This window comes from Salmo salar, chromosome 04 (assembly GCF_965601325.2).
Source record: "Salmo salar chromosome 04, fSalSal1, whole genome shotgun sequence".
NCBI lineage: Eukaryota > Metazoa > Chordata > Actinopteri > Salmoniformes > Salmonidae > Salmo > Salmo salar.
In genome coordinates, this window is record NC_138294.1 from 29,101,011 (window position 1) to 29,224,206 (window position 123,196).

The 123,196-nt window shown below is 42.6% G+C and overlaps 5 protein-coding genes across 18 annotated transcripts; 2 read left to right on the top strand and 3 right to left on the bottom strand.

Moving 5' to 3' along the window:
• Positions 1 to 8,516: 8,516 nt before the first annotated feature.
• frg1 (FRG1 protein) lies at positions 8,517 to 24,214 on the top strand. The gene is given in 9 exon segments (NM_001146417.1): positions 8,517 to 8,641; positions 8,853 to 8,920; positions 9,034 to 9,156; positions 20,850 to 20,907; positions 21,212 to 21,326; positions 21,602 to 21,706; positions 21,914 to 22,005; positions 23,471 to 23,581; positions 24,017 to 24,214. Coding segments are annotated over 9 exon segments (768 nt in total). The 5' UTR covers positions 8,517 to 8,582; the 3' UTR covers positions 24,054 to 24,214.
• A 1,370-nt stretch (positions 24,215 to 25,584) lies between these two features.
• LOC106602555 (acid ceramidase) lies at positions 25,585 to 30,498 on the top strand. Its single transcript, XM_014195246.3, has 14 exons — positions 25,585 to 25,970; positions 26,099 to 26,145; positions 26,486 to 26,576; positions 26,688 to 26,774; positions 26,899 to 26,977; positions 27,101 to 27,175; positions 27,312 to 27,357; positions 27,615 to 27,759; positions 27,954 to 28,008; positions 28,104 to 28,185; positions 28,418 to 28,549; positions 29,339 to 29,462; positions 29,583 to 29,639; positions 29,764 to 30,498. Exons 1-14 carry the CDS (start codon positions 25,905 to 25,907, stop codon positions 29,851 to 29,853), a joined length of 1,176 nt encoding a protein of 391 aa, XP_014050721.1. The 5' UTR covers positions 25,585 to 25,904; the 3' UTR covers positions 29,854 to 30,498.
• A 215-nt stretch (positions 30,499 to 30,713) lies between these two features.
• On the bottom strand, positions 30,714 to 68,826 carry LOC106602553 (pericentriolar material 1 protein). Of its 14 annotated transcripts, XM_082974239.1 has the most exons (42): positions 68,630 to 68,820; positions 66,473 to 66,552; positions 65,569 to 65,597; positions 65,341 to 65,464; positions 64,272 to 64,523; positions 57,663 to 57,986; positions 56,818 to 56,997; positions 55,987 to 56,106; positions 55,368 to 55,548; positions 55,123 to 55,232; positions 52,574 to 52,856; positions 52,081 to 52,273; positions 49,236 to 49,442; positions 48,737 to 48,903; positions 48,433 to 48,659; positions 47,137 to 47,273; positions 46,819 to 46,948; positions 46,449 to 46,628; positions 46,006 to 46,190; positions 45,629 to 45,820; positions 43,409 to 43,688; positions 42,281 to 42,426; positions 41,457 to 41,695; positions 40,181 to 40,358; positions 39,310 to 39,629; positions 38,730 to 38,894; positions 38,524 to 38,580; positions 37,776 to 37,948; positions 37,368 to 37,496; positions 36,412 to 36,547; positions 36,083 to 36,235; positions 35,358 to 35,461; positions 34,816 to 34,950; positions 34,062 to 34,280; positions 33,894 to 33,950; positions 33,381 to 33,483; positions 32,943 to 33,088; positions 32,788 to 32,863; positions 32,266 to 32,468; positions 32,012 to 32,104; positions 31,762 to 31,885; positions 30,714 to 31,532 (listed from the first exon to the last, which is right to left on the bottom strand). In XM_082974239.1, the coding sequence occupies exons 4-42, from the start codon at positions 65,443 to 65,445 to the stop codon at positions 31,507 to 31,509; spliced, it is 6,435 nt and encodes a 2,144-aa protein (XP_082830365.1). In that variant the 5' UTR covers positions 65,446 to 65,464; positions 65,569 to 65,597; positions 66,473 to 66,552; positions 68,630 to 68,820; the 3' UTR covers positions 30,714 to 31,506. The 14 variants fall into 14 exon arrangements, with proteins under 14 accessions (XP_082830365.1, XP_082830364.1, XP_082830370.1 ...); XM_082974238.1 differs by lacking the exon at positions 65,569 to 65,597; XM_082974244.1 differs by lacking the exons at positions 65,569 to 65,597; positions 66,473 to 66,552 and having other exon boundaries at positions 42,281 to 42,351; positions 68,630 to 68,826.
• A 17,294-nt stretch (positions 68,827 to 86,120) lies between these two features.
• LOC106602551 (uncharacterized) lies at positions 86,121 to 89,714 on the bottom strand. Its single transcript, XM_014195235.3, has 2 exons — positions 89,579 to 89,714; positions 86,121 to 87,657 (listed from the first exon to the last, which is right to left on the bottom strand). The coding sequence occupies exon 2, from the start codon at positions 87,641 to 87,643 to the stop codon at positions 86,624 to 86,626; it is 1,020 nt and encodes a 339-aa protein (XP_014050710.1). The 5' UTR covers positions 87,644 to 87,657; positions 89,579 to 89,714; the 3' UTR covers positions 86,121 to 86,623.
• A 24,384-nt stretch (positions 89,715 to 114,098) lies between these two features.
• Positions 114,099 to 117,111, bottom strand: LOC106602550 (uncharacterized). The gene is made up of 2 exons (XM_014195234.2): positions 116,969 to 117,111; positions 114,099 to 115,572 (listed from the first exon to the last, which is right to left on the bottom strand). The coding sequence occupies exon 2, from the start codon at positions 115,556 to 115,558 to the stop codon at positions 114,539 to 114,541; it is 1,020 nt and encodes a 339-aa protein (XP_014050709.1). The 5' UTR covers positions 115,559 to 115,572; positions 116,969 to 117,111; the 3' UTR covers positions 114,099 to 114,538.
• Positions 117,112 to 123,196: the final 6,085 nt, after the last annotated feature.

Here is a 123,196-nt window from a genome sequence, read left to right on the forward strand (position 1 = left end):
AGCTTGTGATTGCAGGGCCTCCTACAGTGGAGGACTGTTTGATTGGAGGATCATAAATTCCGTTGCAAAACCTTTTGCTGCAGTATGCCCAACTGAACACAACCCTATACAGTATTTTTCTCAAAACCTTAAGGATGTCCATAGGATGTCAACAATAATTGATGTAGACCTGTTAGTTGTTTTTTATGAGGTCTAAGTAACTTACCACACTGCAATAAATAATCATAGCAGGACCCTCAACTGAACAATCATATTGTGTGGCTGGAACTAACCATTTCATAACAATTAGCAGTAGACAAACTCAAACTCTATCACAGCATGGATGTGTTCACCTCCTACAACCTGTACCTATGCCATTGAAAATGGCCTCAATGAATATCATGTCTGCTTTTTAAACCAGTTCCTCTCTTTCCAGGTGGCTGGTCCTACACCCTCTACACACGCTCCACAACACTCCAATCACAAGCCATATAAGATTTCCTTGAAATATAATGATGTTCCTCTGAATTACATATTCAGATATGCATAGCCCAAATGCATTTCAGTATGATTTACTTTGGAATGCTACCCAATTCTCAGTGGCACACTCTGTGGCAGGCTGGCAGCATGAAGCACTGTGCATGAGCAATTTCACTTGGCTTGGGCTGGTATTGGTTAGGTCTCTGCAATCCTGGATCCTTGAGACATCCCTACCCCATTGAAGTAGAATTGTAAAATGGTTAAGGTGAGGGTTAGGTAAGCCCGGGTTATGGTTATGGTTAAGGTTAGGATAAGGGTAAGGGTAAGGCTTAAGGTTAGGGTTTAGGGTAGGGACATCCCAAGGATCTCAGATAGCACTGACCTTAGTGGTTAGTACGTACAGTATCTATGAGGTGGCACTGCCCCCTAGTGTTGGCATGTGACAGACAGGGGTGAGGGTAGACTATGATAAAATATTGAAACTGAATTTTAAACACACACAGACACACGCAAACATGCACTCTCCCACACACATACACACACACACACACGCACACGCACACGCACACATTGACTGGACTCTACAGCCTAATCTCATTGGCCCAGCAGCAACAAGACCCATTTGGCTGCTAAATTAATCACTTTAACATTCACAACTGATGAAGCACAACCTTTAGGTCTGGAAGGATGAAAGGTTCGAGGGACCAGCATAAGACGAGTGGAACAAGGGTGGGAAGGAGGGAGGGAAGGAGAGAGTGACAGAGGGTGAGGGGGTTGTGTAGCAGGAACGGGAGTGTGTGCCAACGGCATTCAGAGTCCCTACACAGCGAGCACCTGCCAGGGAGAAGGCATGCTGAGGTGTACCTGGGGAGTGTGTGTGTGTGTGTGTCTGTCTGTATGCATGCGTACTGTATGACATCTACCGCAGAGTGTGTCCAATGGAGTATTACTGTACTCTGACAAAGAGAAGGGAAGACATTTTTATGATTTTTTTCGTGTTTTTTACTGGACACAAATGACTGGTTTGTAATTACACAGAGCCAGCTACAGGTCTAAATTTAACCGTGGTCCATGGCACATTATGGAATCGGAGAAGACGGTTGGAAAGGGATTTTCTCAAATCACTGTTTTTCTCCAAACCCCTAATATGAGGAACTAATATTTTTGTAAATCAATGTCACTACTACTGCAATTATCGGTATGCATTTGTTGACATAAGCATTAATGAAATGAGCCACCCTCATTTGGTCACCTGGAACGAGAGTAGTTGTGAAATACTGAAGTAGCCTACTGTAATGAATGTATAATGTTAGAATTATGAATGTGTAATGAAGTCCTTATGTAGGAACCCTTAAAATTAGGAGCAACCCTGTTTTAAATGACCGTGGATGGAGCCATTTTGATAATTACAATTTTCACCACGGACATTTGTTTGGCAGCCATTCATATGTGTCACGATCGTCGTTGTAAGCATACTCAGACCAAAGCGCAGCGTGAAATCGGTTCAACATATTTTTTTATTATGTGAACCGCACAATAAACAATAAAGAATACACGACCAGTGACATTCATGCAGTGCTCACAGGCAACTACACAGAAACAAGATCCCACAAAACACAGTGGGGAAATGGCTGCCTAAATATGATCCCCAATCAGAGACAACGATAAACAGCTGCCTCTGATTGGGAACCATACCAGGCCAACATAGAAACAAAACACCTGGATAGGAACACCCCCTAGTCACACCCCGACCTAACCAAAATAGAGAATAAAAAAGGCTCTCTATGGTCAGGGCTTGACAATATGTCAGTTCTCCATCAAGTTCATTGTTTGAAATGGCTTTGTCAGGTGCGCCACCGTGAAATGGCATGTCTAGCGAAGTGAGACCACCGTTGACTTGTCTCTCACTTGGCCTTATGAGAATTACTACTCATTTTGTTTCCTATCACCAACATCCGACCTCTTCACGTGGAACCCATAAAGTGGTTACCTCTGTTTTTCTCCCTGCGGCGTCGCTAGCGACACTCGTCCCCAAAGAGTGCAAAGTCTCTCATCCTCCCTAGGCTCCGAGTGAGCATTAAGAAAAATACAGGCGGAAAAAAGGAAGGGTGGGGGGTGGGGAGAGAAACAAAGCGGAAATGGGTTGTCTGTTACCTCCAACAAGGTGCTGAAAGGACATTTCACGGCTGTTTATCCATTTTCTGAACTCCCATCTTCCATAGCCTGCGGCCAAATTGCCATAAGCCCCACAAATGACTAGAGACTGTAGTCAATTTCCAGAAGTACAGCCCCATGAAGTCAGGTAATCCCGCAGTCCAGCACACCATGAGAGAAGTACTCTACTCGCTCCAAAACACTAGCCCCTAGACTGCTTCTTACTTCTTTTATCGTCTGAACCCATTTTTCTTCCTGAGTTAATCGGTTTTTCAACTTGAGAGTATACAGCGCAGCACATCTTCAGTTTAATGTTAATTAGCTTTTTATTTGCGCTCTCTCTTCTATCTTGAAACAGAATTGGAAATGCAGGGCCCACAGACATCATGGGGCCACACACAAAGTGCTAGCTTTGTTTGAGCTTAGTGAAGCTTGAACTAAATGTACACTACCGTTCAAATGTTTGGGATCACATTAAATTGATCAGAAATACAGTGTAGACATTGTTAATGTTAATGTTGTAAATGACTATTGTAGCTGGAAACGGCTGATATTTAATGGAATATCTACATAGGCGTACAGAGGCCCATTATCAACAACCGTCACTCCTGTCTTCCAATGGAACGTTGGGTTAGCTAATCCAAGTCTATCATTTTAAAAGGCTAATTGATCATTAGAAAACCCTTTTGCAATTATGTTAGTACAGCTGAAAACTGTTGTTCTGATTAAAGAAGCAATACAACTGGCCTTCTTTAGACTAGTTGAGTATCTGGAGCATCAGCATTTGTGGGTTCGATTACAGGCTCAAAATGGCCAGAAACAAATAACTTTCTTCTGAAAACTCGTCAGTCTATTCTTGTTCTGAGGCTATTCCATGCGAGATATTGCCAAGAAACTGAAGATCTCATACAACGCTGTGTACTACTCCCTTCACAGAACAGCGCAAACTGGCCCTAACCAGAATAGAAAGAGGAGTGCTGATGCTCCAGATACTCAACTAGTCTAAAGAAGGACAGTTGTATTGCTTCTTTAATCAGAACAACAGTTTTCAGCTGTACTAACATAATTGCAAAAGGGTTTTCTAATGATCAATTAGCCTTTTAAAATGATAAACTTGGATTAGCTAACACAACGTGCCATTGTAACACAGGAGTGATGGTTGCTGATAATGGGCCTCTGTACGCCTATGTAGATATTCCATTAAATATCAGCCTTTTCCAGCTATAATTGTCATTAACAACATTAACAATGTCTACACTGTATTTCTGATCAATTTGACATTTCTAAGTGACCACAAGCTTTTGAACGGTAGTGTATTTCTGGAGTTTTTTTTGTTTCATTGGACTCTCAATTGCAGAAGTGAATTTACACTAACACAACATAAGTCAATAACTTGCCGCATGGTTTACAGCTTGCTATTCTTATATTGGCCGTTTCCCAGACACAGATGAAGTCTTTTTAGTGGTGAATCTCCATTGAACATTCATTTTAGTCTAGGACTAGGCTTAATCTGTGTCCGGGAAACCAACCCATAGAGTCTGTGGTTGAGGGTCCACCCTTGTGATGCTGTCCTCTTCTGTCTTTTTAGAAGGCTTGGTACTGACAAAGAGAGGCAAAAAAAATCAATGTGATGACGTTGAATCAACGTGGGAAAATTATTGGAATATCCATTTTTTCGCCCAACTTTTAACCTAAATCCAATGACCTGGTGAATTGTTTTATTTATTTAATGTTGAATTCACATTAGTTGACAACTCAACCAAATGTAAATCAAAAATAGACGTTGAACACGTCTGTACCCAGTGGGCTATCTCTGACCAAAATCTGTCAAAGTTAAGCAGTGCCGATTTTAGCATGTAAATCTTAGTGGGCCAAACTACCAAAGAGTGCAAGGTGGAGCTACTACCATATTGTGGGAATACTCACACACTTTTTTCAGGTCTACAGAAAGTGCCTTTGATTTAGAGGCTAAGGGTTGTTTTTGGACTGGGCCATGTATCCATAGGTTGGGAAGTCCCCGACAGCTACTACAATAATCAGGTCAGAGGTTACGCCCCTCTCAAATGACAAAGACCCCCCCCCCCCCCCCCACCACCACCACCATCATCCGGTCAGGAGATGACATCACTGTGTCATTTTTTTTAACTCAGTGGGCCCCTTGGGACCACATCTTAAGAATCCGTTACTCAAGCTCTCTCCGTCTCTTCCGTCTCACCAATGTCACCCACATTAAAGAGCGCTACAGGAGTTGGTAATCCCTGAAGAGCAGCCGTTAGCGGGGCACGGTGACATTGACAAAGTGAGAGGGGCCCATAGGGGAGCGTAACTGCACGCCGTCACTTAACAGGGAGTCGGGGATACCTGCTCGGTCGCTGTCAGTCACTTCACCCTGAATCACCCGAGTCCTCGCAGGAAGGGTTTGAGTGACAGTGGAGAGAGAGGAGGGAGGGAGGTGGTTGCGGGGGAGAGTAGATGGCACTTATGTTTGCAAGGTGGGCTGAACAGGAGTTGAGGGACTGTAGTGCTAATGGTTTGGGGGAAAGGAACGGAGAGAGAGAAGGAGTGGAACAAGGAGGGAGAGAGGGAGGGAGAGAGAGAGGTAGAGGGAGAGAGAGAGGTAGAGGGAGGTAGAGGGAGAGAGGGAGGGAGAGGTAGAGGGAGAGGTAGAGGTAGAGGTAGAGGTAGAGAGAGAGGTAGAGAGAGAGGTAGAGAGAGAGGTAGAGAGAGAGGTAGAGAGAGAGGTAGAGAGAGAGAGAGAGAGAGAGAGAGAGGAGTGTTGCATGTCAGTTCCTATCAATTGAGACGTCTCGAACTGTCTGCCGTTATCTGACAGAACACTCAGTCCTCCAGAGGCTTTTTACTGGATAGCTGTTATTTAGGAAGACCTCTGGTCAATCTCATAATTTTACAAATGGGATTGCTTTCCTGGGCGTTTAACTACTTACTGTTTGCATAGCCATCATCATAGGGTTCATAGTTTACTGTGGTGCGTGCGTGTGTATATTTGTGGGTGCTCATGCTCGTGCATGCACTTTGATATTAACTTTCAATGGTTTGTCATAGTTTACTGTCACAATCCCTTCACGCTTAGCAGTCAAACTAAAATGCCACAACCAAATGGCACTAACATCTCTCTTCTCTCTGAAATACTATTTCCTAAACCAATTTTTGTTATCCTTGTTTTGGGTCTTGGCCACATAAAGGACGATGAATTTTCCTTCACAGATGAATGGCAGCTAATGGAGCAGGAGGACTTATTAGATCAAATGCATTTTAAGGACATCAAAAAGAGACAAAGGACAAAAAGGGAACATCACAGAGCTCAATTACCAAGAGGCAGAGTATGAGTGCGAAATGCACACTATTTCCTTTGTAATGCTCTACTTTTGACCAGAGCCCTATAGGCCCTGGTCAAAATGAAGTGCACTACAAAGGGAACACTGTACCATTTGGGACACAGTCAACCTAAATCTCCACAGAGAGCGTCTTCAGTTGTGTGTTTGCCTGAAACCGATTTAATAGCTTTGTCAAAAACAGTAAAATCTAAGCTGCAGTGACTTCTCTTTCCATCCAGCGACATCTTTAGTTTTGTCCGAGCGTTCGGCTAATTGAGGCTTAAATCTTGATTCTCATTTGATTCACACTCGCAAATTACTCTAAATGTCAAAAAATATTTATGAAAACAAGACTAACTTTCATGTTTGCAAATTGATTTGGTATTACTCGCTCCACCGACTCAAACACATTGCAAACATTTTCAAAAGCAGCAATGTTTATAATCAAATTTTGTTATCACTGCAATATATCTGAATTATTTTTAAGTCTGACATTCAGAGAACATTCACTACAATCTTCCCATTTGAGAAATGTTACTGGGCTGTGATCCAATCGAATTTCCTAATTTCCTTCCAAACTATAGGTAAGTGGAAGGGTGTGAGGGAATTCCACCATATTGCTTGCACCCTGGCATGTCCTTGCAGATCACTAGTAACTGGTTTGGAGTACGACGGCTATACTAGCTAATATGATAGAGTAGAGTAGTTTGTGAAACAAAATATGTGATTTGTCTTAAATCTCTACCCAGTATAGCCAGAAGAAGATTGGCCAACCCTTGGAGACTGGTTTCTCTCTAGGTTTCTTATAGCTTCCTGCCTTCTAGGGAGTTTTCCTTGACACTGTGCTTCTGCCTCTGCATTGCTTGCTCTTTGGGATTTTAGGCTGGGTATCTATAAAGTACTTTGACAACTGCTGATGTAAAAAGGGCTTTATGTAAAATACATTTGATTGATTGATCGTAAGTTATACAACTCTCTAAAATGACCATTTATCATCACTGAAAGCATTTAATTGACTTCAGTGATCCCACATCATCTGAGTCCCTCCACTTTGTCTGTGTGACTTTTCAGCTCTGAGAAACACTGCTGCCTGGTAGCGCTTTGCTTTACCACAAAGGGCAGGCTTCTGTCTCATTAATTTTACTTCCTGACACTGTCATCCAATGATTTATTACCTCCTGTCACAGGCTTCCTGATTGGGCTATTCTTCCTTAATGGGGTGTCATTAGTATAAACATTAATTTGAGTGCACCCCTCTCTCCTAGGTCGATACTTGCTATGGCTCACATGTTGGTTGTTTCAATGAAGACTCTGGGAGGAATTGGTGCAGGAATTTGACACAACGCCATGTACCTGTTAGCAGTCGGTGGAGTCAGTGTATAACGTTTCTGGCGCATTGTGTGATGTTGAGCAGCACACATATGCATGTTCGTTGAAGTGGAATGAATTTGTGTGCATGAGAGATACTTTGTGTGTGTGTGTGTATGCATGCATGAAAGAGAGAGTGTGAGTGCCAGCGTGTGAGAGCGTGCATGAGAAAGAATGTGTGTGCGTGCGTGTGTGCGTGCGTGCGTGTGTGAAAGAGAGAGTGTGAGTGCCAGTGTGTGAATGAGAGAGAATGTGTGCGTGTGCGTGCATTTGTCTGTGTTCATGCTCTCTTTCAGCCCCTCCAGGAGTCTTGCTGAATGAAAAAACAGAACCAACGTCTGGGTAGTAATTTACAGTAATTTGCTGGTCAGAGACAGCAGACACACAGTCTATTGAGAGAAAAGCCAAACTCCAGTACCCCTCTGAGCCAAGAGACAGACAGTCAATTTCCCTCACACTCACTGCCAGCCTTGGCCTGGACTCAGGTAGTTTACAGAGACACACTCTACGTGAGACTGTGCAGAGACTCTAAACATGGCCACTTAAGCTGCTCCTTGACTACGGCATGGATGGATGTGTGTGGAGTTGGGGTGATATTGTGAGTGTGTGCAAGTTTAAGTGCACGTGCGTGTCTGTGTATGTTTGTGCGTGTGATTCTCTGGCACACTTAGTCTAGTGAAAAGCATGAGCTGTTGCACACCCAAATATGTTAGTAGAGGTGCTGACTACTGTAACAGCGAGTAAACTGTAGGCTTTAGAAAATAAACGGAGTCACAAACCCTGTATATAATCTCCCAGTAATGTAATGGTTAAACCACAAACGTTTTGGCATCACTGTGCCTTCTTCAGGGTAATGTCATGAATGCTTGAACCAGGTTATGTAGACAAACAGTGCAATTAGTGCAACCAATGACCATAGTAACCCAGAAGAAACGTTGGTGGTTTACTTTACCCAACAAATTACTGTGAGCTTATATAGAGCGTGTACGACTCTCTGTCACACTTAGTAACACATAATTAGTAACACATCAACTTTTACATTGAACAAAAAAAATGCTGCAAAACAAAAAAGGCAATATTCTGAATCAGAACACATCATTCAATGTATTTTCTGAAAACATACAATGTTAATATATTCTCCAAAGAATGGATGTCGCTCGTTTGGTAACTGATATTTGTTTTTACCTCGACAGCCACCGTACTCGCATGTTGTTTTCGTTCGTTTGTTTATGTTGTTAGCTAGCTAGTTTCCCATAATCTGAAGATATGGCTGACTATTCAAAAGTGAAAATAACAAAACTTGTTTTGAAAGGACAAAACAAGGGGTGAGTTTATTCCTCAACATCGAATTCAATATTTGTTTGTGTAGAAGATGGCGAATCGAGCTGGCTAATAATGCTATCTAGCTAGCTATCGTTCATCGACTGACCAGGCAGTTAGCTACTGACTAATGTTAGCTAGCTAACTGTTTGCTATTTTCCTTTTCCCCAATTTCTAATTTGACCTTGCTAATGTTGATCCGCAATTGTCTTGTAGAAAGAAGAAGAAGCACAAGGATAAGAAAAGAAAAAGGGACGATGCACAAGATAAACCGGATATTGTTGGTATGTTTGCTGGTCATTCTTGGCAGCTAGCTAGCTACGTAGTTAGCTAGTTGAAAAGGGTTCTTATGATACTCCACAAAGTAGAAAACAATCATGTTTTTTCTGCTTTCTAGATGGATGGTGGTGTATCAGTGGCTTTGGGGAGATTTCAGGAACGGTTGCAATAGAGATGCAGGCTAATTCCTACATCCATGCCCTGGATACTGGTCTGTTCACAGTTGGTGCACCACATCAAGGTAAGAAAAGTGAGACTATCTTTAGCTAAATGTACCTATTTCCTTTGTAGTAGGCTACTTCTCATCCAAGTCACGTAGAGCTCTGGTCAAACGTAGTGCACAATAATATAGGGTGTCATGTGTTTTGTCATTTATGCATGATGCGACTTGATTGGACAGGGGGAAGTGTTCGAGAGACATTTTGCCATTTGTTGCATCATTGAGTCGATAGGGTTCATTTTGAATGATGATGATGATGATGATCAAAATGTTATGCTTAAGTAAGTGGCGTATGGGAGCATTGTAACTGCCTCAACCCAGAGGCTTTTGTGGTACAGTCCGTTAGGCTTTCACCTCTGCACCGCATGAGCTAGGGGTTGAGTCCCTGTTACAGCTCTCACTCTCCTGCTCCACCTGTTACCGGGAGGGAGGTTGAACGTAGTGGAACTTTTGATTTGTTTAGATACAGATTACTGTTTAAGACTGTTATGAGACAAACACTGGAAGAGATTGCAAACCACAGGTATCAAATAGGTCTTGAATTGTGCATAAGCCCCCTAAGGGTAAGTCCTTTTGAATTCAATCACTTTTTGACAGCACCCCTTTTTCATTGGAAGTAAACCTTCCATACATATTTGCCCTTTGTAGAAGTGCTCAGAAAGTTACTTTTTGTAATAGTTTGACAGCACTGTTTGACAGCTTTTAAATTATATCAAACTCAACTGTTTATCTTTTCCAGTGATGAAGACATGGATGTCTCATGGTATGGTGGGATGTGCAAAATGTGTCAACTTTGAGGACCCTTATCTCCTGAATGTTTTGGCATTCAGGTCCAAAAAGTAACTTTCTGACAAATGTTTCCATGAACAAACATGTTATTGAAAGTTTTGTTTAAATGGATTTACCCCTAACACAAATATTTGGGGCAGGGTTACTCATCACAAGACATGAGTACTGAGTAGGGTTGCACATTTTGAGGAATATTCAGAGGTGGGAATTAACAGGAATATATGGGAATGTATGGGAATTAACGAAAATATATATGCAAATTAATACCATTTAAATGTAGATGTTTTTTGCATTGGATATATTTACCATATCATATGGAGACAGAAACATAAACCTTTTACCTTATCATAAGTAGACATATAATTTGAAATCATTCCAATAGAAATAATAAAAAAAACTACTTAGTTACGAATTGAACTTGAATTAAAGGATTTGACTCTTTACATGGGATGGTTTCATTGAACAACAGAAGAAAGGGAATATTGAATGATCCCCAATGATCCATCGCATCTCCCAAAAACGTTTTCAACATACATCTGTAAAATGATAGTCTAGAAACTAAAGCTTTGGTTGTCTTCCTCTCAGGCTTCCATGTCTTCTCCCTGGACCTCCTTAATATCCACCTCTTGAACATCAGACTGAGGCCTCATCTTCACTGTCATTTTCCAACCTTGTTGAGGATGGCTCGTTGTCAGGCTCAAAAAGCCTCAAATTTGCCTGGGTGGCCACCGATTTTTCAACCTTTGTATTGGTCAGCCTGTTGTGTGCTTTGGTGTGTGAGTTCCCAAACAAGGACCAGTTGTGCTCTGATTTGGAGGATGATGAAGGCAACGGGTAAGAGCCTCAGCTCCACAAAGTCCCTTCCACCAGGTGGCTGATGAGATATGTTGGCACGACTGCCATATTGCATCTCCATCCCAAAGCCCTTGCTTGGAAGTATACTTCGCCAGACTGCCAAAAACCTTGCCCTCATTCAGCCCAAGGTGGCGAGACATGGTAGTGATGACACCATATGGCTTGTTCATCTCTGCACCAGACAGGATGCTCTTGCCAGCATACTTGGGGTCCAACATGTACGCTGCGGCATGTACAGTGGGGGAAAAAAGTATTTGATCCCCTGCTGATTTTGTACGTTTGCCTACTTACAAAGAAATGATCAGTCTATAATTTTAATGGTAGGTTTATTTGAACAGTGAGAGACAGAATAACAACAAAAAAATCCAGAAAAACACATGTCAAAAATGTTTGAATATTAGTTGCATTTTAATGAGGGAAATAAGTATTTGACCCCTCTGCAAAACATGACTTAGTACTTGGTGGCAAAACCCTTGTTGGCAATCAGAGGTCAGACGTTTCTTGTAGTTGGCCACCAGGTTTGGACACATCTCAGGAGGGATTTTGTCCCACTCCTCTTTGCAGATCTTCTCCAAGTCATTAAGGTTTCGAGGCTGACGTTTGGCAACTCAAACCTTCAGCTCCCTCCACAGATTTTCTATGGTATTAAGGTCTGGAGACTGGCTAGGCCACTCCAGGACCTTAATGTGCTTCTTCTTGAGCCACTCCTTTGTTGCCTTAGCCGTGTGTTTTGGGTCATTGTCATGCTGGAATACCCATCCACGACCCATTTTCAATGCCCTGGCTGAGGGAAGGATGTTCTCACCTAAGATTTGACGGTACATGGCCCTGTCCATCGTCCCTTTGATGTGGTGAAGTTGTCCTGGCCCCTTAGCAGAAAAACACCCCCAAAGCATAATGTTTCCACCTCCATGTTTGACGGTGGAGATGGTGTTCTTGGGGTCATAGGCAGCATTCCTCCTCCTCCAAACACGGCGAGTTGAGTTGATGCCAAAGAGCTCCATTTTGGTCTCATCTGACCACAACACTTTCACCAGTTGTCCTCTGAATCATTCAGATGTTCATTGGCAAACTTCAGACGGCATGTATATGTATTCTTGAACAGGGGGACCTTGCGGGCGCTGCAGGATTTCAGTCCTTCACGGTGTAGTGTGTTACCAATTGTTTTCTTGGTGACTATGGTCCCAGCTGCCTTGAGATCATTGACAAGATCCTCCCGTGTAGTTCTGGGCTGATTCCTCACCGTTCTCATGATCATTGCAACCCCAGGAGGTGAGATCTTGCATGGAGCCCCAGGCCGAGGGATATTGACAGTTCTTTTGTGTTTCTTCCATTTGCGAATAATCGCACCAAATCTTGTCACCTTCTCACCAAGCTGCTTGGCGATGGTCTTGTAGCCCATTCCAGCCTTGTGTAGGTCTACAATCTTTACCCTGACATCCTTGGAGAGCTCTTTGGTCTTGGCCATGGTGGAGAGTTTGGAATCTGATTGATTGATTGCTTCTGTGGACAGGTGTCTTTTTAACAGGTAACAAGCTGCGGTTAGGAGCACTCCCTTTAAGAGTGTGCTCCTAATCTCAGCTCGTTACCTGTATAAAAGACACCTGGGAGCCAAATCAATTTATAACATTTTTGACATGCGTTTTCGGGATATTTTTGTTGTTATTCTGTCTCTCACTGTTCAAATAAACCTACCATTAAAATGATAGACTGATCCTTTCTTTATCAGTGGGCAAACGTACAAAATCAGCAGGGGATCAAATACTTTTTTCCCCCACTGTATGGGCTTTAGGCAGAAGTGTTCACACTTTTTGATGTATTTCAGAAATGCCGTTTCCTCTGCTTGGAGCAACAGTGAAGTGGGCATGGCAGTATGGATTTCTTCTCTTACATCTGCAAGCAGAGTCTGAACATCAGACAGGATGGCATTGTCTCTCTAAATCTGTGCAATGGCTACTGCTATAGGTTCCAGGCTGCTTACCACTCTCTCCCAAAATACATCATCCAGGGGGGATCCTCTTGATGGGGCTGTCCATATCGGCAGACTGTGATATGGTAATTTCTTGGAGAGACTCCTTCCGCTCCTGCATACTGCCAAACATGATGACAACCCCACCCCAACGGGTGTTGCTGGGCAGCTTCAATGTGGTGCTCTTATTCTTCTCACTTTGCTTGGTGAGGTAGATTGCTGCTATAACTTGATGACCCTTCACATACCTAACCATTTCCTTGACTCTCTTGTAGAGTGTGTTCATTGTTTTCAGTGCCATAATGTCCTTGAGGAGCAGATTCAATACATGAGCAGCACAGTCAATGGGTGTGATGTGAGGGTAGGACTCCTCCACTTTAGACCAAGCAGCTTTCATGTTCGCAGCATTGTCTGTCACCAGTGCAAATACCTTCTGTTGTCCAAAGTCATTGATGACTGCCTTCTGCAATGTAGAGACCGGTTTATCTGTTGTCCCTTGTGTCTGTGCTCTTGTAGAATACTGGTTGAGGGGTGGAGATGATATAGTTAATTATTCCTTGCCCACAAACATTCGACCACCATTCGACCACCACCATCAGAGATGATTGCAATAAAGTCTGCTTTATCTATGATTTGCTTGACCTTCACTTGAACTCTGTTGAACTCTGTATCCAGCAAATTAGTAGATAAAGCATGTCTGGTTGGAGGGGTGTATGCTGGGCGAAGAACATTCAAAAATCTCTTCAATACACATTGCCTGTGAGCATCAGAGGTGAACCAGTTGCATACACAGCTCGAGCAAGACATTCCTCAGCATTTCTCTGACTACGTTTCTCTATTGAGTCAAAAAAACTTATAATTCCAGGAGGACCATGAGCTGTTAATATCGATAAGGTGTCTGATTCATCATTTTCACCTCGAATAGAAGTAGAGGGACTTTTGTCAGAAGTTGCTTGTTGTGAGCGCTGAGGGAACTTTATGCACTTGGCCAGATGGTTCTGCATCTTTGTTGCATTCTTCACATATGATGTGGCACAGTATTTTCAAATGTACACAGCTTTTCCTTCTACATTAGCTGCAGTGAAATGTCTCCACACATCAGATAGTGCCAGTGACATTTTCCTGTAAAGATTAGAAAGAAATTGTAAAAAATAAAATAAAATTCCATGTACAGATAAATAGTTAAGCAGTTAGATTAAACAACTTCTTTGTAAGATATTTTTTTTTAAATGAAACATGTATGGAAACAGGTGTATTAACACTCCTTAGTTAGCAGGCTCAAGCAAGCTAAAACCCACATGGTAGCAAAAACTAACTAGCAGAAATTGTTAACAAGTTAGAAATGATTTAAACACACTTTGCTGTAGGCTACTATTTACTAGTTACAAAAAATCATGTATGTCATATAAAATATATTCACCCCAACCAGTATTGTAATCCAAACTTACACGAAAGCATGTAGTCCTTGGCTCAGACAGTGTAGTAGTGTGGGCTCAATAGCATCTCATTAGTGTGCAAGATCTTGAGAATCAGCTGCACATGTGATGGAAGAATGCACTGTTCATGCAGAGGGTTGCAATTCCGTTGAATTGGGGATAGTTTAACCAAAATATGCCACAAGACCTAGAATTGCCTCATGTGTATCCCACAAAAAACATTCACTGTTATAAGCTAACTTTTTTGATGAATTCAAGCAAAATTCCCGGGCTTAACTTCCGGAAATTTACCAGAAATTCTGGAGATGGCCCTCAAGGCCCTCTGCACCCTGTCTAGTTGGGCCTGCTGCTTTTTACTGCATCCAACTAACATCACTCCACCGTATTCCAGACAAGGTCTAAGCAGTATAGTATAGACTGTGACCAGATCTTCAGTGGGTAGGCCATTTCTGGCATGACCATTCACAAAGTGCAGGCATTTTGAGGCCTTCCTCACTGACTGCTCCACATGTGTGTCACCACTGAGGTTAGAGTCTTGATGAAAACCAAGATACTTAGTTGTTGTTACCACTGGTACTTCCTGTCCTTCTAGGATTAGTGGTGCGGGTTGTGGATGGTCTCTAGAATAACATATCTGAATTTCCAGACTTTTTCCCATTCAGGAGCATGTTGTTGGATGTGGCCCCATCATCCAGCTGCTTTTGCCTCCAAGCCCATGGAAGTGTCCTCCTGGATGCTGGTTAGTTGTATATGGCTCGGGACAGCCCTACATCATCAGCATACCCAGTGTCACTGAACTTTTCGGTTGGACATGTGAAGGATAAACGGATATGGTGAGACGACGCCCTCTTGTGGCACACCAGAAGTGGCCTCTGACCAGGGGCTGAATGTGCCATTCATCATCACCCTCTGCCTTCTTCCGCTGGTGTAGATGTGGAGCCAGGCTAGTAACCACAGACACAGTTAAATGTCAGCCAGATGTTGCAGGAGCTTTGAGAGGGTAGTTTGGCAAGCTATCACCAAAACACTTCTTGAATCCCCTCATCTCTGTAGCATCCCTAGCAGCTCAGCTGCTGAAATCAACTGTGATTCAAGTGACTTGCACCAATGTTACCAACTTGGGTGGTCTGCACAACTCAAAACAGGTTGGCCCACTAAACTAAAGGCATCTTCGCGTCTCAGAAGAAACTCATGGGGTCGTAGTTTCAATTGGAACTTGATTTACTTATGATAATCATAATGTATGATGATTATAAGTGATGGTTATTGTAAGGTATGGTCGCGCAACTGGTAGATTGAGCACACGTTGTTTGTCAAGTTGTCAGAATGAGTAACTCTAAAATGGCTGTAAATTCTTAAATGATTTCACTTTGCAATTCAAACTAACAAGATTGAAATGGAGAGAGAGAAAAATCTAAAGTGATCCTGTTGATTGTTCCCTCTTATAAAGTCGTTTTTGAAATGCAAGCCAGCCCAGCATGTCACTTGCATTTACTTGAATTGTCTGCATCGGGGCCTCCCGAGTGGCGCAGCGGTCTACAGATCCGGGTTTGATCCCGGGCTGTGTCGCAGCCGACCGCGACCGGGAGACTCATGAGGCAGCGCACAATTGGCCCAGCGTCGTCTGGGTTAAGGGAGGGTTTGGCCGCCTGGGATGTCCTTGTCCCATCGCACTCTAGCGACTTGTGGCGGCCGGGCACATGCATGCTGACTTTGGTTGCCAGCTGTACAGTGTTTCCTCCTACACATTGGTGCGGCTGACTTCCGTGTTAAGTGAGCAGTGCGGCTTGCCGGGGTCGTGTTTCAGAGGATGCATGGCCTTCTCTCCCGAGTCCGTATGGGAGTTGCAGTGATGGGACAAGACTGTAACTACCAATTTGATATCACCAAAAAATGTAAATACACTTTTTTGTGTCTGTGTTGGATTCTGTAATCCGGCATTATAGACAGAGCAAATGGAGCTGGTAACCGTCTGGAATTAATGAATCCCAGAAGAGAATGGAAGAAAATCTCCCCCATGATTTTCATGTTCCATTCTATTCCAATACGAAGCGAGGAAACCAAAGAGCCGTAATAGACGTCACGTTCCATTAGCCTAGCAAAGTGTCAGGGAATTTTTTGTGTCATTCATTTGTGGAGATTGGGGGGGGGGGTTCGCTAATTGTTTCTTCCAACTTTATTTTCTTGCTTTTTCGATGACCGCCGCATTCGATGGCTGCCTGCGTGTGGTACCAAGCGTTTTGAAATCTAAACCAATTTTGTCCTAAACGGTATAGAATTTAGTGGCGTTTCATTCTAAATCAATTTGAAATCACACTCTGAGAGAGTGGACACGGAAAATGAAAGGGTGAACTGAACTACTATGTTGTTCCAGAAGCTATTAGGACATTCATTTCTGCACAGCTTGCCGGGTAATGGTTTAGCGAGGAAGCTGGAATTGCTCCTCCACACACACACACACACACACACACACCAGGCATTAATCTATTTCTTTGTCCTCTCAAGCACGTTATTGGATATCATCAATATGAATCCGGTGCTAGCTACAATTTATGGTGCCCATCCACTTGCAGAGGCAGGAAGACAATGAAATATTTGGAGGAAATGTCTTGCACAGCTCTGTGATGGGTTAGAATGCAACAAGGTAACAGGCAAAGAGCTCTCTTGTCTCATGGTTTATGGATATCAAGATCCAAATGAGTATCATTGACCTAATGTTATTGCGATTCCTTGCCTCTTAAATGCATAGTTTTGCAGCACAACATTTAAATTGGTCACGTTTTCATACCACCAAGTGGTATTGTGTCTAGGGTCCACAATAGATAGTATCCGGACCCACTGGGTAGTTTAAGGTGAAAACTGTAGTCCACAATCTAAAATGAACGGGAAAGATTGGCACCAACCATTTCATTTTGATTGTATGTTTACCGTTCCAAGTTGGTGTGCATGACAAGTTATAGGGACATTGCCAACGTGTGCTGGAATCACATCTTTGAATCCAGGCTCACAGACGATATGCTTCGTCTCCCCACCGTTAGCCCCACTGACTAGCAAGCCAGAGCCCCATTACACCAGCCCCTGAGCCTCAGCGAAAAGGCCTCGACTTGGGGGTGGAACACCTAACCTAACTAGCCAAGCTAGACTAAATGGGAGTTTCCAGGCAAAAATGATCTGCCCTAAAGCGAGACATGTTTTGAGAAATGTTCAATAAAACCCATCCACCCTCCAAAGACAGAAACCCAGACCTGGGATTCAACTCACGGTTTTTCATTGAAGAGGGAGAAAGAGGGAAAACGGCCAGGAGAATAAAACGTGAACTATTCCTATTCCCTTGGTGAGGCTCTAACTTGGGAGGCAGGCTCATTTAAATGAGATGAAAGAGAAATGGAGTTACAGGGACAGAGAGAGAGAAATGATGTTTCTGCACTTTTATGGGATTTTCAGTAAGAAGGAAACCCGTCTAGAATAGTTTAGCCGTCCCAAGCTGAGCAAAGCCCTCAAGATGCTTAGTCACTGGATGCAGGAGACGTTGTGAATGCCCTCACACCTCTGTGGACACAGAGGTGTGGTTTCCCAATTTACATTTGCATCAGTCTGTCCTTGAAATTGACACACTCCCCCCCCCCCCCCCCCCCCTTAACTTTCCCTAAAGATGTGAGAACCTGTGATCCTTACGGAGTGTGTTTCTCGGTATGATTAACTAGCTTCCTTTCATCAATGGCCCCTGATTTGGCAGCACAAAGCAGAAGTAGAAATCCATCCACAACTGTTATCCATCACTGAGGAGAAAGGAAAGGACACTAGGGCATGAAGCTATAATGGGCAGATATATATATATATATATATATATTATATATATATATATATATATATATATATATATATATATATATATTATATATATATATATAATATATATATAATATATATATATATATATATATATATATTATATATATTAAATATATATTATATATATATTATATATATATTATTTATATATATATATATATGTATATATACCGCTCAAAAAAATAAAGGGAACACTTAAACAACATATCCTAGATCTGAATGAATGAAATAATCTTATTAAATACTTTTTTCTTTACATGGTTGAATGTGCTGACAACAAAATCACACAAAAATAATCAATGGAAATTCAATTTATCAACCCATGGAGGTCTGGATTTGGAGTCACACTCAAAATTCAAGTGGAAAACCACACTACAGGCTGATCCAACTTTTATGTAATGTCCTTAAAACAAGTCAAAATGAGGCTCGGTAGTGTGTGTGGCCTCCACGTGCCTGTATGACCTCCCTACAATGCCTCGGCATGCTCCTGATGAGGTGGTGGATGGTCTCCTGAGGGATCTCCTCCCAGACCTGGACTAAAGCATCCGCCAACTCCTGGACAGTCTGTGGTGCAACGTGGCATTGGTGGATGGAGCGAGACATGATGTCCCAGATGTGCTCAATTGGATTCAGGTCTGGGGAACGGGCGGGCCAGTCCATAGCATCAATGCTTTCCTCTTGCAGGAACTGCTGACACACTCCAGCCACAGGAGGTCTAGCATTGTCTTGCATTAGGAGGAACCCAGGGCCAACCGCACCAGCATATGGTCTCACAAGGGGTCTGAGGATCTCATCTCGGTACCTAATGGCAGTCAGGCGAGCACATGGAGGGCTGTGAGGCCCCCCAAAGAAATGCCACCCCACACCATGACTGACCCACCGCCAAACCGGTCATGCTGGAGGATGTTGCAGGCAGCAGAATGTTCTCCACGGCGTCTCCAGACTCTATCACGTGCTCAGTCTGAACCTGCTTTCATCTGTGAAGAGCACAGGGCGCCAGTGGCGAATTTGCCAATCTTGGTGTAAGCACAACCCCCACCTGTGGACGTCGGGCCCTCATACCACCCTCATAGAGTCTGTTTCTGACCGTTTGAGCAGACACATGCACATTTGTGGCCTGCTGGAGGTCATTTTGCAGGGCTCTGGCAGTGCTTCTCCTGCTCCTCCTTGCACAAAGGCGGAGGTAGCGGTCCTGCTGCTGGGTTGTTGCCCTCCTACGGCCTCCTCCACGTCTCCTGATGTACTGGCCTGTCTCCTGGTAACGCCTCCATGCTCTGGACATTACGCTGACAGACACAGCAAACCTTCTTGCCACAGCTCGCATTGATGTGCCATCCTGGATGAGCTGCACTACCTGAGCCACTTGTGTGGGTTGTAGACTCCGTCTCATGCTACCACTAGAGTGAAAGCATCGCCAGCATTCAAAAGTGACCAAAACATCAGCCAGGAAGCATAGGAACTGAGAAGTGGTCTGTGGTCCCCACCTGCAGAACCACTCCTTTATTGGGGGTGTCTTGCTAATTGCCTATAATTTCCACCTGTTGTCTATTCCATTTGCACAACAGCATGTGAAATTTATTGTCAATCAGTGTTGCTTCCTAAGTGGACAGTTTGATTTCACAGAAGTGTGATTGACTTGGAGTTACATTGTGTTGTTTAAGTGTTCCCTTTATTTTTTTGAGCAGTGTATATAGATAGATAGATAATATGTATTATGTGAATATACAGTGTACATCACATGCGACTAAGCAATTAGCCTATTAAAATGTTCATCTGACTCCATAAAGATAATGAATATATGCAAGCAAGCATTAGGCAATATTTTCCAAGCATATAGATTCTAAGTTTAACTTGCAGGACAACGCGTGAACAAAGAAAGGCTTACTAAGCCAGAGACCTAGAAGTCTAGGAAAGGAGAATTGATCATGCAACCTTCCTCCATGGACTGGATACAGGATAAGAGAGAGAACAAAGGCATTTCATTCCATTTATAACATCTGAAGGTGTAACCTTTCAACCCAAAACCAACCACCATTGACCAATCAAATGATAAGTTGAGAGTAACCGAAACACTCCCGTGGCCGATCGCCACAGGGTGTCACCTCGTTTAGGGTGGTGCTTAAATTGGGGCAATGATTTCAAGTGGAACATTTTCTGAAGGGGTGGAGCCTTTAGCTGAGAGTTTCTATTTTTTAAGGGGGTGGAGATTTCTCTAGTCTTATAGTATCTGTTCTCATACATCTCCCCCCCAGAACCTAATCGAGCATCTGATGCAATTACGCAAGATTTGAGGTCTGGGTTTCAGAGAGCAGGGTGGGTGTAGGCGATCGATAGCACACAGCAGCAACATCGTGTAGCCCGGGGTTGTGTGTTGTTAAGGACCATGAAGCATTAGTAAAACATGAAGGCTCTACGTCAGTACGTCTCAAGGGTAGAGGAAATGATGCAAATGGACTGTTTTTCAGAATGACACATCGTTATTGTACGTTAATACGTCAGATCAAATGCATTGTATTGGGCACCACTGAAACAGACGTATTTTTCTTCCTCAAGATCACAAACCTGGCGAGAGAATGTGAGAAATGCTAATCGTGCCCAACGTTTCGACACTCTGAATGTTAAGTCGGCAGAGCCAAGCTCCCAAATGTTTGAAGTGATAATAGAGTCATCTTGTTTTAATCCTCATTAAACCAAAACCAAAGCTCCTCTCGGATAAAAATGAGGAAAATAAAAAAGTGAAACTGCTCCGATTAGAATATCAATCAGGGTTTCGTGATTCTTAAAAGGGAAATGTTTTCTTTGATATTTTCCAGATGATGAAGGGCCAGACCCCCCGGAGCAGTTCACTGCCATCAAGCTGTCAGACTCTAGGTGCGTATGAAAGGAGTAAATATCACCTACGCACATTTTATGTTGACTTCTTCTCTCCAAATCTGAATAGAAAGTGTCCCCTGGTGAGTTATAATAGACTTTGGAAGAACAATTACAGTCTCTGCAGGTTTACAATTTTATAAAGACAAAATTGGATTTAAATGAGAACATTTATAAAGGAGCATCACTTCTGTTGTTCAAATGGTCTTTATCTTTGAATAGTCTTTGGAAAAGTTTTTAGACACTCATATCAACCTGCCAGTATCCAGGAATGAATTTTGTTCTCCTGTGTTTTTCTCCCTAGGGTAGCCCTAAAGTCTGGCTATGGGAAGTATCTAGGGATCACCTCGGAGGGGGTCGTGGTGGGGCGTTCCGACGCCATTGGCTCCCGCGAACAGTGGGAGCCTGTTTTCCAGGACGTGAGTGAAGCAACTGTTAATCAAAAAAATTGTCATAGACTGTGATATAATGCCATTTCATATAGAACTTGTTGCATAGTAACCCTAAATATAGATAAGCCTCGTTTTCCTCACAGCTTGTTGCTTTGTTGATGCATATCGGAGTGAAAGCTTGACGCTCTCTGCATATAATTGAGCTTTTACCTCGTGAGGTGAAACTCATCTGTCAAATAATCTCTTAATTTCATTTCTGTTTGTCTTCCATTTTATTTTATTTTCTCTTTCCCCCGTTCCAGGGAAAAATGGCTCTCATGGCAGCAAATAGCTGTTTCATCTCTTACAGTGAAAGTGGGGACATTGAGGCCAAGAGCAAGTTGGCGGGGGACGACGAGATGGTGAAGGTGATGTATATATTTCACAAGGTCGCCGAATAACCCCCCCCCCATCTATACTATAGAAATGACTATAGTTGGTGACGGAATGAAAAAACTAAATGTCTCTGAACATTAGGGGGGGTCAAGATATTGCTATTCAACACGCAACTGTTTTGTGTTTTCCCCTCTCTCCTTCTGCCTCTCTCTCTCTCTCTCGATGATGATGATGAACAGATCCGGTCATGCGCGGAGAGGGAGGTCAAGCGAAACGACGACATTGCCGACGAGGACAGGGGCAACGTGAAGAACTGCGAGCTCAACTATGTGTATGTACTGTCTGTCTACCTAAGTCACACTCACAGTGGCAGCAACATTTGCAGCGGCAATCATACAAGGCTGTGATTCCATGCTCTCTAGTCTAGAGGTTGTAAACCCCTGTTGTACGGCTGATCTTGTCCAAATGAACATAAGTAATGGTAAAGGTATCGGAAATGCCATGGCCTGCCCTATATCACGACAATGTTTTATGCGTTTATGAATAACTTTAAGACAGACCTTTTTGTCAGATATGCCCAACAAGGATCAACAGTGGACTGTTATCCTAAATTACTGTGCAGTACTGCAATTATACCGAAATTGTTCATACTGGCTGCATATCTGTATTTTGAAAGTTCTATATCTTAAACTTGATTGTTGACATGCAAAACATATTGGGACTATATCAACAATGGACTAATAGTTTTGGGGTGGATTTTTCCTTTAAACTTCACCTACCAATTCTCACAGTGGGGGGGGGGGGGGCATTTTATGTAGAAAAGACAGCCAGGAAGGTGGAGGGGTTGAACACTGTGACATTCCGTAGACAGACAGTGATTTCCCCCCATTTTCATCCGACAACCTTCCACTCTGCTTCTGCGAGATTTTGACAACTAATTCACAGGCCCGGATGCACAAGGAGGAGGAGGGTGCTGATGGGGGGAGCGTAGAGGCACCACCTCATCAATCCCGCTCCCTTAAAAGGCCGATTGATGGGCCAACGCTGCGGGGATGGAAATGGGAACGAGAACGGAACCACCGCTGCCGCTTTTACGGCCCGCGGCAGCCCATTAAGTTCTGAGGGCTAAGCGTGAACAAGGCTGTCATTGTGTTCCGTTTCTCCTCTTCCCACCTTAACTTCGTGTTCCATTTTTTTATCTTCCCCCTCTCTCCATCGTTTTTTATTTTAGAGGAGGAAAAAACACGGGGGAAATGGACTCATCATGTTGACGTGCTGATAATGGCTGCCCTTGAGCACGTCATCGTGATATAGTGCTTAGCATCCCAGAGCGTGTTGCGTGAACAGAGCGCTGCCCGTGAATCATAAACCACTGACAGACTGTAACCACTGCTAGAGGGCCTATTGCACTCTGTATGTATCTACTATCAGGACTGTTTACTTCAATGGAAATGGCACGGTACTTGCGAGTTTAAGTTGCTCTATACACATTTGTCATTGATAACAGTAGTCAGGTTTATGCCCCAGAGTGCATCGTTATTTATATTCCGGACTCTGACATTGCTCTTTCTAATATTTCTTAATTATTTTATTTTGGGGATTTGCATGTTTTTTTTGTTTTGTATTGTTAGGTATTACAGCACTGTCAGAGCTAGGAACATAAGCATTTCACTACACCTGTGATTAGATTTTTGTTCAGGGATGTTATTCTTTGTGTTTGATAGTGGCGTGTGACTGGTCCTTCCATGTCTTATCATGTGAAATGTCTCACTGAACACGGATTTCTGATATTACAGAAAGAAGTTCCAGAGTTTCCAGGACAGGCGGCTGAGGGTGAACGAGGAGGACAGCATCACACTGAAGATGGCCCGGAAAGACGGGAAGTTCCACGAAGAGCTGTTAGACAGGTGGGAAAAACATCTTCACATTAGGCAAATCCTAAACTTCCACTTAAGTCTAATTTTCATTCAGTCTCCCATTGACATCAATACATGACTAAGTGAAAATTTGATTTCAGTGGAGGTAGCTGCCCCAAAGGAAACAACCGCAAACAAATTGGTTTTAATGATCAACACAAACTTCCTTGCCAAGAAATCGCTCTGGAACTGGTCCAAATTACTGTTGACATGACTCCTACTGATGGCCATTTTAATAGCAGGAGTCTGTCACATAACTGGTCAAACTGCCAACATACTCTAAACCTATTTGCGCAAACCTGTTTCAATTCAACATGTGATTCAACAAGCTGATTTGTCAAATGATAGCTAATTACATTGTCTGGTGGATAGTGGTGATGTAAGGACTAAAAATAACCACTTGTGACTTTTTTTGTTTGTCCACAGGAGAGCCAAGATGAAAGCAGACCGATACTGCAAGTGAAGATACAACAGTTTATGGATTGTCCACTCGTCTTTGAATTTCTTATGTTAAAATCAAAAAGGCTCTTTTTTTTATTAGTTTGATTTGTTTGACTGGCATTGATGAATCTGATTTGATGGAACTTTTTTTCATGAATACATTTTATTTGGTTGAGAGAAAGTAAAACTGCGATTATTGTGTAATTTCAATCCCTAAACCCCTTCCCTAGCTGGCTCCTCAGAAGACTGAATAGCTTGTTTTACTGAGTTTCCTTATGTGTCATATCTCAGATAATGAACAGCAGTAGTGGTTATGGTGAACTGGATTGTATTCGAGAGATTACCCAGTGACCAATTTTCCTGTAAATCATTGCTAACATGCCTACCATCACTATCTTTGTTTTGCCCTAAAAAACTGCAGATCAGTAGATCAGTTAGATGTTTGGGACAGTCCATTGATGTTTGTGTATTAGGCAATACTGTAGGGAGAGTGGGGTAAGTTGAGCCATTTTTTGCTTTCAGCATCACTACATCAAGGGAAATATATTATTCTTTCTAACAAAGATATCTACATACATTTCAGGATGTTGTGTATCCCTGGAAATAATCAGAATTCATGTAAAAATTACAGTTTTGAAAACATAGCTTGTCCACAAAAAGTGGTCTCTTGGCAAAACTTACCTTGGTTATGTGGTAAATTGAGCCACAGGACAAGGTAAGTTAAGCCGATTGAAAATGGCTGTACGGAATGAAATATCACCACTACCTTTTTTAAAAACCATATCTATCTTTATTTCCCAGACACAATTCAACACAATTGCTTTTTTGTCTTAATCATTTTAAGCATATTTTAACACAGGCTTAAGACCTAATAAACACTACATACTTTTAACATAGGCCAAGCCCTGTTGTTACCTCATATCTCAGCAGTAATGGCTTGCATTACGCCTGGTAAGAAAACACACTTCAACTTATCCGAAGGCAAACATTTGGACTATTTTAGCCCACACAGCTACAAGGATGCACTTTAATGCTAGTTTTATGAACTCATATTGAAGCTAATAGAGACACCAACTGATGTATGGAACAATCTTAAAATGATTTACTTTGGTTTTGATACAAGCATCATGAAACCTCTAAAACAAATTAATTTGACTAGTTCAAAATCCGTTTTTTGAACCTAACTTGCTTACTACTTTTTCCATGTGGTTTCTTCCTTCAATGAAAGTATTACCTCTTTCTAAATATTTGGTCAAATTATTAATTTTGTGTTCGGTTTTCCGAAAAAAAGGTTGCTCAATTTACCCCGCTCATCCCTACAGCTTCAGGGTGTGAGTATGACAAAACGCCTCAGTTTTGCCTCATATACTTTTCAAATTAGCTTTAAAAAGTCATTTATCACAACCCCTTAAAGTTGTTTTATGAGTAACCTGTGCCCAACTTGAACTACAATTATCCCATTCTATTGATCTTTAATTGCCAGTCATGCCATGTGTGCGCTTGTATAACAATCAGGAATGTACCAGTATCAGGGGTGGGAGGAAATATGTATATAATTTCACATCAGTAGGAAGCCTAACTTCAGTATAACAATCAGGAATGTATCAGGGGTGGGAGAACATACTTTTATAATTTCACGTCAGTAGGAGCGTATTTATACACTTAACCACTTTTATATTTTTAATACGCCTCATAAACAAAACAAATAATGTATCTGAATCAGAGAAAATGCATGTATAAAATCTGTTGTAGCCGCCCGCCCATAGTGTATTGGTACGCTCCCCTCAAATCACGAGGAAAGTATGCACTTCCGTATTTTGAAGCGTACTAAAAGTCGGGAGAAGCTTCACGCACACAAACAACGGGGCACAATATGGATAGGTTTTGTTGTATTCTCTTGGTGTCGTTATCTGGAGTATCGACACAGTTTGTGCCACCGGTAAGTGCATCCAAATAATGACTATTCTGTAATCGTAAACTGTCAGCCAAATATTAGTTAGCTTGAGTGCTAGCTAGAAAGTGCGTCTGCACATGAACAAAGCTTTTCTTTCTTTCGCCCTCAAACAGTATACCGAAGAATGTCAGACGGGCATGTACCCTCCCAAAGGTCCAACGTAAGTATTTGCCATTAGTTAGAGTATGTTAGCTAGTTGTCCAAGGTGCTGTCAAATGTCCATAACATCTAAACAACTTGCATACATTGTGTAACACCTGGCACGAGGCTGCACACATTACGGAAGGTTAACAGGAAGTGTTTGTATTGTGTATAACAGGTGCGTATTGTCATTAGCTACCTACCTCTGTCCATAGGGCAACATTGACTACTGTAGTGACTACTGTAGCCGCAAAATGAATCTCATCTGACAATATTGTGCAATACCACTTTCAGGGGATAGTAAAGTGACCTCAATGTCAGTATGCATCTAACATATATCATGTCACGATTTTGATCAGATTCAAAGGGTCTGTCACCTGGTACACAATAGACCTGGATTTGCCCCCCAGCGAAAGATGGAAGCTAATCATCACTGACAAAAAAGCTGAGGTGAGAGTATTACATGTCTTGTTTGTATCCATTTAAATTACATAAATGTATTTACTATAAGATCAATACTTTTACTGTTTTCTTATTCACTATTTGTCTGGTTTTCTTCAGTTGGTCACCTTGATCCAGGCTATCAGGGATTTGGCAAATGCTTTCGTTCCTAGTGGGAAACTGATAGATTTGGTCGACAAGGACTTGGTGAGCGCGTTTGATCATTTCACTGGAAAACTATTACACCTCACATAAAATAATTTCAATTATTGTTTAACTTAATCATGTAACTGTTTCTGATCCATGACTAATTGATTTGCGTGTTCTGCAGCCTTTGATAGTGAATACACTTCCCTATCCATTCAACGAGGAAATAAAAGGAATCGCGACTGCCTCTGGCGTTCCCCTTGGTAATATACATTAACCCACAATTGCCTCATTCCAACCCATGACCACAACGTCACTATCATTCAGTCTCTAGTTTCTGTCTCACCGGCCTCTATTCTGATTTTATTATACATGTTTCACTCCAGGCGAGGTTGTCCTCTTCAACATCTTCTATGAGGTCTTTACGGTGTGCACTTCTCTCGTGGCAGAGGACTCAAATGGTAAGTAGCTCATGTTTTATGACACATTTCAATCAATACTTTAGTCATGCAGCAAGTACATGTCATAATAGTAGGACGTGATGCTTGAAGTTCTCATGTACACACAGCATTTTGGTTTCTCCTTGCATTCTCATAGGTAACCTTATCCATGGGCGGAATATGGACTTTGGACTATTCATGGGGTAAGAATGTCACCCCTACGGTTTAGTGACAAAGGAAGGCATATGAAGGGTCCTACCACACATTGTGCTCCATTGTGTTAATAGGAGGAGCTATCACAAACCCAAATCGCTAGTCAGTCACTGATTTTTAGATCATGTGGTGTGCATTTGTAATTTGGGTGAACGATACCTCTTTAACCAATCATATTTTTCACTTTTTTGTAAACTATTTTCCATTCTTTACTGGAAAGTAATGCTCTTGTTTCTTTCTCTACCAGGTGGGACATGAAAAACAGGTCCTGGTTAATAACAGAGAAACTCAAGCCTCTGGTGGTCAACATTGACTTCCAGAGAGGCAACAAGACGGTCTTCAAGTCCACTAACTTTGCCGGCTACGTGGGCATGTTGACTGGCATCAAGCCGGTGAGTTCCAGTCTGCTCCGGGCTGCATTCAGCAGGCACAAATGGAGAAATCAACATTTTTATCTTTTGAACATGACCCTGAAGTGCTCTTTTTAACCAATAATGACATTGCTTTCTTACATCTGTTTTAATATCATGGTAGTTGTGACACAGTAACGTTTGACTAAAATTAACATTTCTCATTTTCTTTGAAGCACGCTTTCACTCTGACCATGAATGAGCGCTTCAGCCTTGATGGCGGATACATCGGTGAGCTACCCAAGACTCCCGGTCTCTCAATCAGCACATTATAGACCTGTGATGAATGCGGAGCGGGGAATGTTAAGTTGTCTGTCCTCTCTCAGGGATTGTGGAGTGGATCCTAGGGCATAGAGATGGGATGTGGATGAGTTTCCTCACTCGCTCCGTCTTAGAGAATGCTACCAGGTATCCTTCTACTTTCATGGAAGTATCAAATGACAATGTTAATTTTTTTATTATTGAAGGTAATAATACATATTCTTGCTTTAATATGATGGCAATACTTAACGAAGTGGAGTGGGAGGTTAGGGCTGTATAATGGAGGAAAACCTGAGCACATTCAAGACCAGCATTTTGAAACGGACATTTCTTTGGTCTTACAAAAACACACCCTCTCTTTAACCCTGTGTGTGTCCAGCTACGAGGAGGCAAAGCACCTTCTGGCCCAGACTAAGTTGCTGGCCCCGGCCTACTTCATCCTGGGAGGGAACCAGACTGGCCAGGGCTGTGTCATCACCCGCTCAAGAGTCCTCAGCCTCGACATCTGGGAGTGAGTGGCTAAAAACACTTATTAGTATCCAATTTCAACTACCCTATCAATAACATTACTAGTGCATCAGGGGTCTCTAACTTGTGTCATGGAGAAATACTGGATGGGCAGGCTTCTGTTACAGCACTAGCATATCGGATTTGAGAAGGAACGAAATCCCACATTTTATCCTGTTGGAAGTTCTAGAGTCCAAATTTCAACTAATGAAAGTAGATAATGATGCCCAAGATCACCTTGCATCACAATAGTCATATTGTTAAAACACTAGGTTTGTGATCAAGACTACAAAAGGGAAATTTGTAATGTCTAGCCGATATGTAATAAACTGACCTAAGGATGCACGTAAAGTAGATATTCTTAGTTTTACTTTCTCCCCAATTTTGTGATATCCAAGTGGTAGTTAGTCTTCTCCCATATGGACTCGGGAGAGGCGAAGGTCAAGAGCCGCGCATACTGCTTCTTGACACACTTCTCACTTAACCCGGAAGCCAGCCTGTGTCGGACGAAATACCATACAGCTGGCGACCAAAGTCAGTGTGCATGCGCCCGGCCGCCACAAGGAGTCGCTAGAGCGCAATGGGACAAGGACATCCCAGCCTGTCAAACCCTCCCTTAATCCGGATGACGCTGGGCTAATTGTGCGCCGCCTCATGGGTTTCCCGGTCAGCTGCAACACAGCCCGGGATCAAACCTGGATAGGTAGTGACACCTCTAGCACTGGGATGCCAAGATATTCTTGATTTAATCAGGAAGCATCACATTCCTAAACATTGTACTCCTGTTGTGAAGGATTGAGCTGAAGCTGGGCCGCTGGTATGTTCTGGAAACCAACTACGATCACTGGAAGGAGCCTCTGTTCTTGGACAACCGAAGGACTCCAGCCATGAAGTGTATGAACCAGACCATGCAGGCAGTGAGTACTACAACCATTCCATGGCTGACCAAAAAGGATCAGCTCTGCTCCTTACATATTTCCCATACAAATTGACTCAGTCAAGGTCTCGGTGCTAAGATTATTTCCCTTTCTCCTCAGAACATCTCACTGAAGACGGTGTATGACGTGCTGTCGACAAAACCAATCTTGAACAAGGTGAGCCCTTATTTACTGTTATCAGTATCACCCATTCCCATCAAATGAAATAAATGAATTCGTAAATCCTGTCAGTATTTTTCAAAAAGACCGCCCGAGTGACATTAACTTCTTGTCATTGCAGTTGACCACATACACCACGTTGATGGACGTGAACGAGGGCAAACTGGAATCCTACATCCGTGACTGCCCCAACCCCTGCATGCCCTGGTGAAGCCTCCAACACAGACCTCAGATCGGTTTCTAAATGATCTATTGCACAGAACGGTGGTGGGGAGATGAGCTTAACTGATTCAGAAACTGGATAATCATGTACATATTTCAAGTCTTTGCGCTAATTGCTCCGATCAAAATATTGCTTCAACCTCAATTGCTTAACCCTTGGGCACTAATAAGCACCTAAATTGGAACATAGTGGATGTACAGTAACATGCTATACCTGACTTCACAGCTCTGTATGGGTTTTGACTGATAGCCATTTTGAACTTGCACTGCGCCAAATGCTGTAAATTAAGGACTATGTATTTTGAAAGATGAGACATTGAGGATTATAATAGCTTTGTCATACAAGCAACCCAAAACACCTGTGAGTGTGCACTTAACATTTCCAAATCATGCCTATACACTGTGTCAATGTTTGATGTACAAGATGACGTGATCCCATTTGTTTGAAAAACAATTCACTGCTGCACCTGAATGCACTCATGACTCCTATGCGCACAAATTAATCTGTTTCTCTGAATTGCCTTGGAAAATGTGGGGTGACAAGTGTTAGGCTTTCAAGAATAGTCTAGATACTGGATGTATGTTTTAGATTATATAAAGTACACTAACTGATTAAAATCATGTGTAAACTTTGGATTCAGTTCTTTCATTTACATATGTCAAATGGCACCTCTCTACAGCGGGAGGGATGACAAGGGAACACCTCCATTAACCAATTCTATACAGAGAAGAGGATGATTTTCACCCAATTGAGAAAGTGCCCAGGAATAAACTGGGCTCATGAAAGCATTGTTCAATCAGTTGTATTCAAGTAAAAACTACTAGTTAAACCCAAAGACAAGCCACCGCTTTGAAAAGTTCCATCATTTTAATTCTTAAAAACTACACACAGTAGTTAACATTAATTACATGGGAAACTGCCCCAAGAAACAAGCAAAACAAAATGTCAACATGCAAAGATGACCAACAGCCCCATGAAATGAGATGTTAATGTAGTCTTTACAGCCAAAGAAGATAAAACGCCTCACCAGCAGCCTGAATTTAGTTTGAAGTTCTTGAGTTCAAAGGGTCAGATGCTTAAAGCATGGGAGCTAGCGAGATAATTAGACGAGGCCAAGAAGACAGAACAAATAAAACAATTCAAAATGACAAACCGATTCCATAGCCGTAAAAAAACAGAACTAAGGTGATTTAACAAGTTTGCTAGACTTGGAGGATTCAAACAAGGCTTGTAAAACAGCAGCATTGATCGAGAGAGAAACCCCAAATCAGCAACAAATCATAGAACACATTCAGGGGCAGTATGTATCAACCGTCTCAGAGCAGGGGTGCTGATCTAAGATCAGGTCCATACACTCAATATGTATGATCTAAAAGACCAAACTGATCTTCAGCACTCCTACTGTGATGTGCTTAATAGATACAACCTCAGGAGTAGAAATAAACAAAAACAGTGTTGGTTACATTAGTTTGAGTTGTTCTAACCGTTTCGAGTGACGCTCAGTCACTAGCACGTCATGACATTGTCTCGCCAACCCTTGCTACCATCCAATAAATCAATCATTAAGTACGAATAGGACTCTGAACATCTTTAGGATTATTCTGTAGTGGTCAATCGGACAACGTTCGTACAAGAGTCTTTTCATGCACTTTGTGCACCTATCGTTTCTGTAAGAAAGATGAAGAGAAAAAAAGTAGAAGAATCATTCTTCCTAGAGATATTGCAAACACAGGAGATGGATACAATAGTATATAGCCAACATTTACATGACAGAATAATATCAGTTCTGCAACATACATTTATTTACCTGGACATTCTGTGAAGAAGTTGCACTCTACCGGTTTCATTAAACAATTTTGAATTGAAAACTGTGCCAGACAGTTTGTCTGTACCTACCTGGTTCTTTGTGTGTGTGTCCATTGCCCACTAGTCCAGCCAGTGTGTCAGTGTTCCCATTGAGGATCTCAGCAGACAGATTATTATTCTGCTGTTCCTCGACTATCCTCTTCTGGAGCGCCTCCTGTTCATCACACACACAGAGATGATTAGATTTCACAAGACCAATGATCAGAGTTTGTAAGAAGAGGAACAAGGGAAGTGGACGTATTGATAACGGGGGAAATGGAGTCATTCTGGCTAGTCCCACCTCACATATGACACTGAGCTGCATGGGTAAGTCCTCCACTTTGACAAAGTCTTCCTCGTCAGACTTCTGGCTCGTGTTTCCTGATCCCACCTCCTGCATGAATGAAAGCATTAGAAAGTATATAAATGCTAAAGAATTGGAAACGTAATAACGACATTGGAATACACATTTAAAAATATCTATATAATGAAATCAACTTTAATAGCTTTTTGTAGTTTAAAAATAAGGACTATAGGTCTGTGTAGTGGTCTTACATCTATGTTGACCATGACGAGTGACTCTGTGTCAGGGCTGCTGCTGCTGTTTGAGCCCTGGGAGTGGGAGCCCTCCTGGTAGTTGGTGGTGGCTGAGGCCGCACCTCCCTGGCTCTCCCCCTCTGGCCTCCTGTGCTCCACACCCTCCCCCTCTTCCTCTGGGGAGTCCACCACCTCAATGGACTCGGACTTACTGCTCTTGACTGGGCGGGGCGGGAGGATAAGCAAGCAGGAAAGTTTAGGATAGAGAGGAGAAGGTGAGGGAAAAAGGAGGCAGGGAGAGACAAAGGATAGGGGAGGGGGGGGGGGGGGGGGGAAATGGGGTTAATTGAGAATCAGAGGGGCTGAAAACACACAGGCATCCATCAGACCAAACATTGCTATAATGAAAACATCCGACAGCCATTTATCAAAATGTGGACTATGTACACAGCAAAAGGTAGATGAAAAGAAAAACAGGAAGTATTGTGGCTGACTAAAAGCTAAAAGAGACAGAAAAAAAACAACAGTGAGCGTTCTTACCATCGTTACTCTCAGAGCTTTCTTGGTCTGACTTTGTCTCTCGGTTTCCATTTGCTGGGACTTCATTTGCTGCTCCCTGAAATACAGGAGAAGATGGTAACTAGACAGTCTAGTGGAAGTGTGTGTACTGAGTGTGTGTGGGCACGTGTCCTAACCCGTTGCTCGACTCCGTCATTGCTAGCCTGCAGGGAGGTCTGGACGTCCTGGGGCTCAGCCTCAAACTCCTCCATCTCCTCCACCTCGTTCTCATCCTCCCCACTGCCGTAGTTTGTCAGTGCCTGTGTCTCCGCCTTGGACAGACCTGGCAAAGAACAACCATGAAGGGTTAAGCACTGGGAGATGACTAGTCTAGGGTGTGGCACTCGTCATAAATCCTAGGGGTTTACTTGGTTGGAAATAGGTTGGCGGGAGTTGTAACGACGTGACAATAAAGACTCACAACAAATCCTCCATTGTGAACCTGCAGAACAGTCAATCACAAGCTTCCTCTAGTAGTTACAGTCACTAGCAATGTTTGCTGTGGTTGAACTAACTCACTTTGTAGAGAAGCTTTTAGGCTAATTGTGGCTTCTCGTATTGTAGTGTTCACTCACTAATAGAGAGAGGCAGACCCTCTCCATCCTCCTCCATATCAGAGGCCTCGCTGCTCCTGCTGTCCTTCCTCTCGGTCTCTTTCTGCTCTGTCTCGTCTTCATCCTGTCACACAGAGTGAGATGTAAACAGTTATTTAAGACATTTACACTATCCTTAAGCCCAACCTTTAGACTACACTAGGGGTGTCAAATGACCTTTTAATTAAAAAAATATTGGGGTAGAAAACGAACTCAATATACTTTAAAATGACTAAACCAAATTGAAACTGTAAAATTATAATGGACCTATACTCATACAGTGTCCAGCTAATAATCACTGAAATGAAAGCTACACATTTAGGGAGGGTCGAAAATGCCAAAAACGTATAATTCTTTTGCTAAGTTTGACGACAAAGAAATATAACACATTTTATGAGTTTGACACCCCTGGGCTACACGACGTGTAGTCTAAAAAAAGAGATTTGGCTTGAAACCACACTAGAAAAATCAGATGTTGAATGTTGATTTCCTCACTTTGTCTTCAAGATAAGCTGGGGAAAAGGACTTCTCGACCGCCGGCGACTTGTTCTCCTGAAAGTAGACGGAAATGTTCAGTCTTGAAATGGATTCCCTCATTTAGTCAGATCGAATGACACACGAATCCAATATGAAAACACACTCACCCCCATCCCCTCCACCTACCTCATTATTCCTGTGTTCACGCTTGACTTGGTTATTATTAGGGGAATGTCTCCTGTGGTTCTTCTGTCTGGCTTGGGAGTTAGCTATAGTAGCAGTGCTGTCCAAGTCCTGCATGAGTCTGAAGAAGGCCAGCTCGTTAAACAGGATTTCAGAGATCTCCACCAGCAGGTCCTCGCCACAGTCCTTTAGAGTACGTCCTGCAAACTTACTCAGAGAGTCCTGAGGGGGAGGGAGAAACTGAGGGCTCAATTTTGACAATAACGTTAAGCTAAAACAGCACTAGATAATAGACAGAATAGGTGTTGAGAAAATCTAAGAAAGCTGCACACACAACTTATTTTTATTTTTTTAATGGCTAAACCAATAGGATCTTGTTAGCTCGTGCTTGGCTCTGCCCCCAGCCTTGCTTGTTCTGCCCACTATGGCTCATTTGTTCCCATTGGAAACGGCAGGCTGTGGTCTATCTTGGTTTACTTATACAAATCTTTGCTGATACTACTTATTTTAAAATGGCTGAACCTAATATTATATATTATATATTATATATATATATACACACACACACACACACACACACACACACACACACACACACACACACACACACACGTTAGTTTGCACTTTAACTTGTTCGGGTGGACGTTTTCAGCTCTTATTCTACCAAAATAAACAGTTACCAAACTAATCTGAGGTTTGAGAGTCGCAATGGGGAAAACCTCTCCCTAACTTTGCTATAATATAATGCTTATCATACCTGCAGTATGCCTCCCAGCTGTCGGTGGAAGAAGCGTACAAACTCCTTGCTCTCGTCGTTCTGCTGGGTGAGGGTGAGCACCATGCGCCGCACCGACGTCAGCAGCTGGTAGGAACACACCTCGTCCATGTGCTCCTGACAGACCACAACAACCTCTTTCAGGGCTTTGCCTTTAACAACATATTACATTGCTAGCCTGGGTACCACATTGCTGCTGGATTCAATCATGCTAGCTTTGTCAAATTGTTTGTTGGGACATCAATAGGTTGGCTAAGGCAGAAACAAGGGCTTTTAACCATTGCCAAGCGTTTCATTCCAAGAGTGAAAATGTCTGTTCTTAGAACATAATTTGAATCATTGCTCAAGTCACACAAGACATAACATAAAAATATTGTGACTCTCACTCCAAATGTAGAATAAATCTGGAACAAAAGCCTGCACATCCAGACCAGTAGCTTTCCAGGAGGAGGTTTGACCACCCCTAGTATAAATGGAGCGGAGACAAAAGGGAGACCACTATAGAGTATTGAGGTGTGTCCTACCTTGAGGAAGGGGATGACTTCAGTCATGATGGCCTTAATCTGTCGATCCAGCTGCTGGGTGTCGATCTGGGGACAGTGGACGTCACCTGACCAGACTCCCGCACCTTTACACACACGCACACTTATTATCTCCCATCTGAGGTGTGCGTTTTGTAAGCTGGCATCAAGAGGAAACTAAACAGCTCAGCACACCATTGCCACATCCTATTTTTCTTTACTAAGAGGGTGAGATGGCACACTTCACGTCCTCTACATGAGACTGCAGACAGCCAAAGTGCTTTGCACTTGGAACCACTAGTGGGAGTGCTCACACCCTCCGACCACAAGACCGGAGAGTGGGACGAAGCACATGGTTTGGGGAGCAAGCATTACACATTTCTTCCAGAGATGTCTCTCGTCGAGAGAGAGCGCCGTCGAGAGAGAGAGAGCGCCGTCGAGAGAGAGAGAGCCCCGTCGAGAGAGAGAGAGCCCCGTCGAGAGAGAGAGAGCACCGTCGAGAGAGAGAGCACCGTCGAGAGAGAGCACCGTCGAGAGAGAGAGCACCGTCGAGAGAGAGAGAGCACCGTCGAGAGTGAGAGAGCACCGTCGAGAGAGAGAGAGAGCACCGTCGGAGAGAGAGAGAGCACCGTCGAGAGAGAGAGAGCACCGTCGAGAGAGAGAGCACCGTCGAGAGAGAGAGAGCACCGTCGAGAGAGAGAGAGCACCGTCGAGAGAGAGATGTGTACCTTCCAGCAGCTGAGCAGCACTAGCAGAAGAGTTAGCAGAGGCCTCAGAGGCAGTAGCAGCGGTGGTGTTGGGGCTAAGCTCAGCCTTGAGCTTCATGCGCTCGTACTCCCTCATCCTGGCTAGAGCCTTGTCTAAGTGGATCACTGTGTTACCTGGCAGCACAGCAAGGGGCAGGAGGGGCGGGAGAGGGCAAGAGAAGGATATTAGAAGAGCAATGAGGGATAATACATTCAAGTAAAGTTACCACAAGCTGAAGTTGTCCTTTGACCTAATGTGCTGTATATTAAGAGCACTGTGTGCATTTTTGATTGTGTTTTTTTTTTTTTACCTAAGTCGTCGTTAGCGAATGGCTCAAGGTTGGAGGTGGTGGACAGGGTGCTCTCGTTGTCCACCGATTCTGCGTCATTCCGCCTCTTACTCGGGTCGTGATGCTTGATGACCCGGATATTCTTCTCCGACACGTCCTGAGAGACAGAGGTAAAAAGGGAATTCAGTTACACTACTCAACCACAAACACGATTTAGAGAGAAGGGGAAAAAAGACCATTTCCAAAATGAGAACCCATTCATCCATCATTGTCTCGAACGAGGGGGGGGGGTGGACAAAAAACACGTTGATTCATTTCAGAGACAGCTCTGCTAAACTCCCTTGACGTATTTCGCGCTTGTTCTCTCTCTTGAAATCAGTGAGGGATGCAACAGACTAAAAACAATGGGCAGAGCATCTTCCCTTGTATCCTTTTCTCCTAACATGGGGAATAAGGCATCTCATCCATCACTGGGGAACAAAGGAGTGATTTACAAAAGGGATGGTTCTAATTTAGCAAAACCTCCGGGGACCTGGGCTAGAACAAAGACCTGCACAGCCACACATCTAATCTGTCCGGCAGGCAGCAACCGCAACGCTTCGCTCAGATTGACGGATGGGCCGCAAGGCATAGCCTTTCTGACAACTGGAACACTGGATATCAAAGACGAGAGTGGGGGGTGGAGAACAAAAGAGGTGGAGGAGGTAGATAGGATAGATAGGATAGATAGGATAGATAGGATAGATAGGATAGATAGGCTGAGTGTTTAAGATGGATGGCTGGAGAGCACGAGAGATGTTGAGAGAAAGTGAGAGGTGTCGGAAATGAGCTATGGGAGAAAGCGAGCTAGAGAAGACAGAGCTGGGGAAAGTTTGAAGAGAAAGGAGGGAGTGGGAGATATGACAGCCAAGTGATTTAATGAGGCGGCAGGTGTGTGTGTGTGTATATGCCTGTGTGCGTATATCCGTCTGTCTCACCCCGTCGCTGGTGGCCAGGCTCTCGCTTGGGGTGAGCTCTGACTGGGAGCCGGCCGCCCAGGCCATGGGACCCAGGGAGGCCTGGTCCTCAGCCGCACTCTTCTCCGTCAGGTGCCTGGTCAGTATGTCCTGGCGGTCAACAGCAGAGAAACATTGTTAAACATGAGAATCCAACAGCAAGGAAGGTTACAAGGAGCTGTACATTATGGGAAAGAAATGTAAACATTCGACACTCCTACGTAATTTATCGTCAACATTTCAACCCCTCAGGTCTTTATCAGCAGCTCCTTGTGGTTTGTATCCATTCCTATGAGGTTCACCCATAGATTGTATGAAATACTATTTACAGTCTCAGAGTAGGAGTGCTGGTCCAGGATCAGCACTAGATCCTCATTCGGACGTGTTCACCTGTAGGGAGTAGAGTGCCCTCTGGCGCAGGTAGTCGGTGTTGAGCAGCTGCAGTTCGTGGAAGAGCTCGATGAGGAAGTGGGGCCGCGACTCGTTCTGGGAGATGAGCGTGGCCACCTCCGAGTAGATGGTCTCCCTCAGGGCCTCGAACAGGGAGAAGTCACTGCTGGCACCTGGAGGTGTTAAACCGCAAGACAGACACTCTAGAAGATGTTGTCACAAGTAATAAGAAGCAGTCATATGTGGCAATCTACTGGGGATATAATCTCAGGTTTCCATCCAGTAGTGAAGCGGTGGCGTTGCAGGCTTTAGCGCCAGCCCTGCTGAAACATATCTTAATCAGGACCTTGATTAGCTGAATCAGATGTGTCAAGAGTAGGGTTGGAGAAAAAGCCTGCACATCGAGTAGTTCTCTAAGAGCAATGATACTGTACAATCCAATACATTGTACCAAATTTCAGGTTATATGTTCTTAAATGTAAAAGAAAAAGCAATTGCATAAAAAAAAAAAAATAATGTTTTAAAGCCAATCAGAATGACAAGTATATTAGATCAAGCTAGAGATTCCAAGGTTAGGATCTAGTCTGAGTCCGTTAAAAGTTGAACTGTATTACACACATGAGGTGTTTGGATGACCGATATTACACAAAAGTTGTGAGAAATAATAAATAAATAAATAAACACTGAAGTTCAATCAGTGACAATCAGTGTTAGCTGGTGCTTAGCTGTGTGCTATGGGTGAGTTTACCTGGCGCTTCAGTGCATGCAATTCTGTTAGAAAGGAAAGGTGTTCTCCAAGCATACGCTGTGAGGAAAATTCAAAAAAAAAAAGTGACGACATAAATAAACGTAAAAGTTTGAGATTACAAAAGGTGAGGACATAAACCAAATAAAACCAATATTAGACAAAAAAGATGTGAGAAGACAAGGTGTGATCAGGTCAAGGTTTTGTACCGGAGGAGAGGTCGTTGGGCTTGTTGCCTGTCTTGGTTTTGCTGTCTAGTTTCTCCTGGGTCAGTTTGTCCAGCAGGCTCTGGTTCTGGTCCCGCTGGCGATGGGGCTGCGGCGCCCTCTCCTGGACAAAGTCGGCCGTGCTGGACACGCTGTCACTCTCCACTCCTGGAGATACACACAAGCAAGGAAAGAGAAACATTCAAAACAAATCGAGGGGAGAATGTGTGAAATAAACAGAAACAAAACATTTACACACATCATTTGTTAAAAAAACAAAACAAAAAAACACTTTCTGCATTCGTCTTTTACATAGATAGTGTTGACCAAGTCGCCTTGAGCAATACCATTTCAGCTTGTGTCTCCTAAACATTGAGAGGTCTTCAAATATCTATTCTTATATTTTAAATATATCAACAGGCAGGTGCTACACAGTGGTGGTGGTTGGACCCAGTTACCTCCCGGCCTTTCTAACTGAGCTGCCGGAGAGGAACGAAAAGGTCAAGTTCGAGAAAAAGCGCTCAGTATAAATCATTACATGTCCCGACACTGAGAATTGCATGTCCCGACACTGTCCCCGTACCCGTGTTCTTGTGGTGTCCCTTGGCCCGCCGGGTCCTCCTCTTGGAGTTGGGCGTCTTGTCACGGGAGGCCAGGCAGGCCTGAGCAGAGGCCTTACGTCCTGCCCTAAAGGTCTTGGTGACGGTGGTGGGGTCAGCCGGGTCCGGCATGCTACTGAAGCTCTCCTGGGAGGCCTGGTCGAAGGCCAGGGGCCGGGGGATGTTAGCCCCTCTATGGGGTAGAGGGGAGGGGGATTCGTTGATAGGAGCTGGAGGCTGGGAGACGTTGAGCCAGCCAGATTCATGGCCACGACTGCTGCTTCCTTCATTCTGCCTCTGGGGCCTGGTGGGATGGATACAGACAGAAAGACGGTTGGACTAATGAAGGATTTTTTTTGTGTGTGAGAGTAACAGAACTAAGTAGTAATGAAGTATGCCTTTCATTCTTTGCACACACACTAAGGCTGGGAATTACCAGGGACATCACGATACGATATTATCACGATACGATATTATCACGATACTTAGGTGCCAATACGATATGTAACGCGATTCGACAGAGATTGTATTGCGATTTGATGCTCCAAACATATTGCTCACTATATGCCTGCGACAGAGGGACAAGAGAGAGCATGATAAAACTCGTTTTGATCAGTCAGGGAAATAGAAGTGCTGAAAACATGTTGGCTTCCTACTTAAAAAAGACAGAACATGAAAAATACTGGAGTTTTGGGCACAGGTACAGCCGACTATAGCGCTAGCTAACGCAACCTACATCGATTTTACAAAATCGATACTTGGGAGTCAAACGTTGATAATATCGTTACAATATCATCCATAAATAATATCACGACATGCAACTATAGATTTTTTCCTCCCATCACTAACACACACCTTTTGTCTACAGTGTTGAGTGGGGAGCGTTGTAGGGGCGGGGGGAAGCTCAAGTACTCTGTCTTGACTGAGGTGTTGGGATCCAGCTGCTGCTGTTGGTTGTCTGGGCTGGCTTGGCCACCAGCACTCTGAAGGAACTCACCCATAGCAGAAGGGAACAGGGGGTTGAAGTTAAACCCTGTGGAGGAGAGAAAGAAATGAAGTGAGCACACATATTGAGGTATATTGTGCAGGTTAGCGGTTTTTCCATCATGAATCTGGTTCTGGAGGCAGATCTACAGAGTGTGGCTGTGCCAGCTAGTGACCAAAGTCATAAAATCTAATTTTAAACCTAGCCCCACTGCTATCCCTAATGCCTAACCCTAACCTTAAATTAAGACCAAAAAGCTTTTATGAATTTGTACAATATAGAGACATTTAGACTGGCTTATTTAAGGGAAAAATAAAATAAAAAATAAATCGCTCAGTTCTGCCTCCTGGACAAGACTGATGACAATAAACATCAACCTGCGTATATTGTGATCTGGAAACAACTTGGTTACAAGTGTATCAAATCAGGAATTTCTCCTAGTATTCCAGTATGCCCTCTGTGCCCGAGCTTCTCAATTTCTAAAGCTAACCTCTGAATTGAACTGGGTCAAGGTGACAGGTATTTGTAGAAGACTGCCTTCTACGACATTATTACAAAAGCAATTAATACATTTCTGCACACCCAGTCCCTGAAAGAAACATTTGAACACTAACTATACAAACCATTTAGAACACCTGCTCTTTCCATGACAGACTGATCAGGTGAAAGCAATGAGGAGACAGGTTAAACCTTGAGACATGTATTTCGTATGTGTGCCATTCAGAGGGTGAATGGGCAAGAATTTAAGTGCTTTTGAACGGGGTATGTTAGTAGGTGCCAAGCACACCGGTTTGTGTCAAGAACTGCAATGCTGCTGGGGTTCACACGCTCAACAGTTTCCAGTGTGTATCAAAAATGGTCCACCACCCAAAAGGACATCCAGCCAACTTAACTGTGGGAAGCATTGGAGTCCACAGGGATGCTGGCCCATGTTGAGTGCTTTCAACACCTTAGAGTCCATGCCCTGACAAATTGAGGCTGTTCTGACGGGGGGAATGTTCGGTATAATCTGTGTACATTCTTGGATTTTACATTCCATTGAGAAAACTGTCACTCATACAAAAACAGATACTTCATAACATCGAGGAAGGATCTAAAAACATTGGATGGAAGGATGCATGTTTAAAGGGGTGTTGGAAGGCGTACCGGAGGAGAAGGGCAAGAATCCGGCCAAGCTGGGAGGTAGGTTGAGGGCCTGGTTGACAGAGGGGGGCATGGAGGAGGTGAAGGGGAGAAAGATGCTGGTGGGGGAGAGGGGGGGACAGGCACTGCCGGAGTCCCGGGACGTGGAGGCTTGGTTCTGAGGCTGCTGACCTGATGACGAGGACGGCTGCTGCGGTTGTTGTTGTTGTTGACGGAGCAGGTCGCTCAGCACCAGTTTCAGTCTGGGGACAAACGGGATACAGGTAAGTTAGTGTTAAAACCTAAATCACATTCATGTATTCACAAGTCATGTTTCAGCCTGATGTCATGTTCACATATACTGCAGATAGCCAATCACGGTTAATTGACTATGCATTAAGAACTACACATTAACGTAGACATGACATGCGTGTGAACCTAACAAGCCAAAGCTGCAATAAATAAAAATGTTCATAAACTGAATTGTAAGGTCTGGAAAACAGACGCTGATAATTTCCCTCATGCAGTACATTCAGCCAGTGACATTAACATATTAGTAACGTTTTTGGGGACTTCAGATGAGAATTAGCTGCAGTATATTGCTAAAATATGGTGCAATGTTTGTTGTACGTCATCTGTGTCAAATGGGTCCGGTGTGGCTCAGTTGGTAGAGCATGGCGAGTTGTGGGTTCGATTCCCACGGAGGACCAGTACAAAAAAGTATGCACTCACTACTGTAAGTCGCTTTGGATAAGAGCGTTTGCTAAGTGACAAAAATGTAAATAAATCAATAGAATACGTTTCTCTAGTCGATTCTTTTTTGGTCTGTAGCATTGTGTTCGGTCTACCTTTCAACGTTGTTCTGCTGCCAGGCCAGCTGTGTGTAACACTGGCTGAGCTGGTGCATGACCAGGTGAACCTGGGGGGAGGACAGGTTGTTAGGCAGCGCATTGTACGGTCCTGTCAGCAGGGTCTGGAGCATGTAGGACAACGTCTGGAGGGGGGGGGGTAGAAGAGTGAGAGGAAGAGATGTACAAAGAGTGTGTATGTGTGTGTAGAGAGAGACAAAGTTTGAAAGACGGATAGAAGGGCAGGAGAAAGAGGAGGGGGGAGAGAGAGAACAGAATGGTATTCATGAACCTGTCTGTCAGTTGGTTTCTCCATACAGGTTCTGACACCCAGTCAAATAGGAACTCAAGCCAACGGCTGATTTCTATAAAGGAATAGCAGCGTTGGCATTTCCATCAGGACGACGCACGCTGAATAAATTCAACACCATGCCCTATAGGTTAATAAGTGTCACCGCCACCGTGCTATATCAATGACAACGTGGAGAAAATCCATTTAGGCACCTCTAACACAAGACTGGCGTGAGTAATACATTTTCTTTATTAACTTACTTTAGTGAAACGTAATAGACGTTGAACAGAAAGGAAAGTGAGCAGAAATGCCAAACATTGTTTGGCGGTGTGCCTAAAGCCTTAGGTTGCTGCTACCTTCTCAATAGGTTGGGTGAAAGAGACCAGGGGGCGAATATATCATATTCAGAACATTTGAAATACTTGGTGTACTTTATTTGGCTTAGCTGGTCAGGTAAAATGGAAACAAACTCCTCGTGCCAGGCAAACTAAATGAACATCAAGTACCTCCTTTGGTAAGGGAGAATTCAGACCTGGTTCGGATGTGTACTCCAAACATTTGAAATACTTGAGGCACTTAATTTAACTTGGAAGGTACAATGAAAACAAATTGTGCAAACCCCTCATGCCAGACAAGCTAAAATCAATTCCAAAAAGTGAACATGTGAGGCTCCCTTGATATAGCTTAGCTCATCAGGTACAATGGAACCAAACTCCTCATGCCAGCTAGCCTTGTACCTGACAAGCTAAATCAGGCACTCAACCAGGTCAAACGTTTGAGATAAGCCTACGTATTGGTGTGAGGTGACTGAAGTGTGGGCCAACTGCTTTACCAACCTGCTGATCCTGCAGTAGGGTCTGACACATGCTGGTGCTGAAGTCCAGCTGCCTCTGTAGTGTGCCCACCTGCTCCTGCCAGTGGCGTGATGCCAACCCAGGGCCAGAACCCTCCTGGAAGGACAGCTCGGCCGCCCAACGCAGGTTCTCCTGGCGCCTCGCACCCCCGATGCTGACGCCGCCGTGGGCTTGGGACTGTTGCTGTTGTTTGGCTCGAGAACGGGGAGAGGGTCGGCCACTAGCTTCGGATGCGAATTGTTGGGGCGGCTTCAGAACGTTGCTGGAGAAAAAGAAGGGGGAGAGTGATATATTTGTATTATTGGGTGTCCAGCGAGTTGTGGGTGCTGCTGTGAATGCAAGACCCAATTGTCCCCACAGAACTTTCATGACGCCAAGATTGAAGTTGTATTAGTATTATGTACGGGGTCTACATCGTCCAACGAAGTGTATACTTGCAGATTCCTTCTCGACAACAATAAGAAACGGTAAAAAATAAGAATACAAACATAAAGTAAATGGCAGTAGAATACCGTATTTAACCATATATCAATAGTATCCTACGGGGTGGATCAAAAGCCTGCAGACTCAGTATCTCTTGGACTGGGGTTCGGTTAAGGTTAACCCTAACCCCTCATATCACTACTACAATGGATTAATCCTTAAGAGTCTATTAACGAACCCGTTATAAATAAAAAATAATAAAATTGGTCAGTTTAAGCTAGTGATGTCAGTTCGCATGGGCTGCATCTCAATCCACCGCATCCACCCATGTCGACCTTTCGCATCTGCGGTGGAAAGTGGCTGAGCTACAGCGTTGTCAGTCAGACCCTGAGACGTCCCAGAAAGTGGTCTTCTCACGAAAACGTCTGTGGCGTCGGAACGGTTTGGCCTACAAACTATTACGACAGAAAGATGAGACTCCCGAACGCGTTGGTGTTCTCCGCTTTGAAGGTAACCCCTACAAACACATGGAAGCACAAAGATAGTTTTGTGCCCCAAAAAAATAAGGGGTTAAATATGTGCCTAGATGTATATTATTGTTTTTATACCTAAAGGGTTCCTAAAATTCAATATCAAATAGACATTGAGGTTATTTTATTTTTATCGTTATTTTACCAGGTAAGTTGACTGAGAACACATTCTCATTTACAGCAACAACCTGGGGAATAGTTTCAGGGGAGAGGAGGGGGATGAATGAGCCATTTGTAAGCTGGGGATGATTAGATGGCCGTGAGGGTATGGAGGGCCAGATTGGGAATTTAGCTAGGACACCGTGGTTAACACCCCTACTCTTACAATAAGTGCAATGGGATCTTTAATGACCTCAGAGTCAGGACACCCGTTTAACGTCCCATCCGAAAGACGGCACCCTACACACAGTGTCACTGCCCTGGGGCATTGGGATATTGTTTAGACCAGAGGAAAGAGTGCCTCCTACTGGCCCTCCAACACCACTTCCAGCAGCATCTGGTCTCCCATCCAGGGACTGACCAGGACCAACCCTGCTTAGCTTCAGAAGCAAGCCAGCAGTGGGATGCAGGGTGGTATGCTAAATTCCGGACTATAAGCCGCAACTTTTTTCCCACGCTTTGAACTTCGCGGCTTAAACAATGACGCGGCTAATATATGGATTTTTCCCGCTTTCAAATTTGTGGGTCCTGACAGCGTGGAGCATTGTCAAAAAATCCACTATCATCAACGGGTTTCGAAAGGCTGGAATGCTGCGTGTTGAAGAGGGCTCAGCGGGGGATTTGCCTCCGGATGAAAGTGACGAGAGCGACAATGAAAACGATCCAATATTGGATGAAGCAATTCAGAGGCTATTCAACTCCGACACTGAAGGAGATGGTTTCAGTGCACAGGAGGAGGAAGATAGTGACCAATGACTTTCTTGGTAGGCTACTGTTTACTGCTAATTTTTTTGTTTTTGTTACAAGCCGTGTTTCGTTAAAGCCCATTTATTTTTGTTACAAGCCGTGTTTCGTTAAAGCCTATTTATTTTTGTTACAAGCCGTGTTTCGTTAAAGCCTGTGTAAAGTTCATTTGTTTCAATGTACCAGTAGGCACCTGCGGCTTATAGACATGTGCGGCTTATTTATGTTCAAAATAATACTTTTTTTTTAATTCAGTGGGTGCGGCTTATATTCAGGTGCGCTTAATAGTCCGGAAATTACGGTAATTGGAAAACAATGGGTTTCCTTGTATGCCTCTTTCACAGACCTGCCCAGTGTCTTGCTGTTGCTGTAGGATCTCTGCTTCCTAGTGGAGTAGCGATGCAGGTCATCACTGGAGCTGGACTCTGCTCCGTCTTCATCCTCCTCCTCCTCTTCTTCTTCCTCAGCGCCCAACTCAGAGGGGTAGCCGTCCTCGTCCAGCTGACAGGGGGTGGAGCTGCCCCACGTGGCCATGGTCCTGAGGAGGGTAACAAAGTCAATTAAGGCCCAACTCAAAAGACAAAACCGATCCCTCTAGGCACTTCATGTAGATATGAAAACATTTGATGGCTAAAAGCATCTATCTACTTCCATCTGATACATTCAGAATGTTTCACATCATGGAATTCACCCGATTATTTGGGGTCTTAACGCTTCCCTCACCTCTCGTCCCTGCTGAGTGGCTGCGTGGCAGCGGCGGCGTGACCCTCTGGGTCCTCCATCCTGTAGGGGGAGTCGCTGCGGCCGCTCCTCCTCTGATGCTCGGCCATCAGGGATTCCAGGTGCTTCCTCCGCTGGCGCAGCTCCTCCCGCAGGATCTGGTGGCGCCGCATCTCACACCACAGCTGCTGGGGAAACATGAAGGTAAATGAGCGCTGTTATTTTCATGGTTATGTCTGCATGATAACTCACACTCCTATACAGCTCCCTGACATCCAGCCATGGCTAACTCGGTCACGCTAACCCTCAGGAAAAGCCTTGCACTGAGCGGGTGATACAAGTCTTCTGTTTGATTTTGGCGAACCATCAAGTTTGTGGGATGAGCATACTATCATTGATGTTACTGTGAACTGACCCTGTCAAATCAAAACAAATCAAAAACCCACCTCGTTGTCAGTGACAGAAGCGTTCGCGGCGGCCTGGGCTGTGGGTTTGAGCGCAGCGGTGGCGGCAGGAGAAGCGTTGGCTTTGGGGGCTGCAGCCGGAGCAGGGGCTGGGGTGGAAGCTGCAGCCGGGACCTTCCTCATCAGGGTCTGCTGGCTCACTGTGCTGCTGGACACCGACGACTGGAAAGGAGAAGATGGGAGGGAGAGGTAGAGCGTGTATGCGAGAGAATGATAGGAGAGAGGCCCTCTCAAATAACACCCTATTCTCGATATAGAGCACTAAAGTTAAAAAGTCAGAAACAAGTTCTGACACCAAAGCCTTTCAACACAATCAATCAGGAAATAGAGTGGTGTGTGCTCAGTGTGTTACCTGCAGGTCGGGGCAGGCCCACTGCAGGTCCTGGATCTTGTCTTGGATCTCCATCAGCCGCTGGCGTTCCTCGTGAAGCTGCTGCAACTCCTGCTGCTGCTGACGAAGCTTCTCCTCATACAGCTTCTCCCTGAGACACACACAACTTATTTTAGATTCACAAACAGAATCACCGGCGGTGTAATTCACACACGCTTAAAGGCAGAAATGCACTCACTCAGATATAAATAGACGCAGGTACTTTCATACACTTATGATGGTTCAACGGCGTCTACTATGTGCGTTAGTGCTCCGTATGGGTGTGAGTAAGTCTCCTACCTGGCCTTGTCTGTGAGGGTGAGGTCTCTGGGGCTCCTGGCTGCAGAGGAGGAGCCAGCAGCAGCACCTCTGGTGTTGTTGGGCTGCTGGTGGAGGCCCTCGTCCTCATTGGCCGTGGTAGCGTCTGTATCGTCACTCTGGGAGACAAGAAGTCACATGGGTACTATTCCATAAGGCCATTGCCCATCTTCAACGGCTGAAATTCCAGCTCTTTATTTTCTTGGACTGTAAAAGGGTCCTCTTCCACTCTGAACTGTCTAGACCAGTCAGCTGCACCATGGTCATTTTAGATTCTGTACCATGTGGTCTATTTTGTATTATTGACTTATTTGTGTGTGTTGATATGTTTCTACTCACACGTGCTGTGAAAAAGTATTTGCCCCCTTTTAAATGATCTGTTTTTTTTTTATTTATTTTTTTAAATACTGAATGTTAGCAGCTCTTCAACCAAAACCTAATAATTAGATAAAGGGAACCTGAGTGAACAAATAACACAACAATTACATACTTATTTCAAAAACTAAAAAGTTATACAACACCCAAAGCCCCTGTTTGAAACATGTATTGCCCCCTTACACTCAATAACTGGTTGTGCCACCTTTAGCTGCAATGACTCTAACCAAATGTTTCCTGTAGTTGTTGATCAGTCTCTCACGTCGCTGAGGAGGAATTTTGGCCCACTCTTCCATGCAGAACTGCTGTAACTCAGTGACATTTGTGGGTTTTCAAGGATGAACTGCTCGTTTCTTGTCCTGCCACAACATCATCTCAATTGGGATTAGGTCTGGACTTTGACTAGGCCTGTCCACAACATCAAATGTATTGCTTTTTAGACATTTTCATGTCGACTTGTGTATTTTGGATCATTGTCTCGCTGAATGACCGAGCTGGCTTCAGCTCACAGACAAATGGCCTGACAGTTCCCTGTTGAATTCTGATATAGAGCAGAATTCATGGTTCCTTCCATTAAGGCAAGTCGTCCAGGTCCTGAGGCAGCAAAGCATCTCCAAACAATCACACTACCACCCCCATGCTTGGCCGTTGGTTTAAGGTTCTTACTTTGGAATGCAGTGTTTGGTTTTCGCCAGGTATAACGGGACCCATGTCATCCAAAAAGTTAGACTTTTGAATCACCTGTCCATAGAAAATTCTTCCAAGAGTCTTGATCATCATCCAGGTGCTTTTTGGCAAACTTGAGTCAACTTTTTAGACAAGATTGGTCCCATTACTGACTTGCACTATGGTGCCTACAATTTACATATGCCATGTTTCTCTGCTTCTAGTCAGTCCTCTCACCTGCACCATGGCCACCAGCTCCTGGAGCTGCCGTAGTTTCTGCTTGGCCGTCTGCAGCCGGTGGACTTTGTGTGCGAAGTCTGCGTCCTCGTTCCCCAGGCTGCTCCTCCTGCTTGACCCCGAGCACTCGCTGTCCCGGCCCCTGGCCCCGCGCACCTCTTCATCTTCCAGGGCATCGTCATCATCGTCGTCATTGACCTGGTTGTAGGGCCGGTTGTACTGGCACTCTGGTGGAGGCAGAGACAAATCAGGGTTAGTGAGATGAGTGGGTTGTGTGTATAGCATGTAATGTGCATTGCGCTACCTATGGCTGAGGGGATGTTGAGGCTGCGGAGGTTGGCTGCTGCAGAGCGGTTGTTGATCTCACACTCGGTGTTGAGCCTCCCGTCAGCGTGGTTGTTGGTGCTGCCGCCTCCTCGGCCATTGGTCAGACTGTTCATTTCTGTCCAGTTCCCAGAATGCTGTGGGTTTCTGACCAGGGGAAAGAGAGATGGAGAAGAGGGTCAAGACTCAATTTCACTCTGCCATGATTTACCCTTGGGAATTGTATTAATCTGAACCGTAATAATATTTCTTAGTTTGTTCTCAATGACTTGCCTGGCTATCTTTTACAATAAAGACCTGGTAATGTGGGGCACATGAAGGGAACAGATTATATGCTTGGTTTGAAGCTAACCAGTTACTGTCAGTGGTTGCCGGTTTGAATGATGCTTAGTAACAGAAATGGACAAGGCACACTAATAAACATCTCTAATGAGGAGTAATAATGACTTCACCCTACTCCGTCTGTGTCCCTCAAGTACCTGATGTTTGTGATGGGGGGCCGGCGGTTTTCCTGCTCCGAGTCGAACATGGTCTCCAGCATGGAGCCATCCTCCTCAGTCTCCGCCTCCTCCTCCTCCTCCTTCACGTTCTCGTTGACCGTGTCCACCATCATGTCCGATGTCTGCTCGTAGTACTGCACCAGCTCACGCAGCTCGTTCAGACGCTTGTGCACCTCCTTCAGCTTCCTGTGGTGGGAGGGGGATTCTGTTTTAAGATGGCCCGATTCTGTTTTAAAAGTCTCCACCTCAAGGATTTAAAAGCATTGGATTGGCCTTCTGCCCAAAGTGTGCACCCCACCTCAAGAATTGAAAGCACTACAAGTCTTTCTTTTGAGTTAGATTTCAGAGAGAATGTGGGGGAATGAATGGGGAGAAATGGAATGTGGGAAAGAGACCAAGGTTGATACATGGACAACTGAAATCAATGAAGGAGAGACACTTGACTAATTGGATCTATTGTTGCTCCGACTAATGAATGAATAAGAGGGATAAAAGGTGATGGATGGCAGAGTTTGTCTGAAGGAACAGTGCAGTATGGATCTTCAGCTGCCGGTATCAGAGAGATACAAAGGGTGCATGCTAATAGTCTGAGTTGGTTCCCTCTTCTCGTCTCCTTTGCTCCATCGACACTGGGTTGTATTCATTAGGGCACAAGTCCAGGTAGTCCCAATAGACATGGAACACTGGTCACTTTAATAAGGTTTCCATACTGTTTTACTCATTTCAGATTTATATACTGTATTCTAGTCAATGCCATCCTATTCAACTATTGCAGAATATATATTCGATCCTACAGATATACTAAATATTCTATCCACAATGTCTATACATCCCATCACATACAGTGCATTCGGAAAGTATTCAGACCACTTGACTTTTTCCACATTTTGATACGTTAGTCTTATTGTAAAATGTACTAAATACAAAAAAAACAACAACAAAAAAACTACTCAATCTATACACAACACATAATTTACATAAGTATTCAGACCTTTTGCTGAGACTCAAAATTGAGCTCAGGTGCATCCTGTTTACATTGATCATCCTTGAGATGTTTCTACAACTTGGAGTCCACTTGTGGTAAATTCAATTGATTGGACATGATTTGGAAAGGCACACACACACCTGTCTATATAAGGTCCCACAGTTGTCAGAGCAAAAAGCAAGCTATGAGGTCGAAAGGAATTGCCAGTAGAGCTCCGACACAGGATTATGTCGAGGCAGAGATCTGGGGAAGGGTACCAAAATATGTCTGCAGCATTGAAGGTCCCCATGAACAGTGGCCTCCTTCATTCTTAAAAATGGAAGAAGCTAGGAACCACCAAGACTCTTCCTAGAGCTGGCCGCCCGACCAAACTGAGAAATAGGGGGAGAAGGGCCTTGGTCAGGGAGGTGACCAAGAAGCCGATGGTCACTCTGCCAGATCTCTAGAGTTCCTCTGTGGAGATGGTGAGAACCTGTCAGAAGGACAACCATCTCTGCAGCAATCCATCAAATCAGGCCTTTATGTTAGAGTGGCCAGACGGAAGTCACTCCTCAGTAAAAAAAGGCACATGACAGCACGCTGGGAGTTTGCCAAAAGGCACCTAAAGACTCTCAGACCATGATAAACAAGATTCTCTGGTCTGATGAAACCAAGCTTGAACTCTTTGGCCTGAATGCCAAGCGTCATGTCTGGAGGAAACCTGGCACCATCCCTACGATGAAGCATGGTGGTGGCAGCATCATGCTGTGGGGATGTTTTTCCAGAGGCAGGGACTGGGAGACTAGCCAGGATCAAGGGAAAGCTGAACAGAGCAAAGTACAGAGAGAAGCTTGATGAAAACCTGCTCCAGAGAGCTCAGGACCTCAGACTGAGGCGAAGGTTCACTTTCCAACAGGACAACAACAAGCACACAGCCAAGACAACACAGGAGCGGCTTTGAGACAAATCTCTGAATGTCTTTGAGTGGCCCAGCCAGTGACCGGACTTGAACCCGCTCGAAGATCTCTAGAGAGACCTGAAAATAACTGTGCAGCGACACTTCCCATCCAACCTGACAGAGCTTGAGAAGATCTGCAGAGAAGAATGCGAGAATCTCCCCAAAAACAAGTGTGCCAAGCTTGTAGCGTCATGCCCAAGAAAACTCGAGGCTGTTGAAGCCGCTTTGGCAGTGATTACAAAGTACTAAGTAAAAGATCTGAATACTTAAGTAAATGTAATATTTTTAATACATTTGCAAAAATGTCTAAAAAACGCTTTTTTCCCGTTGTAATTAATTATGGGGTATTCTGTGTAGATTGATGAGGGGGGAAAACTATTTAATCCCTTTTACAATAATGCTGTAAGGTAGCAAAATGTGGAAAAGTCAAGGGGTCTGAAGACTTTCCGAATGCACTGTACACATACACCACCCTTCAAAAGTTTGTGGTCACTTCTACATTTCCTAGTTTTTGAAAGAAAAGCCTATTTTTTGTCAAAACAAAATATGCTTTTCTTTCAAAACAAGGAAATGTATAAGTGACCCCAAACTTTTGAACGGTAGTGTACATACATACATACATACACTCCGGACATTGCTCGTCCATATATTTATACATTCACATTCTTTTAGAGATTTGTGCGTATTGTGATTTTTTTTATGTTACTGCACTGTTGGAGCACACAAGCATTTCGCTACATCCGCAATAACATCTGCTAAATATGTGTATGCAACCAATAAAACTTGATTTGGGCAAGTCCAGGAAGTCCCTCTGCGTTTGTCAGTTTTCTTCCTTTTGTTGCCCCATGAATACAACTGTGGTGTGATGTGCACTGATCATAATAATAGTTTGAGTTTAGTACCGGAGTTTGTCAGCTGGGGCGTCCTCATGCTGGGGTTGCTGGGTGTGTGTGGAGGGGTGGTAGGTGGAGGCGTCCCGTCTTATGGCTGAGGCCCCGTTGGGCTCTCTGTACAGGGCAGATGGGTGGTCCGAGGAGGGGCCCGCGCCCAGAGCCAGGCTATGCTGAGAGGACAGGGACACACTGGCGCTGCGACCTGATGGACCAACCCACACATTACTCACACATGCACGACAGCAAATGAACAAGCTTCTATCATATGCACCAGGGTTCTCCCCAAAGAACGTAAGATGGGAGCTGCGCCACAAAAGAAACAGAAAACATGTCTGGCAGTTTGTTATGATCGAAGGCAACGTTTTGCTCTAGATTGCAGGAAATGGCAGTTGCGGGTGTTCAAATAAGCAAAAAAATTAAATATAACTTCCCCCCCCTCCAGGCCTCCATCCCTGACGGTGTTAACCTACTCCTAGTCAGTTAGAGACAAACCATAACTTACAGGAGTTGTTGTTGAGGGTCTGGTCGCGGAGCGAGTGCAGCTCCTGCAGGATCTTGTCCATGGTCTGCTTCTTGTCCTGCAGCTCCTGCAGCTTGGTCAGCTTGGCGCTCGCCGCCGAGGCCGACGTAGGGGTGATGGAGGTCAGGCAGGTGAGGGGGGGGGGGCGGAGGAAGGAGGAGGCTGCAGAGCGGGGAGGAGGGGAAGGCTGGGAGGAGCGAGAGCGGCAGACTTCCCGGGAGAGGCTCGCGGCTTGTCTGCGGTTGTCTGGGACTGCTGCCTTGGTCTGAGGAAGGAAAGGCACACAGGATGTTAGTAGGTGCACGAACACAAACAACTCAGCATATATTACTTTGATGGGTAGCACTTTACATTACCACACGGGATAAAGTGACAATAACATGGTAACAAGTTCTAATTACTCAACATGAAGACTTAATTTTGCCCAGTTATCCCTTCATTTAAATGTAATCATTCTAGTTACAGGGTTATACACCACGTATGTAATAGAGGGGTAACAATTAGAGGTCAGCCGATTATGATTTTTTAATGCTGATCCCGATTATTGGAGGACCAAAAAAAGCCGATACCGATTAAAATCTGCCTTTTTTTCTTGATTTATTTATTTGTAATAATGACAATTACAACAACACTGAATGAACACTTATTTTAATACATCAATCAAATCAATTTAGCCTCAAATAAATAACGAAACATGTTCAATTTGGTTTAAATAATCCAAAAACAAAGTGTTGGAGAAGAAAGTAAAAGTGCAATATGTGCCATGTAAAAAAGCTAACGTTTAAGTTCCTTGCTCAGAACATATGAAAGCTGGTGGTTCCTTTTAACATGAATCTTCAATATTCCCAGGTAAGAAGTTTTAGGTTAAGGTTTATTATAGGACTATTTCTCTATACCATTTGTATTTCATATACCTTTGACTATTGGATGTTCTTATAGGCACTATAGTATTGCCAGTGTAACAGTATAGCTTCCGTCCCTCTCCTCGCCCCTACCTGGGCTCGAACCAGGAACACATCGAAAACAGCCAGCCTCGAAGCAGCGTTACCCATCGCTCCACAAAAGCCGCGGCACTTGCAGAGCAAGGGGAACAACTAGTCTCAGAGCGAGTGACATTTGAAACGCTATTAGTGTGCACCCCGCAAACTAGCTAGTCATTTCACATCGGTTACACCAGCCTAATCTCGGGAGTTGATAGGCTTGAAGTCATAAACAGCTGCTGGCAAACGCACGAAAGTGCTGTTTGAATGAGTGCTTACGAGCGTGCTGCTGCCTACCACCGCTCAGTCAGACTGCTCTATCAAATCATAGACTTAATTATAACATAATAACACACAGAAATACGAGCCTTAGGTCATTAATATGGTCAAATCCGGAAACTATCATTTCGAAAATAAAACGTTTACTCTTTCAGTGAAATACGGAAACGTTCGGTATTTTATCTAACGGGTGGCATCCATAAGTGTAAATATTCCTGTTACATTGCACAACCTTCAATGTTATGTCATAATTACGTAAAATTCTGGCAAATTAGTTCGCAACGAGCCAGGCGGCCCAAACTGTTGCATTTACCCAGACTCTGCGTACAATGAATGCAAGAGAAGTGACACAACTTCCCTAGTTTAATATAGCCTGTTAACATGAATTTCTTTTAACTAAATATGCACGTTTAAAAAAATACACTTCTGTGTATTGATTTTAAGAAAGGCATTGATGTTTATGGTTAGGTACATTCGTGCAACGATTGTGCTTTTTCGCAAATGCGCTTTTGTTAAATCATCCCCCGTTTGGCGAAGTAGGCTGTCTTTGTTAGGAAGAAATAGTCTTCACAGTTTGCAACGAGCCAGGCGGCCCAAAATGCTGCATATACCCCGACTCTGTTGCACAGGACGCAAGAGAAGTGACACAATTTCCCTAGATAAAATAAATTCATGTTAGCAGGCAATATTAACTAAATATGCAGGTTTAAAAATATATACTTGTGTACTGATTTTAAGAATGTGCTTGTTAAATCACCCGTTTGGCAAAGTAGGCTAAGATTCAATGATAAATTAACAGGCACCGCATCGATTATATGCAACGCAGGACAAGCTAAATAAACTAGTAATATCATCAACCATGTGTAGTTAACTAGTGATTATGTTAAGATTGATTGTTTTATATAAGATAAGTTAAATGCTAGCTAGAAACTTACCTTGGCTCCTTGCTGCACTCGCATAACAGGTAGTCAGCCTGCCACGCAGTCTCCTCGTGGAGTGCAATGTAATCGGCCATGATCGGTGTCCAAAAATGCCGATCACCGATTGTTATGAAAACTTGAAATCGGCCTTAACTAAATCGGCCATTCCGATTAATCGGTCGACCTCCAGTAACAATACCTTGCTATTACCACGTCAGCCTGTGGCGTAAAGTGCTACCTTTTGATGTTTGCCAGGGTTGTACTCATTAGGCATCAGACAGAAGAAAACGCTAATACTTTTGGCTACGGTGTGCCCTAATTCATACGACCCGGTATTGTATGTTGCTGGTACCTGGGAGTCGTGCAGCTGGTTGTGGAAGCGCTGAATGAGGTCATTCAGCTCATCGTTCAGCTCCGAGGTGATGCTCAGCCCTGACACACTGCCTGTGGTCTCTGTCGGCACTGGAACACACACACACACCAAATGAAAAAGGTTACGGTGTGTGTGTGTGTAGCTACCTGCTCTGCATGTGCGCTGTGTGTCCAGTCAGTGTGTGCTCCTTTGCATACGCTCTCTCTATACGGCCCGTGTCTCACCGGTGTCAGCCATGGTGTGGGAGGCGTGCTGGGAACTGTGCTGCATGGTCAGTAGTGCTGCCTGGCGCCCCCGTAGAGCCCTGAGCTGCTCCTGCTGCTCCAGCATCTTCTTCAGGAGCTCGTGCTGCTTCCTCAAGTTCTCCAGCTCCTCCTTCTGTTCACTGCGGCCTGCAACACGGCCCTGTTGGAAGCAAACACACACACACACATTAGAAAAAACAAAACTGCTTGTGCGTCAGATGCTGACCACGCAGACTTCCTGGTGTTACACCGGCAATGGAAGGGGGATGGAGAGAAGGAGGGAGGGAAGGATGGAGAGGGGGAGGGAGAGCAAGGAATGACGAGAGGGAGGGATGGCGGGCAATAAGGTTAGCCTCGGTCTGCTTGGGTGACTACTTCTAGAAGCAACGTCTTACTATCTGGTAGAGATTGTGATGCATATCCCTAGTCAGCGTATCAGATGATCTCGTTTGTGACCAATCCAAACTCCTCTACTACAAAAACAAATAATAAATAATAGTAAAAAATAATAATAATAATAATAATAATAATAGTAAAAAATTAAAAAAAACTAGCTGGAGCAGGAGGGGCTGTCAGAATTAGAGGAAGGGCTACTCACGGTGGCATTGGAGGCGTCCGAGGAGCGCACCTCCATGTTGAGGGAGGCGCTCTCTGGCAATGAGCCTGAACCCACGGCCGAGTCCAGTGTTCCCGCCTCGTCCTCCTCGTTCTCCCTCGCCTACAGAAGAGGGGGGCGGTCAGGAAGATAGTAGGGACGGAATGCAAGCACGGGCTCCCTCTTTGGCCCGACCAATACTGACTGTGTAGTGGCTAGGGAAACCAGGTCTCCTCAAGCGTTTCCTTCCCTTTCAATGTAATACTTGAACAGTGGTTGGAGTGAGAAAAAGTTAGTATACAATAATGAAAATAGAAGGACTGGTGATAATTACTTACATAAATGCCAGAGGGGGGTAACCTATATAATATTGATAGCAAGATCAAATGACATGTGCCATCCAGCAGTTCAGAAGCAATGCGTGTCATGTCCTAGGTTTGTCTGCCAAATGGAACAAGATACACGACTGTCTTGGCATTAAAAAAATACATGACCAGGGTGCAGTGAAAAGTTACCAAACACAACAACTTGAACTATCAACAGCAATGTGAGAAAGAAGCAGTGGACTGCAGGCTTCTTTAACAGGCAAAAGCCCAAGAAGGCTACCGTAGTTTGTTTTTACTATCAATACCATAGAAAAAGTGAACTGAAAAAAAAATAAAAAATAAAAAGTGTATTTCGAAAGCAGCCCCTTTCATCCTTAAATGACAGAAGGATGGAAAGAGAGATGGACCAAAAGAGAAAAAAAATAGCGACAGATCAAGCCAAAGCGAGAGAAAGGAGAAAAACAAAGACATAGAGAGACAGTGAGAAAGCCGGGATAAGCCAACGTACTGTACTTACCAGCATCTTCTGCAGGAAGCGGAGGTAGGACCTCTCCTGCTCCTTGAGGTGGGCGATGAGGTGGGTGAGGCGCTCCACGTTGGCCGGGATGTCCTTCTTCTCCACCAGGTCATCCCTCATGGAGCTGGCCTTGCCGATGTACTCCCGGATCTGAACCAGCTTGCTCACCACCTGACAGGGACACCAGAGAGTGTGAGGGTGTGTGAGGGACAGGGTGTGTAGGAGATAGTGTGACAACAGAGAGAGAGCATGTGTGCGTGCAGGTCTGTGAGTGTAAATGATAGAGAGAGCGAGACAGAGAAATAGTGTGTGAGAGCGCAGATACCAGGCCACTCACTGCAGACTGAGCTAAACGAGGGCAGAACTCACTTGGGAACCTGCAGTGGTGGCATATTTTAAAATTGCCCTCAATACACACTGGTTTCATCGTCATCTTGCTCACCTAGGCTCCCATCCTTGTTCTACCATTTATTTTCTTACAGGAGCGAGAACACAGCACGCCATGTGATCGTTTGCAGACAGTACAGGAAGATCAGTTCAGTGCAAGCATACTTGAATGGTGAAAACGCTGTTTCAAGGTATGCTATTTATATAGATTTGTCCAAAATGGGTTACTGAGTAGGACAAATTTACCCACAACTAAACTACTTTTATCGTATGCATTGTCCTGTGTCTGTTCTATTTTAACTAAGTATTGAAACTACAAACTCCAATCATTTGCATTGTGCAATAAGTAGTTGATCAAACAAAACATATACTGTCTGTGTTTAGTCTAAAATACAAGTCCTAAAATGCCATACTCCTTCAGTAATCCCAAGTGCCTAGACGTTGCCTACCTGGCTACTGTCGATGCTGAGCTCTCCTCTCCCATCCTCCCTAGGGGGAAGGAGCCCTCTCTCGGCCCCTCTACCTAGCCTGGGGGTGTCATTGGTGGGCAGGGAGGGGGTGAACGCATCCCTGAGACCCAGGCCAGGGCTCTGCTTCTTGGCTGTGGCGGCAACGGAGGGGGTTGCGGGGGCCGAAGCTGAGGGCATCTCCCGGCTCTTGTTGGTGTTGACGTGCAGCGGCAGGAATTTGAAGGGCTTTTTGTTTTCCGCCGCCAGCTCTCGCTGGTTGTTGGCTGCTGTGACGCGGCCCTGGGAGTCACTGCCGACGCTCCTCTGGGAAAAAAAGAGAGCGAGGGGTGTGTCATAACCTGGCTTCCAGTCTATATTACAGTACTATGAAACAGAACAACGTAGCAGAACCTCTGCGATATATAAAGCTGGAAAGACTATTCACATTCCTAAAGACAAGAAAAGTGTGCGTTTTTAACAAGAACGGTACCCTTCCACAACATCTTTGGTGAACTTTACACTAAGGATGAACGATATTGTCAGTGAACATATCGGAATCAGCCAATATGAGCTAAAAATGCCAACATCGGTATCGGCCCGATGTCTAGTTTAACGCCGATGTCAAAGCTGACATGCATACCTATATAACGTAGGTACATGACAATGACGCCACGTCAAATTTTGCGCTACACGTGCAACACAGCATTCCTAACCTAGCCGTGTGGATCGAGCAGTCAACAAGTCGAGCAGTCATTTGAAAGAGTAAGAAAATTTAAGCGAGACAACTCAAAGGCAAAATCCATTAACGGTAAGATAATGGAATTCATTGCCCTTGACAATCAACAGTTCTCTGTTGTGGGTGAGGTTGGCTTTTGCTGACTGGTCGAGCACCCATACACAATACCAAGTGCGCTAGATATCAGATGTTGCCCTACCGGAGTTACACACTAATAGCGTCACTGCTATTAGCTTCACAACTGACATATGGACCTGCGATATCAGCCTCATGAGCATGCCGAGTCTGACATCACAATGGGTCGTTGAGGATTTCGTACTGAGGAAAGTCGTATTGCATGCTCATGAAAATGCTGGTTGTCATACCGCTGCTGCCATTTCAACGGCATGTGAGAACATGTTTGAAACATGAACACACTAGCTAGCTCCATTCGAACAACTGACTCGAGAAATAAGCTCATCAACTGCGCCTGCAGTAGACGTGATACCCTCCGTCATGGCTGTGAGAGCAAAATTGCAAGATTATGTTATAATACTTTTATTGCATCAAATGGTTGTTTTATTCGACAGAATAGAGTATTCTTAACTATTGTGTGTGTGTTCTGAGGATGGGCCTCTGGGAGATAACACTGACAGAGGAGATTTACGATGTATTTTGGTTGATAAAACCTAAAGAGCATTCCAGAGCATGAGTTAATGTTTTTGTTCTAGTTTGGAGTCGGAGGGCCAGAAACTGGTCTATACAATGAAAACTGTTGACACAGCAGATACCTATAATACATAGCAAACAGTAGCTTTCATACAAATCTTAACCTTGTGACCCATTCTATATTAGAGGTCGACCGATTTAAATCGGAATGGCCGATAAATTAGGGCCGATTTCAAGTTTTCATAACAATCGGTAACCGGTATTTTTGGCCACCGATTTGCCGTTTTTCTTCGTTTTTTTTAAACTAGGCAAGTCAGATTAAGAACACATTCTTATTTACAATGAGGGCCTAGGAACGGGGGTTAACTGACTTGTTCAGGGGGGACTCGGGGATTCGTTTTTGCAACCTTCTGGTTACTAGTCCAACGCTCTAACCACCTGCCATACATTGCACTCCACGAGGAGCCTGCATGACAGGCTGACTACCTGTTACGCGAGGGCAGCAAGAAGCCAAGGTAAGTTGCTAGCTAGCATTAAACATACCTTATAAAAAAAACTATCAATCTTAACATAATCACTAGTTAACTACACATGGTTGATGATATTACTAGTTTAACGTGTCCTGCGTTGCATATAATCGATGCGGTGCCTGTTAATTTCTCATCAAATCACAGCCTACTTCAACAAATGGTGATGATTTAACAAGCGTATTTGCGAAAAAAGCAGTCGTTGCACCAATGTACCTAACCATAAACATCAATGCCTTTCTTTAAAATCAATACACAAGTATATATTTTTTAAACCTGCATATTTAGTTAATATTGCCTGCTAACATGAAATTGTGTCACTGCTCTTGCGTTCATTGCCTGGCTCGTTGCAAACTAATTTGCCAGAATTTTACGTAATTATGACATACCATTGAAGGTTGTGCAATGTAACAGGAATATTTAGACTTAGGGATGCCACCCGTTAGATAAAATACGGACCGGTTCCGTATTTCACTGAAAAAAAAACATTTTGTTTTCGAGATGATAGTTTCCAGATTCGACCATATTAATGACCTACGGCTTGTATTTCTGTGTGTTTATTATATTATAATTAAGTCTATGATTTGTTAGAGCAGTCTGACTGAGCGGTGGTAGGCACCAGCAGGCTCGTAAGCATTCATTCAAACAGCACTTTCGTGCGTTTTGCCAGCAGCTCTTCGCAATGCATTGCACTGTTTATGACTTCAAGCCTGTCAACTCCCAAGATTACCGTAATTTCCGGACTATTAAGCGCACCTGAATATAAGCCGCACCCACTGAATTAAAAAAATATATATTATTTTGAACATAAATAAGCCGCACATGTCTATAAGCTGCAGGTGCCTACCGGTACATTGAAACAAATGAACTTTACACAGGCTTTAACGAAACACGGCTTGTAACAAAAATAAATAAAATTAGCAGTAAGTTTTAGTTGTCTTTTTGCACTGAGTCAATTCCTCACGCTGCTGTTTCCAATGTCTTATCATCGACTCATTAAGACCAAGCTCATGTGCAGCAGCTCTATTTCCTTTTCCAACAGCCAGATCAATCGCCTTCAACTTGAAAGCTGCATCATATGCATTTCTCCGTGTCTTTGCCATGATGAGGGTGACAAAATGACTACCGTAATCAGAATGATGGGAAGTTTGAGAGCGCTCGATTTAATCTAAACAGTAAACAAAAATAGTTCTTTGACCTTAACCCGTTCGGCAATTTCATTGGTCTAATGAAAGCTTCATGCCGCCAAAAAACTGAGCACGTCACAGAATGTGTTTTTTTGGAGAAAAAAAAATTGAAAGCGGGAAAAATCCATATATTAGCCGCGTCATTGTTTAAGCCGCGAGGTTCAAAGCCTGGGAAAAAAGTTGCGGCTTATAGTCCGGAATTTACGGTAGGCTGGTGTAACCGATGTGAAATGGCTAGCTAGTTAGCGGGTGCGCGCTAATAGCGTTTCAAACGTCACTCGCTCTGAGACTTGGAGTAGTTGTTCCCCTTGCTCTACATGGGTAACGCTGCTTCGAGGGTGGCTGTTGTCGATGTGTTCCTGGTTCAAGCCCAGGTAGGAGCGAGGAGAGGGACGGAAGCTATACTGTTACACTGGCAATACTAAAGTGCCTATAAGAACATCCAATAGTCAAAGGTATATGAAATACAAATCGTATAGAGAGAAATAGTCTTATAATTCCTATAATAACTACAACCTAAAACTTCTTACCTGGGAATATTGAAGATTCATGTTAAAAGGAACCACCAGCTTTCATATGTTCCCATGTTCTGAGCAAGGCACTTAAAACTCTAACATCAAGGCGGTGACCCGATCCTGTAGGTTCATGCTCTACAACATTCGCAGAGTACGACCCTGCCTCACACAGGAAGCGGCGCAGGTCCTAATCCAGGCACTTGTCATCTCCCGTCTGGATTACTGCAACTCGTTGTTGGCTGGGCTCCCTGCCTGTGCCATTAAACCCCTACAACTCATCCAGAACGCCGCAGCCCGTCTGGTGTTCAACCTTCCCAAGTTCTCTCACGTCACCCCGCTCCTCCGCTCTCTCCACTGGCTTCCAGTCGAAGCTCGCATCCGCTACAAGACCATGGTGCTTGCCTACGGAGCTGTGAGGGGAACGGCACCTCCGTACCTTCAGGCTCTGATCAGGCCCTACACCCAAACAAGGGCACTGCGTTCATCCACCTCTGGCCTGCTCGCCTCCCTACCTCTGAGGAAGCACAGTTCCCGCTCTGGCACCCCAATGGTGGAACAAGCTCCCTCACGACGCCAGGACAGCGGAGTCAATCACCACCTTCCGGAGACACCTGAAACCCCACCTCTTTAAGGAATACCTGGGATAGGATAAAGTAATCCTTCTAACCCCTCCGTAAAAGATTTAGATGCACTATTGTAAAGTGGTTGTTCCACTGGATATTATAAGGTGAATGCACCAATTTGTAAGTCGCTCTGGATAAGAGCGTCTGCTAAATGACTTAAATGTAATGTTAAATGTTAAAACGTTAGCTTTCTTACATGGCACATATTGCACTTTTACTTTCTTCTCCAACACTTTGTTTTTGCATTATTTAAACCAAATTGAACATGTTTCATTATTTATTTGAGGCTAAATTGATTTTATTTATGTATTATATTAAGTTAAAATAAGTGTTCATTCAGTATTGTTGTAATTGTCATTATTACAAATAAATAAAAAAAAATCAAAAAAATAAATCAGCATCGGCGTTGAAAAAATCATAATCGGTTGACCTCTATTCTATATATCTGTTGTTCGTCATGTATGGTTAAAAGGGGTGTGTCTTGGCTATAAAATAACCTTTGTACTTTTATCTCAGGGTTCTCAACGAATGATTTGACCGTGAATCGACGACCAGCCATCATTATCGTAGAGCACTCAATCAATTCACTTTATGTATGTGTGCGTTGTATTGAACTGCTCTATTATTAATAAGTGATTAAAGATTTAGTTTAAGTATAACTCCGACTTGTGTGATAAGTTTGTCTCATTTGATAGTAAAGAAGTGAACCACCAAATGGCATTGAAACGACTGCTCATAAAAACTGCCAACACAGGCTGTGAACAAGCGATTCGGTGGCATTCTCTCTTTACGGTGTCGCCGCCATGCTCGATGCTATGTACAAGGACCACTACTTCGATGCAGACAAGAAACAGGGTTTACGTGAAATGTTACATACACAACTGGACAAGATGGAAACGAACATGGTGACAGCGCGCACCGAGGAAGAGGCCACGGACAGACAGAGCTGAAACTTCACTGCTTGACATGCATGATGAAATCCTGGTTGAGAATGAAACAGCACAGCAAGTAAGTAAGTGAAAGAAATAGGTTTTGATTATGTTTTACTGGTAATGGGGACATACGTAAATGCCAACAAAATAACTTTTTGGTCAGTGTGGTGTGTGTAACCTTTATTTAACTAGGCAAGTCAGTTAAGAACAAATTCTTATTTACAATGAAGGCCTACCCCGGCCAAACCCGGACGATGCTGGGCCAATTGTGCGCTGCCCTATAGGACTCCCAACCACGGCCGGATGTTAACTATTATTTTTTATTTCACCTTTATTGAACCAGGTAGGCCAGTTGAAAACAAGTTCTCATTTACAACTGCGACCTGGCCAAGATAAAGCAAAGCAGTGCGACAAAAACAACAGAGTTACACATAAACAAACATACAGCCAATAACACAATAGAAAAAAAATCAATATACAGTGTGTGCAAATGTAGAAGAGAAGGGAGGTAGGCAATAAATAGGCCATAGAGGCAAAATAATTACAATTAAGCATTAACACTGGAGTGATAGATGTGCAAGTAGAGATACTGGGGTGCAAAAGAGCAAGAGGGTAAGCAATAATATGGGGATGAGGTAGTTGGGTGTGCTATGTACAGATTCACTGTGTACAGGTACAGTGATCGGTAAGCTGCCCTGACAGCTGATGCTCAAAGTTAGTGAGGGAAATGTAAGTCTCCAGCTTCAGTGACTTTTGCAATTCGTTCCAGTCATTGGCAGCAGAGAACTGGAAGGAAAGGCGGCCAAAGTAAGTGTTGGCTTTGGGGATGACCAGTGAAATATACCTGCTGGATGTGATACAGCCTGGATTTGAACCAGGGACTGTAGTGATGCCTCTTGCACTGAGATGCAGTGCCTTAGACCGCTGTGTCCGTGATAACTATTTAACTATACTAGAATGCTTAAAATGCCACTAAAATTTTAAATATCGGTTGGGCTGCAAAATCAATTTCCAAGTTGCATAGAAATCCCAGTTGGAAGATTCCTGGATTTCCGGCTTATTCCCTTCTGATTCCAGGAGTTTCCAACCAGGATTTCTGGAAAACCTGGGAATTGAGAAAGTTACCGGAATTTTGCAACCCTAGTTATCGGTCAGGTAGCCTAGTGGTTAGAGCGATGGGCCAGTAAATAAGAATTTGTTCTTAACTGACTTGCCTAGTTAAATAAAGGTTACATTTTTTTTATTATCAGTTTTGTTTTTTTTGGCAAGGAAAATATTGGATATCGGTATCGGCCAAAAATGTAATATCGGTGGATCACTACTTTACACATTTCTGGATTAACTATGACCCCCCCCCCATACACCAACCCCCAACAAATCACAGATGAATCCGCCAAGAAGAAATGCATAGTTCAGAAAACGCTAGGGAAAATCCTCTCACCTCATCGAGGTCAGTGAAGTTGATCCTCTGCCGGAGACGTTCCAGCTCAGCCTGATCGGGCACCGACATCTGGGTGGTGTACTTGACGTGGGGGAAGGAATGAGGGGTGTTTGTCCTTCTCCGCCCCGTGCCAGGTGTGGACTCCGGGGAGATGTCATTGGTCAGCCGGCTCTCTGCCACGCCGCCGGCTGAGAATTTCTTCCTGTTCTTCTCCGTTGAGCGGTTGGCCTTCTTCTGCTGAATGCCCCAGTCCTGAGGGGGGACAGGAAGCTCAAAAGGGGTGTAGGGTGAAGTCATCCCTAAACACTGATCTTGGGTCAGTTTTGCATTTCCTCCCCACAAATGGTTCAGGTTAGGATTGAGGGAGGGGGAAGCTGATCCTTGACATTTACCTAGGGGGAAACTTCACCCTGGAGTTTAAAAGGACAGAAGCTCATATCCACATATACATGTGTTTTATGTAATACCATGTACTACACATCATGGTTACCCAAAGAGGACACACTACAATAAACTTGTAATACACTATTTCAAATCCATGTCTTGCTTCGGTCAGCATTGTAGGTAGATTGAAAGACTCTAGAGCTAGTCAGTGAGGGGGATTAATCCTTACTAAAGCTATAGATACCACAGTATGAGTCATAATACCCATAAAACCTAGCGGACAAACAGGGAAATAGTTCCAATTGTTTTTGCACATACATTTTTTTCCCATAAGGGTTTTTAGAAACACGTCAAATAAGGACTGTGTTTCGTGTAGATGAATGGTGGGAAAATGATTGGAACCATTTCCCTGTTTGACCTCTAGGCTTTATGGGTATTATGACACCTCCACTGTGGGGCGATATATCCACAAACTTATGCAATCACAAAGATTTGTTACTTTCGCAAATCTCCAGTTAGGATTTAGCTTTTTAGTGTCCGTTCTCAATGGTCCCAAATGCCACCTTATTCAGCAGTACCCTACGTTTGACCAGGACCCATAGGGCTCTGGTCAAAAGTAGTGTACTACATCGGGAATAGGGTTCCATTTGGGACACAACCATTGTCCCCCTCGTCTCCTCTGTACCATGTTGTTGAGCCTGTCCTCCAGGCTGCTGCCGTTGGTAACGGTCCAGTTGTGCAGCTCCTGCTCGTCTGCACAGTCGTCAAAGGGAGAGCCCCCTGTCGCCATGTCCTCCTCCGCTCCGCACCTGTTGGGTCGTTGACATGAATCGTCAGTCAACACTCTAGAACGGCTTTGGACTGGAGACTCTTTCATACTGGCATACTGTAAACAACTAATTTACACACTCACCAGGTTTTCCGTTAGCCGGTAATTGTTGGCTTTAGGACAATAAAAAAAATGAAGCCGATAAAATTGTTGCCAGCCAAATTGACCAGGAGAAAGAAAAAATAAATCCTCCCAGTGCAAAAATAATGCTTTATATTAATTGATGGAAATACATTTCACATTCATGCTTATCGTCTATTAGGTTATTTTGTTAAATTTAGTGGAAATAAAATTGGGGACTGCTGTGCAGAAATATCAGCTCACAGATTACTTTACTAAACTTTCTAGAGCAGTGGTCACCAACCAACCGGCCAATCACGATCGACCTCCAATGCACTCTGTCCACAGGAGTAACAACATGAATGTGTGTATAAAAATAAAATTGAGACTGGCTTGAATAAGCTAAGTAGCCAATAGGCAGAGGATAGCATCATTTCTGATTCTCTGTAATAATGGTATGACAATAATGCATTTTATTTTGTAAAGTCGTTTCTTGCATCAAACAGCATTTTCAGTCACCTTGTCTGAAGGACAAGTTGATAAAGAGGTTATTGTCAAGCCCTGCATGTTTTTTTCCCCAAAAGTCTCATGGAATCCTACATTGAACACCACACATTGTTGCTACTGTAGGCTGAGAGAGAACAGCTATTTCCATGTTAAAATGTTATGGGACGCATTTCTTCATTGTTTTTGATGCTAGGCCACTCTGGCAGGACCGACATAATGATCAAATAGCCACAGTTGCCTACATACATGGCCACTGTTAAAACTAACTTACAGCAGATACAACCTCAGTGCTCAGAGTAACAGTGCGTTGGAAGTTGCACAAAATTTACACAACTTTCAAAATTTGTTCTCAGCAGACCTGAAATTTGCTCAGTGACGAAGAAAAACGAGGGAACATTGGTTGTAATGTATCATTTCTTACCTGCGCACAGAGCCTATTTTGAGCAGAATATCGCTTGTCAGACAGCGCTGGAGCTGCAGCAGCTCCTCAGCTCGTTGTTGCTGGAGTAAAACATGTACTACAGTAAGACCAGTCATTGGGCAACAATTCTAACGCAGTCACCTGTTCAAAACGGTGTTGATGGCCACAATTAAATATATCTAATATTTTTATTTCTCAACCGGCAATTGCAACACGCATCCCATTAAATACAAAGGTAACGGTAGGCATGCTATCAGCACGTCACCCACCACTTGGCAATGTGAGATGGCGGCAGTATGCATTTTGAAAACATACATAATTGTCTGAAACCTGAACGTTTTCATTCATATTATGTGGCATGTCTTATCTTGCTACAAAGCAGCCTAGGAAAAATCTGACCATAGAAACGTGGATACTTCCTCATACACCCTTTAAACCAACATCTCTCCTGTTGGTTTTCATATCAAATCCCAGTTATATTAGCAACCTAAGTTTCTAACAGAGATTGTCATCTCTGTCACATATAGAACCGCTGGCATCAGGGTCGCTGTTTGTAATGGTGTTGTTTTCCCACAAATTGCATTTTGGCACATTTTTTTTAATAATGCTTTAGTGTCTGCTTCATTACATGAGTTGGGTGTTCTGTTAAGATGGATACCATAATCAAAATGTTTGTCATTCTGAGCACCGTGAGTGGACGTCCTAATGGGTTATACACACAATGCATAACATTATAGCCCAGGAACATTTCTCAAATTGACAGCAAATTAAAATATTTCAGGTCACGTTGTCTGGGACACATTTTCCAAAAGGAAAACCTGACACACACACACACACACAAGTCAAAATAAACAAGGAAAACAATATACAGAGGTGTTTCTCCAAAGTAGTTATTACACCGTTATGACATTAACAGAGTGCATGACTCTAGAAGCGTTTGTTGCGTTCAGAAACAGCCTCCGGCCAGAAACTGTGCCTTGTTCGGGACATGTTCCTGCAACTAAGCAACAGTCAACATTCACAGACCTTTCCCTTATGACAAGTATTAAAGTAAACTAAACCATAACATGTGAAGCATAACGTTAATAAATAATCCAAAACACCATAGCTAGTTTGCTACAAAACAGTGTGACTTATTTATGACATAATAATAAACAATAATAATAAACATTACCGATTTCAATAACGTTACCTTACCTATCGATTACGTAACGTTACCTGTGCGGTGTATTCAGTCACCCACTATTAATTGGTTGGTTTGCTTTTGGAGAGGTAGAAGATTGAGTAAGGATTTCTTGCTGACTAACAGTAGTTTGCTAACTTTACGACAAAAGGAACTGTTTAGTCTAGATGGATTAGCGTTAAACCTCTGCGTTGTAGACCGCTAGAATTCCCGGTAAAGTTTACGAAATTCCCTCCACTTCAGTGAGTTTGCAGGAGCCAACTGTCACTAGCAACAACTAACAACTAGCCCCCCCTCTGAGAACTTCTAACGTAAGACAAATCGATGCGGCGTATTCATCATTTGGGATACCAATGTAGCTATGCAATTCTAAACTAGTTTACATTTGGCTTTGTCACTGTTTGGCAACGTGAAGTTGAACGCCATGGTAACACTTGAGCCCCCCCACCTTCCCCGCGAAAACTGGGGGTGAAATTCCGATAATTGAAAATACGTTGAAGGCTAACTAACGTTAAATTGTTGCATTCACTGCCCTTGGAAAGTTTGAACAATTGATGTTCAAAGCAAAATTAGGAGGGGAAAGTACTGTCACTTGCTAGTAAGAATTACAGTTAGCTACGAATACCTTACAATACCTTGCTGGCACTTGCGTAGGTAACGGCATGTTGCTAGTAGCTAACGTGACCTATCTAGGTAACTTAGCTAGCTGGCCAACTAAAAACAAACAAGATTTCACGGCCTGACAAGATAGCTAGCTACCTAGTTAGTTGTTGTTGGCTATAACAGTTTCAAAATGAGTACACGTAGCTGGTTAAATACATGTCTACTCGAAAATACAGCACCAACCTAGTTTTGTTTTGGGTAATGGGGTAGCTAACTTGCTAGCGAGCTGCGTGATGATGCTAAGTTAGCTAGCTGGTGGTGAACTAGCCACTTGCCTTGGCTAATAAAAGTAGTGGAAAGAAATGAATTACCTCAGTGAGTTTTTGAGAAATTATCGTAACACGTTATGGTCAACGGCTCATTCTAAGAGCCATGAGAAGGCAGGTTTCTCAATAAATACAAATAAGTCGTTTCGGTGTTGTTGATGAATTCCCTCAGTCAATGTACGCTTATCGGCCCAGTGTCAGCCATTATATTCCCTGTTCAAGGAGGCGGAGTGATATAAAATAGTAGTGCTACTTGCACAAGAGAACCTCATTCTCAATACTGTTATGTTTTTCCTCAAATGCACACACACACACAGATCTAAGGAGTATATATCAAAGTGACTGTAATTGTGTGTACAATATTTTTGGACAAATGTACAGGCAATGGCACCCCTATTGAATAAGGTACTATTTGGGCCCTCGGATGGTTAAATAATGGTACATTACGTTGCAAGAATGTCAGTGTTTTGCCTAAAAGTTTAATTTTGAACAGATCAAGTTTAAATCAATTAAATCAAATTGGCCACAGTATTCACTCACACTAGTGTCATGGAAATGTGTAAATATTCAAACTGTTACAAGCTGTAATTATATGATAAACAAACAGGCCCCTTTGTGAATCAATAGAACCTACCCTTATCATCTGAGCTGAAAGTTTGCCACGCACAGACACATACATTCTTTTTCTTCCCTATAATCTATATTAATAATACATTGAGACTGAAGAGTATAAAAAAAGAGTATAAAAAAAAAACACAGCAAAATCTGTTTAAGATTACAGAATGATGTACCCGACCACCAATTTACAACTGCACTCTTTGCTACAACTCCATACAGCTATATGCTAGTCATCCGATGATAAACACAAAAGAAGACGACAGCCCAAAAGTAGAATTGGAGGCGAGCATACATCGGTGTAGGCGAGTTTTGATTTGGAATATTCGTTGTTGGGACTAAAGCAAACCAGACGGCATCATTTACTAGTTTTTATTTTATTTACGGATAGCCAGGGGTATGCTCCAACACCCAGACATCATTTACAAAGGAAGCAGGTGTTTGTTTAGTGAGACCGCCAGATCAGAGGCAGTAGAGATGACAAGAGATGTTCTCTTGGTTCGTGTGTGAATTAGACAATTTTCCTGTCCTGCTAAGCATTCAAAATGTAACGAGTACCTTTGGGTGTCAGTGAAAATGTATGGAGAAATACTTTTATTTGGGAATGTAGTGAAGTTAAAAGTAACGTAAGGTACAGAGACCCCCAAAAAACGACTTACTTTACACCACTGCTAAGGTTAGATGAAGTTTGTAGTGGTTGTTTAAAGAAAACTGAACCATGGATTACAGTTTATTTTGGCCCATAGACCACTTTCAGGGTGAGGAACAGTCTAACATCAAGTTGTAAAATAGTGAAAACAGAATGACACTGTAACATCTTCTCTCTGCTAAGTCTGTTATTTAAACCAGTGATTGTCAATCCACTGAAAATGGCTAAACTACAGTCTTTGAGTGTGTTTGCTAGTGAGCGTTTAACTGTGGCTGCAGTAGAGATTTTGGGAGTAATAGAGAAAGTGGTAGCGAAGTACCAGGTGGAGATTTCCCAATTTAAAGAGGAGAATGACCGGCTAGGGAGACTGCTGCGGATCACACCCGGAATAAAAACGATGTAGAATAGACCCCCTCCAGTTCTCTCTCGCTGTCTCTGAGGAAGAGGACCCCACCCCGGAGCAGCAGCACTGTGAGCAGGAGTGGAGCCCCAATGTGGGGCAAGAGGACACGGCGCCCATACAGATTAAAGAGGAACAGGAGGAAATCAGGACCAGTCAGCTTCAGGGACTGGAGGCTGACATCATAGAGTTCATATTCACTCCTCCCTGTGTGAAAAAATGAATGTGATCAGGAGGATCAACTTCAGTCCTTGACTCTTCACAAAAACGGTGGAGTACAGAGGGACTGACTCTAAACCAGTGAATCTCAAACCTTTTGTCACTGTGACCCACCTTGACAATCCCTGTGACCCTCCAGATAATCAAGACGATGCCTCCTGCCACAGATCGGCCGCAAGCAGCGATCCAGTAGGACTTGACATCAGCCGACCATTGGATCCCAACCCACCATTGAAGAAACCCAGCACTAAACCCAGCACCACAGTTCAAAAACCTCACACTGGGAAAAGATTGAATTGCAAGGGGACCCTAAGCAGGCGCATACAGACTCATACAGGAGAGAAACCCTTTAGCTGTGGACACTGTGAGAATAGCTTCAATCGCAAGGGGACCCTAAATGAGCATATAAAGACTCATACAGGAGAGACACCATTTAGCTGTGATGACTGCGGGAAGAGCTTCAGACACAAGAAGAACCTAACTGAGCATATCCGGAGTCACACCGGAGTGAAACCATTTAGCTGCGGTGACTGTGGGACAAGCTTCAATCAAAAGGTTTCTCTTAAAAGGCATGTACTGACTCACACAGGGGAGAAATTGTTTGTTTGTGGTGACTGCGGGAAAAGCTTCAGACAGAAGGTTAGCCTTAACAGGCATATGCAGACTCACACAGGAGAGAAATCATTTGTCTGTGGTGACTGTGGGAAAAGCTTTAGACACAAGGGGACCTTAACCGCGCCTCTACTGACTCATACAGGAGAGAAACCATTTAGCTGTGGTGACTGCGGGAAACGCTTCAGACAGAAGGTTACCCTTAACAGGCATATATGGGCTCATACAGGAGAGAAACCATTTAGCTGTTGCGACTGTGGGGAAAGCTTCAAGCATAAGGGAGAACTAACCAAACATGCACTGATTGACACAGGAGAGAAGCCATTTAGCTGTGATGACTACGGGAAAAGTTTCAACAGGAAGGGGAACCTAACTGTTCATTTACTGACACACACAGGAGAAAAAACATTTAACAGGTGTTGACTGCGGGAAAAGCTTCAGACTTAAGGAAATCCTACCTGTGCATATGCAGACTCACAAAAGTACAGGAGAGAAGCCATTTCGATGTGGTGACTGTGAGATAAGCTTCAGACACTAATTGAACCTGGACAGTAATATATAGAACATCCACAAAGAAAGAAAACAGGACAAAATTGGATAAAATAAAGACAAGGAAGACAGATCAGGGGAGTATCAGGAGATGGGAATAAGAAGGCAAGATGTGGACAACTCTGTTAGGAAAGCAAAGCAACTCTGGATCATTCATGTTGTAGGTTTAAGATAAATATACTGTATGTGTGATTCATTTACTTTTGTAAAATTAGTTTGATTTAATTTCATGGTCAAAGAGTACAGAGTGTTGTAGGAAACCAGTCCTGGTCTGTGAGGAAACTCACACGTCTTGTTCAAAGTATGTTGATGTTTTCACCCTATTAGAAACAGGAATTCCTGGAATTCTCAGGGCTGTGAGAGAATGGCAAGACTGATGTTATCAATATATTAAACATGTTGTAATGTTGAGGGGAAAAGGGGGGGGGGGGGGTGAACTAATGAACCAATCATTGATTCAAGTCCCTCATTAGAAACAGCTGTGGTAGTGCTGGGCTGAAACATAAATATGCACTCCTTGGGGATCCCCGGGAATGTATTGAGGAACACTGTTCTATTATGTTCTCTAGAGTCCTGATGGATTTAATAATGATGGAAACTCCCTTCAGCCAATGCTAACACCAACTCAATGCTTTGAAATCCTTTACGGGGAGTGTTCAAGTGCACACTTTGAGAGAAGTATGGATAATTGGGATGCAAACAACGGGAGAATCTCAATTGGGGTGCTTGACTCCTCGCGTCCTCACCTCTGTCCTCTCCTCGCCTCCTTTTGAAAAAGGTAATCGAGAAGAGGTGTCTCCACTTGCGCGTCATGAGGCATGCAATCAACGCTAACATGGTTCACCTGGGGCATTAATCGAATCCCCTCAGTTTCTGGGTCACAGAGGAGAGGAGGATGGATGAGTCGAGGAGAGGACGGACTTGAGAAGCCCAATTGAGAATCTCCCTAGAGCTCATGTACGCACCAAAAATCCACAATATATTATCTTTGTTAATTTACAAATAACCATGGAACATATCATCATTCATTTTTCTCCTCATTGTGCTGTGGATGATAGGTGTAAATGTTGCTATCTTAATTTAATTGGTGTTTGTTTTGTTTTGCATCAATATTCACTTGAGTGGGATTTTTATACCATCACAAGATAATCAACTCTGGTTATTATTACCCCAGTAAGTTCTCTGAAAGGATGTTAAAGAAGTAGTTCAGTATTTTACAACTTGATGTTAGACTGTTCCTCACCCTGAAAGTGGTCTATGGGCCAAGAGAAGCTGTAATCCATGGTTCAGTTTTCTTTAAACGGCCACTACCCAGCTAGCACATTTGGTTCCTTTTTTTGGTTTCCTATTGGTTCTGGGAACAAAGCCATACGTTTCCTGACCGGTAAAAAAGAACATGTTTTAAACATTCTTAGAATGGAAGTAAAACATTAGCCTGTTCTGGGATTGTAAACTTTTAGGTTGCAGGGAGGTTCTGAGAACTTTTTACAATGGTTCCCTGAAAGTTTTTTCCTGGGAGGTTTTAGTAACGTTCTGAGAATGGAAATTATAAGTTATTTGAAGAGAATTAACATTCTGAGAACATGTTTCAATAAAACGTTTACTAACAAGCACAGATAGGACACGTGGTTTAATTTGCTCAGGCATTAATCATACAAACATTCGTTTTTTATTGTGGCACAACATCAGTGAGATTCAAACCTATGATCTTATTTTCTCTATAGTCCACTGCGCCACCAGGATGGAGCTCGCATGCCTTGTTTCTGTAACTCATACAAAGCTGTTCATTTTAGAATATTCAAACAAGCCCCATTCCAAAGGAAACAAGCACTCATTAAGATCAGGTGTGGCCAATTAGTGGGCACTTAACAAGATAGAGAGAGTTTTGTTCATGCTGAGAACGGAATGATTATGTTTTTAAATAACATTCTCTGAACATTACTAATGTTTTCTTGTGCCTCCAGCCACAGATCAGCCGCAAGCAGCGATCCAGTAGGACTTGACATCAGCCCACCATTGGGTTCCAAACCCTCCATTGAAGAAACCCAGCATCACGTCTAAAAAAACCTCAGTGGGAAAAAAATGTAAATCTTAAGGGGCCCCTGAAGAGGCCCATGTGGACTCATACAGGAGAGAAACCCTTTAGCTGTGGTGACTGTGGGACAAGCTTAAATTAAAAGGTTACTCTTAACAGGCAGAGGTTATTCTTAACACACAGGAGAGTGACTGCAGGAAAAGCTTCAGAAACAAATTGAGCCTGGACCATGAACATCTACAAAGAAAGAAAACAGGACAAAAATGGAAAGAAGAAAGACAATTAAGACAGAGCAGCAATTCCAGTGTTATGGATGTGACATTTGCACACAAGATCACAAACAAAATGTCTCACAGAATGGACAGATAACATAAATGCAACTTTTGATTTCTGTGTCTATAGAACCCCTTGGGTGGGAGTGTCAAGGAAGGGATCTGAACTTCCACGGGTGAAACCATGGTTTTATTTGGAAATGTCAAACTTAATTTTTCCTCAGGTTGACGTTACTATAGAATCTCCGAGATCAAATCACATTTTGTCACATGCGCCGAATACAACAGGTGTAGTAGACCTTACAGTGAAATGCTTACTGACCAGCCCTTAACCAACAATGCAGTTTTAAGAAAAATACAACAAAAAAAAGAAATGAAAGTAACAAATCATTAAAGAGCAGCAGTAAAATAACAAGAGCGAGGCTATGTACAGGGGGTACATAGTCGAGGTAATTGAGGTAATATACACTGCTCAAAAAAATAAAGGGAACACTTAAACAACACAATGTAACTCCAAGTCAATCACAATTCTGTGAAATCAAACTGTCCACTTAGGAAGCAACACTGATTGACAATAAATTTCACATGCTGTTGTGCAAATGGAATAGACAACAGGTGGAAATTATAGGCAATTAGCAAGACACCCCCAATAAAGGAGTGGTTCTGCAGGTGGGGACCACAGACCACTTCTTAGTTCCTATGCTTCCTAGCTGATGTTTTGGTCACTTTTGAATGCTGTCGGTGCTTTCACTCTAGTGGTATCATGAGACAGAATCTACAACCCACACAAGTGGCTCAGGTAGTGCAGCTCATCCAGGATGGCACATCAATGCAAGCTGTGGCAAGAAGGTTTGCTGTGTCTGTCAGCGTAGTGTCCAGAGCATGGAGGCGCTACCAGGAGACAGGCCAGTACATCAGGAGACGTGGAGGAGGCCGTAGGAGGGCAACAACCCAGCAGCAGGACCACTACCTCCGCCTTTGTGCAAGGAAGAGCACTGCCAGAGCCCTGCAAAATGACCTCCAGCAGGCCACAAATGTGCATGTGTCTGCTCAAATGGTTAGAAACAGACTCCATGAGTGTGGTATGTGGGCCCGACGTCCACAGGTGGGGGTTGTGCTTACAGCCCAACACCGTGCAGGCAAATTCGCCACTGGAGCCCGGTGCTCTTCACAGATGAAAGCAGGTTCACACTGAGCACGTGACAGACGTGACAGAGTCTGGAGACGCCGTGGAGAACGTTCTGCTGCCTGCGACATCCTCCAGCATGACCGGTTTGGCGGTGGGTCAGTCATGGTGTGGGGTGGCATTTCTTTGGGCGGCCGCACAGCCCTCCATGTGCTCGTCAGAGGTAGCCTGACTGCCATTAGGTACCGAGATGAGATCCTCAGACCCCTTGTGAGACCATATGCTGGTGCGGTTGGCCCTGGGTTCCTCCTAATGCAAGACAATGCTAGACCTCATGTGGCTGGAGTGTGTCAGCAGTTCCTGCAAGAGGAAGGCATTGATGCTATGGACTGACCCGCCCGTTCCCCAGACCTGAATCCAATTGAGCACATCTGGGACATCATGTCTCGCTCCATCCACCAACGCCACGTTGCACCACAGACTGTCCTGGAGTTGGCTGATGCATTAGTCCAGGTCTGGTAGGAGATCCCTCAGGAGACCATCCGCCACCTCATCAGGAGCATGCCCAGGCATTGTAGGGAGGACATACAGGCACGTGGAGGCCACACACTACTGAGCCTCATTTTGACTTGTTTTAAGGACATTACATCAAAGTTGGATCAGCCTGTAGTGTGGTTTTCCACTTTAATTTTGAGTGTGACTCCAAATCCAGACCTCCATGGGTTGATAAATTGGATTTCCATTGATTATTTTTGTGTGATTTTGTTGTCAGCACATTCAACTATGTAAAGAAAAAAGTATTTAATAAGATTATTTCATTAATTCAGATCTAGGATGTGTTATTTTAGTGTTCCCTTTATTTTTTTGAGCAGTATATATACATGTGGGTAGAGTTATTAAAGTGACTTATGCATAGATAATAACAGAGAGTAGCAGCAGTGTAAAAGAGGTGGGGAGGGCAATGCAAATAGTCTGGGTAGCCATTTGATTAGATGTTCAGTAGTCTTATGGCTTGGGGGTAGAAGCTGTTTAGAAGCCTCTTGGACCTAGACTTGGCGCTCCGGTACCGGTTGCCATGCGGTAGCAGAGAGAACAATCTATGACTAGGGTGACTGGAGTCCTGGATGGCAGGAAGCTTGGACCCAGTGATGTACTGGGCCGTATGCACTACCCTCTGTAGTGTCTTGCAATCAGAGGCAGAGCAGTTGTCATACCAGGTAAGGATGCTCTCGATGGTGCAGCTGTAGAACCTTTTGAGGACCCATGCCAAATCTTTTCAGTCTCCTGAAGGGGAATAGGTTTAAGAATAAGGAGGCAGGATATGGACAACACTGTTAGGAAAGCAAGGAAACTCCACATCCTTCATGTAGGTTTCAGATTTTTACTTTTGTAAAACTTTTGATGTAAATAAGCTGTTGTTACGCAGCTGTTATGTTGTTATTTTCACGTTATAGAAACGAGAATTCGTGGTCGTTTGTTTTGGAATATATCTCAGGGGTGATGAGAGCATGGTGAAATTATGTTATTAATAACTGGTGTTGCGAATAAAATCAACTAATTAACCAATCATCATGTACTTGATTAGAAACACGTGTGATAGTGCTGAGATAAAACTAAAATGTGCACTTATGTACCAACAATCCACACTCTTTTCCAGATGTAATTTCATTACTTTAAACAACCAGTCATTTTATGACCCATTGTTTTCCACAGTATCTGTTGATTTACAAAGAAATAGGCTAACCATAAAGCAGACAATACGTTACGTTTTCTGCTTATGGTGCTGTGGCACATAGGTGTACCCATTGCTTTCTTAATCTAATGAAGTCATAAATATTTAGTTTTTCATCAGCATGTGTGGGATTTTATTATTTCAATTTGTTGGTAACCTGTTGTTTTGAGGATATATTGGCACGGTTTGCCGGCCCTCAACTTCATCTCGTGCCTAACAACACCAGTGCCAATATATCCTCCAAACAACAGGTTACCAACAAATTGAAATAAGGATTGACATATTTTCATTAACAATGTTATTTTGATTAATTTATTCATTCTATTTCATCCTTCCACAAGATATAGTCCCGCCACAAATCTATGGTTGCTACCGAAGCTGGCTGGTCATTCATTCTATCGGTTCGGTTAAAACTAGCTGACATTCGTATCATTTGACCTTTTTTATTGACATTTCTTTGTGTATATCCATAAAAATTATAACAGCAGATTCATGATTTCGACTGGCTGAGAAACGCTGCCTGCCTGTCTGTCTTGTCCCGACTCCCAACACGTTCATTACCATGGGACAGCTGGAGATCGAATTTGAATATTAAAACAATGTTGCAAATGTCGGAGAGACAGACAGAAAGTTTTATACAAATCTCGGCTGATTAAAATAAAATGTTAGTCTAAAAGAAATATGAGATAATGTCTAGATGCTTTTTATAGTGGAGATCAAGTTTATAAATTGCTTAGCTGGGCTGATGAGACAGTGGATTGCTCAGTCAGATGGAACAGAGTACATAGGCATTTTAACGTCATAGATTACTATTGTGGAATAGACATCGGCTGGAATGTGGTTTAACCAGCATTCAGAATTAGAACCACTCGTTGTATAAATTCCATTATTATATTGATTATTTTTAACATTTTACATGATCACTCGCCATATCAACCTTTAAACTATCCAGCTAGGGGCGCTGTTTTCTTTTTTGGGACTAGCCAACCGCTGACAAACACAAAAGAAGAAAACAACACGGAAGTAGAGTTAGAGGGAAGATTGTTTAGATTTTGCACCAGGCATATTCTTTGCGTGGGTTTAGATGCAGTGAACTGAATACCGAACTCTCAGTTCTCTAAAAATGTCTAAACTACAGTCTTTGAGTGTGTTTGTTAGTGAGCGTTTAATGGTGGCTGCAGTGGAGATTTTTGACGTAGTAGAGAAAGTGGTAGAGGAGTACCGGGAGGAGATTTCCCGTTCTAAACAGGAGAATTACCGGCTTCAGAGACTTCTACAGATCACACCGGAGATAAAACTACGTAAAATAGACTCCCTCCAGTTCTCTCTCGCTGTCTCTGGGGAGGAGGTTACACCTGAGCAGCAGCACTGTGCGCAGGATTGGAGCCCCAGTCTGGGACAGGAGGGCACAGTGCCCACACAGATTAAAGAGGAGCAGAAGGAAATCAGGACCAGTCAGGATGTAGGGCAGCTTCAGGAACAGGAGGCTGACATCATAGAGTTCATATTCGCTCCTCCTTGTGTGAATAGTGAATGTGATCTTCCCCAGACACAAACTGTGGAGGACAGAGGGAGTGACTCTAAACTGTTGGATCTCAAACTTTTGAGGAAATCTAAAAAAAACAACACCACGTCTAAAAAAACTCATTGCTGCCATGACTGTGGCAAATGCTTTACTCAGGTTGAGAGACTGAAGATGCACTCGAGGATTCATTCAGAGGCGAAACCATTTAGCTGTGGAGACTGTGGGAACAGCTTTAAACTGAAGGGAGAACTAACCAAACATATTTTGATTCACACTGGAGAGAAACCATTTAACTGTGGTGACTGTGGAAAAATCTTCAATCACAAGGTTAGCCTTAACAGGCATATACTGCTTGTCCACAAAGAAAGAAAACAGAACGAAAATGGAAAGAATAAAGGGGAGAAACCATTTTGTTGTGGTGACTGTGGGAAAAGTTTCACTCGCAGGCAGACCCTGAACAGACATAAAATGATTCACACAGGAGAAAAACCATTTCATTGTGGGTTTTGTGGGAAAGGCTTCAATCGCAAGGAGACCCTCATTGATCATATCCAGAATCATACAGGAGAAAAACCATTTAGCTGTGGTGACTGCGGGAAAAGCTTCAACAGGAAGAGGAACCTAACTTCTCATTTACTGACTCACACGGAAAATAAACCATTTAGCTGTGGTGATTGTGGGAAAAGCTTCAAGCAAAAGAGTGACTTAACCAAACATATAATGATTCACATGGAAGAGAAACCATTTAAGTGTGGAGAATGTGGAAAAAGCTTCAATTACAAGGTTAACCTCAACAGGCATATGCTGTTCATCCACAAAGAAAGAAAACAGGAAGATGGTGGAAAGAAGAAAGACGATTAAGACACAGAGATCTTCTGTCAGGAGATTAGAATAAGAAGCAGGATATGGACAAGACTGTTAAGAAAGCAAAGCAACTCTGGATCATTCATCTTGTAGGTGTGTCGTTCCATGAAATTAGTGCCTTTTGCGTCCCTTTGATATTTTAAGTAGATTTTGTGCATGAATATTGAATTGTTAAGCCTGTTATATTAAATTACGTGCCCTGGAATATATCATAGATCACATGGAAAATTCAGTAAATCAGATTTTTTAAATATGAAGACTTGCTACGTTGCGAAAATTCAGCATTTTGACATCCAGTTGAAGTCAGAAGTTTACATACAGTTAGGTTGCAGTCATTAAAGCTCATTTTTCAACTACTCCAGAAATTTCTTGTTAACAAACTATAGTTTTGGCAAATCGGTTAGGACATCTACTTTGTGCATGACATAAGTAATTTATCCAACAATTGTTTACAGACAGATTATTTCACTTTTAATTCACTGTATCACAATTCCAGTGGGTCAGAAGTTTACATACACTAAGTTGACTGTGCCTTTAAACAGATTGGAAAATTCCAGAAAAGGATGTCATGGCTTTTGATAGGGTAATTGACATCATTTGAGTCAATTGGAGGTGTACATGTGGATGTATTTTAAGGCCTACCTTCAAACTCTGTGCCTCTGCATGACATCATGGGATAATAAAAAGAAATCAGCCAAGACCTCAGAAAAAAAATTGTAGACCTCCACAAATCTGGTTCATCCTTGGGAGCAATTTTCCAAACGCCTGAAGGTACCACGTTCATCTGTACAAACAATAGTACGCAAGTACCACTCAGCCGTCAAACCGCTCAGGAAGGAGATACGTTCTGTCTCCTAGAGATTAACATACTTTGGTGCGAAAAGTGCAAATCAATCCAAGAACAACAGCAAAGGACCTTGTGAAGATGCTGGAGGAAACAGGTACAAAAGTATCTATATCCACAGTAAAACAAGTCCTATATCGACAACCTGAAAGTCCGCTCATCAAGGAAGAAACCACTGCTCCAAAACCGCCATGAAAAAGACAGACTACGGTTTGCAACTGCATATGGGGACAGAGATCATACGTTTTGGAGAAATGTCCTCTGGTCTGATGAAACAAAAGTAGAACTGTTTGGCCATAATGACCATCATTATGTTTGGAGGAAGAAGGGGGACGCTTGCAAGCCAAAGAACACCATCCCAACTGTGAAGCACGGGGGTGTTGTGGGGGTGCTTTGCTTCAGGAGGGACTGGTGCACTTCACAAAATAGATGGCGTCATGAGGCAGGAAAATTATGTGGATATATTGAAGCAACATCTCATGACATCAGTCAGGAAGTTAAAGCTTGGTCACAAATGGGTCTTCCAAATGGACAATGACCCCAAGCATACTTCCAAAGTTGTGGCAAAATGGCTTAAGGACAACAAAGTCAAGGTATTAGAGTGGCCATCACAAAGCCCTGACCTTAACTATAGACAATTTGTGGACAGAACTGAAAAGGTGTGTGTGAGCAAGGAGGCCTACAAACTCGACTCAGTTACACCAGTCAGGAGGAATGGGCCAATATTCACCCAACTTATTGTGGGAAGCTTGTGGAAGGCTACCCGAAACGTTTGACCCAAGTTAAACAATTTAAAGGCAATGCTACCAAATACTAATTGAGTGTATGTAAACTTCTGACCCACTGGGAATGTGATGAAATAAATGTAAGCTGAAATAAATCATTCTCTCTACTATTATTCTGACATTTTACATTCTTAAAAAAGGTGGTGATCCTAACTGACCTAAGAGGGAATTTTTACTACGATTAAATGTAAGGAATTGTGAAAAACTGAGTTTAAATGTATTTGGCTAATGTGTATATAAACGTCTGACTTCAACTGTATGTCCCTCTGTGCATCATCTGTGACTTCTAGGAAGATTTTAACCCACTTAACCCCAATATTTCTCCAAGTTTTCACCATCATTGTAATGCCCTAGTTATTTGGTTGCTTTGACAAAGTTATTTCAGAAGATTCTTTTTTATTAGTGATTCACTTTAAGGTAACCCCCCCACACCTGTCCCTCATTTTAAGGTCAACCCTGTTACGTGAGCTGAACTCTTGTTTTAATATGGTGTAACTATATTTTTTTCAAAAGACACATTGAACATCTAATAGTAAAATCATAGTGTAAAAGCATCACAAGGGGATTTATGGCTGATTTAAGATGAAGTTGTCAACCCTATTACCTTATTTGGCACTTAATAGTCACTATTGTATTTTTTTATTTAACATCTTGAGATGGGAAAAGTGTTATTGTTATTTTTTAATCCCCATCAAAATCTGTCTGTTTCTGCAAGAGATGTGTATTTTTTTGCATGGGCTGCGTCTCAATCTATCTCATCCGTCGATGTCAGCCTTCCACATCTGTGGTGGAAGGTGGCAGAGCTTCAGCGGGGTTTGTCAGACCACGTTCTCACAAAAACGTCTGTAGCATCCAAACTAATATGATCCCTGTATGGAAAGATAAGACTCTCATGAGCATGATGGTGTTTTGCTCTACAACCCCACAAGGCGTCATGGGACTCATCTGAAGGTATCCCGGGACCGGGATGAAAAAATGTATGGAAGTGAATAAGGCATTTCCACGTGAAAGGTATACAGGTAATTACACTAATTATTGTTTTTTTATGAGCTTTCTTATCTCTCTCAGATATAGCACAGACACTTCAAAAACATAACTCCTTTAGATTTATTTTTGACTGTTTTTCCATGTCAGAATCTGTTATTTAATGTGTTTCTATGGGCTAATAGCAGTAAGGCTGAATTCAATGTTTAATCAAATAATTTCCAAAATATATTTTCATACATAAAAATGAAATAGCTAAATGATCCTTGGTATGACCATTTTAAAAGAATTCCATATGTTAGCTTAATAGAAACCCAGTCCCGGGCCCTTAGACTTTAGTTATAGTTACTGAAATAAAACAGATCTTGGTCAGCTAGCAACTTACGTGAGTCTGGCAAACACAAAATTGCAGAGATAGAAAAGTTAGATAATTAGCAAGTTAGGTTCTCCATCTTGGCTCCATGTCCAGCACTGGTTGTGTGACTTACACCTGGGCCCTTAGACTTTTAAATTGAACATGTGCTCTTTAAGACAGAGTTTTAAAATTAGGTTACATTACTCAAAAGGCACCTAATTGGTGGAACGACCCAGGTTTCAGATAAATGGATAATTTATTTACTTTTGTAAAACATTATTCTATGTAAATAAGTTTTATTTCATTTGAATAACGATATAATGGTCAAACAGTACAGTATAGGCTGTTGTTCAAAGTGTGGTGTTGATGTTTTCACGTTAGAAACCAGAGTTTCCCGGTTATTGGATTTGGAATGTTTTGAGACTAATGTTATTGATACATTCAACATTTTGTACTAAACATTTTAAATAAAAAACAACTCATTAACTAATCAATTATTTTATTACAAACATTAATCCCTCCACAAACACACACACACTTAAGCCGTGTTCACGTGCTTGTCGGAACTATGAAACTCAGACATTTCTGACTTGCTAATTGTTTGAATGCAGCACGCAGTGGCAACCCGTCATTCAGGGCAGGTGGGGCAGAGACCCACCTGTTTTGAGACCCACCTGTTTAGCTTTAAAAAAGTAACTATTTTTGTGCCTGTTTTGCATGTTATTTTGGCATTGATACGTGTCACATATCAGTTTGCAAACAATGTAAATAAAATAAAAAATTGAGTTAATAAAGCCACATACAAAAATTGTTTCTTTTTTGCTTCTTTGAGTAAGGCTGCTCCAAAATGCAGGTGTTTCTGCCTAGCTCAGTGCATTCTGTGGTGGTGGGGCAGCTAGCGGAAAATACGAAGTGTAGGGGTTGGTAATGTTCTCTAATTGCACCGTGATTGGCTCAGTGTTCTGTCACTCATGGGGACACTACATCACCGCAAAATCTACGGGAGAGCTTGAAAATTCATGCCCTTCGGTGCTGCCATAGAGTTACATTATAGGTGCCCATCCAAAAAGGCTCAAGGTCATGGGCCACAGATAAAATGACGTCAAATCATGTTATCTCTACCTTAGCTTTGATTGGACTGATCATGACAACATCATACTTTCATAATCTTAGTAGCAAGCTAGCAGTAATCATCATGAATCAAGTCAATAATCGACTGCAAAATCCTTTTCAAGCCTTGTCATATGAAGAGAAATTATGAAGAGAAATTATAGATAAAACGTATCGGTGCTCAACGGCCATTGGACATAAACATTACACAAGTTGGAATTAGAAAAATTCAACAATAAGTGGTTTGGAAGGAATCAGTGGCTAACTGCAAAGCAATCACAAGCCTGCTATTCAGTGTAGTGCGTGCGTTGTCCAAGTCTCAGTTTAAGGGTTTCTTTTCCAAGCTTAAAAGGATAAACATTCAACATTGGCCATGCTGTCAATCCAGTATGACAGTTGCTGCATTCTAAACAACTGGAAACTCAGAACTGGGAAATGTCAGACTTCAGTGAGTTCAAGACAACTGGGAAAACGAGCTCCTACTGTGAAAATATGTTTTGAACGGTCATTAAACTCGGAATTCCAAGTCGGGAACTTGGGCCTCTTTCGAGAGCTCCAACCTGAAGATCACTGGTGTAATGATTCAACTTAGTTTTTTTCCCTGTTGTCTGAAAGCACCTTACATCCAGAGAATGTGTCACAAAAGGTGCCGTGTTGAATTGACCAAACTGCAGCGGGTATGTGGATACTCATAGTTTTTTTAATAAACAAAAGTAAAGCATCCACAGGGGGAAAATAATAACTGATACTCACGACAGCAACAGTTTTGCAGGCTATACAAAACGCAGTGCAAAAACAACTACCCACAAAGACAAACACACCCTATTATATAGGACTCCCAATCAAAGGCAACTCAACACACCTGCCTTCAATTGGGAGTCCCATCCCAATTAACTATACATAGAAAACAAACCTAGAACCTATACCCACAACTAACTAACTAAACATAGAAATACATAAACACAGAGCAGTGCCCAAAACCCCCGGAATACATAAATAAAACGACCTACTACCTACACCACCACCCCAAACCATATAAAACAAATACCCTCTGCCACATCCTGACCAAACTCCAACAACAAATAACCCTTAACTGGTCAGGACGTGACAGAATGCCAGACGTTGATGACAAAGTTTGATGACAAAATTTGCCCACGAAGAACCACCGCGCCACCTTCCTGTTCCAGTGATCACAGCAGAACAGGGTGAGTCAAAAAATGTATTGTATGCTGCTGCATAAATTATGTAATATGACAGGGAGATATGTATCCTGCAGCTAAGAAAGTAATACTAAGTGTATGTTGTGTAGTAAGCTGTTCATAATTTAGCCTACTGTTCTGACTTGGTGGTGCACATGTAGCCTATAGCCTGTTTTTGAAAAATGTCATCATTGAACATTGTAAGAGCTTTCATTGTCTGCTTATATGCCCTCTTTATTTATCCTACGTTTCTGACTTGGTGTACAGGGAGAATACTGTAATAATGGCCCATGTTCTGAATTCTGTCGCTGTACATTTCAAAAGTGCTGAACAAATAGTTATATTGACTACGTCCATCCTAGCGCGCTCATTAATGTCTTAATCGAAATTACAGATTCCCTCTTATCCGCTGGTCGTCCCCTTATACCATAGTTTGTACATCTTAATTGTCAGTAGAAACCACATTTGTTTAAGCAAGTCAGCCATATCAGCTATGTTTTTTTTAAAGGCAGACAAGGCTCCGCTGATAGCCAGGTGTAGCAGTGGTATTGTGTTGGGAATGCTGGTGAGACAGCTTTATGTAGGCCAAAACAGTTTGTGGTCACCGTTTTCACCGTTATAGTGCAATTAATGTATTGTTTAGTGTTGTGTAGTGGCTTTGCTGGCATTCATCTACAAAAACATTTTTTGTTTGCCCCACAAAGATTTACATACTACAATGACCACTGGCAGCACGTGTAGAACTACAGTTTCCTAGTTCTGACTAGTGTGGCAATAACTATTGCAGGTGTGAGGGCATTTTCTGTTGAACCTTACTAATGCTTGTGTACTAAAATATCCTTCTTTAGGCCTAGGCATTGGGCTTGGGATAGTTTCTTTAACTAACTCATATAAGATAGAAAAGTGTGTGTGTATTAATAAGAGGCCTGCTCTAACTGTTCTGTGTGTGTAGAATGACCCCATGATACATGGGCGCTCAGCCAAGAGCTGACAGAAATTAACTGGTTCCTCTTAGCTTAACTGGAGACAGGGCGAAGTGCTATATTCTGCACACCAGTGATAAAGCTATTGTTCTGTTTGGAGCCTGTTTCTGGGCGAAAGATTCATGTTTTGTGTGTGTTCTGTGTGTGTGCCCAGTATGACCATACATAGAGGTAGTATATCTGGAGTGACTTCCTGTCATTCTGGCTCCTGTTGTCTCACTCAGTTGCGACAGACTGAGGCAACCTTTTCACCCAGTTGTCTTCCCTCACACACACACATACACATACATAGGGGCACGTGTTTTGCAGATGCTTGCATGGGGTAGCTTGACTATATAAATGTTCCTGTACTCTTTGTACAGCAGACTCTCTCTCCATTTCACCTGCGTGGGTGGTCCGACCAGCCTCCTTATTATAATACGTTTTTAATAAAAGTAATACCTTGATTGATTGTTGATTTTGCCTCTCCTCGTTATTAGTTAAAGGTAGAATTTCCACCACACAGGTGAAATGGTTGGGGAAAAATAACAAAAAAACGTGGCAGGATGTGAAACATCTGAAAACAAGGCCCTTTATCTAAATAAAAACATTCACAACAGATAATGGATGGGGAATATCGAAGACATGATGTCATACTGTCACGCTTGTCGTAAGGATTTGACCAAAATGCAGCGGGAATATGTATACTCATCGTCTTTTTATTTTGAAGATGGAGAAACAAATAAATATGTATACAAAAAAAGAAAACAAAACGAAACAGTCCTGTCAGGTGCACAAACACTAAACAAGGAACAACTACCCACAAAATCCCATAGAAAAAACACCCCTCTTAAATAGGACCTTCAATTAGAAGCAACTAGGAGCAGCTGCTTCCAATTGAAGGTCAACTAAACATAGAACTAGACATACAAGATAAACATAGAAATATACTAACATAGAACATAGCCCAACAAACCCCGAAACACTCTAAACAAACACCCCCTGCCACGTCCTGACCAAACTACAATAACAAATAACCCCTTTACTGGTCAGGACGTGACACATACCCATGTCTAGTATACATTTGTAAGAAAATAAATAATTCAGTTAGAGATCTTGGATTTGACCATCAGAAATTAGGTTAAAAAATTATTATGTTTACGATGCCTCTGTCTATATGCCCTTGGCCAGGGGGGAAAGTCTTAAGAGTATCCAGTCTCCTCCAGGAGCTCATCCAGGTCCTGATTACGGATGATACTGATCAACCCCTTACTGATGCGATAGGTGTGCTGAGGGTCAAAAGCACCTCTGTGATGATCATGTTGGGTCACGTAGATTCTGTCCAACACCAGGTCTGACTGGAGGCTGATAATGATCCGGTCTATGTTGCTGTCGTTATTGTGTCCTGTGTGGTTTTCGCTGACATAATGCGGTAGTTTGTCAGACCCTGGGGCATTCAGATTGCCCACTTCGTAGTATGGTAAGTCCTGGTCAGGTAGCAGTTGGTTACACTGGCCATCATGCTCCTCTATGTTGTCGAAGAAGCGGTGGAATCCGAACGCCTTCTTCTTGGGGCTTCGCACTGTCACCATTTCACCCTTTTTGTTGAATTTGACGTATTCATGGGCGAACCAGTGAAGGAGAGGAAGGCCATGTCTAGGCCGGGGTATACCAAAGCCAGATGACTGGAGTTGTCTCATTTCGTTCAGTGTGTCAATGGAGGGAGGGCAAGGAAGAAAATATCCAGTCTGCTCCAGGAGCTCATCCAGCTCCAGTTTACGGATGATACTGATCAACCCCTTACTGATGCGATAGGTGCGCTGGGGGTCAAAAGCACCTCTGTGATGATGTTGTTGGGTCACGTAGATCCTGTCCAACACACGGTCTGACTGGAGGCTGATGATGATCCGGTCTATGTTGCTGTCATCATTGTTTTCTGTGTGGTTTTGGATGACAGAATCAGGCAGGTTCTCAGACCCTGGTGCTTTCAAATTGCCCACCTCGTAGAATGGAAATCCCTGGTCTGGGAGCAATTGGTTGTCGATGAAGCGGTGGAAGCCGAACGCCTTCTTCTTAGGGTTGCGAACTGTCACCATCTCGCTGTCGTTGTTGAATGTGACATATTCATGGGAGAACCAGTGAAGGAGAAGAAGCCCATGTCTGGGTAGGGGTCTACCAAAGCCAGATGATTGGAGGCGATCGATTTCGTTCAGTGTCTCCATGGTTATGATGTTCTCTAGAAAGGAGGGAGGGCAAGGTAGAAAAGGTGGAAAGATGGAGAGAAAGAGAGAATAAGAGTGGGTTTTGTCATGGAAATTCAGCACTGAGAAAGACTTGGTCATTTCTTCAAGCAATCATCTTTATTTAGAATCGATTAATTATTGCAATAACGAAACCATCAGCCCAACAGTCTTGTTCTGCCTGTTAGGCTGAGAGCCTGAATCATACAGACAATTCACAGTTCATATAGCTAATACCCAGAATTATTGGTTCCACCCCTCTCATTGGGGGGCACCATAAGCCACTTTGGGCCCATCCTGTCTTTATCTGCCCCTGGAGTTATCTTAACCCCCGACCCTGGCATAATTTCCCAGGCCAGGATGTTTAAGAACCATTGAGGCCTTTGTTCTACTCCTCTCTATCCCAGTTACAACACCACACATCCTGTCACTGAATGCCAACTGTAGATTTTTTCACCAGGAAGCTAGAGTGGACACCATATAACTCAGCATTAGCAGGACAGAATTATTTCACTGTTTAGGTAAATAATTGTTACATATCTAACAAATAAGGTGAATACATTATTTTTCTGTCACTGTTTGCTTGCCAAAGAGTACGAGTGAAACATTTATTTAATCGTCTGTTCCAAGAGAAAAAGGACACACACTTTTCTGTCATTGTCTCTACAGAGTGGTCATTGAGTAAATGGTTTGCATCCTCTTATCAACACGACAGAAACACACACTAACTACAGGTGGACTTCACCCTCATTGTGTCTTTGCTGTTCTGCCTATGTGCCCTTCCATGGAAATCTGAACAATAAAATAGATATAATCAAAGGTGTCTACAAAGGCAGGACAGTCAAGTTGCATCTGACTGTAAAACTAGAGGAGTAGTATAATTTCTCGGGGCCATGCATGGAGGCCAGGAGGGTACCAGCTTAGGTGTACACGCCTGAAGACAGCAGGCACACCGGTTCAGGAAATGGTGGGTACCCCAAGTCAGGTGGCTGAGACCCTGGCAGGACAGGAGGCCTAGGGCCTCATAAGGCAGGGGACTCATAGCCACAAACTGCTGGAGACTTGGGGCCTAACTGGGCATGAGACATACAGTAGGGCCTAGGACTAGAACAGGACACTACGGGATGTGCTTCAAGTTGTAATGTCACATGCACAAGTACAGTGAAATGCCTTGCTAACTTTCTTCAAATCGAACGAGGGACTGTGGACCTATGGGACAGGTAGCCTAGTAACTGGAAAGAAGACAATCCGATAGGGTGAGATGTTTTTCATCATCGATAACAGATCAGTATTGGGGTTATGGTAATCTGAGGCTAGATCTGTGGGTAATGGGAATGTATCCCAGTTGGGTTACTATTTATTAATCCACATATAATTATAAATAAAAATCCTAATACAAAATACCCTCTCCCTTTCATATTTTAGCCGTCATTAAACAGATGATCACGTGATCAACCTTCTGAGCCCCTCTCCCCTCTCCCTTACCGCCAAGGAATTTGCATTTCAATACAGACTTCTCAGCTAGCACAAAATGTTGTAAGAACCATAAAGCGTTGTGAGAGTATTGTTGTCCTGTGGTTATTTTGCCAACATCCTTCCCTGGGAATGTTGAAGGATAGTGGCTTGGCTTTGGTACATTCTCAGCACATTTAAGGAACTTAACAAAAAAAGCTGGGTAGGTGTACTTGTAAAACAATTCGAAAACATTTAGGCCTACATTGTTGTCTTCAATCAGTCAAGCCTCATTGCAAGATACCGTCTTTGAGTAAACCTTGAACGTCTTGTCCAACTAGGCTAATAAAACAACCAAGACTTTCTGTAACCAACCAGCTTACTTCCTTATGTCCATCATTATGCAGAAGACAGGTTTACAATTGTACATTGCTGCCAAATAAATAATTCAAATTGACCACTTACCTATTTTGAATCAAGTATATTCAATGTTCATGAACTGGTAATATGCTAGGCTGCCATGGAGTTACAATTGTATAGCAATAGTTTAAATTTTAGCCTGCCGAGTTGTTTATATGCAGAATGTAGACGTGTCCTAACCACTCCCCAAAGTTCCAAGGGCATAAAGCCAAGGCTATTTAACACTATAATCTCCTAATATTATTTTGTAAAACATTTTTTGTTGTTGCCAACTCTCAACTAAAATCACAGTTTATCAGTATGCTTATTAACACAAAATACAAACTCCAATTTGTTAATTGGATCTGAGAATAATTTCAATACATGAATTGAAATGGCTTGCTTTCAACTGTCCAAAATTAAATTCAAGCCGGTAAGCACAATACATTTCATAGAATGCTGAAAACGATGAGCAGTGCCAACCTTTTCAAATCTTGTAATTATTTTAAAGCAACCACACTGTGTGGTTTGTATTTTTCATTAATCCCCTCTAGAGAGAGTACCGGTACGTTAACATATACACATTCATTTAGAATCAACTCAGTATTTAAGACATGAGTCATACTTTCAATGCCACATATTCTTTAGATTCAGAGATGTCTCTGACGTAAGAAGTACATGGAACGCTGAAAACCAACCTTTGATAAAAACATTTTAATTCTTGTGCCATTTCCATGTCACACAGTCACAAAACTTGACCTGAAAGAGGACAAACTGTACTAACAGGTTCTTCGTTGTCACACGGACACATGAGAGAATCAATGCCTCAGGGCAGGTAATGCAAACAACATATTTTGCATTGCCTGCCCTGAATCATTCATTCTTTCACGTGTCAGTGTGACAACGAAGAACCTGTTTAGCAGAATAAGGCGACAGTGTAAAATCCTGTTTAATTCCAGTACTATAAACAGCATTTTATCAACACAGAAGTTATACAGTGTTATGCTGGAATGTTTTTAGTTGAGCTACATCTAATGACAATGCTTTCCTTTCAAATTACACAACTGGATTGGTAACTATGGGCGTTCACTTAACGCCTCCTGCAACACCCAAATTTGCAAAGCTGCTGGTTATAGGCACAGTGTGTCATTCTAAAACTTGTTTTGCGAAGAGGTGCTGAAGGGGAATATATATATTCTCAGATTAACGTGTATTCCAATATAAAAAATGTAGTCCTATATTCTGATGTGACATGTTGAGAATTACTCTCTCCATTTCATGATGCGTCTTTCCACAATAATCCTTTTTAGTCCGAAGAATAGAATATATTTTTCTATAAAATGTCCTGATGGATATTTTTTTAAAGGGGGTTTTAAAGTAAGAGTATGTCAGAGAAATTCGATAGGAAGAGAGACTGCAGATCTTTCAAACAACAATTTTGTCTGTGCAGATTAAGATAGTTGTCGTTGCAACCGTTTTCTGTTCCTTCCTGCATGTTTCCACACATCTAAATTCCTGTAGATTGTTAAAACAGAATGTCACATACTGCAGTCGTACCCCAAAGGACTCTTATCTGAACTCCCAGACTTATTACTAAGTCACACGACAACTTGTATCAGTAAAAATACTAACATAACATAATAGACCATTCTCTAAGGAAAAACAGCATAGTATGTCTAATTAAACAGTATAATATGTAATTAATATTTAATTTCCACCCCAAGTATTATTTAAACAATGATATTAACTGCCCAACGACATTCGTTTTTTTGTGTGTTTTTTCTCTCTCAGATAAATCAAGTGCATCAATCAACAGGGCAATATAACATCTAGTCACACTACATCAAGCTGCCCTCAAACCTATAGAACTAGTACACAGTAATAAATTCAGTATCGATATTGTTCTGAAACATGTTGGCTGGAGTTGCGGTGTTAGCTAACAACCAATACCGCTAGACTGTAATTACATTGCACTTATATAACAGTTCTTATGTAAGTACAAAGTGATGCCATGTTTCCTAATTAGTTTCCAAGTAAACAGTAAGAAAGCATTTTTATCCATCCAGCCACTATTACACCTGAATTGAGTGGCCAACGAATCACAAAGCCCTTGATAAAGCCTAATGCAATCAGTTGTATCTGATGTGCCTGAGATAGATTTCAAATAGACAACAGATTTATTTTCTGAAGCATCAATATCTTTAAGCACCAATATTAGAGAGTCGCATCTCTATAATCCCCATTGGAGCACTTTGTAATAATGTCACACAATCTTCAGAGCTAATGTTGTGAGGGCATTTTCTGTTGAACCTTACTAATGCTTGTGTACTAAAATATCCTTCTTTAAGCCTAGGCATTGGGCTTGAGATAGTTTCTTTAACTAACTCATATAAGATAGAAAAGTGTGTGTATTAATAAGAGGCCTGCTCTAACTGTTCTGTGTGTGTAGAATGACCCCATGATACATGGGCGCTCAGCCAAGAGCTGACAGAGATTAACTGGTTCCTCTTAGCTTAACTGGAGACAAGGCAAAGTGTTATATTCTGCACACCAGTGATAGAGCTATTGTTCTGTTTGGAGCCTGTTTCTGGGCAGAAGGTTCATGTTTTTGTGTGTGTGTGACCTGTACGACCATACAAAATCTGGGCCGACAGTCAAACGCACTTGCTTGCCCAAGTTGGGGGAACCGTTGAGCTACTGTTAGAGGAAGTATGTCTGGAGTGACTTCCTGTCATTCTGACCCCTGTTGTCCTCACTCAGTTGCGACAGACTGAGGTAACCTTTTCACCCAGTTGTCTCCCCTCACACACACAAACACATACATAGGATCACGTGTTTTGCAGATGCTTGCATGGGGTAGCTTAACTATATAAATGTTCCTGCACTCTTTGTACAGCAGGCTCTCTCTCCATTTCACCTGCGTGGGTGGTCCGACCAGCCTCCTTATTATAATACGTTTTTAATAAAAGTAATACCTTGATTGATTGTTGATTTTGCCTCTCCTCATTATTAGTTAAAGGTAGAATTTCCACCACAACATTCATACAATGATACTATCCCCAATATATACTTATTAGCGTTCACTTTAAATTATAAACAGCAATACAAACAATGGAAGTTCTCCTTAAAATGCAGTACATATTACATTCGGGCATAATGTTATCACTTATCAGCTTGGTTTGAAAAGTACTTTTCCTCATGTTTTGGTGGCTCATAACTTAATCCAGGCAAAGCAAAAAAGCCCATCACTTCTACCACCACTCTTCCAATGTCCTGTAAAGAGATGTAAAATATACTTGGATACAACTTAATAGTTGTTGGAATGCAGGAAGAGTAGCTGCAGCTTTGTAACAGATCATAGGGATCCCACTAAACAAATAAAATGAAAGACTAGAAGTTGTTAGTTTGTACAATTGTTTCACAAAAATGTAACAGAGATGTTTCTAGTAGATCATTTGTGTTTCTGGGGCCAGACGGCGCAACATATCATGTCGGAACTCCACATAGGCCTAATTTGTCAGGGCAGTATACAAGTCTCTTCCCTGAAATGAATGAACAGAGTCACTTAAAGGCACTCTGACTCATTACTGCATTCCATCAGAGTAGGACATCAACACATACAGCAAATGCATCTTCACATATAAGTAGCACTTGGCTTCTATGACAGATCTGTTTATTAAAACAGGAATTTGGTTATGAACCTTTGCAGACAAGGTAGACACGTTATAGAATCAGATTATAAAAGTGATATTACTTAGTGTCCTATGAGGAAATTTGAATGAGAGGCATAAGGCCCTCAGTGAAACACCACTCTCAAGCTGCAGGCTGGTTATCTGCTTGAGTAGTGAAAGGACAACTGCAGTCTGAGGCTGGCGGGGTGTGCAAGGCCAGAGCATGTACCTGACCAATGACACTGCTTCAAGAGCATGTACCTGACCAATGACTGCTTCTGGCTCACACTGGCAGAGCTCTACTAGCACATCATGCAATCGGCCTGAATGAAGAAAAATAGTTAGTCAGAAAAAGTTAAAAAGACACAAATAAACTGTTAACAGAGTGGAGCAAAAGCTACACATTTTCCACTGAAAATATCAGTTGTTTTCTTTGACATATCTGTGATGCGTAATGGCACAATCCGCAGTCGGGAATTCAGTTTCACCATCATTTGGTGTCAACAACGTAGAAAACGTTGCATCTAACATAATAAACATAATCAACAAGCTTAAGTTTTGGTTTGGTGAAAAATGTATGGGAATTAACATTACCTCTGGATGCATTATAATTAGCCTTATCCCAGCCATAACAGCCCATAAGACAGAAGCCTATTTCCTGTTTCAGTAGCGTGGTACACGCCCTGCTAACTGTTTATACTGAAAATGCATTGAGAAACTGATCTTTCTTTACCAGGCCACTCATGACAGGGACAAAGGGGGGCTGTAATGAGAAGAGTTATGACCGGCAATAAAAGGTTACTTATAAATGTATGTTCTAACAGGGATGATCTTTGCTAAGTTGGCAAACTGGAATTTGAGCACTAGACTCAAAGTAAGAACTGAGGTCAGTCATTCTAAATTCGGTCTGGATAATTTCTAAAATGTTTTCGTTGTGATTGGGATACAGTGAGAGAGAATTGCTAAAGCACGATGAGGGGTGGAGCGCTGCTAACATTTATGTGGCCGAGAGAGTTTCAGAAACGTATCTCTAAGTGTCATCCTGAGGGGAGGTGGTTTGTGTGGGGGAAAAACTGGATGACAGCTTGGGACAACCATGAAAGTTATTATTTAAAAAAAATCTGTATTCAGAGTTTTTATGTTACATCGCATCAATGAGTGGTGCTGAGTTATTAAACATGTACTTTGTTTCTCTTTTCTTTTCAAGTCAATATGTTTTTAGGTTTCATGGAACATGAGGGTGTTCATTGTTCCAGAGGACGGAATGATGTATATTGAATATATTGATTAACTGATTTGAGAATGTGTTAGTATGTTTGTAAATGTAGAAAATGCATTAGGAGTATCATTCCCAGAGACTGAATATTGTTGCAGGAGATAGCTCATAGAAGAAGGAGAGCAGCTAACTGTACACAATATGGAGATGTAATTGAACGTTACACATACACAGATAATGGTGAAAGTAGCAGAGATAGTGTTGTCATTTCAGACACTATTGTCAACTTTCAGTAATGAGTTTGTCACAGAAAGCATAACACTTGAAAGAATAGCAACTGATCCCTGTATACAGGAGGCCACATTGCCAGAAGGAAAGTTTGCTGTGATAATAGCATCACATCTCTTGCAGAATGTGATTAAGAAACATATGACTTAGAGTTTTGTACGGTTGGATACTCTTCCAACGCCACTAAGCATGACTTAGTACTTGGTGGCAAAACCCTTGTTGGCAATCACAGAGGTCAGACGTTTCTTGTAGTTGGCCACCAGGTTTGCACACATCTCAGGAGGGATTTTATCCCACTCCTCTTTGCAGATCTTCTCCAAGTCATTAAGGTTTCGAGGCTGACATTTGGCAACTCGAACCTTCAGCTCCCTCCACAGATTTTCTATCGGATTAAGGTCTGGAGTCTGGCTAGGCCATTCCAGGACTTCAATGTGCTTCTTTTTGAGCCACTCCTTTGTTGCCTTGGCCGTGTTTTGGGTCATTGTCATGCTGGAATACCCATCCACGACCCATTTTCAATGCCCTGGCTGAGGGAAGGAGGTTCTCACCCAAGATTTGACGGTACATGGCCCTGTCCATCGTCCCTTTGATTTGGTGAAGTTGTCCTGTCCCCTTAGCAGAAAAACACCCCCAAAGCATAATGTTTCCACCACCATGTTTGACGGTGGGGATGGTGTTCTTGGGGTCATAGGCAGCATTCCTCCTCCTCCAAACACGGCGAGTTGAATTGATGCCAAAGTGCTCCAATTTGGTCTCATCTGACCACAACACTTTCACCAGTTGTCCTCTGAATCATTCAGATGTTCATTGGCAAACTTCAGACGGGCATGTATATGTGCTTTCTTGAGCAGGGGGACCTTGCGGGCGCCACAGGATTTCAGTCCTTCACGGCGTAGTGTGTTACCAATTGTTTTCTTGGTGACTATGGTCCCAGCTGCCTTGAGATTATTGACAATATCCTCCCGTGTAGTTCTGGGCTGATTCCTCACCGTTCTCATGATCATTGTTACTCCACGAGGTGAGATCTTGCATGGAGCCCCAGGCCGAGGGAGATTGACAGTTCTTTTGTGTTTCTTCCATTTGCGAATAATCGCACCAACTGTTGTCACCTTCTAACCAAGCTGCTTGGCGATGGTCTTGTAGCCCATTCCAGCCTTGGGTAGGTCTACAATCTTGTCCCTGACATCCTTGGAGAGCTCTTTGGTCTTGGCCATGGTGGAGAGTTTGGAATCTGATTGATTGATTGATTGATTGCTTCTGTGGACAGGTGTCTTTTATACAGGTAACAAACTGAGATTAGGAGCACTCCCTTTAAGAGTGTGCTCCTAATCTCAGCTCGTTACCTGTATAAAAGACACCTGGGAGCCAGAAATCATTCTGATTGAGAGGGGGTCAAATACTTATTTCCCTCATTAAAATGCAAATCCATTTATAACATTTTTGACATGCGTTTTTCTGGATTTTTGTTCAAATAAACCTACCATTAAAATTATAGACTGATCATTTCTTTGTCAGTGGGCAAACGTAAAAAAGTGTCAGAAGGTGGCTGCTTATCAAACGTTGGGGCCCAAAATCTACCCTGTAACAAGAGTGTTTACAAACGGGTGGGGGGGTAGATCGGCCTTGGGATGAGAGATGTGTACCTAACTTGAGCACAGGGATGTATTATCCACAGGTACCAACTGTAGCAGAATACAGGAGGTCAGTGGAGATGTTGGTGGATAGAGAACAAGGGATAAACTGGGAAACAGGTAGGGGGTATCTGAAAGTTCAGTCCTAGACTTATCAGTAAAACACGAAGACAATAGGAGAGCAGGAGACAAATTCCGAGCAATAGCTATTCTCACAGCAGTCGCTATAGGGACAGTAACAGAAAGAGCAGTAGTAGAAGCGTAGAATGCTATATTGATAGCATGGAATTGGACTACTGCGCAAATGAGGGGTATTGTGAGACTATAGTCATGGGCCATGTTGGAAGTAGCAATGGTTACTTTTGTAGTATTGATGAGATATCAGTTTATGACGACTCATGTCACATGGATTGGTTACGGGTAACTGGCGGACCGATGGAAGGACAGGGGATGCGGTTATTCAAATATCACAAATGATGTTGTCAGGAAATAACCCATGTGTTGCAGTGTGCATATCCTCAGGTGGAACCCAGATATAACCAAGGGCACGGGCTGAATTCTGGAGATTGAGTGTACATCAAGAGACACCAGGCGGGGGTGTTGGAACAGCATTGATTGGAGAGACACACTACTTCGAACAGTACCTGCAGTGGTTAAGATCGTCTCTCCTTAGGGGGGTGCATAGTTTTCACGTGAAGTGAGGTCCAACTGCATAATGGGTGAGTGAAGACACCATGACACAGGAAGTTGAGCGAGAGAGAGAGTAGATTCCACTGTAAGACATACAGATGGGTTGGGTCTGGGAACTACTATAAACATCATAGTTGGTTTGGGGTTTAGCTGCTTTATGGGTTAAGGCATCATATGATAGAGGATAGAGGGGTAATTGTACCGTGAACAAAATGTTGAAGGCATTGATGTGAAAGCAGATACAGTGCTGAGTTCCCTCAAGAGGATGGAACGTGGATTAGGGATACGCACTTACATATCAGGTGTTCGTGCCTATCAGGTGAAATGGAGAAGATGGGGAACAAAGTGAAAATGACATGACTTGGGAACACCTCTCGGCACCTGGGGCCTAAAGGGGAAGACTGGGTGAAAGCATGAGGAAGCTTTTTAGAGCTTTCATTTTTGTGGAACCCAGCAGGAAATTATCTTGGAGGCATAGAGTCAGGTGAAGAGAGAGTGAGAATTGTCATGGTTTCAGACTTTGGTTTTCATGCATATATAAATATGCATAGCTTATCACATTGTTAGTATTGTTGTGTTTTATGTTTTTTTTGTTGCTTTCCAAGTCTTGTGCTATCACTCTCTTAGGAACAGAAGGGGAAAGTGGAGAAACCAAAGCCGCTCCATCTGACATATAACAAGACCACAGATTCAGCTGGAATGGCATTTTGTTATGTGATGATAGATGGGAATAAAATTGTGTGATCATAGTATAGAGGCCATAAGTCTCTGAATTTGTACACCTCGCGGTGACTGGTTGTTCATTATTTGTTCATTTGTTTGTTTGTTTAATTCATGTTTAATTCATGTTAGTTTTTTATTTGTTTTATTATTATTGTTTATACATTTAAGTAATTTCCGAGTTTATGTAAAGTGAACGTTAGGACGCTATTGTTCAAGAGGAAGGACTGTTGGAATCGGCTATACTTTGAACATTGAGATATGAAATAAATGACAGAGACGAAGCCTTGAATAGAAAAAATCTGTAGCAACCCAGGCTTTGGAATGTGTTTGATGGAGGATGGGAAAGCGATGTGTTGATATAGGGAAGACAGATGGATATCTGTGGATTAGGTGAAGGAGGGGTTGAGGTCAGGAGCTGAATGGTGAGGTCAGTTCCCCTTATGGGAGTAATCAGGGTTAGTATCTGGTTACCTTCTTCTCTTGGGCATAAACTAAGGATGGAGAGAGGGAGTGTCTTAGGTAGGATGTATATAACTGATGTCTGAAATGTTTTGCTGTCTGATTTCAGCTGTACAGAACCTTTGGGAAAGATTAAACTTGGTAAACCTCTCTAGGGGGTGTGGGACGGTAGCGTCCCACCTGGCCAACATCCTGTGAAATTGCAGAGTGCCAAATTCAAAAACAGAAATACTCATTATAAAAATTCATAAAACATACAAGTGTTATACATCGGTTTAAAGATGAACTTCTTGTTAAGCCAACCCTGGTGTCAGATTTCAAAAAGGCTTTACGGTGAAAGCATACCATGCGATTATCTGAGAACAGCGCCCAGCAGACAAATCATTAGAAACAGTTACCAGCCAAGTATAGAAGTTAAACAAGTCAGAAATAGTGATAAAATTAATCACTTACCTTTGATGATCTTCGTATGGTTGCACTCACAAGACTCCCATTTACTCAATAAATGTTCGATAAAGTCCCTCTTTATATCCAAAATCCCCATTTTGTTTGCGCGTTTTGTTCAGTAATCCACAGGCTCAAAGGCAGTCACAACAGACAGACACAAAATCTGAAAAGTATCAGTATAGTTCGTAGAAACATGTCAAACGATGTTTATAATCAATCCTCAGGTTGTTTTTAGTCTTAATAATCAATAACATTTCAACCGGACAAAAGCTTCATCAATATAAAAGGAAAACAAGAAAGGCGTGCTCTCGGTCGTGCGCTTGAAAACCCTCAGGGACACTGAATGGTCCACTCATTCAAAGTGGTCTTACTCCCTCATTTTTCAGAATACAAGCCTGAAACAATTTCTAAAGACTGTTGACATCTAGTGGAAGCCATAGGAAGTGCAATTTGAGTCCTACGTCAATGGATACTGTAATGGCATTCAATAGAAAACTACAAAAATAAAACAAATCCCACTTCCTGGATGGATTTTCTCAGGTTTTCGCCTGCCATATCAGTTCTGTTATAATCACAGACATTATTTTAACAGTTTTGGAAACTTTAAAGTGTTTTCTATCCAAATCTACCAATTATATGCATATCCTAGCTTCTGGGCCTGAGTAGCAGGCAGTTTACTTTGGGCATGCTTTTCATAGTGCCCCCTACCCTAATGTTAAGTTAAGCTTCTCTAGTGTCCATGAGTCATTTACTCTGAAAAATAAGAACCTAACAATACATATGAGATGAGTATTGCAAGACATGTAAACATTATTAAAGTGGCATTATTAAAGTGACTAGTGATCAATTTATTAAATTGGCCAATGATTTCAAGTTTGTATGTAGGTAGCAGCCTCTCCGTGTTAGTGATTGCTTATCTATAATAATCTATACTTATCTATAAGGGCATAAGGCGAGACCCAGATGCAAACACAGGAGACAGATGGTTAGAGTCCAAGATGTTTATTAACAATCCAAAAGGGGTAGGCAAGAGAATGGTCGTGGACAGGCAAAAGGTCAAAACCAGTTCAGAGATCCAGAGGTACAGAATGGCAGGCAGGCTCGAGGTAAGGGCAGGCAGAATGGAATCCAGAAAACAGGCAAAGGTCAAAACCGGGAGGACTAGTAGAAGAGAATATAAAAGTAGGAGCACGGGGAAAAACACCTTGGTTGACTTGAACATACAAGACGAACTGGCACAGACAGACAGGAAACACAGGGATAAATACACCGGGGAAAATAAGCGACACTTGGAGGGGGTGGAGACAATCACAAGGACAGGTGAAACAGATCAGGGTGTGACACTCTCTGTGTTAGTGATGGCTGTTTAACAGTCTGATGGCCTTGAGATAGAAGCTCCTTTTCTGTCTCTCGGTCCCACTTTTGATGCACCTGTACTGACCTCTCCTGGATGATAGTGGAGTGAACAGGCCGTGGCTCGTGTGGTTGATGTCCTTAATGATCTTTTTGGCCTTCCTGTAACATCGGGTTCTGTAAGTGTCCTGGAGGGCGGGCAGTGTGCCCCGGTTATGCGTTGGGCAGACCGCACCACCCTTTGGAGAGCCCTGTGATTGCGGGCGGTGCAGTTGCCATACCAGGCGGTGATACAGCTTGACAGGATGCTCTCAATGGTGCATCTGTAAAAGTTTGTGAGGGTTGCGCTGTTGCGCCTTCTTCACCACATTGTCTGTGTTGGTTGACCATTTCAGATTGTCAGTGATGTGTACTCCGAGGAACTTTCAGCTTTTCATCTTCTCCACTGCGGTCCCGTCGATATAGATGGGGGTGTGTTCCCTCTGCTGTCTCCTGAAGTTCATGATCAGCTCTTTCGTTTTTTTTACTTTGAGGTTATTTTCCTGGCTGTTCTATATTGTTATCTCTTGCGATTCAAGTCGCCTCAAAATATTATTTGACCAGGGAATAACCAGGAGAGGTTTTCCTAGAACTGGACTGTCGGAGAGTGTGGTGGAGGTGAGGGTCAGTAATGTTCTGTTTTGTATTCTGTGAACATAAGAACGTTTTTTTGTCTTTTTATAATATCCCTTGGTTCTGGGCAAAACATTTGGCTTAGGACCCATTTGGAAACTTCTTAGGGACTTACTGATGATTCACCTTTTATGTAAGACATTCATTGAAAGCATCTTAACCTTTTGCTTCCTTGGGTGGTGTGGTTCGGCAGTCTCAAAGCATCCCATCACTCTACAAATCAAGAACCATCCATAAATCCGAACATTTTACTAAGACACACCCACTAGACGACCAGTACCTGACCAGTAACAGTTTCTGTCAGTCGAAGGTTCAAAACCCCACTACGTAGAACAAACAGGGCACACAAGTCATTCATATCAACCAGCATCAGGTTCCTAAATCCAGGAAGACTAAACCGTAATTCACGACCTACAGTATACCTCAATCTATTTGTCTGTCTGACCTTGTCTTGTGAAGTATGTCCTGTGATATTTATGTTGTGTTTAAGTGAAGTGTTGAATGTTCTGTGATGTGTTACATGTGTGCCATTACTCCCAAACAAATGCAGCTATGGAACAATTAAGTATTTATTCATCCATTGTTGTTGGGCTATTGGATTCCCTCACCGGGTCCCAAAGCACTCCCTACCCTTCCTCTTGGCTAGCTATCAGAGGGTTATGACTTCCTGGATCCTATCCTCTGCTGTTGTGATTCTTATGTTATTATAACTTTTTCCAGTAGCTATTTGTGTTTTGCCTCTAGTTTCATATTGCCAGGTAAAACCCAGATTCAAAACACCCCTCACTGCCCCTCTGGTTGAGACACATTACAGATAATTCATAATATATAAGGGCCCCTTTTTCAATCATCTGCATGATAAAACGCTGAGTTGGTGGAGAAATATTTTTGTGTCTACTCTTTTAATAAATTATTATGTGCAATTACTCTGATTTGAAAATGTGATGCAGTAGTCTTTACTATTGCGCCGTCTTGTTATTGTTTCCTCTAGAATTGGTTAGGGAATGAAAGAAGAAATCTTGCCCAGAGTCAAGCTGTCCCTCAACAAAAAACGAAGCTCTGCAAACGTAATGTGTCAGCTTACAACCTGTCTATGAGTGACCTCCTTAAGCTAAAGGTTTTGGCAGGTTTCGCTGTAATTACCTGTTTGCAATTACAAGAGCAAGGCGGGGATTCAAGTATTGTGGACTGTATCCATTTCTAAATGGATGTGTCTTTGATGTAGGTTAATTATTATTATATTTAGTTGAACGATCAGAGGGGTTCCTGTTCAGAACTTTATGGGTCTTACAACAAATACTGACTCCATCTGACACATATTTCTACTTTGTTTCAACAAGGAAATGTTTTGTTGTAGTAATGCCTTGATAGAATGGATAGATAAAGCAATGTCACTGATATTGTCATGTTTTCTGTTGTATGTCAGGAGTTATGGCAGGTACACAGGGCAAATGGCAGGCATTACCACCTGCCAAAAAAAGCCCATTCCTTTGAGGAGGCTGACAAGCTACAGGCAGGAGGTTAGGAGTTGAAGGGGAACATGAAGGCTTTAAAAGTCAAAGATAATTAAAGACGGCTGAAATCAACAGTAAATCATGAAATTTGGAAACTTTTACTTAAAAGTAATGGATTTGGATTTGATAGTTGGAGTTAGATTTGACATTTCCTATAAACATTTTTAGGTATTCTCTTTTTTTTTAACATCTACTTTCATTTATTATTTATCTTGGCTATTTCTACATAATGTTTTGCTAGTTTATCGAGTTGGAGGGTATGGGGGTCAACACAGCATTCCTTGTCCACATCCCCGAGGACCCCATACCAGTCAGCACAGCCTCATCTGGGAGGGGAAAGGAATTTTTTGAGGGCAAGGATCTGATCGCAAACTTTTCTGTACACTTTTCTGGTACACATATTTAAAAAATAACTTTGTTAACACTTAACCTCAAGCATACAGATGTAGGATCTCAATTTGATCACCCTGTTACAGGACAACATTTCTGCAATGCAGGACAATTTTAACTTGCAGTGTATTTGAGGTTTGAAAAAGCTTCTGAAGTTTGTAATTTCCACTTAGAAATGTCAGACTTGATTTTACCTTGCAATAAATTTATCAAACCCGACAAAAATGTCACTGTATTATAATCCACATATCACATTTCCTGTTACTGCAGGATTATTTTCCTGCTGTAGCAAACTGACTCAAATTAAGTTCCTACATCTGTACATCTATAATGCCTTTAAACACACTCATACAGCACTGGGCCTCTTTTATTGTTACCCCTAGGCAAACCTGCAGCTTCACAGTCAAAGGGGTTTGACAAGGCTAGAGTGCAAGGAGTACAAGCCTTATTCAACCAGAAGTAAAGCATGTACCATTTTATTTGAAATAACTATTAAAATGTACCGTATATCTGTGATTCAACAATTAAATAACGGTCCTGCTCCGCTTTTTTAAGCAAGCTTAAAAAATGTAACCACTAAAATTGACAGACAGAGTTCTGGATACAAGGGCTGACATTTGATTTATAAAAACAAATGTGGTAGCTGTGCCTTTTTGGTTTACATTGTCGATATTCAAGTAAGCAGATTTCTGGATCACTGGTAGAAGCTTGGAATAATGTGTACACTTGATCTTCCTTCACTAAAGCCTTATTTCTGTTTCTGTTTAGATGAAGCAGGTGGACAGGGCGGAATTCCATATATAGCTGTGGCTGCCAAGAAGGTGGTCATTGAAGTAGAGGGTATGCCAGGTGCGTTAGAGTTGAAAAAACCCTCCTGCTATGGCATGGACCAACTATCTTCCATTTTGAAGGCAGGCCATGGAATCAAGTTTCCAATAAGTAAGATTCAATGCATGCTCTCTACACTGTTTCAATGCAGAATTGTAATGTCTTGGTCATTGAGATGAACACATGGACACGTACATACAGTACAGGCAGTGACTTGACCCATTACTTTAGACAATCAGGACATTCCCTTTGAACAGATACCCATTGTGGCCACTGCTCTCACTAAAGGGCAACGGTGGGCTTTACTATATATGGCCATCCACCACTTGTTATTGTTTTTTTTCTAGGTCAATGTGTCCTCTGATTATGAGAATATTGAGCACATTTTTGATTTTAGAATATCTGTTTGCAGCTGGGGGTGGTGCTGGGCCTAGAGCTGGAGATGGGAGTGGAGCTGGAGCTGGGAGTGGAGCTGGAGCTGGAACAGGGCCTGTAGTTGGTGCTGGGCCTGGGCCTTTAACTGGAGGTTGGGCTGAGGCTGGAGCTGAGGCTGGAGCTGGAGGTTGGGCTGAGGCTGGAGCTGAGGCTGGAGGTTGGGCTGAGGCTGGAGCTGGAGGTTGGGCTGAGGCAGGAGGTTGGGCTGAGGCTGGAGCTGGAGGTTGGGCTGAGGCTGGAGCTGGAGGTTGGGCTGAGTAAGGAGGTTGGGCTGAGGCTGGAGCTGACCGGTTTGTGTCAATAACTGCAATGCTGCTGGGTTTTTCACACTCAACAGTTTCCCGTGTGTATCAAGAATGGTCCACCACCCAAAGGCCATCCATCCAACTTGACAGAACTGTGGGAAGCATTGGTGTCAACATGGGCCAGCATCCCTGTGGAACGCTTTTCAACACCTTGTATAGTCCATGCCCTGACGAATTGAGTCTGTTCTGAGGGCAAAAGGAGGGAGGGGGGGGGGGGTGCAAGTCAATATTAGGAAGGTGTCCTTAATGTTTGTGAACTCAGTGTAATTGTATGTTATGTAGCTACAGTATGTATGTTTTTTATCTTATGAATGATGCTTGGCTTAGTTCAATACTCAATTCCTAACAGAACTCAGGATAAGACCTAGATGCAGACAGCTGGAGTCACAGATGTTTATTGACCCAAACTGGGGGCAGGCAGAGGTCCATAATCCATGGCAGAGTCAATAAGATACAAAAGAGCAGGCAGGTTCAGGGTCAGGACAGGCAGAGGTTCATAAACGGGCAGAGTCAGGCAGGTACAGAACGGCAGGCAGGCTCAGGGTCAGGACAGGCAGAATGGTCAGAACCGGGAAACTAGAGAACAGAACTTGAGAAAGCAGGGAGCCAAGAAAACACGCTGGCAAGACAAGACGAACTGGCAACAGACAAACCGAGAACACAGGTATAAATACACTTGAGATAATTAGGAAGATGGGCAACACCTGGAGGGGGTTGGAGACAAACACAAAGACAGGTGAAACAGATCAGGGTGTGACTATTCCAGATAAACAACAGCGCCTGACTTTGCACAGCAAATGTGTACTGCATGATTAAAGAGTAAAAGATAAAACAGTAATTGTAGTCAATGACCAGAATCTTTGCTGGCATAGAAAGAGTCCGTTCAGAATTAGAAATTGGGTAAATGTGTGGAAAGGCATTTACCACACTATGTAATGAATGAGGTGTTTCAGTGCAGACACTATATTAAAAACACGTCTGTTTGACAGAATTTTGAATGTAGCCAACAAGTTAACCTGTATTTTGTCTTTGATTATGAAGAACATACTTTATTACATCACTTTGTAATTGTGTCTCCGTATTTCTTTTCTTACAGACATACACAGACATCTGTCACGTCCTGACCAGTTGAGGGTGTAGTTTGGTCAGGATGTGGCAGAAGGGAGTGTGTTTTTTATTGTTTCATTGATTTTGGCCGTGTGACTTCCAATCAGGCACAGCTGTAGAGGGTTGTGGTTGATTGGGAGTCACACATAAGTTGCCTACGTTTCCTTTGTGTTTCGTGGGTAATTGTTCTTGTCATTATGGTTGCACCTGACAGGACTGTGTTGGCTGTCAGTTTTGTTGTTTTGTAAATTGCATAGTGTTCGTTTAATTAAATATGACGAACCCTAACTCCGCCGCATTTTGGTCCACTTCTTCCTCAGACAGCCGTTACAACATCCATGCAGTTGCAATGAACTCCATTATTACTTAGCCACAACTATTTGTTTTTTAATAAAAAAAAATATTCAACACTGTGTTGGGTGTAATTACATTGATAGATCTAGTGAACATTGGATAAGCAACAATGAACAGCACTGGTTGGGAGTGACGCAAAGAAGTTGTCACTACAACAAGCCTTACATCAAAGTTGCATGAAGCTGAATGGAAAGTGCTATGCACTGACCAGTTATTCAAAAGATAATCCTCTTGTGGCTAATTTACATAAGGTTGGTTAACTTACCGGTATGGACCCAAAACACATTCTTCACATTTATAAACTACCTTTTAAAAGATTTATTGCTACCATGGAGTTATTTTTACTGACGCTTGTACAGTATATCAAATAGCATGACAATGATCCACATCATATGGGTCAGGCGGTCCTATACCACTTTGCCCAACACGTTATACCCCAGAGGCTGTAAATAAACCCTTTAAAGGTTGGTATGACTTGCATTATTATGATAGGGCTCTGAAACCCATAGCCGATTGGCTTCAGACTGAGCATTTCACACTGGAAATGGCTGCCGACAGTGAACTCAAGTTAGAGTTAAGGTCAGGGTTTATATTTCATGTCAGACTGTCCTATACCACTTTGCCTAACACGTTACACCCCAGAGGTTGTAAATGAAACCTTTAAAAGTTGGTATGGCTTGTATTATTATGATAGGGTACTAAAAGCTATTAACCGAATGGCTTGAAACCATGCTTGAAACGGATCAAGCCATTCGGCTATATGGAGAAATGGTTCACCACCCAAAGGCCATCCAGCCAACTTGACACAACTGTGGGAAGCATTGGAGTCAACATGGGCCAGCATCCATATGGAACGCTTTCGACATATTGTAGAGTCAAGTCAAATCAAATCAAATTGTTTTTGTCACGAGTCGAATACAACAGGTGCTTACTGACAAGGCCTTAACCAACAATGCAGTTTTAAAGAAAATAGAGTTAAGAAAATATTTATTGAATAAAGTAGAGTAAAAAAAGTAACACAATAAAATAACAATAACGAGGCTATATACAGGGGGTACCGGTACCGATTTAATGTGCGGGGGTACAGGTCCATGCCCTGACAAATTGAGGCTGTTCTGAGGGCAAAAGGGGGGGTGCAACTCAATAATAGGAAGGTGTTCCTAATTTTTGCATACTCAGTGTATAGTTTGTCCCTAGAGAACTCACACGCACACACAGACATTAATTCCGCAACCACTTTCATCTTCTGAATCACTGTCCTCCGAATCACTGTCCTTCTCTACATCTGTGCTGACCGAACAATCACCAGCCAACTTTGAAAATGCTTGCTGGAGCTTTAATATGTTCTGCATTTTCTCTGGGAGCAGCACAGAGGCACCCAGGTGAAAGAGTGTTGAATCGGCCTCACACTGCCCAAGAGAAGCAAGGGCCTCTTCAAAAAGCCCCAGCTTTCGCTGGCAATACAAAAGGCCATTGTCTAGGTCTGCCTGTATAAGGTCTCTCCTCCAATACCCTAAAGCACATGTTACGCAGCATCACTGCACACTGCTTTGCCCACACATACTGGCCCTCCGTGGGAATCAAACCCACAACCCTGGCGTTGCAAACACCATGCGTTGCAAACACCATGCTCTACCAACTGAACCACAGGGAAGGCCATTTTAGGCGTTGATCTGCTGTTTTATTCTCTCCGATGTCCGCTTGATTTTTCTGGAGAGCCGCACAGCAATGGTTTGTCCATCTGAAAAACTATTTTAAGAAATGGAAATGAAAATCTTGAAGTTTAATAGAAATGGTTCATATAGTTCAAAGCACCTGGATGAATAAGACTTAGATAACAACAGCAGTGATATGTTAGGGTGTGATGCAGTGTTCAACAACACTGAATTGGCTGCAGTACCTGTATACTTTCTGACCAGGCCACAATTGAAAAAGCGCTCTAGGACAAGCCTATGAATTGTGGCAGCAGACAGTGAGTCTTCTTAGTCTGCAGACTTTCCAGAATTGCTGCGCAGTGTTGAAGAGACCCGTGTTCAATCTGGTTTCTCTTCTCCATGACCTTCAAACTTTTCTCCAGGCTGAAGCGTGAACATTTATGTTAAAAGGTTTAAAACCTGTATTGACTAGCCCGACTACAATGCGACAAATATGATGGAGACAACATCCTAAAAAATCTATTTACTTTCAGGCTGAGTAGTCAACTAAGCGTTCCTATCATTGGTGATTGACGGGGACATCATGTCAGTCCTAGAAAATATTATGCAAATATATAAGTGAAAATATAACAGTATGAAAGCATCTCAACAGAAAACTAACCAGTTAGGATGGCAAAATCCATTTGAGTGTAGAGTGGATTATGCTGCGTGAAGTGTTGGCACATAGGTCAGAAGACTTCATGTAGAATAGATTAAGCAGGGGGGGGGGGGGAACTCATGTTTCTGGGATATGTAGTGGAAAAGGTCAGGTGACAGCGGGAGGTGGTGATAAGAGAATAAAGTAACAAGAAGTAGCTATGCAGAGCCAAGAGATGATCAGACTTGGACACAGAACTCTAACCCGTAAGTATAACTGTGGGACTCTAACCCGTAAGCTTATAAGAAATTCCGCTATGCCCTCCGACGAACCATCAAACAGGCAAAGCATCAATACAGGACTAAGATCGAGTCCTACTACACCGGCTCTGATGCTCGTTGGATGCAGGGCATGCAAACCATTACAGACTACAAAGGGAAGCACAGCCGAGAGCTGCCCAGTAACACAAGCCTACCAGGTGAGCTAAATTACTTCTATGCTCGCTTCGAGGCAAATAACACTGAAAAATGCATGAGAGGACCAGCTGTTCCGGAAGACTGTGTGATCACGCTCTCTGCATCTGATGTAAGATCTTTAGACAGGTCAACATTCACAAGGCCGCAGGGCCAGACGGATTACCAGGACGTGTACTGCGAGCATGCGCTGACCAACTAGCAAGTGTCTTCACTGGCATTTTCAACCCCTCCCCATCCGAGTCTGTAATACCAACATGTTTTAAGCAGACCACCATAGTGCCCAATAACACTGAGGTAACCTGTCTAAATTACTACCGACCCGTAGCACTCACGTCTGTAGCCATGAAGTGCTTTGAAAGGCTTGTCATGGCTCACATCAACACCATTATCCCAGAAACCCTAGACATTTACGTCATTTGGGCAGACGCTCTTATCCAGAGCAACTTACAGTAGTGAATGCATACATTTCATTTCATGCATTTAAATGTTTTATTTTTTTTGTACTGGCCCCCCGTGGGAATCGAACCCACAACCCTGGCGTTGCACACACCATGCTCTACCAACTGAGCCACAGGGAAGACCCACTCCAATTTGCATACCGTCCCAACAGATCCACAGATGACGCAGTCTCTATTGCACTCCACACTGCCCTTTCCCACCTGGACAAATGGAACATCTACAGTTGCAGTCGGAAGTTTACATACACTTAGGTTGGAGTCATTAAAACTCATTATTCAACCACTCCACAAATTTCTTGTTAACAAACTATAGTTTTGGCAAGTCAGTTAGGACATCTACTTTGTGCATGCACAAGTAGTTTTTCCAACAATTGTTTACAGACAGATTATTTCACTTATAATTCAATGTATCACAATTCCAGTGGGTCAGAAGTTTACATACACTAAATTGACTGTGCCTTTAAAGAGCTTGGAAAATTCCAGAAAATTATGTCATGGATTTAGAAGCTTCTGATAGGTTAATTGACATCATTTGAGTCAATTGGAGGTGTCCCTGTGAATGTATTTCAAGGCCTACCTTCAAACACAGTGCCTCTTTGCTTGATATCATGGGAAAATCAAAGGAAATCATCAAAGACCTCAGTAAAAAAAAAGTTGTAGACCTCTACAAGTCTGGTTCATCCTTGGGAGCAATTTCCAAATGCCTGAAGGTACCACGTTCATCTGTACAAACAATAGTACGCACGTATAAACACCATGGGACCATATAGCCGTCATACCGCTCAGGAAGGTGACGCGTTCTGTCTCCTAGAGATGAACGTACTTTGGTGCGAAAAGTGCAAATCAATCCCAGAACAACAGCAAAGGACCTTGTGAAGATGCTGTTTGGTATAATGACCATCGTTATGTTAGGAGAAAAAAGAGGGAGCATGGGGGTGGCAGCATCATGTTGTGGGGGTGATTTGCTGCAGAAGGGACTGATGCACTTCACAAAATAGATGACATCATGAGGAAAGAAAATTATATGGATATATTGAAGCAACATTTCAAGACATCAGTCAGGAAGTTAAAGCTTGGTTGCGAATGGGTCTTCCAAATGGACAATAACCCCAAGCATACTTCCAAAGTTTTGGCAAAATGGCTTAAGGACAACAAAGTCAAGGTATTAGAGTGGCCATCACAAAGCCCTGACCTCAATCCCATAGAAAATTTGTGGGCAGAACTGAAAAGCGTGTGTGAGCAAGAAGGCCTACAAACCTGACTCAGTTACACCAGCTCTGTCAGGAGGAATGGGACAAAATTCATCCAACCTATTGTGGGAAGCTTGTGACAGGCTACCCGAAATGTTTGACCCAAGTTAAACAATTTAAAGGCAATGCTACCAAATACTAATTGAGTGTATGTAAACTTCTGACCCACTGGGAATGTGATAATATAAATAAAAGCTGAAATAATTTCATTCTCTCTACTATTATTCTGACATTTCACATTCTTAAAATAAAGTGGTGATCCTAAATGACCTAAGACAGGGAATTTTTTCTCTGATTAATTGTCAGGAATTGTGAAAAACTGAGTTTAATTTTATTTGGCAAAGGTGTATGTACACTTCTGACTTCAACTGTAGATAACTACAGTATACTAAGTACAATACAGTACAGTAGTTGCCATAGCAGCAAAGAGCCAATTCAGTTTTCATCAACAGTCGTATGGCTTGGAGGGAGAAACTGTCTCTGAGCATGGTGCTGCTACACTTGATGCTCTGATACAGTTTACAAGATGGTAAAAGAGCCAGATGTCTTATTTTGCCACACTTACCTTACCGCTGCAGGGAACTCTAACGTTTATAGAAACTGAACTGTATCTACATGATCAACATTTTTGACTGGGAAGCATTTGTTTTTAGCCAGAAGTTGACAGGTTTGTTGACATAACATAAAATACATTACCTTCCATAACTCCAACTGGTGGACAATGTTAAGGGTGCTGTTTGTTCTCACAGCACATGTGACACAGAAATATTTATCTGAGCCACAATCCCCCACAGCGACATAGCAGCTCAGCCTCCTCCAAAACTATTTTTATACTGGTGGAAGAGGTGCGTCACTACAACTGGGCACAACTTCTGCTGCAGAGGGAACCGGCTCTGCTCCCTAGAGAGTAGTGACAATTGTTACTGAGTGGACTATCCTGGTTAAATGAAGTTGAACAGAACTGAACAGAGCAACTTTCTCACCGATCCAAGTTGATGGCAAGGGTGTACGTGCTATCACGCCTCTAGTCAGGTCTCTGTAAACCAACGTGGCTATTTTTCATCTGAAAGATGGCATCTGTAAAGAAAAACAAGACAATGACAACTAAGTTTGTTTATTCTAAATGAAGATATACTATTAATTACATTTAAATGATCTGATATATAGGACACATGATTATCTACTGTATCATAATGCATGACTAGTGGAGTTACTTTGCTTACACTCAAATATTTTCTTATAGGGAATCTAAAGACGGGTAGGAAGATGTGCTTCGCATGGACATTAAGTACCGTAATTTCCGGACTATTAAGCGCAGCTGAATATAAGCCATAGGTGCCTACCGGTACATTGAAACAAATTAACTTTACACAGGCTTTAACGAAACACGGCTTGTAACAAAAATAAATAGGCTTTAACGAAACACGGCTCGTAACAAAAATAAATAGGCTTTAACGAAACACGGCTTGTAACAAAAAATACAAAATTAGCAGTAAACAGTAGCCTACCAAGAAAGTCATTGGTCACCATCTTCCTTCTCCTGTCTCCTGCACTGAAACCATCTCCTTCGGTGTCGGAGTTGAATAGCCTCTGAATTGCTTCATCCGATATTGGATCGTTTTCATTGTCGCTCTCGTCACTTTCATCCGGAGGCAAATCCCCCGCTGAGCCCTCTTCAACACGCAGCATTCCAGCCTTTCGAAACCCGTTGATGATAGTGGATTTTTTGACAATGCTCCACGCTGTCAGGACCCACTGGCAGACTTGACCATAAGTTGCTCTTCGCATGCGGCCCGTTTTAGTGAAGGATTTCTCCCTACTTGTCATCCAAGCCTCCTGCTGAACACGGAGCGCCACCTTAAATGCACGATTTACACTGATGTCGAGTGGCTGCAAATACTTTGTTGTACCCCCAGGAATCAGGGTGACAAAATGACTACCGTAATCAGAATGATGGGAAGTTTGAGAGCGCTCGATTTAATCTAAACAGTAAACAAAAATAGTTCTTTGACCTTAACCCGTTCGGCAATTTCATTGGTCTAATGAAAGCTTCATGCCGGCCAAAATCTGAGCACGTCACAGAATGTGTTTTTTTGGAGAAAAATTTGAAAGCGGGAAAAATCCATATATTAGCCGCTTTATTGTTTAAGCTGCGACGTTCAAAGCCTGGGAAAAAAGTTGCGGCTTATAGTCCGGAAATTACGGTAGTCTGAAATGCCTCCAGAGACAGGCGATGACACATCTTTGGGCTTCAACAAGCATGGGACAGGAACATTTTGGCATCTTGGCAAATGGATGATTATTGTTGGAATTGTTATAATGCACCATCTATTACTTGTGTAATACCCTTGTTTTAACCAGGTATTGAGTTTATTTGTTATAATTAATTGGTTATATATTTAAAAGATGATTGAATTGCTCCTAAACTGTAATGTTGTTAATGCATTATGCTTTTGAAGAAATATTTATTTAATGTATAAGTGAATAGTCTGGTTTACTTTTAAGTTTAAGTTTTGACCAATAAGGTCGTTTGTTAATAAGTTGTGGCCAATGGGAGTTGACCTGGTTAACGGGAGGCCTGGGAAAAAAGAGAGGGAAAAAGACGTTGATGAAAGGATGGACGTTTTACCTCAGGACTGTTGGTAAAGAAAAATTATAAAAGAAGACGACAGAACTAGAACAAAACCCATACCTACTAAGACATGAAGGGAAATACATATTTTATTTTATAAAAGAGTTATAATTTTGTTTAAACTTAGTAAAGCCTGAAGCTATCGTCTCGTCATGGAGGTATTTGCCAGCCTAGAGATTAGCCAAGCATCGAGTGACACCGGGAGACAATTGCTTGGGAAGCTTAACATGCTGCTGAGAGACTCTGCATAAGTTAATATTGTGAGAGTCATATTCGAGCCTGGTGAGAGGGTTACACTTGCCTAGTCCAGTGGTTCTCAGACTTTTTTGGTCATTTGGCCCAATGACATCTTGCTCTGCCCATAGTGCCCCCAAAGCACGCCTTCATATGCATTTTAAATGTAGGCATATCATATGAAATTAGTCTTTGTAAGTACCCACATTGGATATTGGTTCCTGCTTATAAGAATGGTGTAAGCATTGGCTAGAGAGAGTTTAAATCCATGCGAGAAAGTTTGCAATTGCACACTTCGGGAAAAATATGGAGATTTAAGACAGAGACAGGAGAAGCAGCCCCCCCCCCCAAAAAAAAGGAGACGCAGCCAAAGAAATTAGAAGCAGCCTAACACCGAAAACAGGAAATGACACCATGACATGGTTCCCAGGAAATTTGGGCCAAAAAAGACTGCTAATGCAAAATTGCAAATCCTTTTAAATTGATTACATATTCAGATCAAAATGTGCTCAATAAATGTTCTCCCCTACTATGGGTCATATTAGCAGGCTATCCAGGGGTAAAACATTTATAATCCAGTAGATTAGCTTTGTAAATCACAGTTAAAAAAATAATGTGATAACGTACCTTTGACGAAGGGAAAGGACGTCAGAAGATCTTCTAGTTTTAGTTACTACACAATAAATATGGTAATTGCCTCCACCAACGTTTACGGGGTGTATAACAGCCATGGTTGAGGCTTTTTGCTTACTCGGGAATTACCATATAAAACGTTGATTTGAAACTTCTGACTAACTAGTGGGTCAGGCGTCGCTCCACTGTCTGATTCATATCGCGTGATTTCTGATGATTGTTCTCGATTATATCGACTGATTGGTTTTGTATGCGGTGAAGAGGAAAAATGTAAAATGATATTACACTACTCAAAAGGCACCTAATTGCTGTAATGACCCAGGTTTCAGAGACATTTGATTATTAGATGAGATTAATTTACTTTTGTAAAACATTATTCTATGTAAATAAAGTTCTATTTGATTTGAATAACGATATAATGGTCAAACAGTACAGTACAGGCTGTTGTTCAAAGTGTTGATGTGGTGAGACTGATGTTATTGATACATTCAACATTTTGTACTAAACATTTAAATAAAAAACAACTAATTAACTAATCATGTCCTTTATTAGAAACAAACACACACACACTTTCACACGCATGCCGTGTTCATGTGCTAGTCGGACCTAGGAAACTCTGACATTTCTGACTTGCTAATTGGTTGAACGCGGCACATGTATAATAAAAGTTTCCTAGTTCCGACTACTGTGGCAATACATATTGCAGGTGAAATTGTTGGTGAAAAATAGCAAAACACGTGGCAGGATGTGAAACATCTGAAAACAAGGCCCTTTATCTAAATAAAAACATTCACAATTTCCTACAACACATAATGGATGGGGAATATCGAAGACATGATATCATACCCATGCCTAGTATACATTTGTAAGAAAATAAATATTTCACTTTGACCATAAGAAATTAGGTTAAAAAAATAATTATGTGTACGATGCCTCTGTCTATATGCCCTTGGCCAGGGGGGAAAGTCTTAAGAGTATCCAGTCTGCTCCAGGAGTTCATCCAGCTCCAGATTACGGATGATACTGATCAACCCCTTACTGATGCGATAGGTGTGCTGGGGGTCAAAAGCACCTCTGTGATGATCATGTTGGGTCACGTAGATTCTGTCCAATACACGGTCTGACTGCATGCTGATGATGATCCGGTCTATGTTGCTGTCGTCATCGTGTCCTGTGTGGTTTTTGCGGACATAACGTGGTAGGTTCCTAGACCCAGGGGCATTCAGATTGCCCACTTCGTAGTATGGTAAACCATGGTCTGGTAGCAGTTGGTTACACTGGCCATCATGCTCCTCTATCTTGTCAAAGAATTGGTGGAAGCCAAACACCTTCTTCTCAGGGTTGCACACTGTCAACATTTCACCCATTTTGTTGAATTTGACGTAGTTGTGGGCGAACCAGTAAAGGAGATGAAGACCGTGTCTAGGTCGGGGTGTACCAAAGCCAGATGACTGGAGGTGTCTCATTTCATTAAGTGTGGCCATGGAGGAAGGACAAGGAAGTGAGTATCCAGTCTGCTCCAGGAGCTCATCCAGCTCCAGATTACGGATGATACTGATCAACCCCTTACTGATGCGATAGGTGCGCTGGGGGTCAAAAGAACCTCTGTGATGATCATGTTGGGTCACGTAGATTCTGTCCAATACACGGTCTGACTGGAGGCTGATGATGATCCGGTCTATGTTGTTGTCGTCATTGTGTTCTGTGTGGTTTTTGCGGACATAACGCGGTAGGTTCTCAGAACCAGGGGCATTCAGATTGCCCACTTGGTAGCATGGTAATTCCTGGTCTGGAAGCAGTTGGGTGTCGAAGAAGCGGTGGAAGCCGAACGCCTTCTTCTTAGGGTTGCGCACTGTCACCATCTCGCTGTCGTTGTTGAATGTGACATAGTCGTTGGAGAACCAGTGAAGGAGTTGAAGGCCGTGTCTGGGTAGGGGTCTACCAAAGCCAGACGATTGGAGATGATCAATTTCGTTCAGTGTCTCCATGGTTATGATTTACTCTAGAAAGGAGGGAGGGCAAGGTAGAAAAGGTGGAAAGATGGAGAGGGAAAGAGAGAATTAGAGTGGGTTTGCTTGTCAAAGAGTATGAGCAAAACATTTATTAAACTGTTCCAAGTGAAAGAGGACACACACTTTTCTGTCATTGTCTCTACGGAGTGGTCATTGAGAAAATGGTTTGCATCCTCTTCTCAACACGACAGAAACACACACTAACTAGAGGTGGACTTCACCCTCATTGTATCTTTGCTGTTCTGCCTATGTGCCCTTCCATGGAAATCTGAACAATAAAAGGGATATAATCAAAGGTGTCTGCAAAGGGAGGACAGTCAAGTTGCACCTGACTATAAAACTAGAGGAGCAGCGTAATTTCTCGTGAACATGCATAGATGCCAGCAGGGTACCGGCTTAGGTGTACATGCCTGAAGGCAGCAGGCCCACCGGATCAGGAAATGGTGGGTACACCAAGTCAGGTGGGTGAGACCCTAGCAGGACAGGAGGCCTAGGGCCTCACAAGGCAGGAGACTCATAGCCAACTGCTACTAAGGCCACAAACTGCTGGAGACTTGGAGCCTAACTGGGCATGAGACATACAGTAGGGCCTAGGACTAGAACAGGACACTACGGGATGTGCTTCAAGTTGTAACATCACATGCACAAGTACAGTGAAATGCCTTGCTAACTTTCTTCAAATCAAATGAGGGACTGTGGACCCATGGAACAGTTAGCCTAGTAACTGGACAGAAGATTTTCCGATAGGGTGAGATGTTTTTCATCATCGATGGCAGATCAGTATTGGGGTTATGGTAATCTGAGGCTAGATCTGTGGGTAATGTGAATGTATCCCAGTTGGGTTACTATTTATTAATACAAATATAATTATAAATAAAGTCCCAATACAAAATCCCCTCTCCCTTTCATATTTTAGCCGACATTAAACAGGTGATCACCTGATCAACCTTCTCAGCCTGAAATGTGATGTCCTCAATACAGACTTCTCAGCTTGCACAAAACGTTGTTAGAACCACAAAGCGTGGTGAGAGTGTTGTTGTCCTATGGTTATTTTGCAAACATCCTTCCCTGGGAATGTTGAAGGATTGTGGATGGCTTTGGTACATTCTCAGCACATTTAAGGAACTTAACAAAAAAAGCTGGTAAGGCGTGCTTGTAAAACAATTCGAAAACATTTAGGCCTAAATTGTTGTATTAAATCAGTCAAGCCTCATTGCAAGATATCATCCTTGAGCAAACCTTGAACGTCTTGTCCAAATAGTCTAATAAAACAACCAAGACTTTCTGTAACCAACCAGCTTACTTCCTTATGTCCATCATTATGCAGAAGAGATGTTTACAAATTGTACATTGATGGCAAATAAATGATTAAAATGAACAACTTACCTATTTTGAATCAAGTATATTCAATGTTCATGAAGTGGTAATATGCTAGGCTGCTTTGGAGTTACAATTGTATAGCAATAGTTTAACTTTTAGCCTGCCGAGTTGTTTATATGCAGAATGTAGACGTGTCCTTACCACTCCCCAAAGTTCCAAGGGCAAAAAGCCAAGGCTATTTAACACTATAATCTCCTAATATTATTTTGTAAAAATGTTATTTTTTTGCTAACTCTCAACTAAAATCACAGTTTATCAGTATGCTTAGTAACACAATATACAAACTCCAATCTGTTAATTGGATCTGAAAATAATTTCAATACATGAATTGAAATGGCTTGCGTTTAACTGTCCAAAATTAAATTCAAGCCGGTAATCACAATACATTTCATAGAATGCTGAAAACGATGAGCAGCATGCCACCCTTTTCAAATCTTGTAATAATTTTAAAGCAACCACATTGTGTGGTTTGTATTTTTCATGAATCCCCTCTAGAGAGAGTACCGGTACGTTAATATATACACATTCATTTAGAATCAACTCAGTATTTAAGACATGAGTCATACTTTCAATGCCACATATGCTTTAGATTCAGAGATGTCTCTGACGTAAGAGGTACATGGAATGCTGAAAGCCAACCTTTTGATAAAAACATTTTAATTCTTGTGCCATTTCCATGTCACACAGCCACAAAACATGACCTGAAAGAGAACAAACTGTACTAACAGGTTCTTCGTTGTCACACGGACACATGAGAGAATCAATGCCTCAGGGCAGGTAATGCAAACAACATATTTTGCATTGCCTGCCCTGAATCATTCAATCTTTCATGTGTCAGTGTGACAACAAAGAACCTGTTTAGCAGAATAAGGCAAGTGTAAAATCCTGTTAAATTCCAGTACTATAAACAGCATTTTATCAACACAGAAGTTATACAGTGTTATGCTTGAATGTTTTTAGTTGAGCTACATCTAATGACAATGCTTTCCTTTCAAATTACACAACTGGATTGGTAACTATGGGCGTTCACTTAACGCCTCCTGCAACACCCAAATTTGCAAACCTGCTGGTTTTTGGCACAGTGTCTTTCTAAAACTTGTTTTGCTAAGAGGTGCTGAAGGGGAATATATATATATATTCTCAGATTAACGTGTATTCCAACATCAAAAATGTAGTCCTATATTCTGATGTGACATGTTGAGAATTACTCTCTCTATTTCATGATGCGTCTTTCCACAATAATCCTTTTTAGTCCGAAAAATAGAATATATTTTTCTATAAAATATCCTGATGGATATTTTTGAAAAGGGGGTTTAAAGTAAGAGTATGTCAGAGAAATTCTATAGGAAGAGAGGCTGCAGATTCTTTCAAACAATTTGGTCTATGCAGATTAAGATAGTTGTCACGGTTGTCGTAAGAGGAGCGGACCAAAGTGCAGCGTGTGTGTCGTTCCACATTTTATTTACACTGTGAAACTATGCAATACATATAAATAAACTTCAATAACAAAAAAACAACAAACCGTGACGCAGAGGTGAAACATACACTGACTCAAAGATAATCTCCCACAAACCCAGGTGGAAAAAACCCCAACTTAAGTATGATCTCCAATTAGAGACAACGAGGACCAGCTGCCTCTAATTGGAGATCATCCCAAACAAAACCCCAACATAGAAATACAAAACTAGACCCTGACAACATAGAAATAGAAAACATAGAAGAAGAAACAACCTGTCACGCCCTGACCTACTCTTCCATAGAAAATAACATCTTTCTATGGTCAGGACGTGACAGCACCCCCCCCCCCCCCCAAATGTGCGGACTCCGACCGCACATAAACAAAACAACAACAAACCCGCCCACCCCAAAAAAAAAGAAAAAAGCGAGGGTAGGGTGGGTAACTATTGTCTATGGCGGCTCTGGTGCAGTACACATAACCTTCTCATCCCACGGATCCTCCCACAGAGGAGGCGTCTCTGGTTCGGGGCGTAACCCCCGCTCCGCCCGCTGATCCCTTTGCTTCTTTGCCACCGGACCGTGGATCGTCTTCGGAGGAACCGGACTGTAGATCATCGCCGGAGGCTCTGTGCTGCAGACCGCCGCTGGAAGTTCCAGGCTGCGGGCCGTCGCTGGAGACTCCGGGCTGCGGGCCGTCGCTGGAGACTCCGGGCTGCGGGCCATCGCTGGAGTCTCCGGGCTGCGGGATGTCGCTGGAGACTCTGGGCTGCGGGCCGTCTCAGAAGGGTCCAGGCTGCGGGCCGTCTCAGGAGGGTCCGGGCTGCGGGCCATCTCAGGAGGGTCCGTGCTGTTGCCAGCGTTGTCTGTTCCTTCCTGCATGTTTCCACACATCTGAATTCCTGTACATTGTTAAAACAGAATGTCACATACTGCAGTCGTTCCCCAAAGAGCTTTTATCTGTACTCCCAGACTTATGACTAAGTCACACGACAAGCTTGTATCAGTAAAAATACTAACATAACATAATAGACAATTCTTTAAGTAAAAACAGCATAGTATGTCTAATTAACTTTTTAAGGTATAGGGGGCAGTATTTTCATTTTCGGATGAAAAGTGTGCCCAGAGTAAACTGCCTAATACTCGGGCCCAGAGTCAAATATTTGCATATTATTAGTAGATTTGGATAGAAAACACTCTGAAGTTTCTAAAACTGTTTGAACGATGTCTGTGAGTATAATAGAACTCATATGGCAGACAAAAACCTGAGAAAAATCCAACCAGGAAGTGGGAAATCTGAGAATTGTAGTTCTTCTTTTGAATCCCTATCAAAACTACAGTGTCTGTGGGGTCACGTTGCACTTCCTAAGGCTTCCATTGGCTGTCAACAGCCTTTAGAAACGTGTTTCATCCTTCTCCTGTTACTGGGCAGAAAATAGGAGCTCATATGTTGAATTGAAGACAATACGATGGGATGAAAAGCGTGCCCAAAGTAAACTGCCTGTTTCTCAGGCCCAGAAGCTAGGATATGCATATAATTGGTAGATTTAGATAGGAAACACTCTAAAGTTTCTAAAACTGTTAAAAGTCTATCTGAGAGTATAACAGAACTGATATGGCAGGCGAAACCCCGAGGACAAACCATCCCCCTGTTGTGGCTAATTTCTGCATTACCAAATGAGGAGTTACAAACACACCAGTCCGAGTTAAAACTACATCTTTAATACTTAATTAAGATACTTTTGCAAAAGCACTTGACCCCCAATAATGCACTCTCTCGAATGAACCATTGAACAAGGTGATTACAGAATGGCTACAGGGATCTTTTATAGCAACGATACACCCCCTTCAACGTACATTGACAAACCACAGATACTTAGTAACAGTTCACAAAGGTTAAGTTTTGTATGACAGATATCAATAAAACACATCAGACAGTAACTGCTATGTCAACAGGATTAATGGTATAGCCCAGTATCTGGTCTCCTTAGAACCGTCCCTCCCTGGTACGGTATTGAACAGAACTATTTCATCCAATGGCATATATCAATTGTCAACTCTAGATACTCCCATCTCAAGCAAACCCCCTCTTGACCCCACTCCTGGACAGGCTCACTGGGGGGAGTGAGCCTCTAGGCCATATATTATCACAGGATAAGTGTGAGATCTAAGAGAGGACATACAAGGGTCCATTTACTGCCATAATCCTCCCCACAATAAAGAAAAGGAGGGAGTTACTTTCTCACAGACATTGTGGAGACAAGTCATTGGTTCCCCATTAATCACGCCATCCCTTCACATGGTTTAAGAATAAGTAAAGACACATTCACATACGAAGACAAATCTGACCTCTCCCCTCTCTGGGCCCCAAGTGTCTGAGCCCCAGCTAAGGTAGACGTGCAACTGAAAAGACACCAGAGTCCAATGGACACTTTCTAATGACAAGTACCTCAAATAAGCATATTATACTAATAAAACATCTTAATTATCTATGTTACCCAACTAATTCTGATTCGTCCACGACACCCCAAAAAAAGAAAATTCAGCTTACCACTGTTTTCAATGACTTGAACTTTAATTATAAGCCCAAGTCCTCCCAAATTGCATTTCCTAGGGCTTCCACTAGATGTGTCTTTAGTCTTTAGAAAGAGTTTCAGGCTGATTTTTTCAAAAATTACCCAGAAATTGTAGTTTTCTAGGTGGCTCCCATTTTGGCTTTAGTGATTCCAAGAGCGTGGACGAAAGCACATTCTTTGTTGTTTATCTCCGTCTTTTTCCGTCTTAAATTTGATCGTTTATTTGCGTATTAGGATACCTAAGGATTGATTATAAACGTTGTTTGACTTGTTTTGAAAAGTTTATTAGTAACGTTTGGGATTCATTTTCTATGCATTTTGACAGAGTGTTACTGAGTGGATTATTGACTGATGCGCGCCAGCTAAACTGAGTTTTTATGGATATAAAAAAGGACATTATCGAACAAAAGAACCAATTGTGATGTTTATGGGACATTTTGGAATTTGAAAATAGTAGGTATAAATGAATTATATCTTTGTCTCATTCTATCTTGTTATTGTTCAATTTTACAATGAAATTATTACTTGCGATAACTGAATAGATATTGTTGGCTGCCCAGCCCCTGAAATAACTCTTAACAACTGTATGCAAGAGGTTTTATGGTGTAAAAAAGAAGTAAGGGAAAGTCTGCACAATAATATATATCTGTAGATAGAAGTTGCTCTTTTGGTTTCAGGGTTAATTTTTCCCTCTCTGATCATGTGTAGAATAATTAAGTGATAATGCCCTCGAAGCCGGTGTTCGGAGGATATATTGGCACGGGTGCTGTTAGGCCTGAGACGAAGTTGAGGACAGGCAAACTGTGCCAATTTATCCTCCAACAACCAGCTTCAAGGGCATTATCACTTTAATACAACGGATTGCCAAAATATTCAAATAATGATTGACATATTTTCATAAAAAACGTTATTTTGATTAATGTATTCATACTATTTCATCCTTCCACAAGATAAAGTCCCGACACAAATCTAGGGTTGCTACCCAAGCTGGCTGGTCGTTCATTCTTTCTGTTCGTTGGCCGGAGACACAACCTAGTTCTTCAGTCTTTTTGTTCTGTATCTATGCACGTGACCCAGTCGTTCTTTCTAAATGTTCCATTGCCATACTGGCTGGCAATGTTTTTATCCCTTGGTTGCTAGCTAGCCAACAACAGCTAACTTACAGTCAGGTCAAACAGTGCAGCCAGAATAACAACAGTAGCTGCCATTGCATTTGTTTACGCTGTTTTCTAGTGATATGTTTTTGTATATATCCATAACAATGAGCTAATGAGGCGCGATTTCGCCTGGCATAGAAAATGTGCTCTCTCGTCAGGGCACTGTTATTCAGAGGAGCTATAAAACAACTCAGCTAACACAATCACTTCAAACTGAAGCTGGAAAGACTGCAAACTAGCTGTCTTTCAATCTACATTTCTTTGTATGTATCCATAAAAATTATGCCAGATGATTCATGATTTTGATCGGTTGAGAAACGCTGCCTGCCTGTCTGTCTTGTCTCAACTTCCGACGCGTTCATTACCATGGGACAGCTGGAGATTGAATTTGAATATTGAAACAATGTTGCAAATGTCGGAGAGACAGACAGCAAAGTTTATACAAATCTCCGTTGTTGAAAACAAATTATTAAACTAAAAGAAATATGAGATAATGTCTAGATGCTTTTTATAGTGGTGATCAAGTTCATAAATTGCGTGGCTTGGCTGATGAGACAGTGGATTGCACAGCCAGATGGAACAGAGTAAATAGGCATTTTAACATCATAGATTTAGCCGGTGGTAACTTGTGGAATAGACACCACCTGGAATGCGGTTTTAAACAATCTGCATTCTGGATTAGAACCACCCGTTGTACAAAGCCCTTTAAACCTGTTTCACCGGCAGCAGATTGGAGGGTCAGAGTTCAGACGGTCATACAGAACTCCCTTCTATCTCGGTTCCCTCAGGCACGGGGCAATTAACTTCAAGTGAGGAAACACCTCACGGCACCATGCCTCTGACCTAAAACCTAAAACTCGTATGACCTACAACTTGTAGGCCTATGTGTCACACCTGCTCCCCCTCCCCCTCCCTTGTGCTCGAGGACGCCAGGCTACCAGTCTTTAAATGCGCCTGTCACCATCATTACGTGCCACAGCGCTCACTAGATTCACCTGGACTCCTTCACGTGGTTGATTGCCCCTGTATATCTGTCCGTTCCTCGG

Excerpts from the sequence above, each read along its gene's own strand:
- LOC106602555 (XM_014195246.3), top strand. The coding sequence starts at position 25,905 with ATGGATAGGTTTTGTTGTATTCTCTTGGTGTCGTTATCTGGAGTATCG. Across the intron at positions 26,146-26,485 it reads TACCCTCCCAAAGGTCCAAC|ATTCAAAGGGTCTGTCACCT; the intron begins GTAAGTATTTGC and ends GATTTTGATCAG. Across the intron at positions 28,186-28,417 it reads GTCTTAGAGAATGCTACCAG|CTACGAGGAGGCAAAGCACC; the intron begins GTATCCTTCTAC and ends GTGTGTGTCCAG.
- LOC106602553 (XM_082974237.1), bottom strand. The coding sequence starts at position 65,445 with ATGGCGACAGGGGGCTCTCCCTTTGACGACTGTGCAGACGAGCAGGAG. Across the intron at positions 33,484-33,893 it reads CAGCTTATCTTGAAGACAAA|GATGAAGACGAGACAGAGCA; the intron begins GTGAGGAAATCA and ends TCTGTGTGACAG. Across the intron at positions 31,533-31,761 it reads ACACACACACAAAGAACCAG|AAACGATAGGTGCACAAAGT; the intron begins GTAGGTACAGAC and ends TCTTTCTTACAG.
- LOC106602551 (XM_014195235.3), bottom strand. The coding sequence starts at position 87,643 with ATGGAGACACTGAACGAAATCGATCGCCTCCAATCATCTGGCTTTGGT.
- LOC106602550 (XM_014195234.2), bottom strand. The coding sequence starts at position 115,558 with ATGGAGACACTGAACGAAATTGATCATCTCCAATCGTCTGGCTTTGGT.